Source organism: Schistosoma haematobium, chromosome 4 (assembly GCF_000699445.3).
Source record: "Schistosoma haematobium chromosome 4, whole genome shotgun sequence".
NCBI classification, from domain to species: domain Eukaryota; kingdom Metazoa; phylum Platyhelminthes; class Trematoda; order Strigeidida; family Schistosomatidae; genus Schistosoma; species Schistosoma haematobium.
In genome coordinates this window covers 17,067,302-17,211,480 of record NC_067199.1, presented here as the reverse complement: position 1 = coordinate 17,211,480, position 144,179 = coordinate 17,067,302, and the positions used below count along the sequence as shown (strand labels likewise).

The window sequence follows — 144,179 nt, the reverse complement described above, 5'->3', positions numbered from 1 at the left end:
TGTTTTCATTTTTAGAAGTAGTCTGTTCTTCATTATTAATACACGTGATTAGTATATAACGTATTCTTCAGTGATATTTTTGTAGTTGGATTGTGTATTTAATCGGTAAAGGTTTAGTGAACGTTAACGCAACGGGGACAATCGAATCTGGGAACCATATAGTGAATACTTGACTTGCAAATTGTTAGTCGATTGTCTCAAACTTGAATGTTCCTTTTGCAAATGTCAGCCAATCGTCTCAAACTTAAATGTTCCTGCATTTCCATACGAATTGCTTTCTGTTCCCATTCCTTCCTCCTCGGTCTTCTTGAGCTTCTCCTGCCAGACATTCTATTACTGACCAGCGCTATATACTGCTTATGTCGACATAGTAGTACACACCACAAAGTCACACTAAATATAAAACCAAATATCACTCTCTGAATGAAACAAATATCATTGTAAGCAGTCATGATAATTGGTAAGCAAATGTGATCTCTGATTTTTCATCCCGTTCTAACAATGAGAAATAACAATGTAACTCCAAAGATGGGAAAATGATTTTATGGTTTCCTCCAACTTTAACATATCAATGATGATGAATAAAATGTCAAAATAAACTTGAAACATTTAACTTGATATGATCTATGGAGCTACATCAATCATAACAGAATATGGTCTGACTAGATAATTAACTAAGTTATACAAATAATAAATGAACTGATGTACAAAATTATTGGTGAGAATATTTTAAATTTTTCTCAAGTTCTATGTTTTCATTTTTTAGAAGTAGTCTGTTCTTCATTATTAATACACGTGATTAGTATATAACGTATTCTTCAGTGATATTTTTGTAGTTGGATTGTGTATTTAATCGGTAAAGGTTTAGTGAACGTTAACGCAACGGGGGACAATCGAATCTGGGAACCATATAGTGAATACTTGACTTGCAAATTGTTAGTCGATTGTCTCAAACTTGAATGTTCCTTTTGCAAATGTCAGCCAATCGTCTCAAACTTAAATGTTCCTGCATTTCCATACGAATTGCTTTCTGTTCCCATTCCTTCCTCCTCGGTCTTCTTGAGCTTCTCCTGCCAGACATTCTATTACTGACCAGCGCTATATACTGCTTATGTCGACATAGTAGTACACACCACAAAGTCACACTAAATATAAAACCAAATATCACTCTCTGAATGAAACAAATATCATTGTAAGCAGTCATGATAATTGGTAAGCAAATGTGATCTCTGATTTTTCATCCCGTTCTAACAATGAGAAATAACAATGTAACTCCAAAGATGGGAAAATGATTTTATGGTTTCCTCCAACTTTAACATATCAATGATGATGAATAAAATGTCAAAATAAACTTGAAACATTTAACTTGATATGATCTATGGAGCTACATCAATCATAACAGAATATGGTCTGACTAGATAATTAACTAAGTTATACAAATAATAAATGAACTGATGTACAAAATTATTGGTGAGAATATTTTAAATTTTTCTCAAGTTCTATGTTTTCATTTTTTAGAAGTAGTCTGTTCTTCATTATTAATACACGTGATTAGTATATAACGTATTCTTCAGTGATATTTTTGTAGTTGGATTGTGTATTTAATCGGTAAAGGTTTAGTGAACGTTAACGCAACGGGGGACAATCGAATCTGGGAACCATATAGTGAATACTTGACTTGCAAATTGTTAGTCGATTGTCTCAAACTTGAATGTTCCTTTTGCAAATGTCAGCCAATCGTCTCAAACTTAAATGTTCCTGCATTTCCATACGAATTGCTTTCTGTTCCCATTCCTTCCTCCTCGGTCTTCTTGAGCTTCTCCTGCCAGACATTCTATTACTGACCAGCGCTATATACTGCTTATGTCGACATAGTAGTACACACCACAAAGTCACACTAAATATAAAACCAAATATCACTCTCTGAATGAAACAAATATCATTGTAAGCAGTCATGATAATTGGTAAGCAAATGTGATCTCTGATTTTTCATCCCGTTCTAACAATGAGAAATAACAATGTAACTCCAAAGATGGGAAAATGATTTTATGGTTTCCTCCAACTTTAACATATCAATGATGATGAATAAAATGTCAAAATAAACTTGAAACATTTAACTTGATATGATCTATGGAGCTACATCAATCATAACAGAATATGGTCTGACTAGATAATTAACTAAGTTATACAAATAATAAATGAACTGATGTACAAAATTATTGGTGAGAATATTTTAAATTTTTCTCAAGTTCTATGTTTTCATTTTTAGAAGTAGTCTGTTCTTCATTATTAATACACGTGATTAGTATATAACGTATTCTTCAGTGATATTTTTGTAGTTGGATTGTGTATTTAATCGGTAAAGGTTTAGTGAACGTTAACGCAACGGGGGACAATCGAATCTGGGAACCATATAGTGAATACTTGACTTGCAAATTGTTAGTCGATTGTCTCAAACTTGAATGTTCCTTTTGCAAATGTCAGCCAATCGTCTCAAACTTAAATGTTCCTGCATTTCCATACGAATTGCTTTCTGTTCCCATTCCTTCCTCCTCGGTCTTCTTGAGCTTCTCCTGCCAGACATTCTATTACTGACCAGCGCTATATACTGCTTATGTCGACATAGTAGTACACACCACAAAGTCACACTAAATATAAAACCAAATATCACTCTCTGAATGAAACAAATATCATTGTAAGCAGTCATGATAATTGGTAAGCAAATGTGATCTCTGATTTTTCATCCCGTTCTAACAATGAGAAATAACAATGTAACTCCAAAGATGGGAAAATGATTTTATGGTTTCCTCCAACTTTAACATATCAATGATGATGAATAAAATGTCAAAATAAACTTGAAACATTTAACTTGATATGATCTATGGAGCTACATCAATCATAACAGAATATGGTCTGACTAGATAATTAACTAAGTTATACAAATAATAAATGAACTGATGTACAAAATTATTGGTGAGAATATTTTAAATTTTTCTCAAGTTCTATGTTTTCATTTTTTAGAAGTAGTCTGTTCTTCATTATTAATACACGTGATTAGTATATAACGTATTCTTCAGTGATATTTTTGTAGTTGGATTGTGTATTTAATCGGTAAAGGTTTAGTGAACGTTAACGCAACGGGGGACAATCGAATCTGGGAACCATATAGTGAATACTTGACTTGCAAATTGTTAGTCGATTGTCTCAAACTTGAATGTTCCTTTTGCAAATGTCAGCCAATCGTCTCAAACTTAAATGTTCCTGCATTTCCATACGAATTGCTTTCTGTTCCCATTCCTTCCTCCTCGGTCTTCTTGAGCTTCTCCTGCCAGACATTCTATTACTGACCAGCGCTATATACTGCTTATGTCGACATAGTAGTACACACCACAAAGTCACACTAAATATAAAACCAAATATCACTCTCTGAATGAAACAAATATCTATTGTAAGCAGTCATGATAATATCTAATTTTCCCAGACATAAAATGACTTAATGGTTGGCTGAAACATAAAGTTAAATCAGAAGGCAAGTATGAAAATCTTTCTCCAGGTTTTTAAACCATTGACAATATGTTTGAATAAAAACATATTTTACGCCAACTCAGTTGTGAACATTATTTGCTACTCATAATTTATTAATAATTAAATATATAACGAATTAAACGGCTAAGGTAATGAGTCTAAAGAGAATTCCTGATGATGGTGTGATGAACGAGAACTCAGATGGGGGTAATCGAATGTATTCGAATAGAAAATAACACAATCTTTTAGTAAAATTTGAGAACCACACAATAAATACTTCATTTACAAAATGTCCATCAATTGTCCCAGACTTTATTGTTCCTTCATTTCAATACCCATCACTCTCTGTTCACGCTCTCTACTATTCCATCTTCTCAACCTTCTGCCACCAGGCATTCCACTTTCAATTGGTGATACATATTACTTATATCTGTCGACGTCAGTAGCACACACCACAGTAGAACCTATTTTCAAGAGTACACAAATGCCGGTGTCGACCTTGGTTAGAGGATGAACGTGTACACAGCTAAGCACTAACTGAAACAACGGATGTAATCATATAATGCATCAGTGACATAGGAGATGAGTATAAAAAGCCAGCAGAGGATTTTGAAATTAACTATCATGTTAGTAAGGAGTTCTGGTGATCTTCAACAGGTCTACTTGAAGTTAAATAACTCAATCTGTAAACTAATGAGGCTATCGCTATCACTTGCTCTAACTATCACAATGAAAGAACGGGTAAATTAATAATTCCTAAATTTAGTGTACAAAAGGTTACGTGAATGATACTACCAGGAAGATCGTTTCAAAATTTTCTCACGATATTTTATTTACTTCTCATTGTTAACTCATGCAGAAGAATGAACGAGCTCATAACCAATGAGGAAAATAAACAAAAATAAAATCAGAACACAGTAAATATCTTAAAATTCAGTCATCTTCTACCGGAAATTTGTAGAACTTTCTAAAGCATAAAGATGTATCAACCAGATAAACTCAAAAAACATTTTGTATATTAAAATTATCATGGTACATTTGTGATGTATGCTACTTATGTAGAAATAAGTAGTATATAACATCAACCAGAAGTGGAAGCACTGTCAGTACAAGGTTGGGAGGATCGAATCGAAGAGAACGGGAACAAAAAGTGATTATTATGGCAATGAAAGAACGGTAAATTTTGAGACAGTTGATGGAGGATTTGCAAATGAATTCCCGACCGAAGCTACTACCCTGACGCGGTGGTCGGGCTTGCCTATCGTGATGACCCAACTGAACTATATTGGCTGGAACATATGTTCCTATAGGTTCTACCATGCCAGGCAGGTCGATTGGAGAACGGTAAGACTAAAAGCAGCAACTCAAGGTCTGAGGGTGAAGTCGTACTGCTGACTGTAGAGGGGTGTGACAGTAGTAAGGTGTTTCCCTCGGACAACCAGCATCTTCAGCGATGCTGCCTTCCCACAAGAAGGAGTGGGGTTAGAAAAGGTCGACCCTAAAAATGTCACACCTCAACTTACCTCACGGATCTCCGTCTCCGGCGGTAAGGCCCTTTGAAGAGCGGAGCTAACACATCAAAAACCTTCCACGAAAAGGCCGTGTGCGACCGGCCTCAAGCAGTTGTCCCTTGGGCTCTGCGGTCACGCTTCCAGGTCATTAGGACCAACACTAATCCAATTTCCTTTTCAGGTTCTTCAAGAAATACCCTTCCACGGTGTGGGCAGCCGGGAAGTGATATCAGCCCTCATACCCGTAACTGCGCACGAGACCAAGTTGGTCACATTCAAATCCTTCCTACACCTCCTAATACCTCTCTTATCTCCACGACTGACCCTCCTCACGTCTCTTTATCACCTCGCACCGCTAGAGCAAACGATTCGAGTACGCGGAACGCTATTCCTGGTCTCCTGAAACCACGCTCTAAACTACACGTAGGAGCTTTTAACGTCCGAACACTGTGCCGAATAGGACAACAGGCTTCCTTAGCTAGGACTTTAGAATCCCGCGCCATTGACGTGTGTTGGGTCTCCGAAACGCGCATACAGGATCCGAGTAGCGTCATTCATCTGACCTCCCCATGCCAAAATGAAGAACCATTTCGATTCACGCTTCCTGTACCTGGATGCCCTGATCCTGCTTCCCGTGGCCTCGCCGGCATAGGTATAGCATTGAGTCCTAGGGCAGAACTAGCTCTCTTAGAGTGGATCCCAGTAGACAGTCGTTTGTGCGGTGTCCGACTGAACGGAACAGTAGGAATCCGGAAAGATAGGGACACTCGTCGTTGCTTCTTCGTCGTCTCTGCCTATTCTCCCACTGACTGCAGCTCAGATGATGTAAAAGATGAGTTTTACAGAAAGCTCTCCGACCTCCTCCGAAACGCTAGGCGCTCGGATGTAGTAATAGTGGCCGGTGTGTTTAATGCTCAAGTAGGTAAACTAAGCGATAGGGAAAGACACCTAGGTGGATCTTATGGTGTCGTGACTCAAAGAACAGATAATGGCGACCGTCTATTGCAACTATGCTCAGATAACCGCCTGTTCCTTGCAAATACTAACTTTAAGCATAAGGAAAAACATCTTTTAACATGGAGACCCCCTAATTCGTCCCAACGTTGGGCCCAAATAGATCACATCGCTATCAGCCACCGATGGAGGGGCTCGATAGAAGACTGTCGCTCATTCCGGAGCACATGCTTAGATTCAGATCATGCTCTAGTACGAGCGCGTATCTGTCTGCGTCTTACTGGACGTAGCAAAGACGCTGCAAGGAAACCTCTTAGGGCCCTACTTAATGATAAACAAGCTAAGAGTATATTTCAGGAACAACTAGAAAAACAGTTAGGCAACCATGTATGTGATGCCCATCCCGAGGCAGCGTGGAATGATATTCGAAAAGCTGTGGAAACAGCAGTGATATCTGCTAGCACGGTAACCCGTAAGGTTAGGGAGCAACACTGGATCTCAGCAGCATCTATCGCACTGACAGATGCTCGGAAACTCATTCCACCTGGCTCTGAACATAATGAAGAGCGGAGTCAGCTTAAGCGCAAGCTGACAAGAAGTCTACGCAATGATCGTGAACAGTGGTGGGTAGCAAAAGCAAGAGAGATGGAAAAGGCAGAGGCAATAGGTAATAGCAGACAATTGTTCAGACTTGTTAAGGAAACCGGTATTATGAAACCGACTGTTAGCGAAACAATCTCAGAGAAAGATGGACATATCATACATTTTCAATCCAGGAGATTGGATCTATGGACAGAACACTTTAAGGATCAGTTCAACTGACCTTCAGCCACACTTCGGTTTCCCACGATCTCCAGTCAACCTGAATGGCAAGTTAATGTAGGTCCTCCGTCTCTTTACGAAGTTGAAAAAGCCATGGGAGATCTGAAGCGAGGGAGAGCAACAGGCCCTGACAGGTTTACTCCTGAGATTTTTAAGGATGGTGGTTCAGTAATAGCAGTGAGATTAACTGAGGTCTTGGGTAGAATTTGAGAACTGGACGTAATCCCATCTGACTGGTCCCAATCACTGATTGTGCCAGTCTATAAGAAAGGACAAAAGTCCTCTTGTGACAATCACAGAGGAATCAGTTTGACTAATATAGTGTCTAAAATATTAGCTTTAATAATACTTCGACGCCTAACTAAAGCTCATGAAGAGCAGACTAGAGAAAATCAAGCTGGTTTCCGACCTGGACGTGGTTGTATAGATTAGATATACACACTACGTTAGGTTCTAGAACACAGACACACGTTCAGACACCCCACAATGGTAGTATTTCTCGACCTTAAGGCGGCATTTGACTCTGTTGATCGTAAGGTTCTATGGCAGTGTTTGTCACTGAAAGGAGTACCAAAGAAGAACATTAACCTTATAATGGCTCTCTACTCGAACAAAACTGGCCGAATGAGAGCTTATGGCAAACGGTCATCAGAAATGATAACCTCAAGTGGTGTTCGTCAGGGCTGCCCACTCTCTCCGTTCTTGTTCAAATTTGTCGTCAACGTACTTTTAGCGATAACACTTTTCTCGTCTAGATTTCCAGGGGTTGAACTTCTACCGGGAGATTCACTTGTTGACCTAGAATATGATGATGACATAGTTCTATTTGGTGAAGACGCTGACAAAATGCAGAGTCTTCTGACCAACCTAAGCAACAATGCAAGCATGTTCGGGATGCGATTCTCTCCCTCGAAATGCAAAATGTTGCTTCAGGATTGGGTTGCATCGACACCCGAGCTTATGATAGGGAACGAAGTAATTGAGTGTGTCGACCGCTTCACTTATCTTGGAAGTCTCATCAGCCCTTGTGGTCTGGTGTGTGACGAAATCTCAGCACGGATACAGAAGGCTCGACTAGCTTTTACCAACTTGCGTCATTTATGGCGTAGGCGAGATATCAACCAAAGGACGTGTTTACTGTGCAGCAGTTCGTTCCGTCCTACTTTATGGGAGTGAAACATGGCCGGTAAGAGTAGAGGATATTCGTAGGTTACTAGTATTCGATCATAGGTGTCTTCGAAACATTGCTCGTATATCCTGGGACCATCGAGTAAGTAATGCAGTTGTTAGGAAACGGGTACTAGGTAAGGATGGCAAATCAATTGATGACGTAGTGAAACTTCATCAGTTGAGATGGCTGGGACACGTGTTACGTATGCCCAACGACCGACTGCCTAGACGTGCTATGTTCAGTGGTATAGGAGTAGACTGGAAGAAAGCTAGGGGCGGCCAGACCAAAACATGGCATAAGTCCGTGAAGTCACTGACAAGTGGTCTGAGTCATGTTGGTAGGTGTAGACTACCTGGTTGGGGACCGCAAGATGATAACAACCGATGGTTAGAGACCCTGAATGACACGGCTCAAAATCGTTTGCAATGGCGCAGGTGCATACACTCTTTGTGTTCTCCCAAATTCTAATCTTCTGAATTCTTCATGTCCCTTTTTTTCTCTTCCCTAATTTATTTCATTGTATTATACTCTTTAAGTAACATCTCCAAACCCTAATCCTCCCGATTACTGCTCATACTCTTATTATCTCTACCACTAAGGGATTTGAATCGACCACTGCATCTCTGTGCTAATGTGGTGTGGCAACTCGAACTGACGTACGTACGTACGAAGTTCTACGTTGTTACTGACTGACTGACAAATGAATTATTGAACGTATAATGTTTACATTTGATAAAAGAACTTTGTAATTTTGTAGTAAAATTCAGTCTGTTGTCCGCACCTTGTTCCCGTTGTCTACATATTTATTTCAAATACAAGTTAAGAATTACAAAACACCGACAGAGAATACTGAATAAGGTCTTGTACATGATGAAAAGCAGTTACACAACGATTTTACTAAGCGTTTCACTTCGTTTCCCTGATTGCCTGTTCAGATCAACGATTATGTGAAATATACGTATTCGGAATCCATCCTCGTATTTGACTTATTTGATTCCGTTATTCACTAACGCGATCTAAGTCGATTATTATATACGAGGATAGCAGGCATGTATATATTAATCAAAGCCATTCATACGATCATAATACGATCGAACTGGAGTCAGATACACGTAGGTTACCAAACTGGAAAGAAATGTTGAGAACCTATGTTGCATTAATTGTATTGAACCCTACATTAGGAGGATCTCTTATGGAATTTGATGAATATATAACTTGGAAAAAAGCTTCTAGATGATATAGTGCAATTAAAAAGGTGTGGAGGTCACCTCATCGCCTATTTATAACTGGCCAAGATCTTTCTTATAAGATCTTCATGAGCAGTGTACGTAATAATCAACAAACATCTCATTGATGATTAAGATATTAAAGTCATTGTGGGGCTTAATTTAACCATAGTAATATATATATACTCACGCCTGTTACCCCTTCTGGTGGGGCATAGGCCGCCTACAAGCACTCTCCATCCAACCCTGTCCTGGGCAATCCATTACAGATCTTTCCAGTTGCTATACATACTTAAAGAAAATCAACAAACAACTACTCAATTTAATTTGAGCATTTAGTTTATATCTAAGTGGAAATATTCAAATATTAAGAATCGCGAGTTCTTTTAGATCACTAATCTCATATGGATAATGAAATATGATTGAGATTTTCCGCAATCTTTACATGCCCATTAAGTGTATCATATCTAACATTATCGCTTATCTTTTAGTTTGTTTAGTTAGAGGAGGCTACACAATAAAGTGTAATTGTTTTCAAAGATTTAATTTCAAACCATAACATTTCCATTTCGGATTCTTTTATCCTGCGTATCAAGCTGCACTTCATTGGACATGTCCGAGACAAACAATTACAGATAACTAATGACTTATTTAATTATTCAAAACATAAGTGATCAATTTCACTGTATAATCACATCGCACAAAGTATCTCTAGAAACTTATAAACGATAATAATAGTAATAATAATAACGAGATAAACATTCGGTAACAAATTCAGTCAATCAAAATTGTTTTCCAAGAAAACGCTTTAAACAAATAAATATCCAGTAACCTACATTGTACTTTGATAACCAATTCAACTAAGTCAAGGTTTTAAAAAAGAAAACAATAAACATTTGACGCTAAAGTTCATTGTAACAACGTTTCATTGGAATACTGAGACCGATTGTTAAAAAACGTAAGTAATTTGAATGAAAACCATTGGTTCGCCTGTTAAACTCACTTTACATGAAAGACAGTCTACCGCGTGATGTATGACATTAAAAGATATTAAAAGAGCGAGTATAGTGCACGACAGTCTATCTTACTTAACTTTATATGAGTGGAATACAGTTCTTAATAATGCGTAGGTAATTTTAATTTCTTAAAATCACTTCTTCTTTTCGAACAATATATTCCATGTTTGGTTTTCTTTACCATTGTTTCGACAATTTTGCAATGCACCATTCTCATTACATTTTATTGCTCTGGTCTTATGTGGTAAAACACTTCCATGTAATCCACAGCTAATCTTGTTTCATGTGTAACACTTACATCACAAAAGTGTAATGTATTAAAAGTTTTAGTGATTATAGTTAATCTTTCATTAGTAATCCAACAAAACTCATTACGATTAATTTATAATATGAATCTTAAATTCATTAGAAAGTCATTCTATAAAAGAATGAATGAATATCATATTCATAGAAGTAATATATCTACTTTTCAAGTGAAATTAAATGATTTTACATTTAATATAAGAAAATAAATTGCACTATTTTCCAAATGAATTTGGATGGAACACTTACAACCATGAACAAAACTATACATACAAGACTATGCATTTGCAACTACAATTTTTATATTTAAACCTTGACTTGTCAGAAATGGATACTGGAGAATAATGAGAATCTTATAAATCTAAATGTCACTATTCATCAATATATTAGAAATTAAAGTTTAAAAATTAGTTAAGACTGACCAATATATGCAAGTACTCCTGTGATTTGATTGCTTTAGCCTCATATACACTTTGTATTCACGAGCACGATTGAAGAATGAATCATTTATCACCCGTGGATTCTGTTACGAAGGAACACAGGTTCTAAAATCAGAAATTTTCCCTAACAATATTTGAACATTGAGATAGGATTCTGATGTTAACCTTTGTTCATAATTATATTATTTGTTGTGATTTCATTTAATTCTGCAAACCTTGATGATAAACTTGATTTAGTTGTTGGGCAAGTGAATAAAATTGTCAATAACAACTGAATGAGAGTTTAAAGCATTTCGTTAACTACTTATATCATTAGATATCAAATTCAAGTAGCTGAACAGAATTTCAATAACTTATAGACAAGCAACAAAACAATACAATCAATACAATCAAGATCAAAAGTTATTTATATGCATATAAATAAGGGAGAATGTTTGCAGTATGTATTGCTTTGTTCCTTCATAAACTATTGTTTACTTATTGATTGATTGATTTTATTCCAAAACAATTAATGGTATATCGTAAGTCACATGAAATTAAGCATATAGTGACATTTTGAGCCCATCAGTTCTGAATCGATAATACGAGTATATTTTAGACTACAACATATTGCTACTATTTTTCAAAGAGATCAATAATACTAATTTCTTTTTTTATTTTTAGTGTGTGTATGGGTTGACAAAAAAGAATGGGAAAACACACACTATGAATGAATCATAGATCATGAAATAGTAAATAGGGTGATATTTTACCATAAAGTACATATCTAGGCTTTTTCCAGTTAGACACTTTAACAAAGGAAACAATTAGAATACTTTTACTCATTATTTTAAAATAAAATCCAATATTATCAATTATCAGGCCACCAGAGGTCAGTAAATAAATGATGAAAGCATTAAGTGAAATCAGTAAGCATACTAAATTTTTAAAATACTGAACCGTACAAAAGTTGCATCAACAGAAGCATGACTGGAAAAGTGTTACAAAGTACCATCACTTGGAACCATCACTTTAAATCATAGTACACAACTTAAGTGGTAAGAAATTACGAGAGATTAATTTTCACATATTGATGATGCATTGACGATATTACACTCTAAATTCAAGAAGGCTAAATGCGAACTAAACTCAGATCTCTCAACAGTGTAACTGTTATATACATAAAGCATAAAATTACATTATCTTATTTCAGTAGTCCTAATCATATGACCATTCTTGTTCGATTGTATTTATCAAACAACCAGATATCGATAATGAAAGTTCTATTTTGCAGAAATACACAATGAAATGAAGTCACTATAAAATTGGTCAATTAGATGTGGCATAGAATATATTGTCTGTTAATAGCCAATAACATTTGAGAGTGTCTGTACGTGCCAATTAGTAAATATCTGTGATATTTATAATTGAAACCTCATACAATAAAGTGAAGCAGTTTTTATCACGGTATATTATAAGAAAAATTCTTTTTTCTTAGGTTGAAAATTGTATAAACGTGAAGAAGGGATAGTATCACTTTACCTATGTGAAGTGGTTAAATGAACTTCACAAACTGGACTGGATTTATTAAACACATTGTATTTGGTGGGCACTTATTTTTATTAATGACAAACAATAAATATTAAATAAGTTCATTTAATCTAATCATTTTAATTGTTAAGAAAAGTTTAGGATAGACAATAATTTATGGACGAACTAGTGAAATTGAGAATAGCAAGTCTTGGATTTTGGTGCAAAATTTGGATTAAAGCTGATGTCACTTCGTGATGAAAACTCAGACTCGAACTCCTAACCTTAACCTCTCATTCTAAATCTTAATCCTAATTCCTCATACTAGTTTGTAACCCTCTATTCACCTTGTGAGTTATCTCAAGGTCACTTTGGCGTTACTCGAAGGTCGTCCACAAATTAGTCTCACTGAATTTTGAGATTAAAATGTTTCTTGGTTTGTTAATAACCAAAGAGGAACCAGTTAATGGTTCACACCTAGCTTATTTAGTGATATCAAACTGATAGTATATTAACTTCCACAACTTGGTCCTATTAAAGTAAACCTGATAAACTATTCTAACCAATAATTCAAGGTATAGACTTCTTTTTAGGTTAACCTTTAACCTGTGAATGGAGTTCTGGTGGAAATCAAATGATTAAATAGCGATTAATGTCTTTTTTCTATGTCACATAAGAATTAAACATGATGGTTATTTCTTAGCTTTATTACCACTTTAGTATTATTTAAATAGATAGAGAAAGTATTCTTCTGGGTAGTGGTCATATCTTTTGTATCAGTTTATTCGTCGGTTTGAGTTAATAATCCGGTCTTATTGAGTAACTATCATTCAACCACGTCATATTATTGCATATTATCGAAGTTAACAATCTACAATTATTTATTGATTCTAAATGTGATTTCCTTTTAGTTGATATTCGAATAGTGTGAACTTTGTTCATTTGATTTTCGATACAATACTATATAATTAAATTTTGTGATTTTACATTAAAGAGACAATTATTCAGTTGATAATTCCTATAACTAATAATTACCGAATTTTGTCGATATGTGACCGAATGAACTTGAATATAATTGGACTGTTTTCAGGTCATTTGCCAAATAGATCTTTTTTGGACGATTACTTTTAGAGTAGTTAGGACTTGGAGTGAAGTAAGTGGTTATATCTTAGTTCAAAGTGTCAATAATGTAGTCGCTTTTACTGTGAGCCAACGCATATTCTTTTGTAACTTTTCCAAATGGTTGAATATGATGATGAAAACTTGTAATTCAGTTGCATCTTCATAGCAGTGACCAAGATGATCCAAATTCAAAACCTTTATTGACATTTTAGACTAGCTACGAGAAATGAGATTTCAGAATCTATATTACTTGACCACATTTAATCATTGCTCCCCCTCTCTCGATAAAGAAACTAACAGATCAGACCGACTGCTTAATGGACTAATCCCCTGTCCTCTGTAGGTCTCTCTAACTTTCCCTCGAACATTGTTGCTCCACTTAATAGTAGTTGGACCTGGTCAACACATGTCTGTCACAACAAAAGATAGTCTGTAGCTTCGTTAATCGGATCCCTATTCAAAATACTAATATAAAGTACAAATTTATAGAAACGTACAACTCGACTACAAAACCATATAATGCTATACTTAGTAAATCTGTCATGTTTTCCTCTTGATATTAGTTAGACTGACCAACTCCCAGAGCTTAGGTGGTCGATTTTTAAAAACATTGAACTATAAGAATTCGTCACAAGCGAAGAAAGCACTGTAAACACACATATCCTCAGTCCGTATTCTTAACGTTTGTACATTGATGATTATACCACAAGATAATCCAGAACCTCCTGATTTAATGAGTGACAAGAATAAAGTAAGTTGGCTTAATCATAACCAATTCGGAAGCGTGAACCGACTCCAACTATTGGATGTGAAAATCCTGTAAGCCCTAACCAAATGTTCCGCATACGGAAATATGGTTCACACCAGCAGTTAAGGAATTCATAAACTGATGCCTCCTCTAGAGTTCCAGAACCCATTCACGTCAGCTAAGATCGACCGTCTAGGTGGCGTCTGATCTGACGCAAAACATTTCCTAACCAAACCAGTTGTTGAAGATCCACTACCTTATCAACGAACTTGTCATCTTTACTTATTACTCTGCGTCCAACCTCAGGACTTCTTAATGGATGGTCCAAAAATACGCGAGGAATGTTTCAACTAAACTTTTGGTCCAATAATGGTAACATACGAACATTCCCTGCTTTTGAAGGGCACGCTTTACAGTCACAATGTAAAATAGGGTGGACTGTTAGGCAGTATATTTATACTTTTGGTAGGCAGACAAATATCTCACTCAGGACACAGGTTGCCAAAATCCAAGATTCTCCCAAACACCAGCCCCACCCCTCTGGTGCTACTGCCGGTCCCGAGTCCGGATAAAGGAGGAGGGTTGGACAGGGGTTAACGATTCCATCCCGTAGAAGATTAACTCGCTGAGAAAACGCTAACCAGGAAAAATAATCCAAACCGATTAAGCTCTGCCCTGGGAGTTAGAAGGTCTTCATTTAGAAGAGTAATGACATCTCATGATGAAAGCTGAGTTCCTTCAGGAATCACGAGGCTGATGCCCCTTCTGACAACCACAGCAACTATTAGTTTAGGTACATGGAATGTTCGTACAATGTAGGAGACAGGGAGAGTCACCCAAGTTGCTGCAGAAATGGAAGATACAACCTGGAAGTGCTTAGAATCTGTGAAACACATTAAACGTAGGTTGGACAACAAAGTCTAGCTTCAGCAGAGCTGCTGTTCTACTTCGACCATGTAGAAAAAAATACTCTACATACACAACGAGTTGCACCGATGCTATCCAAACAGGTACAAAGAGCACTTATAGAATGGGAATCTCATGGACCCAGGATCATCAAAGCCTCCTTCAAAACAAAGAAAGAGGGCATTACAGTGAACGTCATCCAGTGCTATGCAATGAAGACAATAAAGTTTAATTCGACGATAAGCTGCAATCAATCGCTGAAAAATGCCCAACAAAAGACTTGACTATTCTGATGGAACATCTTAAACGCCAAGGTTGGAATGGACAACACCGTGCATGAAGATGTCATGGGACGATATGGGCTGGGAGAAAGAAACGATGCAGAGGTGAAGGCGCGGATCGGCAAAGCAAGAGCAGTACATCTACAAATGATGAACATCTAGAACTCAAAACAACTGTCAAACAACACCAAAGTCAGAATTTTCAATACAGATGTCAGGACAGTTCTACTAGTTGAGGCGGAAACTTGCAGAACTACGAAAGCCAGCATCCAGAAGATACAAGTGTTTATTTACAGCTGTCTATGCAAAATACTTCGGATCCCCTTGGCCAGATTCTATCATCAACAACCTACTGTGGGAGAGAACAAATCAGATTCCGGTGGAGGAAGGAAAATGGAGAAGCACTGGAAGTGGATAGGACACATATTGAGGAAACCACCCAACTGCGTCACAAAGCAATCATTCACTTGGAATCGTCAAGGTCAAAGGAGAAGAGGAAGACCAAAGAACACATTATTCCGAGAAATGGGGACAGACATGAGAAGAATGAACAACAACTGGACAGAAATAGGAAGGAAGGCCCATGACAAAGTGGGTTGGAGAATGCTAGTCGGCGGTCTATGCTCCATTGGGAGTCACAGGTGTAAGTAAGCAAACTACGTAGTGTATTTGTCAGACATCTCACTCAGGACACAGGTTGCCAAAAGTCAAGAATCTCTCAAACATCAGCCCATCATTACTGATGAAACTTCTAAGACAGGTGAAGTGGTCGATGTATTTAACTACTTTAATCCGTATTATCAGTCTGGGTGATGATGCCAGCCAGTTCCGAGGCGGCATTTCGGATTTAAAGGGAGTAAGACGCACCCTAATTATGCTTGGGCTGTTGTTAAAGTCGATTAGAAGACTCTTTATAATGTAGGCGACTCCACAACGCGTAACTGTTACCACCATATTCTAAATCGAAAAAAAGAATAATCCCTGAGAAATTGAGAACGTTATATCTATGGCGTCGGTAAATAAAAATCGAGAGTGGCCAGACCCGAAACGAAGAAGTTCACGTGACTAGAAATTCTACAACATGAATTCTTAAACTGAAAATTTCATTTCTTTTAGATATACACTAAAGCTTTTGAAATAATTATAACTTTTAGAGTAGCTACAAGCAATTGAAGCACCATGATCCCGAACTTCAAAAAACACCGATGGTTAGGATTAGGTCACTAGCTCGACTTTGCTATGACTCGGATTTTATTTTAATGTTCATCACTAATGTAAGAAAACAGCTATATAAAATATTAAAAGCAAATCACTTGACGGCTAAACAATAGCTTTTTTACATGATCTACTTTTTACTGAGTAAGCCCACTTTACACGGAAATTCTGAATATATGAAAAACACTTCAACACGCTAACTGCAACATGTAATTGAGTCCAAATTTTCCCGCAAAATATACTTAGATCAAATCAGAATGGTGAGCAGATATAGTTCTGATTTCTTGCACTCGTGAAAATATATATTCAGCTATAACTACTAATCCGACTGTTTGTAGTACTTGTAATTAAGTTTATTAATCGAATTACGTCAAGCAGAAAAAAATGTAGTAAAGAAATAACATTTAGAATTTCCACAGATCAACTTTAGTGAAGAGAAACAATGAACAAAGTAAACAAACAGGTGTAATGAATAAAATGAAAATGAAAATGAAAATAAGTGTGTAAACATAAACACACGAGTTTTTCTAATAAGCCAAAAATCATTTATCGTGATTTGACGTAGAAAAAACTATACTTTTAGAATGTTTCTTTTTTGTAATGTTTAGAATCAGTGCGTATGTAATTAACAATTAAATCAGATTAACAAGAAGAGTGAGCATTCGATGATGCATTATTGATTTGAGTATCATCCTTGTTAGTTGTTGTAAGTGCTGATATCACACTAGTTGTAGTACTAGTATTAGTATTAGTATTAGTAGTAGTAGTAGTAGTAGTAGTAGTATTAGCCGTAGTAGCAGAAGTAATAGTCGTATTGGTAGTAACAGCATCAGCTGTAGTTGTATTGACATTTCCGTTGGTGTTAGAACAGTAATAGGGTGGAGGAACGTAGGCATTTGCCGGAATTTTCAAGCTATCCTAAGAGTTAGTTATGTAATATAGATAGGACAATTGAATAAAAGCTACTTGCTATTTATGAAATGTATTAGAATACAAACACAATAAAACTAGGCTTTCTATAGCTTGGTTGTTGGCTGTTAAGTCTGTCTTACACTGTTCCTACTCGTCCCCTTTCTACTCTTTTGTATATTTAAAGCAATTAGTCCCTTTTATAAATTCCGATAGAACAATGAGAAGACGGAGTTGATCTGGAGAATGTGATGTATTAGCGCTATACATTTCGAACAATCTGGTCACTTATATACAATTAAAATAATTAAAGGGAGAGAAAGAATAAGAAACTGTCGCGTCATCCTAGGCCATAGAATGACTTAAGGATTACCAAGGTAAATTCAAGGTTACGACAAATTGTTTTTGTACACATAAGGGGGGTTTAAATTTACGAATAGCCAAGGCTTCAATAAACTTAAGAATTCGACTTTGACAAGTTCTGTACAACATTCTGAATTCTGTATTATTGTTATTTTGTGCCCCGTCTCAATTATATGTTTTGCTATCGATGAGTTTGGTTTTCTACCTCCGACATTGATCGGATCATTTGTATATTGTCTTATACTACTCATTTACATCCAGTAAGTAGTTGTATTCCCAACAATTTTCAGACTTATGTTGTAAAGCAAGTTGTTCTGTAATATTCTGAAATGTTCACATATACTTGTAACGTTTATTGTACTTATAATTGTATTTATCATTATAATTACTGTATCTCAATCACTGTAGCCGTTATCCACAGTTTTGTGCATTTGTTTAAACTCAACAGTTTCCATATTGTTTGCTCTTGGTTCGGGTTTCGGTTGTTCGTAAACTGTTATCAAATTTAGACACAGCTATCAGCTGTCCTTTTTACTATCGTATGTTATAATTTTTCTTCATGTTACGGTTACAGGAAGCTTTTTTATTTTCATACTTGAAGAACGCGTTTAAACATTCCAAACAACTCACAGGTTGAGGTTTATAACTAAATTTTGTTTATTATTGAATAAAGAACCGCTATTGTAGACAAATCGTTGTTTTGGAAACTTCGGTTTTGACCGTATCTCAACCGGGTGACATTGACGCTTCGATAGATCTAACAGTAGCAAAGATTAGTACGTCACTGATAGACAGAAGCTGGATATGAATAATCTCAGTGATCTAATTGCAAAGCACTTGTTGAGATATCTAGGGTCTTATGTTATAAAAAGCGCAGTGGATACACTGATGGAAACCTTCAAACTGAAATGAAACAAATGTAAAATGTTTCGTTAATTCAATTACTCATATGGCAACTCATATGTGCATCACTTCAAAGTGATACACCATTTTAGCAAAGCGAAATGCCTGAGTAGTATGTGTATGCTACTTATGTCGACAAAAGTAGTATATAAAAGAAACCAAAAGTCGAAGCACTGGCAGCACAAGGTTGAGATCGAATCGAAGAGAACGGGGACATGATTTATCTTGACCACCAATACAAATATCATCCTGCTTGACAATTTGATTATATACGCTCTGAATAAATACTAGAAATAAAAAATAAATCCGAGAACGAAGTTCCTCAAGTGAAATCACTGAGATGAGGATCGTCTAAATTATCCAAATGGCATTTACTAACAAACTACGAAGCCAATTCGGGTTGTTCTGAACTCCTTAATCGTGATCAGGGTGAGAATCTTACCATATTTTACCAGACATCAAGTGAGACGAGTCGTAATAAATCTCAGTGGCGTACATATATATATATATATATATATTCTAAACAAGATATCCTCTTAATTCATTTAAATAGGTTGTTTAAATCTTACCATTTATACTAGGGATTACAATCAGTGAGTCTCCTTTGACGTATGTGCCTCTCCAGATGAGAGTGGGGGAGTCCACTCTCCATCACGAAATGCCCTCACATGGCCATCGTGCATACAGCCACTATTAGAGAAGTCCTACTCATTGCCTTCTCGCAGCGAGGGTGTTGTTTATGAAATTGAGAGGACGAAAAAGTCAGTCAGCTACAACGTAGGACCAAGCACAAAAATGCATCGGTCCAAGTTGCCACACCTCATTAGCATAACAAGATGAACACCGAATTCATAGAAGCAATTACTTCAATGGTAGTAATATATAAAAGAAAGGTTGTGTGTGAGAATACAGTAAAGGACCCGGCCGTTGTTGCTACCTTGACGTGGTGGTCAGGCTTGCCTATCATGTTGAACCAGTCGAGCTATACTGGCTGGAACAATCGTTAATCAAGGTTCTACCATGCCAGACAAATCGGTTGGAAAGCGGTAAGACTAAAAGCAGCAAACCCATGGTCCGAGAGCGAAGTCGTACTGCTAACTGTACAGAGGTGTGACGGCAGTAAGGTGTTTCCTTCAGATAACCAGCATAACAGCGATGCTGCCTTCCCACAAGGAGGGGTGGACTTAGAAAAGGTCGACCGTGAAAATGCACACCTCGCCTAATCCTACAGATATCCGTCTCCGCCGTCAAGGTCTCAACAAGTACGGAGCTATCACGAAAATTACCCACAAAAACGTCGTGGGTGACCGACATTAAGCAGTTGTCCTCTTTGGCACTGCGATCACGCTCTCGGGTCACTAAGACCACTTTTAATCCGATTTCCTTCTCAGGTAGCTCCAGAAGAACCCTTCAATGGTGTGGGCAACCAGAAAGTGATAACTGCCCTCATACCTCTAATAGCACTCAAGATCAAGGTATTCATAATCAATATCCCTTGGTAATTCCTTTTATTCCTCCTACGTCGACTTTCAACTATAAACTTTCTCTTTTGACTCAAGTATCACCACGGACGAAACATGCGCGAAACACCGTCTCACGTCTACTGAAACTGACTGACCGATGTGGTACAAGAAGAAACAACTAGTTCGCAAAACGAAAGATATTAAGCAATTTTAATCTCACAGTTTAAGGGAAGATAGAGAGTGTGTACACCGACGCCATTGTGTCGGATTCTCAGCCATGTCACACAGTCTCCAATTGTTGGTTATGATAGTCATGCGAACCCAAACCAGGTAGTCTGCATCTATCAACATGGCTCAGACTACAAGATAGTAACTTCAAGGACCGATCCCATGTTTTGGTTTGGCCACCCCTAACCTTCCTCCAACCATCCACAACACTAGTCAGCGTTGCTCGTCGTGGTAATCGGTGTTCAGGCATACGTAACACGGGGCCCAACCATCTCAGTCGATGAAGACTCACAGCCTCATCAACTAACTTACCATCATTCCCTAATACCCTGTGCCTAACCTCACTATTACTTACCCAGTCATCTCAGCAATATTTTTAATGCATCTGTGGTCAAATACTAGTAACTTACGAGTATCATCTACTCTTATTGGCCACGTTTCGCAGCCGCAAATTAAAACAGAACGAACTGTCGCACAGTATAATCGCCCCTGAATTGATAGACGAATATCTAGCCTTCGCCACAAGTGACGTAAGTTGGCAAAAGCCAAACGAGCTTTTGAGTCCATGCAGAGATTTCGTCAAACACCAACACATTCAGGCAGACCAGACTTCTAAGATAATTTAAGTCGTCGACGCATTCGACTACTTCATTCCCTATTCTTAGTTCATGTGTTCACACAGCCCAATCGTGAAGCAACAACGTGAATTTCAAAATAAGAAGAAACGCATCCCAAACGTCCTGGCATTATTGCTCAGTGCCACCAAACACTCTGCATTTTATCAGCGTCTTCGCCAAACAGAACTATATCATCTGCGTATTCTAAGTCGATCAGTGCACCTCCTGGTAGGAGATCTATTCCTTAAAATTCAGTCGACGAGAACACTATTATCAGCGGTAGGTCTATGATGAAGTAGAAAAAAAGGAAATAGTGAACAGCCTTGTTCGACGCCATCAGAGGTTGCAAAATCAGATGGTAGTTCGTCATAAGCTCTTACTGGACTTGTGGTGTTCGAGTAAATGTCTTTCACAAGGTTTATGTACGTCTGAGATACGCTTTTCAATGAGAGACAATGCCACGGAACCTCTCGATCTATAGAGTCAAATGCTGCATCCAAGTCAAGAACAACTGTCGAGCGCAATAGCTCGACATCTACTTGACACCGGGCACATCATCGTTATTCCGCATGTTTTCAAAATTATCAGTAGATAGAGAAGTACGCCCACCCTCCGTTTTGCTGAAGCCATTATGATCAGAAAATTTAAACCGGACTTATGCATTCAAAAAGAGACTTTAAGAAACTTATCACTACCCTGGTAACCCTTTTTTTAATTTATTTATTTTAAAATATTTATACTCCTCCCCTATTACATAATTCTTAAACCACATTATTATTTACACATTTCCACCACTTGGTCCTCTTAAACTATCTTAACTTTCCAAATTCTATTCAATTATTATTACGTAACCTATCTTATGATTATTCAATTCCATTATTACACCACCCAACCCGAATTAATTCCTTTTGACCTCTGGCCTGTTCTACCATATATATATATATAGTTATTATTGTAACCCAGTTATTTACACTCATTTATGTCAATTGTTTTCACTCTATCTCAATGTAAAAATTCTATCACGTTTTTGGTTTGTAAGCAACTGACGAGAAACCTCGAAATAATACGAATTCATACTATTCTGCACCAATATTTGTTCTTGCTTTATTTATTCTGATCATTTATCGCACAATTCCATTTCACTTGTAAACTGATTCATGTTAACACTTTATATTAGTCAGCTCCAACATTAACGATCAGAATTGATATTATTATATAACAAACAACAATTCTTGATTCACATATTACAAATTCTAAATGATGTACTCTGCCTTAAATCTTGGCCAATCTTATGGATTATTAATTTGAATTTATAATTGTAGAACCTGATGAGAAATTATTGAAAAGAATATTCTTGATTCATACTATTGTGTTTTCCAACTCGTCCCTTTCGACAGTGACGAATGTGTTGTCCACATAGGGAATACAACATTTTGGCTTGATCACTGGTTAGATCGAGCGAGACTTCCAGTCTCTGCATCACTGCTTATGCAATAAGTCCTGATATTAGTGATTCCATCGATGTTCTTTTAGTTTGTTCGTAGATTTTGCTGTGGAATAGAAAATATGTTGTTAAGCATAAATCGATGAGTTCTAGTAAACTCTGACTTTGAAGCTTCGTGTACTTTGCGAGATTAGTGTCGTTTGTGAGGAGCAGTATTAGAGTTTCCTTTGCTAAGCGTGTTTCAATTAAGGTGAGTAAGACTGCATCATCGAACGATATCATCAGTTCGTCGTTGATTTGAATTTCCTTAATCTAATACATGAATTGTATAGGAAATTTGATGGAGTAATCGGATGTATTCATTGAATGTCCCAATATTCGTGAAATTTTTTTTGACAAATTGCATGTTGGTGTTCTGGGGAGTGTTACGATTGCAAGTAGTGGAATGTTTGGTTTGTGTATTTTCAGCCTACCATAGAATCGAGGGAGTAATGGTTCATTGGATTCCATTTTCCACTGATCCTGTTTTGATATTTGTCCTGTTTTTGACAAGCTTGTTTAAAATTCTTGAGATTTGGTTGCCTATCATTTTGAATGGATTTGTCTATTGGTTCGAAAAATTCACTTCTACCCAAAGTTTGAGCCGATGATGTTGTTCAGAAAAACAATGGAAGCTCCACGGCCAAACCATCTAGCTCAGGAAACAAAACTCACACAGAAAGAGCTGTTTTAAATGCTACTAAAGATCTACGCAATCGTCACAGCTGACATAAGTATTTATGTACTCAAGCAAAGGAAGTTGGTAGGAAAAATACAATCAGAAGGAATTCGTTCAGTCAAAGAAGCCCACTTTTATGAAAAAAATAAAATAAAGTTACATGAGGAGCGTTACTGACTTCTATTCTGAGTCATGCCTGATAACCTCTCTAGACAGTGTTGTACCATTTCTAGGACCCCAACCAGGGAGTCGTGAAGGTCCAACAGAAGTCAACACTTACGTAGCTACCCAGATACACGAACTTCTCGACTCCTACTATCCGCTCACCACCCATGGTGAGTGCAGGTTAACATTAATTGCACGGCCACTTATTATTTTTTTGAGTGAAAATTGTTTTTATCCCTTTTGAAAAAATTTTTCATCCCCATCTTCCAATAATTTTCATTCTGTTTCGTCCAATCGAATGGTTAGTTTTGAGTTCGTTATAATTGGTCGTTTATTTCTTAAAATCGGTATAGAATGTCTGGACACGATGACAGAGCACATCTTCTCCCAGTTACGGACTGTAGTAACGTACAAAACTCAAGCTCTGTCATTCCTCACGTTGCCGATAACCTATTCTTCATCACACTGTATCTCGTAGCGTCTCAATCATTTGAAGAGCGGCGTTAGAACTTATGAAAGAGCTATGTACTGCCATTATGTGGTGAGGGATTCTCATTTCCATAGAGATCGGAAGCCGTATATTAGATTCGTATGTTGGAGAAATGGCCGCAGAACACCTAGCGGTTCCTCACAGCCGAGTAGACGAGGGAGGTAATTTGATTAGTGTTGTTATAATTTTTTATAAAGGACTTTCGTGAACACGCAATGTCCTTCCTTCCTATTTTGTAAGTTACCAACTATCGAAATAACGTCAATATGAATGTAACGTTAAGCAATGACGAGGAAGAAATTGTTTCGATTAACTCAGAGGAGTTCACTGAACTAGACGACGACAATGACGAAAACGCGTATGACAACAGACTGTGTGATATTTGTCATCTTGCTCAACCGCCACATGGAACTGTTGATGGAAGTACCTGGATTTTTTGTCGATGCGATGCAATGTTCCATTTATTTTGTGCCTACGACCCATCACCACTTGTCCGTCGAATCCACTGTCCCATGTGCGGCGCTATAACGGAGTCATAGCAACTTTTTTGTTCATGAATTTCGGAACTGTTAAGGGAACGAGTAAAGGCCCTTTTCAGGGCCACCCACAATTTGGTTTAAATTCTTTTGTTTCAATTTCTTATTTCCATGGCAAAGGTCAAATGATGAAACCATCAAAATCCATTTAAGATTAACAATCATTATGTGTTTATCGCCCACATACGGTTTAAGTAAACGATTTCGTATAGGAAATGTCATCTAGTGAACACTCATCTGTCTAACAATAATGTTAGGTTTGAAGCTTTACGAGTTCACTTAATCTGCGAACGAGAACAAGACTCGGTGACCAAAGACCAGTAATCTAGCTATTGATGCGTCCCAGCCCCGCTATCTAGAAGGAGAAGTTCAAGCTTAGTATGGAAAATATATTCTGCAGACAGCCAGAAACGAACGAGCCCACAAACACAGTTTAAAACGTATATATACAAATATATTTAATCAATATTATCATAGTAAAATGTTTTTAAACATTACTCATTAAATTCATCAATCGACAGGCATTTAAATATTTGATCGATCAGTTCGTCAATTGACTTCCATTCAAATATTTAAACATTTAATCGATAAGTTAATCGATATGATAAAATTACAAATATGAATTTTTCTGGATATACCGTCCCCAACAAATAGTACATGCAAAACTTATTCAGAATGTTTCAATGTTTTGTCATATAGTTACGATAGGCGAATGTAGTACTACCAGTTCACAAGTACAACGACATCATTTCCATAGGAAAGGTCAACTGAACCAACATTGATGAATTCTAATTAAGCCTTAGTGATTAAGCAATATAATCAATTGAGATTTATAAAAATTTCGTGGATTACTTGAAGTTAGACATTAACAGGTTTATCATAGTTCTCTAGCTTCAATTCACTCATGATCTCAATTATTCCAATGAAAAAAATTCTGTCTTACTGTTCCATCTGAGTTTTGATCACAATGTTAACTTTAAAAAAAAGATACAAACTTCATTTTACTCAGAAAGAAGCAAATAATATTTATGATTGGGTTCTTTACCAAAACAGTAATTCTTAGTACAAAAAAGTTGTTTAGTTTCACAAAAATAGACAACACATATACCTCTTATAAAGGTGTTAGTACAACTTTTACTTAATTTACAAAATTTGTATATACTTACATAGATGACCTACTTATCTCAAGCAAAGATGAAAATGAACATCTAACTCATCTGAAAATGCTTTTTGAAAAGCTGAACGAGTATGGACTAGCAGTCAATCCTGACAAATGTGAGTTCAGAAAAAAATCCCTCACCTTTTTACGTCACGTATTTGATAATCAAGGCATTAGACCAGTTCCTGAGGAAACACAAGCCATCAAACATTATCCTTCACCTGATTCATTCAAGAAACTACGACGTTTCCTTTGGATGATCAACATTTACAGACGTTTTATTCCGAAATGTGCAGACATAGCAAAACCGCTAAGTGATCTATTAAGGGGACGACCTAAATCATTAAAAATGACACCGCAAGCAATTCAAGCATTTGAACAATTGAGAAGCGCCTTAAGCACCGAGGCATTACCAGTACAACGAAAGGTTGATCCACCTTTAGCAGTAATGACCGACGCTTCTAATGTAGCAGTAGGTGCTGTACTTCAGCAACGTGTCAATCTACAATGGTAACCCCTTGCGTTTGTCTCAAAAAAGCTAAATGCAACGCAAACAAAATATAGCACATTCGGAAGAGAACTGTTGGCTGTCTACTTAGCCATCAAACACTTTCGGTATATGTTAGAAGGCAATTCTTCTACATTACATACTGATCACAAACTTCTAACTAAGTCCTTGATGCACAATCATGATAAATACAGTCAGCGCGAAATTTGTCAACCATAATTCATTTCGCCATTTGCAGCTGATATATGCTATATAAGAGGCAAGGAAAACGGTGCGGCTGATGCATTATCGATATTAAATATCAATACCCTCCCATTCCCCCATATAGACTATCAACAAATGGCAAAACATCGAAAGCTGGATAGGTTGCTACAAAAACGTTTGCAGTCTAAGGCAACGAAAATATTATTCCAAGAAATCCCCATAAACAACAAGAACACCTTAACTCGTGATACCTCAACAGGTAAAACTTGCCACTTAGTACCTAAAGATATGAGACGAAACATTTTCGAGAAATTACACAACATATCTCATCCAGGTATAAAAGCCACTGTAAAGCTTATCACAGATAGGTTTGTATGGCCAAACATAAACAAAGATGTACGAAAATGGTCACGGGAATGCATCGAATTCCAGAAGTCAAAAGTACATAGACACATCATATCTCCTACAGGAATTTTCCCTCCTCTAGCTCTAGGTTCGACCACATTCATTTCGACATCGTTGGACCATTACCAATTTCTAATGATTACACGCATATACTAACATGCATAGATAGAATCGCGAGATGGCCCATAACCGTCCCGTTAAAAAACACGTCGGCATCAACAGTGGCGAAGAAACTAGTGAAACACTGGATTACAAACATCGGTGTCCCTGCAACAATTACGACCAACCGTGGAGCTCAGTTTGAAAGCAGACTATTTCAGCAACTTACAGATACTTTCGGTAAAAAGAGGATTAGAACCACTACTTATCATCCGACTGCTAATCGAATGATAGAAAGGTTCAACAGACAGTTAAAAGCCTCTTTGACAGGCCACAGGAGGAGATTACAAATCGGATGTCAAGCTTCCTTTGATACTACTAGGCATTCGCTCAACTATCAAACAAGATATCGGTTGTTGTGCTGCTGAGTTGGTTTATGGAACAACTTTACGTTTGTCTGGTGAATTTTTCGACCTTGCAACAGATATTCCAGCAGATATAACCAACTACGTGCAACGATTAAAACTGCAGATGGAATCCATTAGGTCCGTTGAACCACGAACTCATAAGATGAGTTCATTTGTACTCAATGAACTAGACAAACGCTCATATGTATTCGTCAGAAATGATAGAGTACGACAGCCGTTACAGACTCCTTACGACAGCCCTTTTAAAATCATCCGAAAGGACAGTAGAACGGTTACAGTGGAAAGAACAGCTAGACATGATACTGTCAGAATCGACAGAGTGAAACCAGCGTTTTTAGAGTACACTGAAAAACAGACATCGGTAAAACCGTCTAAATCCGCAGCAGAGCAAGCACCATACAAACTACCTGCAACAAACAATACTTCACATCAAAGTCCGGCAGCACTAAAAACTACAACAAGATCAGGAAGAAGAGTACACTAGCCAGATAGGTATGTAACAACCAACATATTTATTTAAACCAAATCCTGAGGTTGCTCACATAACACGAAAATCTTTATTTTCATTAGTATCTTCTTATTGGCCCTACGGATCTTCACTATACTTACACTTTAACTTGATGCATACACGATACAAAACGTTTCAACACACAAGCTGTTATTACAGTTCAACGCTTACTCATCATATCGAGTTGTACATTTATTTTGAAAACAATTTCATTTTTATCTCTTTGTCGAACGTAGATGTTAATAAAAGTATTTTTTGTAAATAAAACACATCAATGTTCTGGATGGGGCTTATGTAGTAGGGCCATTCAACTACTGTATTATTTATCTGCTCACTGTAATTTACACACTTAATCCACTATGTAAATTTCTGTGTGAGTCTGATTGAGCACATATCTGCACATCAACTTTAATCTATTCTCCCATTGGTCGTAATACACAGGCAATCAATAATTTATCCACACTTGATTATGACTCATAAATATAGATATATGTATTTTTAACACTCACATACACACTCTTGTTTTCACTGTGTGCTTGCTTGCTATACGCTTGCAGATTTTATTAATCTTTAACAATAAAATGTCTTTACAACTGGTGTTCAGGCTTCTGAATAATCTCGAGTAAATCCATCACTCTACTGGGAGATTTAGCCAGCGTTAAATACTCAATTAACGGGATATCATTTATTGGAGTCAGATATAGGGAAAATTTGCCTCTACATTTCTTAAACAACTATTTTACAGTCAATAAATAGCAATCGTACCAATTGTGAGAATTAATGAAAGAAATGCAGATCGTAGCAAAAACTAATTACAAATTAAGTCTGTTCTAACTATCTCCACACAGCTACTCCTAGAGTGTTCAAAGGTAACACTGGTATACAAAATAACTGACAGAGAATAAGAATACATGTTTGCAAAATTAAAAAACGAAGGAAACGGAAAAAATAGATGTGAAATGATATTCTGCCGGAAGAAAGGAAGCTTGTTTTTTGGCAATAGATATGTATAAACTACAGAATACGTCATGCATGCTGGTAATGTACAATGTGTTAGTACACGGATTCATATGAACATAGTTGGGCACAACAGAAATGAAAATGAAGTCAACAACCCTGTCTTAAGTTAATTATAAGTACAAAACTATTGGTAAACTCATAAAACATTAAACTGTTTATTTGTATTATTTTTATAATTAATGAAAAGCTATGGGAAATTCATTCAACTGTTATTGTGACAAATTAGAAATAATGTGATAAAACGAGTAAACATGGAAAATATAACTAATTGTATGCATATTGTGTTGAAATATATATATGGGGAAAATACAGAATGGATATTACATAAAAGTCTATACTAAGTGTCATACTGAGTGGTGTTCACTCTTACTTCATTTGAAGAAAATTATCTTCAATAAAGGTTTAGTGAACGTTAACGCAACGGGGGACAATCGAATCTGGGAACCATATAGTGAATACTTGACTTGCAAATTGTTAGTCGATTGTCTCAAACTTGAATGTTCCTTTTGCAAATGTCAGCCAATCGTCTCAAACTCAAATATTCCTGCATTTCCATACCAATTGCTTTCTGTTCCCATTCCTTCCTCCTCGGTCTTCTTGAGCTTCTCCTGCCAGACATTTTATTACTGACCAGCGCTATATACTGCTTATGTCGACATAGTAGTACACACCACAAAGTCACACTAAATATAAAACCAAATATCACTCTCTGAATGAAACAAATATCATTGTAAGCAGTCATGATAATTGGTAAGCAAATGTGATCTCTGATTTTTCATCCCGTTCTAACAATGGGAAATAACAATGTAACTCCAAAGATGGGAAAATGATTTTATGGTTTCCTCCAACTTTAACATATCAATGATGATGAATAAAATGTCAAAATAAACTTGAAACATTTAACTTGGTATGATCTATGGAGCTACATCAATCATAACAGAATATGGTCTGACTAAATAATTAACTAAGTTATACAAATAATAAATGAACTGATGTACAAAATTATTGGTGAGAATATTTTAAATTTTTCTCAAGTTCTATGTTTTCATTTTTTAGAAGTAGTCTGTTCTTCATTATTAATACACGTGATTAGTATATAACGTATTCTTCAGTGATATTTTTGTAGTTGGATTGTGTATTTAATCGGCAAAGAAATGTAATTCTGATGTTTGTTTAGTCAAGTTAAGTAAATTTTTGTAAGTGAGCTCACTTTTATTTGTGTGATTAGAATTTAACATTGTACCATAGACCAAGTTGAATTGGATGAGCAAATATCTCTGACAAAAATCGACTTACATATCTTTGCCAGAACGGTGATTATAAACTGATCAAACATCGATATTATGACTTTCCAAAGACGTAGACAGACCTATCTGTTGTCTGACCTGCGTAGGTGTGCGAACGTTGAAGGCAGCCAGTTTGAATGGTGCACGTGGTTTCAGAAAGACTGGTTCAGTATTCGTATTCGGTGGTAGCATACAATTTTTAGCCAGACAGTGACTCGAGAACGTTTAGATAGAGCCGAATTTCTACCATAGGCTAGCTGCTGTATACGTTGAAAAGTAAGGATAGACAGAGTGGGAATAAAAGAGAGTGAATAAATGACGTAGTAAATAATAATAATAATAATATTAATAATAATAATATGAATCGTTCGATTATTAATCGGAGCAAAAAAGTATTTCCCATAATTATCGACAGCTCACCATATTTGTGTGAGGGCTGTGATACTACTCGGGTGCCCAGACCGAAGCAGGTGGTTTTCTTAGGGGGACACACTTCAGACCTTTGACCTAAAAGTCTAACCCATAAGGCTGATTGAATAAAATAAAATACAAAGTAGAGAAGCAGTGGAGTTATGGCTAATTACTGATCTGCCAAAACTTATCCAGTAATTTATGAAGAAATATGTTATTATATTAGACAAATCTTGTTTTTATATTCAATTACAAATGCAATCAATATATTATATAGCTCTTTTGTTTAGACAACTAATTTTAATAAAAGTCTGAATACAGTTTGAGATTTCAAGTCTGTAATAGATCAATAGACCTTTGAATGGAATGTGACGTGTTGTACACAAAAATAAGCACAGAGTTTCAGTATTATTATGTGAAAAATAACAGTGCTCTAACAACTAATAGATCAGTAGAGAGGTAGAAAAACTATTGCTTAGTACTAACATGAGTTTTGTAATTTTTGATATTGCATAACCTGAAAACACTTCACATCGAAAGGAAATTCACACAGCTCAACGTTTGATCTCGCAAGTTCGTTCCAGCACACTAACATTAAGTGAGGTCGTGGTAACACCATTTTCTCTCTCGTAAACAAACCAAGACGGAATCAAAAGTTTGACTAATTTCAAGTATGTTTTCCAAAGCCTCATCATACAGGCAACAAGCTAACATTTCGGATTATAAACGAACCCATATTACTTATTCACTTACTGACTTACGCCTGTTACTCTTCGTGGAGGAGCATAGGCCGCTCACCAGCATTTTCCACCCAACCCTGTCCTAGTCAATCCTTTCCGGCTCTTTTCAGTTGTTATTCATCATTTTCATATCGGCTTCTATTTCCTGACGTAATGTGTTCTTCGACCTTCCTCTTTTCCGTTTTCCTTCAGGATTCCAAATTAGCGCTTGTTTCGTGATGCAGTTTGGCGATTTCTGTAATGTATGTCCTATCCATTTCCATCATCCTTTCCTAATTTCCTCTTCAGCTGGAAGCTGGTTTGTTCTCTCCTTCAATAGGCTGTTGCTGATGGTATCCGGCCAGTGGATGTTGAGTATCTTGCGAAGACAACTATTTATAAATACTTGTACCTTCTTGATGATCGTTGCAGTAGTCCTGCAAGTTTCAGCTCCGTACAGTAGGACTGTCTTGGAGTTCGTATTGAAGATTCTGACTTTGTTATTGGTTGATAGTTGTTTTGTATTTCATATGTTCTTCAAATGTAGGAATGCGACCATGCTTCCATAATCCTCGCCTTTAATTTTTCTGGTTAGCGTTTATTTAGCGAATTAGTTTCTTAACCCATGCTCAACCCTCCTCCTTTACCCGGGCTTGGGACCGGCAATAACCCTAGAAGCGCTACAGGCGGAGTTGAGCGAACCCATCGGGACTCATTAACTACTTAAGTGATAATAAAAATAAAAATATTAATAATAATATACATATATCACTTCGAAACTGTAAGAATGAATAACTTTGCATTTGATTTCCACTTCAAACTTGTTATTCATTTGATGGATTTAAGGAAAGGAAAGATGATAGTGGCTGTTGCTCATAATTTACAGTTTTTATCATCCACAATGAAATAGGAAAGTGGAGTTTTCGCCTTAATCAAGTTTGAAGTTGATAGTTGTTAGGATTGTATTACCAAATCTATAAGGTACACAAGCAAGACTATAATTTATGGACGAAGCAATCAGGTATAAAAAAATAGGTCCTAGATTTTGGTGCGAAATTCTCTCATCCATTTGGTAATATACCGTTTTAACAGTATAACTGAAATCGGTTCGTGCTGAAAAAGATAAATATGATCAATGACCCTACACTTTATTCGCCCGATATCTGACTCCATTTATATTGTATGAATGTTATTAAAATATACATGTCTTCTCTGCTCGTATATAATTATCCACTTAAACCACGTTGATAAATAACGAAATTAAATAAACACGAGAATGAATTTCCTATACGTATATTTTGTACACTCAATGATCCAGGTAGACGATCAGAGGAATGAAGCGAAACGAAATGATGCGCGGTGGCGAAGGCATGTGAGGCAACTCGATTTAATCAAGCGTTGATTAGTGTTTAAAGTCACACAAAAATTAGCTACAGATATGTGATGAGTAGGATAAGAAGTGCACACACATACGTTCATATAAAAACAGTCAGGATTGATAAGTGAATATTTAACAAGGTCAAAACATGACTCAAGAAGAATGAATGAATTGGCCTGTTCATAAGCTAGAATAAGTCATGTATGGTTATCATAGTAACCGACACTATATAGCCCCCTTGTAGAAAATGTCTGTTTTCGAGAAAAAAGCCAAACGTGGTATGCAGTTAACGTTATCAGCAAGTAGTGAAAAAAGTTGTAGTATGTCCGATAAAATACAGTGCCATGTGGGGAGTAAGTGTATTGTACGAAAGTGTCATACTTATGTAAAAGAATACATGAACATCGTAAAGGCACGGACAAAAATCAAAACGTTAGCATGTGATTATGAACAAGTTAATAAACGTAGAAAAATTAACATGTATTTATTGACGATAGAATTACATGTGTGTATGAGTTATTCGAAATACAGTGAAAACAGTAATAAATTGTTCATAGTCACGTCAGCGGGATAAGTCGAGAAAATGGTCTGTGCTGACGACAGAAATTGATGATAAAGAATGGTGGAACATGAAGATGTTCTAATAAGCTGCAGTCCAGTGAATAGCGTGGATTACGTTTGTTACGAAGTCGTACTAAGGCGTGATAAAAATACCAATTCATATGATTATCGATGACGTCGAGTGAAGCTGACTTGGATGTGACGAACAAGAGTGTATGCTTGAGAGACTAGCTCTAAACTCTCTGTTCTGGTATACGGTGTGGTGGGATTAGAAAAACAATTGCATTAATCGAGTAGTTTTTATGGGTAATGGGTGATGCAGCGGGGAGTTATACATGTGAACGAAAAGATGAGATGAACGTAATTGTTTCTAACCGTCGAATATCTGATATGCATATAGGCCTTAAAGTATGGATCGTCAATTAAGCAAAATATGGCTGAACTTTGGTTCAGCTTGTCGTTGAAAAGGTGGGAAACAACGATTACTGAGTATTAATGAGGTGAATAAACGTTAGTTGCGTCTCGAGAACATAAGTTCTTACTACTGGATCTATGACTCTAAACTTATGTCTGTGATAGTGTTGCTAGTCCTTGCTAGCATTGGTATAGTTGCAACCATGCCGTTATCAGCGTGCGGAAAGTTCGCTTGACCACTTGTTCTGACAGTTCGCGTGCATGTGCGTGTCGTTAAACCGCCGATTTACTAAGCTGGTTGCAGATTGTTCGATTTACGAGCAGCTAGTAAATTTGTTATAAATATATGACATGTGATAGCCATTTATGCACAGAGGTGAACGATGATTATTAGGCTATTGATGCGATAAATGATCCAGAACAAAATAAAGATAACCAATTTTAGAAAAAAGCTCACTAGAATTAGAGGCATTCACAGACGTAATAGAAAGTGATTTAAAACTGAAAAATTTGTGGTAGGAAAATATAAAAGTGACCACAACTATGTAAATGAGTGTATTATCAGGTCAAACATGACACGAAAAAAGTGGAATGAACTCACTTAAAGCAAGAACATTTTACTTCATTGAATAATAAATATAGTCCAGTGAGTTTAGAATGTCATAACGTGAATAGAATGTCCATAAAATTGTAATTTGTTTACTGAGTAATACGACTGCGTAAATATCATAATTTAGTGTCAGCACGGACAAAAGTAATAGTCCCATTTTAGGTGATACAACAATAATATAATCACAACAACGATAATTGCCGCAATCATAATGGAATGATCCGCCGAGCATACCAATGAGATTTAACACGAGGACAAAGTACCGATAAGATAATGCGGTTTGAATGTGCCCATATACCTACCGTACCGTATTCGATGAATGAGTCGGACTAGAGATTGAGTCATTTGGGTTGCTCGTCGATTTAGTCAGCCACTTAGTTGGTTTATCGGACGCGTAGATTTCGAGATGTTCACCATCTGCGCAGATTTGCAGTGTGTGTTAAGCTCGAAGTCAAGCTTACCACACCAGTGATGCCGTGATCTCTCTGATTCGATCGTACGGTCAAAACCTGCATTGTTTATCGATTTACCTGGCTTTGCTGAGTTTGTTCGTCAAAAGTATGGAGTGCAGAAGGTTATTGATTGATATTTATAGTCAAATAAAAATAAGTTACAGACATGTGATGAATTGGATAAGAAGTGCACACACATACGCTCATATAAAAACAGTCAAGTTTTTGAAGCGAATAATTAACGAGATCAAAATGTGACTCAAGAAAAATGAATAAATTGACTTGCCCGGAAGCTAGAATAAGCTAATGTGGGCTTGAAATAGCAACTGACACTATATATATATATCAGTTGTTTAATACATGTTCTTTTCTAAAGCCATTAAAAAAGACTATCTTGGATTGTTAAGACGTTTTTACGGAGTAACTTGTATCGACTTTTTACGTTCGGACGTTTGCTACCGAACTCCTCTTCTTTATTAACTTGTGCGTCCATTCGTTGGAATTACAGCTTTTGTACGCTTGATCCTCTAACAGTTTTAACAGCAACTTGCTTACAATAATCACAAAATATTTTGTTTAATGTTTAGACAACTTGCTTATCCTTAGATTTATTTTATTTTAAAATAGTAATACATGTTTTGTGATCATTTATGTATGACTATAAATTTCGCAATTATAGACGAATGTCTAAAGCGTTATATTAGTATAGTAGGCAAAGGTGAACAGTGGCTATTAGTGGAATCAAGGGCGCACGTTATATTCTACTTGAAACTTGTCGAATGGATGTACCCGCATCTCAGATTTGACGTTCACACTAATGGACATAAACCCAGTTCCGTTCGCCTCAAACGCCATCGCCTTATGCACTTAGCTATCGAATAACTGTAGTTATAAATACATTGGGGACTTCAAACAACCAATACTAAAACGAATTAAAACTTCATCCCACTGCACAGGCTAGTGGCTATCTGGACTCGGTAGCTCAGTGGATAACTCACTGGCGTTTGAAGCGAACGGAACCGTGTTCCAATTCAGGAGTGAACATCAATTCTGAGGTTCAGGTACATCCATCTCGCGAGTCTCTAATTGGACGAAACGCGAGTCCTGTATCTCACTGCTAACCACCATCTATCTGTGCTTATTATACCTGTAACCTAAGGCAATATCGAGACAACCTGCACGAAATGCACATATGTTGAATGGAACTGACCAGTTGCAATTCCAAGCCTCCATATGAGGATTCAAAAAACAATGCGAAAATGGATTGTGTTAGTAATGGTAGAACATAAATTACGCGCATCTCCTTGGTACAACACTTTTTTTCTTTTAAAAAATATTAATTTCTACTATGTTATCATAGTGTCGTACAGATAGAGTTTGTCAAATGTGATAAACAAATCTATCAGTGAGATTAGTCTAGAGTCGTACATAATGGCTTCATCAATTCTGAGAAGAAACCGAATCAAGCGATATTTCTGTTGGATTTCAGTGGTCAAATAAAACCTCCAACTTTCACTAGAATAAATGATAGTCCATCAAAGTTTAGTAATTGTTTAATTGATCACGTCTTTTTGTTTTAACAACAAGACTGCTTTGAGATAATAATTTAAGTATTCAAAAATTTATTCAACCTACATAATATTGATTGTGATCATAAAATGTAGTGAATCTGAGAGTAATTGAGATGTAGTTTTGTTTTTCTCAAAGAAAAATTGAATTTGCAAAAAGACAACATCGTTGTTTATCATTGAATACTTACTAAAAGAGGTTACAAATTAATTAAATCTGTTTGTTTTATCATCCATGTCACCCGTAAAATCTATATAAGTTGCTCTGTGAACATATTAATACCAAAACCTCAATGGAATTTGCTTCCGTTCTGCTTATTTTTAAGAAAATGTCGTTACTGCTTATTATTTTGTATTTGTTTCTCTTGAAGGAGAGACTTGTGGAATGTTTAGTGGCACAAAACTATGCCGTAATTTTGTATTCGATTCAATAATTGTTATTACAATTATTTAAAGAGTGACAGTGAAAATCTTAAACCTAATATACGTCGAAGAAGTGAATTCATCGTTGGTGAAAAATTCCGTGTCCGAGTGGTTCTGAGTGAAGATTTAAAAAACCATTTACAGTATGATTTATTCAAGGTTAGTCAACCATAAGAATGTTATTTGCAGATACATACACGTTTTGTATTTATACGATAGCCCAGTCGTTTGTAATTGTGCATCACATGCTTTAGTTCCAAGGTTAATTCATCATTTATAGCCCCATGTTACTCATTCTATATAAATTTTATCTACGTAATGCACCGAACATAAAATGTGCGATTACGTTTGTGGATACATTTCGGTCTAATATTTAACGCATTGTTTCACTTTTTATTGTTACACTTTTCAAAACTTGTACATGCATTCAAGAACATTAGGCTGTTTAAAACGTTAGTTATTACAACTGACTTCAAGGATTCTGACATATGCTCTTAAATACGATTTATGTATTGTTTAACGGTCATGAAATACATACCAACTAACTATAAAATTCGTGTTCTCACAGATGGAAGGTATAATTGAAGAAGTTGAAGTTTATGAGACATTTAATGGACAAATTATTTTATCTAAACACTGATCTCAGAACTGATAAAAATGTCAGGCCAGAAATACGGGAAAACTGCCTAAGCAAACGTAGTGTTATTTTTCGGACAATATTGTCTTCTTAAAACAAAACCAAACAGTAGATTACTACTATGCAAATATAATTCAGTCAGTCAGTCAGTCAGCTACAATGTAGGACCAGACGCACATACGTATCATTCCACGTTGTCACACCTCATAAGCACAAGAAGGTGAACGCCGAATTCATAGAAGCAGTTACTTCAATGGTATTATTATATAAAAAACATTGTGCATATTGACATAGTACAAGAAGAAAGAATTAGTTCGTGGAAAGAAAGGTATAAGGCAATGTTAATCTCAGTGTTTAAGGAAAGACAGAGAGTGTATACACCAACCCCATTGTGATCGATCTTGAGCCATGTCACATAGAGTCTTCAACCATTGGTTATGATAGTCATGCGGACCCCAACCAAGTAGTCTGCATCTCCCAACATGGCTGAGACTCGAAGTTAGTGACTTCAATCACCGATCCCATGTTTTGGTTTGGCCACCCCTAACCTTCCTCCAACCATCCACAACACTAGTCAGCATTGCTCGTCGTGGTAATCGGTGTTCAGCTATACGTACCACGGGGCCCAACCATCTCAGTCGATGGAGACTCACAGCCTCATCAACTAACTTACCATCATTCCCTAATACCCTGTGCCTAACCTCACTATTACTTACCCAGTCATCTCAGCAATATTTTTAATGCATCTGTGGTCAAATACTAGTAACTTACGAGTATCATCTACTCTAATTGGCCACGTTTCGCAGCCGTAAAGTAGAACAGAACGAACTGTCGCACAGTATAATCGCCCCTGAATTGATAGACCGATATCTCGCCTTCACGATGGCTGACGAATTGGCAAAAGCCAAACGAGCTTTTGAGTCCATGCAGAGATTTCGTCAGACACCAACACATTTAGGCAGATCAGACTTCTAAGATAATTTAAGTCGTCGACGCATTCGACTACTTCATTCCCTATTCTTAGTTCATGTGTTCACACAGCCCAAACCTGAAGTAACAACATGAATTTCAATATAGGAAGAAATGCATTGCAAACGTCCTGGCATTATTGCTCAGTGCCACCAAACACTCTGCATTTTATCAGCGTCTTCGTCAAACAGGACTATATCATCTGCGTATTCTAAGTCGATCAGTGCACCTCCTGGTAGGAGATCTATTCCTTAAAATTCAGTCGACGAGAACACTATTTTCAGCGGTAGGTCTATGATGAAGTTGAAAAAATGGAAATAGTGAACAGCCTTGTTCGACGCCACCAGAGGTTGCAAAATCAGATGGTAGTTCGTCGTAAGCTCTGACTCGACCAGTACGATATTCTAGGGTTTTACCCAAGGAGGCCGGCTGGCCGATTTGACACAGCGTGTGTACGTATTATAACGCTGACCATGAGTAATAGTCATAACGCGAATGATAACACTAATTACTACTTGCCTCATACTTTGGTAGATCGTTAGCTGGATCGTATGTAATTGTATCAGGACGAGGTCTTGTATTAGGCTCATTAGTAGAACCAGAGTTCCCAATCGAATTATTGCCTCGATTACGACCAGCCCGGAGTAAACTCCAAAAAGTTGACAAATGACCCCACTGATCGGAATACCAATCATCAAGCAAGTTGCCTGTCCCGTCTGGTATGGTAAGACCTTGAGGAACTATTGTTTCAGTCAGTATAGCGCAATTAGTTCATCATGATAGGCAAACCAGATCACCAAGCTAAAGTTGCAGGAAAGGTCGGGATTTGATAAGTGTATGATAAATATCAATACATTGAAAATTTGACACAAGTACATTACTATGAGTGTTTTCAAACGATAGGTGTCAGGTCTTTACCACAGAATGTGCATTGCACAATTTAGTCAACGATGTTACAACTTGGGATTCGACAACACTTCAAATCCAGTATTAACTACGGTTAATAATTTATTCATCAATAAACCATGAGTTTAAATGACTAGTCGTCTATGACCATTTCAGTTCAGAATACTGATAGACTAATTTGGGTCACCGATTTCGTCACTCCACTTTGTTCTTACGAAAAAATTATGAAACAGTTGAGAACCAATAAGATGTATGACTCATTGATCTGTGATAATCATTATTATGGAGTACTGAGAATCTCACCAAGATTAACAGTCACTGAATATTCGATAGTCTTCAAAACTAAACCTGTTTTCATCTTCTGTTTGATTGGAACACTTTTGTGAATTGCAGAGGCAGGTCAAAGATGCTTTGATATTCTGGACAAAGGCAATACAACCGAAGCGAATCTCTACCCAACAAATATTAATAGAACGGTTAGTTTATTAACAGTCATACAAATTGGGTAATTTCCATGTTGTGATATTGTTAGGATTCTCTTTGTTGCAGTTGACCTGTCATCCTAAACATTTATACTGATGTGTGATGTGATGTTTGTTCAGAGAACAAACCACATATATCTTCTGTCTGTTCTCTTACGGAAGTAAACTTGTAGTGTATCAGGGTCACCACTTTATAATACCAACGCCAACATCATTGAAATTCATAAAACTCATCTGCATCTATGACACAAGCTATTTAGGATTTGTCAAACATATCTTGCAGTTAATTTGACTAAATCAACAACATTAGGCAGTATAGTGATTGTGGCAAAATTATAACAAAAACGCACCCTACTCCTCTACCAGTACGCGGGTTTCAATCGTTTCAATGCACCGTACATCTGCGAAGTAAAGTTGAACACTTCCCACGTTTTGTGAAACCTTTTGAAAGATGCTAAGACATTTACTGGATGACTGGCGAACGTACAGTTTGTGAATAACCACTAAAATCTGGTTATTATCACACCTATTACAAAAAGAAACTAGGACAACATATTTATACATTTCACTGAAACTAAGACATTGATGTTACAAATACTTTTGACTTTAGAGTGAACTGATAACAGCAATACAGCAATACAAAGCGCATTGTTCAACAGATTACTGTTGTCCATCAACAATCCATCTAGTGTGATAATGCGTCCAAGAACATTACCAGTCATTAGCTTGGTCAAATAGTTTACTGGGTGCTATCGGTCAGAGTGTGGAGGAAAGCCAGTGCTGATGCGATAAATTGCATTGTTGGGAGAGGATTCCATTCCTATAATTGTTTCATTCCCAATCACTGTGTTCTGAACTCTCTGCATAGTGTCAGGGCTTTCATTAAGCAGACATCTCTTCACATCGTATATCCAGAGGTCGAGTGGTTACTAGGGAGAGAGTCAACCAGTGAAAACCCGAACTAAGGAGGTAGTGTTTCGAGAACATCTCTGACAGAAATGAATTAAGTTTGAGTAGAGTACAGCCTCGATATAAGCAACAGGTGGTTGTCAATACAGATGGTAGCTGATCGTGTCCATTATTGTTTGAGCAACGAGAAGTTAGAAATTTATTGTGTTTTGGATACACCTCAGAGGTAAACACTGACACAAAACATTGTGGTCGACGGTGGTCGACTTCTTGAATGTGTCATTACACAATGATGTGCACTCAGAGTGATAAATAAACATTTCTTTTCCTGTTGTTTAATCTCCTTTCGAATACATTAGCAATTGCAATGAACGAGTTCGATCACAAATGCGGCCACAATATCATTACTGCGAAGGTGGTTGTAACAAAGTGTCGATATGTAACGGTTTTGAAATCCCCGAGAAGTATCTCCAGGTCAGTTGCCCAGTTGAAATAATTGAATATTTGTCGTACCTTAAGCGTGGAGATTACATCTCATCCATCATCAGAAAACATCCCATTTAGTGTAGGCAATAATCAATTCCATCCTCAACAATCCTATGAAGAACATCAGTTATGACTTCACACGAAATAGGAATTTCAGATAGTTTATAAGTTCTTGATTCGTTACCTCTGGAGTATTTTATGAGTTCACAACACTCTAAAGTGTCAGGGGAAAGTAAATCTTGTCTAGATCAACATTATTTCCAAAACATTACGGTGTAGTTAGCGTAAACCCAGATGCAGTAAGTCTACTTATTGCTTACACAGTTATACTAGTGAAATAGGCGAATCGTGCATTAAATACATTATTTGCACATCTTCCTTCAGTTTTCTTTTACATACTTTGTGATTCTTTAAATTCTGTCGCTGTTACATTGTTACTTGTTTGCCTTCCTGTTCTCTTCAATTCCATCTTGTGCTGGCAGGTATTCCACTTCCGATTGCTGCTACATGTTACTTTTATCTGTTGGCATAGTTAGCATATACCACAACAGGATCACTAAACGTTGCATATGAATTAACATGAAAGTTATTTCAGTTGGTGCCCATTAGCATCCAGTAAGATACATTTCCGAGTGTCGTGAATTTTATGTGATAAAATTCTTGCTGCTAAACACGTACGCTAGGAAATCTCACTGCATCATACAGATAAATAACCGAACTGTCAAACTCGTTAGTTATCAATGTTATCGCTAGTCTGTTTCGGTGTGGTTAACTTTTCCATTAAATTTCATTATTACCGGGCAGTGATCATGTCATATACTGTATCATTTTCAACATCACTCTGCATATTTTTTTCTCCGTAATAATGCGAAACAGTTAATAATTGTTTTAAAAGCTAAGGGAACTCTGGGAGACACCCACACAGTGTCGCATGATGGACTGTCATTCTAAACACAAAGGTGATTTGTGCTCATTATCGAACATAGTTAAGGTACAGAGATTTGTTATTTAATTTAGATTCTATCAATCCACACTGGCTGAGGAAGTGAAGCTTCAGCGGTCGTGTTGTTAACTCGGTTATTTGGATTTTTCATGTACTATGAAGGTCACCCTTGAAAAAACAAAACACTGATTTCCAGCTTTGAACAACTTTAGGTGTACATAATAATAATCATTGGATCAGCTGTGACAACAAAAGTAGCTTAAAACATTTCGAGCACAATTTTTACGTTTTGTCCTCTGACAACTTTATGCAAACCTTTCTAATGTTCCGACTCTATAGAAATGTCTTTCATCTGAAGAAGATGTGGAAAAAGTCCAAGTCAAAAAGTCAGACAAAATTGACTTTATTCTGTTTATTCGTTCGGGTGATTATGGACCTCACACATCGTTGGCTACAGCTGACACTTGTCAGCTGGATTTAGACACGAATAGGTAAGTAACAGATCGGTTGGTGTGTCAAAATTATTGTTTGCGTTCGGTTAAAATCTTATACTGAGACTAACTTATCCAAATTTTAGTACCACAGATGTTCTTGAATTTCCTGTTTCATATCATTCAAGTATCACAACGTCTTAATTGTCTACCGACAATACGGACAATTCGCTGCCAAGCGTAACAAACAAGTGCGATGGTTACTTCACTACCTCTCAAAAACCAATATAATTCAGATAACATGCGAGTCAACAAATTAAACCAGTTCGTGGTCTCACAGATATCGTGTTAAACATTGAGATCAAAAATGTTACTTCTTCAAACTCAGCGTCATATGCAGTACACTAGAACGAAAATTGCATTCTCTATTAGCTCTTCACTTGACAATTTTAACTAACAGATTTTCTGAACTGGCTACGATTATTCACTCATTGATTTTATACGGCCGTCGTCAGCGTTGATGAAACTTTAAATTGTGTGGCTCGATTTTGTGAAATAGGAAACACTTCTATACACGTGGTTAGCATTTGAGCGAAACCATCAGAACCATTCGTGATGCCAGTGATGTCCTGAGTTAGGATTTTTGAACGGTTCACTGAAAACGTCGTACAGCGTTATGATGCAATTACCTGATCCGGTGGTGGGATGTTATCATGATCAGACATAAAAACTAGGATTGAAAAGAACAGTTGCATGTTTCTGATTCACTATGTACAGTTGCATTAGTTATATAGAAAACAATTTAAGGATCTTTCAATCACACGACAAAAATCTACTTGTTTTCAAAACACTGTTTCAGTCAAAATTTATTTGAAATTTATAAGTCGCTGCATCTTCTTTCTGACTTTTCATTATAAACTACCAATGCTCTGTGATACAATAGCTTCCGTTGTTACCGCAGTTACCTTAAATGCTGTCAACTTTTCAATGATTCGAAAGCTTGTCAGTTATTACGATTTATGCCACTTATTATTTACATTATTCCGTGCCTAATAATTGCGATTGTATTATTTTTGTTTGTAAACAAGACCAATCGCCGGTTCAATTACAATTTTATCAGCTATGAAATATATTGATTACAACCCAGGCGAATTGAAACGAGTTATTATTCATGAATTAGGACATACATTCGTGAGTGAAACAACTATTAATTACACAGTTTACTTATTCTTGTATTGTATTCTTGTAACCATGACCATTGAAGTCACTACACAATGTGCACAATGAAACAGTATTAATAAATTATCATTATCACCTTACTCACAGTTTCGGATAATTTCTCAGGTGTAGTAACCCGCGTGATTTGCAAGGACCTGCAAACTGAAGGACAATTTCACAGCTGTAGTTACATACTTTTGTTACGTTCCATTGTGTGCAACAGAACGTTTTGTTAAGAAAAGCATAGGGATGCTAACAGTCGTTAAACTTTCGTGAATTGATTTTAACAAACGATTGAATGCCTTTAAATTTATCGAAGAGATCAAGTGAATTGTTTTACTCCACTTTCGATGAGGATGTTAAGAAAATAGCAGAAAATAGCAATAATAAATAAAGTTACTTGACATATGCCTCTTAATGCCACTGTGAGACTCGTTCAAATGATTTCAATCAATAATAAAATATTATTTTATTGAACAGGGCTTCGATTATCAGTTGTTTCCTTACCTACGTCATGATGATGGTAGTCCTAGAACAAAGCGTAACCAACATACTGGTGAACCGGAATTGTCAACAGATGCCAACGAAGGATTAAAAGCTGATCGGTAAGGAACATTTAAAACACTACTCGACTCTCTGTCTTAACATCTTGTGTTAACACAACACTGTCTTATTTAAAATACATAAAACGACGGAGTTCCAAACTCTTTCTCGAATCCAACTCATAGAACACTTTCTACGTAATTATTGAAAATATTCCTGTTTCCTCAAATCATGCTCAACTTTTTCATCCAAACAGTTCGTTTATAGGGTAGATAAGTATTCCATTGCAAATTACTGGCATGAAGTAACTAATTCAATCAGCAACTGGATCATCAGTTGCTCATTGGCAATGAATCGACACCATTATGAATGACAATCAATGAATCATGGAATGTAAATTTCCCATTCAATTCCCAAATTGTTCAGGGACTGGTCTCATTTGGCATGCGCAGTATTAAAAGCCAAATACCCATTTATATGTGAGAATTTCAGTTCAGATATTCAGGTTAAGACAGACAGACAGAGTCTATACAAGCAATATAACCTTTTATTATCTTAATACTATTCACATATCAGATCAAATGACTGACTTTTCAAAGTACATTTCAAACGTTGCAGCATCAATTTACTTATTGGAACCTTGTTTTCAGAAATACTATAAAATACGTGTCCAGGACATGGCATACAGTCTCCGGTGAGAACACGTACAAGAGAGTCGCATTAACATTACCAAGTGTAGTCGTAAGTATATCATTGACTTTACACATATTTCACTGATTCTGTGATGTTTTATTGTGGTTTACTCCTAGAGCTTGTTTTATTGGCATATGAAGAGAGAAAATGTTTGTTAAATTGATTAATTTGTTCTCTCTCGCCTTAATTAGATAAATGTTATCAATGAATGTTTGGTTCAATATCATAAACAATTCACATCTATCGTAAATTTCCTATGGGAAATCAGGTGTCCTAACTGGAAATCATGAAAAATCAATTTACTTGTGCAAATATTATCATTATACTTTAACACATATATTAGCAATAGTGTGTAGAAAAACAATGGAATTCACGGTCAATCTACAAATCATAGAGTTCAGTGCCAAGTCAGTTCACTTTATACAGAGTTCGATCATTATGTCGATCAAGACACTTCATTGTACTTAGACAAACTGTTGTGTCTTACAGCCAACTAATACGCGTAGACGCGGAAAGGACGATGGAAACTGATACTCTATGCTTGGTGGTTCTCCCAATACTAACTCGCACTGAACGAGGAGGAAGTATAGAAGACCAACGACCACCAGTCCATACTTTTAAAACATTTTATTCATTCTTAGTAAATTATCACCAGTCATCCTTCGTTCGTCTATTTAAAGCTGTCCAAAAACTATCCGTACTGACCTTTGTACTGTATTTACATTGACACACACATATATGGACTGAAGGATTACTTATGTGTCTCTACCACCTCGTTCAATTCACACTTCAGTATGACTCTCATGCAACATTGGTAAGCAGTTGAACGTAACAGTCATTACTACAAATATATCTTAAAAGCCCTTCCATTTCAACATAAAATTACATGTTTCTTTAAATAAAGACTGTCGAATTGCAGTAGTTTTGTTGACTTCAACCAACCTGATCAATGTAGCCTCTTGATGTATATTTGACATTCAAACAAGAATCTAGATTAATTTATTTTTATCTTCTCTTCTTTCAAACAGAACTTTGCAAGAAATCATTTTCGATGCAATGAGCTTGATGCAGTTGATCTAGAATCCGATGGTGGCGTTGGATCTAAACATTCACACTTCGAACGACGTCTGTCTATTGTAAGTTTACATTAAATTTAGCAAATATCAAGTCATAAATATTCTCTCGAATGATTACTCCAACGTCAATTCTGTGTTTTAATTTTTAGGGTGAAGCTATGTCTGCTACTTGCGACATCATGGCGTCTGTTTCAGGTTTAACTCTCAGCTACTTCAAAGATACTGGGTAAAGTTCAAAACAGTGTGTTGTTGAGTGTGTGAATATGTGTATCGATGGTGAAAATTTCGTTATATTTTCTCACTATGTAACTATAAGCTTAAGACGGTGATAATTAAAATGTATTAGTTTCAAATTTTTGTAAAATGTGAACTGTTACTGCCATACAGTCTTCCTATTCGTGATCTCATTCTGCTGCTTGTGTGAGAACGTTGATAAATATCAGGAAGATTTATTAATTAAACTCTAATCGTAAGTGTATGGACAACTTCCCATAAATATATGTCTATTGCTCCCGAGACATTAAAACAGGTATCCGACCAATAGTGTGTATCGGTCTTCTTCGAAAGTCGAACGTTAACCCATAGGTTGCACCTGTCAGGAGATCTAACCTCTCACTTGGCCGATGACCGATCGACTGAGCGTATTCATTCATAATCATCTATATTTTCAGAGAGCCTTCTAGTCCTATAAACTATCCCATTGCACGATTTCTGAAAATGAAATTATCAGAATAATTGCAACTGAAATTAGGCATAACACTAATGTGCTGCTTAACTTCGTGATGACATTTCAATTAAATTCGCTACTTCGATTTTACACATCGCTCAAGTATTCATATAATCCTAGTAGACTGAACAAAAGATTACAATAATGAATAACAATTATGAGTTACTTTTAAATAATTATGTCCGATTAGCTGATCAACCTGATTTACTTTGATCCATTCACTGCATTATTTAAGCTTATAAATTGAACCAATTAAGATTATTGATTGTTAGGAGTTAATCGACAATTCCTGTCAGTGAATTCTTTGAACGGTCAGTAGATTATTATTATTATAAAATATGATGATGATATCTATTAACTCTTCATCTTTCAGATGGTATAATGTAGATATTTCTATGGCTAAACCATGGGATTGGGGTCGTGGTCAAGGATGTGAATTTATTTTCAAAAGTTGTGGTGAATTCATTAAAAGGCAAGAATATAGACAAATATTGATATACCACATTTTCCTTTTTCTGGTGTGAGGTGAACTTTGACTGACTAGGTTTGTTAAACAGATACTTAAATTACTATCGTTGTCATCAATCATCTGTCGCGGTATATCACACACATAATTACCTATGGTCAATCTCAATCACAAGCATATAATTTTATTGTTTGTATTTCACTTTGCTGATACTAATTAGATAGAAGTTTTATAACTGCCTTTCATTCAAAATACGGTTGTAAACACAGATTTGATCTATTTCGTAAATAGTAAACTATCAAAACCACATAGCATTTGGAAGATCAAGGTCGTTGATGCATCAGTGTAATTAATCTATGATTTAAAAAAATGTAAGTAACCTAGTTATTTTTACATGAGCTGTTGTTAGAGCAGTAAAATTCCTAAAACTTAACAATATCCTTTACTGATATGTGGCTCGTGAAAGTAAATATGACTGGCCACTGAGCATGAACTGAAAGACACTTATATTGACTACTTAACTTGTAATTTCCTTCCTACTATTGATTTCTATTGCGGACTGACCCAGTATAACTACCCGTAATTCCATTGATTAAAAAGTCTTGTTAAATGTACTCTCTGATTTGTTTTATTAGCCATGAATATCTGGTATCTGGTATAATATGGTCATTCTGTGTAGATAGTATCAATCGCGTATATGGTCTAATTGCTGTAAAATCTGAGCAAACAGTTGTGGTATCGTATCACAACGTACATAGTAGAAACAAGAATATACTTTTATTTCTGTCGTTATATCACTAACTCGCAAACACTGAATATAACTTGTATTAAATGAAATAATTTACAACACAAAACGATCTTTTAAGGTCGGTGTCAATTGCCATTCTATATAAGTGTGGATGTCAAACTCTAGTTAGTGGGCGAAGTAAATGACAATAAGAAGTAGTCTTTTCTCTGTTATTGAAGTCGGAATTGCGAGTTATCACTTAGTTCATAAAATTCTTAGATGTTTTAAACAAATGTAAATAGTAAACGGCTGTGGTGTCATGAAACTTTATGACTGGTGCACATAAGGATAACTAAACAGAAAAAACTAAAATCCGTCAGAAATCTTTGCTCTGAATTACGGTTTAATTACGTTCTAGACACTTTAACGAATATAGATTTCCGTTGATACTCACTTGTAAATTGACCGGTCAATAGTGCCGAACTTTCTTATTTCACAGACAACACAATTCACGGTGAACATATTTTCACCGAAATATCTACTGTCATTAATTCATGTGTCTACCAAATATTTGAATGAAAGTGTACGGTGGTGAGGATTGTTGAATTTAATTGAGATAATGAACCGATCAATGTTCAACCACCTTTTAAAATCCTGAAGATACTGTGCAACCATTTCGTCCTTCTATGAAACGCCTCACCAGTGGCACTCCAGGATCATTCATACGGGACTCAAACACAGGCATTCGTATACTCACAAACGCTTAAACTTCAAACCTTTGGACAGGCATCCGGCAGTGTTCATACCCAACTTCAAACAATCCCACGACATTGAGCGGTTATCTTCAATTGTCTTCGATGAGTGACTGACTCATACTGACACAGTTGAACTCCACTGGTTGCATGTTCTCGCTAAAATGAATTTTGGTCTGCTTTTATTCAACTTGCCAGATTAGTTCATCATTAATTATTAAAATATATTGATACAATGTATACGGTCAATCATAACGTGGTTCACCAGTCTGTTGAACCGATTAATGAATTGTTTTTGTTTACAGTCAACGGACGTTATCACCTTGGTGTGATGAACTAAATGATGCAAATTTTGTTCACTGCATTCCCCATGTGAATGCATACGGAATATGCAATTTAAAGAATCTCAGTTTACCTCTAAACCCAGAGCATATACACTTCGATAGCCTGCCCAATATAGTGCCTTCGGAACTAAGTAGGTTTGGAGGATCTGACACTTATGCTGATCACTGTCCATATTTGTCTGTAAGTACAGTTTTATATAGTTGTACATTTTAATCAACATACCAAGATTTGGATTCAAAATAAACCAGTTACAATGCAGTGATACATACGTTTTACTTTGCATTCAAACGATTAACAAACGAAACGCAATATTCACTAATCAATGTTAAACAGAATCGATCAAATAAATAAAATATTTATAACAATCAACCCAATACTCAATTTATTCGAAATTATCAAGTCAAAGCTTGGTAATGATACCTACAGAATCGATCAAAGTTTGTTTTGAGAAAATTAAACCCTAAAGTGAATAAATCAGTTTGAGTAATCGTTTCTCAAATTCTAAGTTAATAATTGCGAAAAATACGTATTGTTACGGCTGTGGTAATCAACTTGAACTCAGTTCACTTCAGAATACAATACTCAGTTATATATGAATTCATTGCTGTTTCTAAGTAAATTTAGTGATCAGAGACGACGAAAACTCACATACGAACTTTGAAATTATAGACTATTTGACTTTTAGATGATGCTATGTATAAAATCATTCAAGACCAGGATTGTACACGAATATTTTTACATATCAGTTATTTTGTTTAATTTCTAACTACCGCATTGCATCACATATTCAAAGTTTTCTGATTTACTGATCCAAATATTTCGAATTTTATCTTCAGAAAGTGTTGATCTATGCTGTACGTAAACTGTTTTATGATAATGATGATTTCAAGTGAAAACTAACATCTGAAACTAAATTCTAATTTTTGAATAGCTACGTGTCATTGGTATTACAATTAAATGTGTACGCTGAGGTTTCATTGGTATACCATACAAAACACCATGAATAAATATCCTTCACGAAATAGGACGACTCATATGAATAGTTGAATTTGTGTTGATTTATTCCATTCGGCTATTTCCGGGAGAATGTCTCACAATGCCTAAATGACTCTGTAATCAAGTGATTTGTGAATCTTTTCCAACAATATGGATGGTGGTTGCGATGCCAAGCTGTTTTCTAATTACTGTCACCATTCAGAAAGATTACTTTTAACTTATTGCTCATAGTTTAAACAGTATGTGTTTTGACTTCTCAACTAACCACAAAAAAATCAACCACTTCACGATTCTCTGATATCAACGCTAGTAGTTGGGCAGATAGTTATTGGCAACTACTGAAAAATTACTTTCTCAACAGAAAGTAGGAATAAATAGTCGAACACATTTCTAATGTTTGAGTATACAGATTTAAATTGCTCACTACTATTGTTTAATCATGAAGGTTATATACAGTGATTAGAATAAATCTATTATACACCTGTTGAGATGCCTTATAATTGGTATATCCGGAGGAGATAGTTTTGTGACTGTCATTCATAGACCGTCGAATAATTCAGGTAGGTTTGTCGTTCATTTAGATTGCAAAAGTAATTTGTAGAATCAGGGTTTAATCCAAACTGAGATTGGAAAAAGCTTGCGTATCATGACTTGGACATCATGACACTTATGCAGAATAAACCAATGCATTTTTGAGTTGTATGGGACTCACTTCAAACAGATTACATTCTTCACAGCCCGAATAACATGGTTTTCTGATTAGGACCACGGTGTTCTAATTGATATTTTATGAACTCAGAGTTATGTGTCAATAGTTTGGATAATAATGATATATATTGCATGAAATTGAATCACCTGATTTATTTGTAAAATTCTTGTAGGATGATCAGTAGAATGTACTTTGACACATAATATATTATAATAATTCATTGTTCTGTAAATATTTTCTTCAGATTATAACCGATGTTCATGTGAAATCACTGAATTCTCACTGTGGAGATACTAATAATGAGAAGTACCAATGTAAGTTTCCTTTATTCGTACTACTTACAACGAATACACTCAATTATCATCACACTACTTATTACTGTGAAGTAGCGAAGTATACTATGGAACACTATAATTAGACAGTAACATTTATCTAAAAGAAATATACGGTAAATTATCACGATACCTAATGTTATTGATCTACATACAATGATATAATAAAAACGGAACTATCAGGAAAATATTCATTACGATTTGATTCATGGAACACTGAAAACTGGCTACCAATTAGTATACAGAATTCTAAACTAATTAACGTGTAACATTTCAGTATCCATAAGATCAAGTAGTGGCCGACTAAGAGTTGTTAACTAGATTTAAACTTCTAATTCTTCTTGGTATCCACTGAGTTAGGGATTTGTTTCACTTTATTGAATGAATTTGTCTCTTTATGTATTGACCTACGTACCAGAAGTTGATAGTGAACACTTTATCCTAAAACATTTGAACTTTTGTTTTTATCTTACACTGCAGACCCGAGCATTTATAGTCCATCTTATGGAAAGAAGTCACGATGTTTCAATTATGGAACAAAGTATGTGAGTGAAAAGCGCGATTGGGCATTCGTGGGTTGTTTTGAAGTAAGCTGTATATATGCTAATCGTATGAGATTTCCTTGATTCTTTCAATAATTTCTCATCAGGTTCCACAATTATACATCCAAATTAATAATCCATAAAATTAGCCAAGATTTAAGACAGAGTACATCATTTGGAAATTGTAATATGTGAATTGAGGATTGTTGTTTGTCATATAAAATCAATTCAGATCGTTAATGTTGGAGCTGACTAATATAAAGTGTTAAAATGAATCAGTTTACAAGTGAAATGGAATTGTGCAATAAATGATCAGAATAAATATGGTCAGCATGGAGTGAGAGAGAAAATAATGGAATAAAAGTCGGAAATTACGTAATATGTAGAATAATATGAATTAGGTCAGATATATAGTAGATCGTAGTGGATACTGAATGAACTCCTCAAAACGGTTATCAAGTGTAATGATATTAATAATAACAATGATAAAGATTAATTAAGAACTTTCGTCTAAATTTGAACGAATAGTTTCACAATATTTGGGCGCCGAGTTAATTTGAGACATTAAAAAGAAGAATATATTTGTAAAATCTCAGCGAATGAATTTTAAGTAAATCCAACGTTTCGCCTGGCAATCTGGTCCAAGCTTTTTCAAGGAAAATATAATCAAACAACAAAATTATCGAATATAAAGATGATAATAACGATGGTAAAGTTAATAATAATATGTTTGGGACATAAAATGAACATTAATCGAATTACGTCACCATATTACAAGACTTTCTGCATCTATCAATTCAACTGCTCCTGAGGAGCAAGTTATATTAGCAGATGTTCTAGGAATTTGTACATTCGGGCTCGTGAGTACATCTGCCTCAAATCTGGCCAATCTTATGGATTACTAATTTAAATATGAGATAATTGTAGAACCTGATGAGAAAATCTTGGAAAAAAAATCTTCCTTCATACAATTGTGTTCTAATATAACAAGAATTTTTCAATCAAAGAAATTATTTATTCTCATTAGTATTTAGTTCACCAGCTGACATTAGTTTGCATAACTAACTTATCAGAAAATATTGATTTATTTCCAATTTCAAGGTGAGGTGTAGTCTTGAATTCAAACATCTAGTTTACTTCCGTGGTGAGTGGCGTGAATGTCCAAGAGACGGTGGTATTATGGAAATAGCTGAAGATATAACTGGTCGTGATTGGATCCAATGTCCACGTTTTCATGATCTATGCTCTGTGAGTTAAACATAGTCGATATTTTGACTGTCATTTATCTATTTCCTTATTCAGTTTGTGTAGAACGTAGCAACAGAAAACATTAACCGAATTTGAAAATGTCGATAATTAAGTTGTGATTCGTCACTTTCTATGATGAACACTTTCAATAGTGTCATAGGTGCTCACTTGTGAGGCGTTCCATATTACGACAAAACAGTTATCCGGTTCTCTGTTCTTTTTAAGTGGTGCTGTCAATGATGCTAATCTGTGGTGCATACAACTTATTAAATATTGACCATTTCAGATTAATTCATATTCCATTTGCAAAAAGCTGAGTGCACAGTATAGATTATTTCTCATAGCTAATACACGAGTGAAATAAATCATCCTTATTGTAACGTCGGATTTACTATGCAATTTTAACCACGGTTAAATTAAACAGTCAGTCAGTTAAATGTGACATAAAACTGGACATGTGTATACATTGGTTCAAGTTGCCATACCTCATTTACACAATGAGATGGAAATGTTAGTGGAGATTGCAGAGTAATAGATGTTGTAACAGGATCAGTAGTAACAAAGAACAATAATCATTCAAGAAACGGTTCAAGAAGAAAACAATAACTCAGGAACTGGTAAAAGAAATTTGTGAGGAAGTCAGAAACATAGGTTCTGAAAGAGAACAAGGAGCGAAATCCAGATGCATCATTGCGAATGATTTTAGGACATCCAGTTGAAGATCTCTCAGCATTCGTTACGATGATCACGTGAACTACAACATGGTAAACTGTACCTGTTCACATGGCTCAGTTCACCAGTTAATGTCTTCACAGACCGATGACATGTTTTATTATGGCCGCCTCTAACTTCCTTCTAATCTACTTCTATATCAGCCATCATCATATATCGAGGTGGTCTGTGGATGGGTATACGTAATACATGTTCAAATCATCTCAATTGATAAAGATTTACTACCTTGTCAACTGATTTACCATAGTTATCTAGTGCTCTGTGACCAGTCTCAGCATTCTCAAATTCATAGTGCATAAACATACTAGCAATGATTCAAAGACATCCATGATTGAATACTTACAACCTACAAATATCCTCTATTTTTGGAGGTCATGTTTCACACCTAACCATAAATTGCTCACTACATTTTATTGAACTTGATACAAATCTTCATCTGTGGTCAGTAATCAACTCTACAGAACCAAACATTTCAAATAGAAAACAATAGTGTAATATTCTGTTGTTATGAATAAGCTGAACCACGGACTAAATGTTCTAAAATTGTTCATGTATAGTGTATGAACAAAACAGTAGACAAACGCGTAGCCACTCACATAGTCGAAAGTTTTCACCTATTTGCATGTTACAATGTCGGTCAACTATAACGGAAACAAACTCATAACACGTGTACATGAGTTAGATTATTTCAGCTAATGGAACATAACTTTTTCATGGTTGAAATTGACACAACGCAAATTGAACTGTTGATAAACCAAAAATTTGTCTATCACAATTACTTACAAAAAGTGTATGAGTTTTGTTTTATCATAAATGAAAACACCAACAGCTATTGCTTAGATATTTATTATTAATTTACATTCCAAACTAAACGATTGTTAAATCTATACTGAAGATCGTACAACATATTACATTATGATTGGATTCAGTTTCTTTCTATTCACTTTCATTCATATTTGTTTAGGTTAAAAAAATACGAGAAAGAAACGAAAGGAGAGAGAAAGAACAAAATCTTATTGCGCAATCGTAATGAAATAAGACGCGTTTTGTAATTAACGAATCACACTAGTTTTATATTGTAGTGAAATTTATCTCATGATCTTAACCATTGAAATTACTATAATATCCACAAAACCCAACTGATATTAATTTATTGTTTAAAAATCCCCATAGTATTTGAACGAAGAATATTGTTTTCGATAAATTCACTTCAGTTACTACAATTCATATATCCAAATTAGTAGTCCGAAAAATGATCAGGCAAGGGCAAAGTACATCATTTGAAGTATGTGAATTTAGGATTGTTAAACAATATGGAATAAAATTGTTAATGTCGATATGACTCATATGGAATGTCAACTTGAATTAGCTTATATATTAAGTGCAATTTTAACACTCATGATCAGAACAAATATGGGTCGGATAGGGTGAGAGAAATAATAGTGTAGTTACAATTTCGATCAAATATTTGATAGAAGACTACAATGTGTAAAAGTTTTATATGAAAATAATAAGAGATGAATGCGAAACAAATGAATCATGTATTGGGAAGAATTCATAATGATGTTAAACCAATAACAAAAGCAAGATTTGAGAATAAACATAGCAATTAGTCCCTTTTATAAATTTCGACAGAACAATGGAAAGAAAATACGATGTATTTGTGCTATACATTTCGAACAATCTGGTCACACATATACTTGTCAAGGCATTTTATATGAAGATTAATAGAAGTCAATTAAATAAAAGTTCAAGCAAAAAGGTAACAAAGGGCAGAGAAACAATTTTACATCGTACAGAAAGAATAAGAAATTTTCGCGTTATCATAGTAAAACCTAAGAATCTGGAAATAACGCACTTGAATCAAGAAGTACTAGACAAGCACGAATGAATGTATTGTATTTAGAATTCGAAATCAAGCATTCAACAAGTACAATGAAATCATTAGTTCATTCAAACACCACATCCGCCACGGCTTAATTAGGAGTATAAGTGTCTGTAATTAATTGTACGTCTTCTCAAGTTCATCCTGTGTCTGTCCGACATTGTATTGAATATAAACTTTGTATTATCTATAATGCACTCATGAGTATTAGAATTAACAACCGAAATCGGAACACACTAACCTGCTTGCTGGGATTGGGTAATCAGCATCTCGATTGTGTACTGAAACCGCTGCTACCTAGGATTTGAACCATAGACTCTTAGATTACCCTCCCCCACGAAATAATGTCGGATCTTCATATCCCCAAGTTAGGAATAATGTGGCTTCATTCAAAGCATATTTCTCACATTGACTAGAGTAAACATTAGAAGTGTTTTTGTGATAAGGATAAACAGCAGTTGATATGGAACCTGCCACATCACAAGCATTGACCAAACTTGTGGCCATCTTCGTGAATTGCATCCAAACTCCTCAATGAATTTTCCACGTAACCTTGAGTATGCACTGGGTTGGGTGACGTGATGTAGTGGAATGTTTTATATCCTTGTGAATCATTTTACGAAACCTCCCATTACCGCAATCGAAATTTGTATACTTGACATAGTCTAGAAGTAGTTCCTTGAGAGTTGTATAAGGAAGCGAAATGGGCTTTTTCGGTATAGCCAGAGTTTTTAATAAGCTATATGCTTCTTTTCCGATGAATGTGAGGAAATGTGCTACAATATTAACATCCTCATCATCTGTCTTGATCATAGCCCAAACATCGAACCTTTCAAAGTAATCCTCAAAAGCATCAAAATCTGAATGTATATCCAACAACTTCACCACAGGCTTCATCGAGACGCCAATGTAATAATCAGGAGTATTTGAATTATAGCATGAACTAAGAATCCCAGAAATAACGTAATCAGATCAAGAAGTACTAGATAAGCACAAACTAATTACTGTATTTGGAATTCGAAACCAAGCATTCAACAAGTACAATGGAATCATTAGTTCATTCAAACACCACAGATTCCTTTTTATTGATCCATCAGCACTCTTGGAAGGCTATTCTATCTTCACTTTCTCATTCAGATGTAGACTTAATGACTGTATGTGCTTCAATAAATCGCCTAAGAATCTCTTGTTGTGATGCACTGTCTTTACAGAGGATAATTAAAGTCAAGTATTAAAAGTCACTATTACTTTTGAGAAATTAATGAAGTTATTGAACAGGAAGTATAAAATATGTTAAAGAAATCACTGTGTCTAGAACGCTTGGGGATGCTTTCAGCCGATAAATGTTATGTCCACGAAATGCCTAACTGAATTAATACTTGATACGGATAGTTCTGCTTCACATAACGCTTCTTTCCTTGAATTATATAGGTTGTCAGGAAAAACCCCTTGTTATTGTGAACAACTTGAGATTTTTGAGCAAGAATTAGTCATCGATACAGTGTATTAACGAAACATTTCAACAAACCATAGTTTGTAATTTATCAAGTAATGCTTGAAGAAAAAATATCCAAGATACGGCACTTTACTTTCTCTGACCACTGTTCGCAATCTGATCTTCATAGTTGTGAATCTAAAACACTACATTAGTCCCAAAACATATCTCGCACAATCACTGAGATAAAAAATAACCACTAGACTGATTAGTATTCAGTAATACTCATAAAGCGTGACGTGCGATTAATAAATAAAAGCAGGTTTATTTATGATAATGGTCAGTATGACCAAGGAGAAGGATGTGTATTTATTTAGAAGATAAAATTTCAGTCTTAACACACTTCTCACACACGATATTTGAGTTCGTGAAAGGTAGGACGACGTCCTTTTTCAAGATTTCTTCCAATAAAATCTGAGCTTATTAGTAAGTTCTGAATAGTATGTTCCATTTCTGAGAATAACAGGGATGAGACTTGACTAATGTGAAACTCATCACGCTGGATAACAAAACAATATTGCGAGGGTAGGTTTAAGGTGAGAACAAACCGTTTTCGAATACGTAGAGGATGTTTGAATTTCTGTATGAGTACGGTTTCGATAAACCTTGGTATACGCCCTAGAACACTTTGTACGAATTCGTGAAGGCTGAGTTAATGTCAACCGTATGACATGTCATGAGGTCCTGGGCCACAAGAAGCACCATCACATGGAATGGATGGAGGAACAAGAAACCAGCAATCAATACCAGCCGTACAAGAGCAGAAAAAGCCAAGGCACAAGCTGAATACACGGAAGTAAACAAGCAAGTGAGGAGGCGCATCAGAACTGACAAACGTAAATATGTGGAAGATCTAGGAACGACAGTGGAAAAGGCTGCAAGAGAATGAAACATGAGACAATTGTATGACACGACAAAGAAACTCTCTGGAAATCGCTGCAAACCAGAACGACCAATGAAAAGCAAGGAAGGCGAGGTAATCACCAACATTGAAGAGCAACGAAACAGGTGGGTAGAACACGTCAAAGAACTCTTGAATCGACCAGCTCCACTGAACCCACCCAACATCGAAGCAGCACCCACGGACCTCCCAATCAATGTTGGCCCACCAACAATTGAATAGATAAGCATGGCCATCAGGCAAATCAAGAGTGGCGAAGCAGCAGGACCAGACAACATTCCAGCAGAGACACTAAAAGCAGACGTAGCGTCAACTGCAAGGATAATCCACATTCTCTTCAATAAGATTTGGGATGAGGAACAAGTACCAACAGACTGGAAAGAAGGACTTCTGGTCAAGATACCGAAGAAAGGCGATCTCAGCAACTGTGATAACTACAGGGGCATCACTCTTCTCTCAATACCAGGAAAAGTCTTCAACAGGGTATTGTTAAACAGAATGAAGGACTGCGTAGACGCCCAACATCGAGACCAACAGGCAAGATTCCGTAAGGATAGATCGTGTACAGACCAAATCGCAACTCTACGGATCATTGTGAAACAATCAATTGAATGGAATTCATCGCTCTACATCAACTTCATTGACTACGAAAAGGCATTTGATAGCGTGGAGAGAACTACACTATGGAAACTTCTTCGACACTACGGTGTGCATGGAGGACAGTTGACAAAGTCGTTCGAAGTGAAGACCGGTGTTAGGCAAGGTTGCTTACTCTCACCCTTTCTCTTTCTCCTGGTGATCGACTGGATCATGAAGACGTCAACGTCTGAAGGGAAGCGCGGGATACAATGGACATCCAAGATGCAGTTGGATGATCTAGACTTCGCAGATGATCTGGCCCTTCTATCCGAAATGCAACAACAAATGCAGGAGAAGACGATCAGTGTAGCAGCAGCCTCAGCAGCGGTAGGTCTCAATATACACAAAGGGAAAAGCAAGATTCTCCGATACAACACAGCATGCACCAATCCAACCACAATTGACGGAGACGATTTGGAAGATGTAAAAGCCTTTACATATTTGGGCAGCATCATTGATGAACAGGGTGGATCTAATGCAGATGTGAAGGCGCGGATCGGCAAAGCAAGAGCAGCATATTTACAACTGAGAAACATCTGGAACTCAAAGCAACTGTCAACCAACGCCAAGGTCAGGATTTTCAATACAAATGTCAAGACAGTTCTACTAGTTGAGGCGGAAACTTGCAGAACTACAAAGGCCATCATCCAGAAGATACAAGTGTTTATTAACAACTGTCTACGCAAAATACTTCGGATCCCCTTGGCCAGATTCTATCAGCAACAACCTACTGTGGGAGAGAACAAACCAGATTCCGGTGGAGAAAGGAAAATGGAGAAGCACTGGAAGTGGATAGGACACATATTGAGGAAAGCACCCAACTGCGTCACAAAGCAAGCATTCACTTGGAATCTTCAAGGTCAAAGGAGAAGAGGAAGACCAAAGAACACATTACTCCGAGAAATGGAGACAGACATGAGAAGAATGAACAACAACTTGACAGAAATAGGAAGGAAGGTCAATGACAGAGTGGGTTGGAGAATGCTAGTCGGCTGTCTATACTCCATTGAGAGTCACAGGCGTAAGTGAGTAAATAAGTAAGTGGTTAATTTGTATTTCGAAATATGTGCTCAAGTAATTAGGAATTTCATTGAAGTCATGAACCGGTCAGTTTCAAGTCACTATTGAAAACATAGCAGCGTTAAACACCCATTTTTTTCCTATTATTTTGGTGAACGTCAATTCTAGAATGCAGGCACATTCAGGTGACGAGTCTCGAATAGAGCGAAACGCGTCCTGGATTCCACTGCTACCCATCATCCATGTCTGCTTATAATGCTAGTGACTCAAGGCAATATCGGGGCAATATACACAGGTTACACATATGTTAAATGGGACTGACTAATTTCGGCTGTAAGCGTCAATGGGAAGATTCAAACAACCATTACAAAAATCAATTAAATGGTTATTTTAGTGGAATGAAACTGTAACCAGGCACAATCTGAGGATATATTTCATTAGCCGTCAAACCAGTCACCATTTCCTTAATATTTATGGCCATACCCTTAGAACTTATCCTTAGATGTGCAAAAGAAACCACATTCGATTTACTTTCAACCATTTTGGAACGTGTTATCCGTAATATTTTGCCTAGTCATATTACGGATATAACAGGTTACACATTCCAAATGAATAACAACAACGTAAACTACTGGATATCAAAAGGTAGTATTATTAGCACACTTAAAATGTTCAAGGGAAATATCGAGTTAACTGCCTTCATATTCGCCGTTTGAAAAAAGTGTTGTAGGGCCTGTAAATTGTCCCTGGGCCCTAGCCAATTCGTTTGGCAGTCGGGTCACTCAATATCCAACAGGTTACCGATTCTTGTTAAAGTCAGAGACAACTAACGTGCATCAACCAGTTGGACTCTATGGAATGGCCCATGAGGCAGTGATCTCACTCTGTTTTATGTAACTAATCTCATTAACATCTTTCTTTAATATCGTTGTGTTCGTTCTGTATAGTCATCAAATAATTAGTTTTAAAACTAAGTGGCTTAAAATTTGATGGGAAGAAGATTAGTATACGACCTGCTAAACGTTGTAAATTCTTCAAAAATTATTCCACACCAGATTGAAGTTGTAGTCCAAATGTAAACTATTAAGTCAAGTTAGTTAGCCAAATATCATCTAACGATCAAGAATAGTTGTTCTGTTTATGAAATTTCAACTGCATAAAACACAAAGCTACTAATAAAAAAGCCTCAACTATAATTACTTATGACAGATCGATGATTACTATGCTTGTTATTTTCATTAGTATTCATATTACCAGTATTCTCATTTCTTTGCAGACTTTTGAATAATTTACAAACTAGGGTTTGGGATTTTTCGAAACTAACAATTTATAAAAAATCCTATGAAGTTGGATTTGAACGTTGATATAAAGTCATCAATAAAATCAAGTTGTTAATTTTAAAATATTTCTTTCCAACCTACTCCGTTCAGTAAGGTTGTTTAACCAAATGACACTTCATATCGGGTTTCAGCCAGATCAGTTAAATGCGTAAATTTAAGTGGAGTTTTGTTCTCTGAGTTGGCCGGTTTGCCCGTGCATCTTTCATCGTACTTCTGAACATCGTCAGAACAGATTTCAGGTAGAAGAAAAGTGTTCGAATTCCTCCACATATGACTCACAGCTTGTCCACTAGACCCCGATCTTCATTGGTTATTGTTGACCTTTAACCTGTCATTGTTTACTTCTTTATTTTGATTGTTTCTCCCAGTGATTTGATTCTTGGTCCTATATTTGTACATGATCTTCCTGATTAGTTTATAAATTGGATCGATTCCAGTGTGTTTGTTGATTGCTGATTGACCTGAGTGTCAAGCCTCTAAAGAGTCTACGGTGCTATTAGAATTCCCTCTATCCAAAATCTCAACATTTTCCCTGTCCAATATGTGTCTACAGTTGTCCACATGCATTGATATAAGCGAGGATATATCATGGCGTTTGTTTGCTAATTGATGTTCGTCCAGGTGAAGATGAAGGGAGTGTCTACTTTGTCCGATGTAGTGTTTATCGCAGTTGCAACAACTTATTTTGTAGATGATGTTCGATTTTTCTTCTTTCGTCATCTCGTCCTTTGGTTTGCATGGGATTAATTGAGGTGATTTTGTTGGTTTATGTGCTATGTCTATTCCGAATAACTTCAACAATCTCGTTGTGATTTCTGATGTCTTTTATATATGGTAGAATGATCTGTTTGTTGGTTTCTGCATTCGACCTCCTTTCTACCGATGCGTTGGATCGACATATTTTGCTGAAGTTGATTGGGTAGCCGTTCTTACGAAGGATAGCTACTAGGTATTTTCCTTCATTTTTCCGCACTGCAAGTGTGTTGGCAGTGTGTCGTCGCCTTGTTGAGTAAAGTTTGTACGCAGTTGATATTGTGAATTCTTAGGTTGTTGCTGCTGTAATTGAGAATTTGATCCGTGTGGGTCAGCTTCGGATACAGGAAAACCGAAGAAAACTTTCCAATGATTATTCTGTGTTGGACCAGACGATATATAAACGCAAAAATTATCAACAAAGTTAATAAAAAGCAATAGTAATATTAATATATATCAGTTAAATGTTACAAATACAATAAAAATGGGACTTTACTTAAGTTCACCCAAAATGATGCGTGTTCGGCTTTAATCTGGTACAATAAATCCACAATTATAGATGCTTGGTAATTCCAAACGTATCGATGAACTCCCCAGTAGTGTAATCCAAAGTAAGGTATGGTGTATTCGCTCTCACAGTCTATGAATGTAAATAATATTTATTTTAGATCTCAGTTAACTCAATCTCGAATGAAAATAGAACGAGGGGTGTGTGAGAAGCAGTGTATTTGTTAACCAGCAACGATGTGTCACAACGGAAAAAGTGGTCAAGGTCATTTACTAAAACAACAGGTACAGTCATTTAATGATAAATGTACATGTAGTGAGAAATTGACAAAATAAATACCAATAATATTAAAAACTATTTACAAAATAAGCTTGCCAGATCTATCTCCACAATTCTTTGTAAGAACGGCTACTCACGCAACTTCATCAAAATATGTCACCTAAACTCATCAGCAGAAACGAAATCAAATACACAAACCAACAAACTGATTATCCTGCCTTATATGAAAGACTTATCAAAAATGAAAACCAGATTATTGAAGCCGTTTTTCAAAAGAAATTTTCTGAATGATCTACCAGACATAATATGATGGTGAGTTATAACATTCAAATATAGAACTAGATATCTATTGACATTTCACAAAAGCTGATATGATGGGATAAAGAGGCAAGATCAGATTTCGACTCATTGTGATTTTTGTTCAACAGCACTTCCGTATATTTAATTCAATGTGATAATTACTTAGTGCAGTATTTGTTTTTGTTTTCCAGTATGATAATTTATTTGTTATTATAACATTAAAGTATTTGAGTGTGATGTTTGTTGAAGATATGATACTCTTGTATGAAATCAACGTGAACTATGCTCAGCATGACATGCAACATGTGCTTTTTTCTAACTCCAGGTACTTTTCATATATGTGATTTCATCCTAACTAATGAATAAATGGGTTTACAATCAATGTATGAACGAGTGTATTTTCGACTAGGGTAGTCTCGTGTTTTGAGTTTGATAAATCTTGTTATTCTTACTTCGCGTCGTGGAAATTGCAGTGGTTCCTCGTTTCTCAATCATAAGTAATAGGTGATGGAGATTTTGGAGCCAGAGAAGAAAACAATAATAGCATCATCCTACATTTATATCGGTCCAGAAATTTTCATATTGAAGCAGCGAAAAACCCGGCACAATCTTCCGAACAATTGCAGAGCATATTCTTCGAGTGGAATAACTCACTATGTACGACACCAAGAAGGCTCGACTGCTATTACAGAAAATTGGTCCCGTTGAGTGTCAAAAGTACAAAATCCATATCCTGCATAGAAATCCCCGTAAATCCTATTTAGCTGAAATTGTAGTGAACAAGAACACGATTAGGGACAATCGAATGTATTTAGCACAAAGTTACACGACTTGTTAATAAAATCTAACAATAATAAAGTAAATGCTTAATTTGCAAAATGTCCATCGATTGTCTCAAAATGACTCAGACTTCGTTGTTCTTGCATTTTCACACAAATCGCATTTTGTTTCCATTCTTTACTGTTCGATTCTCTTGTCTTTCCGCTGCTAGACCTTCCGTTCACAACTAACATCATCTACTACTTATGTCAATATAATTAGCACACACCACAAAACTATCAACATTTTAAATAGAATGTTTATAGATAGATGTCATTATTTCGTATCCAAAATTGTCTAGAGATGACAAAAGAGGCTGATGAAGATTACTCTATGTGTAGCAGTAGACTAAATTTATAAACAGAACGATTTAAATTAAATGCACTATCCAGTAACTAGTTTAGATGCATATTATTCATTTTTGGATTAAACTCTCCTATCGATCCTGATTTTCGCATGCGTTTGTTATCTTGTATGGAACACGACGGTCAAATAACACTGCATACTGTTACTTGGGAATTTGCAGGACTAGTAAACTTGAAAAAAAGACATGGTTATTCTAGAGGACGAAATTACAGTGCCATCTAATTGTGCCACTCATGCCTTTAAACAAGTCAAAGACAAAATGGTATCAAACGTAGTAAATACCACTGGGAATTTTTCAAACCAACTAATTATTAGTTCTGTGGTACGTGACACTTTCCAAAGTCTTCCCGGTCCACAAATCATAGATACAACATATTCAATAAAGTCTGACACAAAGGAATAGTCTGCCGAGCTAGGGAAAGTTTAAGATCAAAGTCACCGAAGCCTCTCCACTAAAATCAGAGCAAGTACTCAAAAAGTTTGTATGCTACACTGACGTAAAGTATAACTGATAAACGATGGCATGTGGAATTATCGGTTTATGATGTTCATATTCGATTACAAGTGCATACAGCTCAAATATCACATTAGACTCAAAAAGGACATGAAATTTAATGGGTCCTCCACAAGTATTGATAACCAAACACACAGACGGAATGTATCCGAATATATATTAAAGATCGTTGAAACAATAAAATGACCTGTTGAATTTCGAGATAATTATCTTACAGGAAATCGTGATTTAGCCAATAGACATGAATTAAACAAATAGGAAGAAATGCGTGTCCTGGATTCCACTGCTAGCCACTATCCATCATTGCTTACAAAAAGCTTGTGAATTAAGGCAATATCGAGGCATACGCACAATATGCACATATGCCAATAACAGACTGATCAATTGCAGTCTTAAACTTCAATAGGAAGATAAAACCCAAACAACACCAAGTGAATTATTGGTATAGGTTGGATAAACAATGTAAATCTACGATATGTACCATTGAACGAAATATTAACATGGAAAAGCCCAAACAGTCCTAGAGACCTATTCATTGTTCGCGTGACTGAGATAGCTATAACGATAGAAGACGTTTTCTGAAAACACAAAAAATTGTTTCAAAACAAGTTAGAACGCCGCACAATTGGGAAGGCGGAAATCGATGAAGGAACTTTTAAATGTTGTACGGAAGTGGAAAATGTAATGGTAAATGGCTTCATGAACCGTTAACAAGCAGTAAATAAAACAACATATTGGTCATACATGATCTTCTCAGTGATGAGAATCATGAGAAGGATTCCTATATGACGTAGTCTCAATTTGACAACGAATAAGCTTAGAAAATATCACTGGATACGATGTACTTTTCTTTTTCAAAATGGCGAAGTTTACAGAAATCATTCTGTTTTGTAGGTCAAGTGTTAGATTAGAATAAATAGTGAGATTACCATTTTTATTTACTAGTTGAACACCAGCACCGGAGTTACATATAAATGAATTAATTTAAGACATATAAATATGTGGTTTTATTCAACACTTTACTGTTCTTCATAAGGAAGTAAATCATTTGATTTGTCTCCATGAAATAATTTATCCATCAGAAGGCGAATCAACAAATGGGTGCATGATTACTTTTTTAAGGTGTATGCGACTGTGTAAACTGTGATGTCTGGTAGCTTATCACTTATTAGTATGTCGGACTGCATTTGCGATGATCCAAATATTTTTAATACTTGCTGTATTGAAATAGTACTATAGTCAGTATACATTAAATGGATAAACTACATTCAGCATTTTACTGTTTAAATTTAACCTTACAGAGTCTAACATGACTACTTTTTGCTTCTTAATTAAAACATCACATTGTTCACATAGAAGCAAGATAAAGAAATCTGGTATTTCTTCCATAGAAGATAATTGCTGAACCATTTTATCTATGGCTTAGATCAATTTAAAAAATGTGCTATTTAGTTAATTTATTGCTAATCAATCAGTCATTCAACTCAAATTATTGAAGTAAGATTTATTTTGTATCCAAATGCCCTGATATGGGCGAAAGTGTGGAGAGTTCGCTCTCTCTCTTGAAATACTCTCACATGGCCACGCGTATACAGCCACTGCTAGGGAAGTCCTACTCACTGCCTTCTCATGGCGTGGGTGCTGTTTACGAAATCGGGAGGACGAAAAGCGAATGTCCGGCTCTTTAATCGAGTCGGTGGATACGTAGGAGTCATCTAGGGGAGTTGGGAAACCCTCATTCCAAACCAATAGTGCACAAGGGCTCCAGGATTCTCAGGGAACAAATTGCGTATGTACCAATTGTTGGTCACGGATTACCATGGGACTGCATCTCCTAAAGTTGCTCCACTGCCTTATGGATTAGACTTTCAAGACGAAGGCTCAGGGTGTGACTCCGTAAGGAAACCATCTGCTTCGGTCTGAACACCCGGGCAGTGTCACAGTCGACACGCAAACCAGATGACTTGTGTGGCTCATATGTATTCAGTGCCCCTTTGTACTAATTTTTATGTGTTCAAATAAATAAATAAAAATAGAATAGATTATTGATGATAGTGATAAATAAAAAATTATTATTACAAATTAAATTCGTATGCTCAATCGCAATTAGCGTTTTTTCAGCGAGTTAGTTTTCTATGGAATAGGGTTGCTAACCGCATGCCCAACCCTCCTCCTTTATCCAGGCTTGGGACCGGCAGTAGGCCCCAGAGGGACTCCAGGCGGAGTTTCAATAGCAATTACTTGAGTTTTAAAAGTAAGCAGATTAAATTGTACTCCGTTTATTAATTTATTTAATAATTTCCAATTTATAAACAGTGATGTCTGAGAAAGTTTTATTATTCATTAATGCAGTATTTTAAAGAAGAAATTGATGATTTTAAAATGCTTTAAGAAAGCTATTTCATAAATTATAATTGCCAATATTAATATCAATCCATTTAAAATTATCAATCAGTTATCAGTTTCAAAAATTAATAAAACTGATTCTTTATCATTTATACTGAAAACAATAGTGATGTAGCTTCTAGTCACTGATTAAATAGTTCACTGACAAGAATAGAATTATGTATATATGTATGGAACTAATGAAATAAGATAATAGTTATTTTAAAGGACCATACACAAGTTCTCAAGCCTAAAGGAGAAGTGGATATCATATTACAGGATGAGAAACAATTTTTTTCAATAAAGCAGTGATAACTTCAAATTTACATGATCATCTACAACACATTGTTTTGATTATCGTGAACTTATATGATTTACTGAAAACTTGTATTACAATTACGCCCTAATCTCAACATATCTAATTTTCCCAGACATAAAATGACTTAATGGTTGGCTGAAACATAAAGTTAAATCAGAAGGCAAGTATGAAAATCTTTCTCCAGGTTTTTAAACCATTGACAATATGTTTGAATAAAAACATATTTTACGCCAACTCAGTTGTGAACATTATTTGCTACTCATAATTTATTAATAATTAAATATATAACGAATTAAACGGCTAAGGTAATGAGTCTAAAGAGAATTCCTGATGATGGTGTGATGAACGAGAACTCAGATGGGGGTAATCGAATGTATTCGAATAGAAAATAACACAATCTTTTAGTAAAATTTGAGAACCACACAATAAATACTTCATTTACAAAATGTCCATCAATTGTCCCAGACTTTATTGTTCCTTCATTTCAATACCCATCACTCTCTGTTCACGCTCTCTACTATTCCATCTTCTCAACCTTCTGCCACCAGGCATTCCACTTTCAATTGGTGATACATATTACTTATATCTGTCGACGTCAGTAGCACACACCACAGTAGAACCTATTTTCAAGAGTACACAAATGCCGGTGTCGACCTTGGTTAGAGGATGAACGTGTACACAGCTAAGCACTAACTGAAACAACGGATGTAATCATATAATGCATCAGTGACATAGGAGATGAGTATAAAAAGCCAGCAGAGGATTTTGAAATTAACTATCATGTTAGTAAGGAGTTCTGGTGATCTTCAACAGGTCTACTTGAAGTTAAATAACTCAATCTGTAAACTAATGAGGCTATCGCTATCACTTGCTCTAACTATCACAATGAAAGAACGGGTAAATTAATAATTCCTAAATTTAGTGTACAAAAGGTTACGTGAATGATACTACCAGGAAGATCGTTTCAAAATTTTCTCACGATATTTTATTTACTTCTCATTGTTAACTCATGCAGAAGAATGAACGAGCTCATAACCAATGAGGAAAATAAACAAAAATAAAATCAGAACACAGTAAATATCTTAAAATTCAGTCATCTTCTACCGGAAATTTGTAGAACTTTCTAAAGCATAAAGATGTATCAACCAGATAAACTCAAAAAACATTTTGTATATTAAAATTATCATGGTACATTTGTGATGTATGCTACTTATGTAGAAATAAGTAGTATATAACATCAACCAGAAGTGGAAGCACTGTCATTACAAGGTTGGGAGGATCGAATCGAAGAGAACGGGAACAAAAAGTGATTATTATGGCAATGAAAGAACGGTAAAGTTTGAGACAGTTGATGGAGGATTTGCAAATGAATTCCCGACCGAAGCTACTACCTTGACGCGGTGGTCGGGCTTGCCTATCGTGATGACCCAACTGAACTATATTGGCTGGAACATATGTTCCTATAGGTTCTACCATGCCAGGCAGGTCGATTGGAGAACGGTAAGACTAAAAGCAGCAACTCAAGGTCTGAGGGTGAAGTCGTATTGCTGACTGTACAGAGGTGTGACGGCAGTAAGATGTTTCCTTCAGACAAGCGGCATAACAGCGATGCTGCCTTCCCACAAGGAGGGGTGGGCTTAGAAAAGGTCGACCCTAAAAATGTCACACCTCACCTTACCTCACGGATTTCCGTCTCCGGCGGTAAGGCCCTTTGAAGAGCGGAGCTAACACATCAAAAACCTTCCACGAAAAGGCCGTGTGCGACCGGCCTCAAGCAGTTGTCCCTTTGGCTCTGCGGTCACACTCCCAGGTCGTCAAGACCAACACTAATCCAATTTCCTTTTCAGGTTCTCAAGAAATACCCTTCCACGGTGTGGGCAGCCGGGAAGTGATATCAGCCCTCATACCCGTAACAGCACACGAGACTAAGTTGGTCACATTCAAATCCTTCCTACACCTCCTAATACCTCTCTTATTTCCATGACTAACCCTCCTCACGTCTCTTTATCATCTTGCACTGCTAAGGCAAACGATTCGAGTACGCGGAACGCTATTCCTGGTCTCCTGAAACCACGCTCTAAACTACACGTAGGAGCTTTTAACGTCCGAACACTGTGCCGAATAGGACAACAGGCTTCCTTAGCTAGGACTTTAGAATCCCGCGCCATTGACGTGTGTTGGGTCTCCGAAACGCGCATACAGGATCCGAGTAGCGTCATTCATCTGACCTCCCCATGCCAAAATGAAGAACCATTTCGATTCACGCTTCCTGTACCTGGATGCCCTGATCCTGCTTCCCGTGGCCTCGCCGGCATAGGTATAGCATTGAGTCCTAGGGCAGAACTAGCTCTCTTAGAGTGGATCCCAGTAGACAGTCGTTTGTGCGCTGTCCGACTGAACGGAAGAGTAAGGATCCGAAAAGATAGGAACACTCGTTATTGCTTCTTCGTCGTCTCTGCCTATTCTCCCACTGACTGCAGCTCAGATGGTGTAAAAGATGAGTTTTACAGAAAGCTCTCCAACCTCCTCCGAAAAGCTAGGCGCTCGGACGTAGTAATAGTGGCTGGTGACTTTAATGCTCAAGTAGGTAAACTAAGCGATAGGGAAAGACACCTAGGTGGATCCTATTGCATCGTGGCTCAAAGAACAGATAATAGCGACGGTCTGTTGCAGCTATGCTCAGATAACCGCCTGTTCCTTGCAAATACTAACTTTAAGCATAAGGAAAAACATCTTTTAACATGGCGACCCCCTAATTCGTCCCAACGTTGGACCCAAATAGATCACATCGCTATCAGCCACCGATGGAGGGGCTCGATAGAAGACTGTCGCTCATTCTGGAGCACATGCCTAGATTCAGATCACGCTCTTGTGCGAGCGCGTATTTGCTTGCGTCTTACTGGACGTAGGAAAGACGCTGCAAGTAAACCTCTTAGGGCCCTACTTAATGATAGTCAAGCTGAGAGTATATTTGGGGAACAACTAGGATAACAGTTAAGCAGCCAATTATGTGATGCCCACCCCGAGGCAGCATGGAATGATACTCGAAAAGCTGAGGAAACAGCAGTGATATCTGCTAGCACGGTTAGGGAGCAACACTGGATCTCAGCAGCATTTATCGCTCTGATAGATGCTCGGAAACTCACTCCACCTGGCTCTGAACATAATGAAGAGCGGAGTCAGCTTAAGCGCAAGCTGACAAGAAGTCTACGCAATGATCGTGAACAGTGGTGGGTAGTGAAAGCAAGAGAGATGGAAAAAACAGAGGCAATAGGTAATAGCAGACAATTGTTCAGACTTGTTAAGGAAACCGGTATTTTTAAGGTTGGTGGTTCAGTAATAGCAGTGAGATTAACTGAGGTCTTGGGTAGAATTTGGGAACTGGACGTAATCTCATCTGACTGGTCCCAATCACTGATTGTGCCAGTCTATAAGAAATGACGGAAGTCCTCTTGTGACAATCACAGAGGAATCAGTTTGAATAATATAGTGTCTAAAATACTAGCTTCAATAATACTTCGATGCCTAACTAAAGCTCATGAAGAGCAGACTAGAGAAAATCAGGCTGGTTTCCGACCTGGACGTGGTTGTATAGATTAGATATTCACACTACGTCAGGTTCTAGAACACAGACACACGTTCAGACGCCCCACAATGGTAGTATTTCTCGACCTTAAGGCGGCATTTGACTCTGTTGATCGTAAGGTTCTATGGTAGTGTTTGTCACTGAAAGGAGTACCAAAGAAGTACATTAACCTTATAAAGGCTCTCTACTCGAACACAACTGGTAGAGTGAGAACTTATGGCGAACTATCATCACAATAGATTACCTCAAGTGGTGTTCGTCAGGTCTGCCCACTCTCTCCATTCTTGTTCAAATTTGTCGTCGACGTACTTTTAGCGATAACACTTTTCTCGTCTAGATTTCCAGGGGTTGAACTTCTACCGGGAGATTCACTTGTTGACCTAGAATATGATGATGACATAGTTCTATTTGGTGAAGACGCTGACAAAATGCAGAGTCTTCTGACCACTCTAAGCAACAATGCAAGCATGTTCGGGATGCGATTCTCCACCTCGAAATGCAAAATGTTGCTTCAGGATTGGGTTGCATTGACACCCGAACTAATGATAGGGAGTGAAGTAATTGAGCATCTCGATCGCTTCACTTATCTTGAAAGTCTCATCAGCCCGTGTGGTCTGGTGTGTGACGAAATCTCAGCACGGATACAGAAGGCTAGACTAGCTTTTACCAACTTGCGTCATTTATGGCGTAGGCGAGATATCAACCAAAGGACGGGTTTACTGCGCAGCAGTTCGTTCCGTCCTACTTTATGGCAGCGAAACATGGCCGGTAAGAGTAGAGGATATCCGTAGGTTACTAGTATTTGATCATAGGTGTCTTCGAAACATTGCTCGTATATCCTGGGACCATCGAGTAAGTAATGCAGTTGTTAGGAAACGGGTACTAGGTAAGGATGGCAAATCAATTGATAAAGTAGTGAAACTTCATCAGTTGAGATGGCTGGGACACGTGTTACGTATGCCCAACGACCGACTGCCTCGACGTGCGATGTTCATTGGTATAGGAGTAGATTGGAAGAAAGCTAGGGGCGGCCAGACCAAAACATGGCATAAGTCCATGAAGTCACTGACAAGTGGTCTGAGTCATGTTGGTAGGTGTAGACTACCTGGTTGGGGACCGCAAGATGATAGCAACCGATGGTTAGAGACCCTGAATGACACGGCTCAAAATCGTTTGCAATGGCGCAGGTGCATACACTCTTTGTGTTCTCCCTAATTCTAATCTTCTGAATTCTTCATGTCCCTTTTTTCCTCTTCCCAAATTTATTTCATTGTATTATACTCTTTAAGTAACATCTCCAAACCCTAATCTTCCCGATTACTGCTCATACTCTTATTACCTCTACCAATACGGGATTTGAATCGACCACTGCATCTCTGTGCTAATGTGGTGTGGCAACTCGAACTGATGTACGTACGTACGAAGTTCTACGTTGTTACTGACTGACTGACAAATGAATTATTGGACGTATTGTTTTTACATTTGATGAAAGAACTTTGTAATTTTGTAGTAAAATTCAGTCTGTTGTCCGCACCTTGTTCCCGTTGTCTACATATTTATTTCAAATACAAGTTAAGAATTACAAAACACCGACAGAGAATACTGAATAAGGTCTTGTACATGATGAAAAGCAGTTACACAACGATTTTACTAAGCGTTTCACTTCGTTTCCCTGATTGTCTGTTCAGATCAACGATTATGTGAAATATACGTATTCGGAATCCATCCTCGTATTTGACTTATTTGATTCCGTTATTCACTAACGCGATCTAAGTCGATTATTATATACGAGGATAGCAGGCATGTATATATTAATCAAAGCCATTCATACGATCATAACACAATCGAACTGGAGTCAGATACACGTAGGTTACCAAACTGGAAAGAAATGTTGAGAACCTATCTTGTATTAATTATATTGAACCCTACATTAGGAGGATCTCTTGTGGAATTTGAAGAATATATAGCTTGGAAAAAAGCTTCTAGATGATATAGTGCAATTAAAAAGGTGTAGAGGTCACCTCACCGCCACCCACCCTATTTATAAATGACCATGATCTTTCTTATAAGATCTTCATGAGCAGTGTACGTAATAATCAACAAACATCTCATTGATGATTAGAATATTAAAGTCATGGCAAAGCTTAATTTAACCATAGTAATATATATATACTCACGCCTGTTACCCCTTCTGGTGGGGCATAGGCCGCCTACAAGCACTCTCCATCCAACCCTGTCCTGGGCAATCCATTACAGATCTTTCCAGTTGCTATACATACTCAAAGAAAATCAACAAACAACTACTCAATTTAATTTGAGCATTTAGTTTATATCTAAGTGGAAATATTCAAATATTAAGAATTGCGAAGAAATAGAGTTATTCAAGTTCTTTTAGATCACTAATCTAATATGGATAATGAAATATGATTGAGATTTTCCACAATCTCTTCATGCTCATCAAGTGTATCATATCTAACATTATCGCTTATCTTTTAGTTTGTTTAGTTAGAGGAGGCTACATAATAGAGTGTAATTGTTTTCAAAGATTTAATTTCAAACCATAACATTTCCATTTCGGATTCTTTTATCCTGCGTATCAAGCTGCACTTCATTGGACATGTCCGAGACAAACAATTACAGATAACTAATGACTTATTTAATTATTCAAAACATAAGTGATCAATTTCATTGCATAATCACATCGCACAAAGTCCATAGTTGTCCTTATCTTTAAAAAGGGTTCACGTCGCTCCTGTAACAAATATCGGGGGATAAGTTTACTTCCGATTGCGTCCAAGCTATTGGCTTCCGTCACTTCGTAGGTTGTTCAAAACCCTAGAAAGATTGACTCGCGAGGAGCAGGCTGGGTTTCGTTCTGGTCGAGGATATATTGATCATATCTTCACCCTCCGCCAAATGTTAGAACACCTCCATACTTATCAAAGGCCAACAATCATAGTGTTTCTTGACATCAGTGCTGCCGTCGATTAGTTGCACAGGACTGTTCTCTGGGATTGTCTATTGAAGAAGGGTGTGCCTGAGAAGTTTACTAGCATCCTAAAGGCCCTATATATAGACACCTCAGGCAGAGTGAGGGCATACAACTACCTCTCTCCACTGTTCCATTCGAGCAGTGGGGTTAGGTAGGGTCGCCCAATCTCACCATTCCTCTTCAATTTTGCCATCGATGACATTCTGGAAACAGCTCTGATGGATGTAAGTAATGGCGGTGTGGATCTGTTGCCTGGAGAAAGACTTCTCGACCTTGAGTATGCGGATGATATTGTCTTACTGTGCGATAATGCCCAAGCCATGCAATCCGCACTTAATCAGTTGGCAATCAATGTCCGTAGGTATGGTATGTGCTTTGCACCTTCGAAGTGCAAAGTACTTCTACAGACTGGCAGGATTCCAATCCTGTACTCACCCTGGATGGTGAGCAGATAGACGTAGTTGAGAAGTTCGTGTATCTAGGTAGCTGCATAAGTGCTGCTGTCACCATCTTGAAACACCGACTACCGAGGCTTGGACATGTTCTACGAATGTCGTCCCAGAGAATTCCACGTCGTGCATTATTTGCCGACGCTGGAACTGGATGGAAGAAGCGGAGAGGTGGTCAGTATATGACATGGTGTCGTGGGATGAAAGAAAGCTGCAAAGGACTGGCTTGTGTTGGTCCTTCACGACTCCCTGGCTGGGGTCTGAGAGATGGTGCTACACAGTGGCTAGAGACGTTATCAGATATGGCTCAGAATAGAAGCCAGTGGCGATCCTGCTGTAACCTTCTTTTACTTTCTTCATAAAAAGTGGTTGTGTCTCCCTTATCTGAAAGATTTCTTCTGATTGTACCTTGCCGTTCTCTCGTTAATACCACACTACCTTACACCAATCTCTTCGTTATTGTTCTCTTTTTCTTTTGCGCTCCTTAGTTTTTTTTTCTATTTCTCTTCGAATTCTCATTGTTTTGTGTGGCGCATATATATTGGCGCTTTCTTGTACCAATATTCATGTGTTCAAATAAAATAAAATAAAATAACAAAGTATCTCTAGAAACTTATAAACGATAATAATAGTAATAATAATAACGAGATAAACATTCGGTAACAAATTCAGTCAATCAAAATTGTTTTCCAAGAAAACGCTTTAAACAAATAAATATCCAGTAACCTACATTGTACTTTGATAACCAATTCAACTAAGTCAAGGTTTTAAAAAAGAAAACAATAAACATTTGACGTTAAAGTTCATTGTAACAACGTTTCATTGGAATACTGAGACCGATTGTTAAAAAACGTAAGTAATTTGAATGAAAACCATTGGTTCGCTTGTTAAACTCACTTTACATGAAAGACAGTCTACCGCGTGATGTATTACATTCCTTCTATCTCTGAGCTTTCATACGGCTACAGATGTATAAATAACTCAGATGCGTCATTCTATTAAAAGAGCGAGTATAGTGCACGACAATCCATCTTACCTTACTTTATATGAGTGAAATACAGTTCTTAATAATGCGTAGGTAATTTTAATTTCTTAAAATCACTTCTTCTTTTCGAACAATATATTCCATGTTTGGTTTTCTTTACCATTGTTTCGACAATTTTGCAATGCACCATTCTCATTACATTTTATTGCTCTGGTCTTATGTGGTAAAACACTTCCATGTAATCCACAGCTAATCTTGTTACATGTGTAACACTTACATCACAAAAGCATAAAGTATTAAAAGTTTTAGTGATTATAGTTAATCTTTCATTCGTAATCCAACAAAACTCATTACGAATATTTTATCATAAGAATCTTAAATTCATTAGAAAGTCACTCTATAAAAGAATGAATGAATATCATATTCATAGAAGTAATATATCTACTTTTCAAGTGAAATTAAATGATTTTACATTTAATATAAGAAAACAAATTACACTATTTTCCAAATGAATTTGGATGGAACACTTACAACCATGAACAAAACTATACATACAAGACTATGCATTTGCAACTACAATTTTTATATTTAGACCTAATCACCAGGCAAATTGTTGGATTCTGTGACTAAATAAACAAGAAATACTAAGTGGCTCATAAAATTTTAGTAAAAATGAAGTCTAGATTTTTATTAGAACCTTGACTTGTCAGAACTGGATACTGGAGAATAATGAGAATCTTATAAATCTAAATGTCACTATTCATCAATATATTAGAAATTAAAGTTTAAAAATTAGTTAAGACTGACCAATATATGCAAGTACTCCTGTGATTTGATTGCTTTAGCCTCATATACACTTTGTATTCACGAGCACGATTGAAGAATGAATCATTTATCACCCGTGGATTCTGTTACGAAGGAACACAGGTTCTAAAATCAGAAATTTTCCCTAACAATATTTGAACATTGAGATAGGATTCTGATGTTAACCTTTGTTCATAATTATATTATTTGTTGTGATTTCATTTAATTCTGCAAACCTTGATGATAAACTTGATTTAGTTGTTGGGCAAGTGAATAAAATTGTCAATAACAACTGAATGAGAGTTTAAAGCATTTCGTTAACTACTTATATCATTAGATATCAAATTCAAGTAGCTGAACAGAATTTCAATAACTTATAGACAAGCAACAAAACAATACAATCAATACAATCAAGATCAAAAGTTATTTATATGCATATAAATAAGGGAGAATGTTTGCAGTATGTATAGCTTTGTTCCTTCATAAACTATTGTTTACTTATTGATTGATTGATTTTATTCCAAAACAATTAATGGTATATCGTAAGTCACATGAAATTAAGCATATAGTGACATTTTGAGCCCATCAGTTCTGAATCGATAACACGAGTATATTTTAAACTACAACATATTGCTACTATTTTTCAAAGAGATCAATAATACTAATTTCTTTTTTTATTTTTAGTGTGTGTATGGGTTGACAAAAAAGAATGGGAAAGCACACACTTTAAATGAATCACAGATCATGAAATAGTAAATAGGGTGATATTTTACCATAAAGTACATATTTAGGCTTTGTCCAGTTAGACACTTTAACAAAGGAAACAATTAGAATACTTTTACTCATTATTTTAAAATAAAATCCAATATTATCAATTATCAGGCCACCAGAGGTCAGTAAATAAATGATGAAAGCATTAAGTGAAATCAGTAAGCATACTAAATTTTTAAAATACTGAACCGTACAAAAGTTGCATCAACAGAAGCATGACTGGAAAAGTGTTACAAAGTACCATCACTTGGAACCATCACTTTAAATCATAGTACACAACTTAAGTGGTAAGAAATTACGAGAGATTAATTTTCACATATTGATGATGCATTGACGATATTACGATCTAAATTCAAGAAGGTTAAATGCGAACTAAACTCAGATTTTTCAACAGTGTAACTGTTACACTATCTTATTTCAGTAGTCCTAATCATGTGGCCACTCTTGTTCGATTGTATTTATCAAACAACCAGATATCGATAATGAAAGTTCTATTTTGCAGAAACACACAATGAAATGAAGTCACTATAAAATTGGTCAATTAGATGTGGCATAGAATATATTGTCTGTCAATAGCCAATAATATTTGAGAGTGTCTGTACGTGCCAATTAGTAAATATCTGAGATATTTATAATTGAAACCTCATACAATAAAGTGAAGCAGTTTTTATCACGGTATATTATAAGAAAAATTCTTTTTTTTCAGGTTGAAAATTGTATAAACGTGAAGAAGGGATAGTATCACTTTATCTATGTGAAGTGGTTAAATGAACTTCACAAACTGGACTGGATTTATTAAACACATTGTATTTGGTGGGCACTTATTTTTATTAATGACAAACAATAAATATTAAATAAGTTCATTTAATTTAATCATTTTCATTGTTAAGAAAAGTTTAGGATAGACAATAATTTATGGACGAACTAGTGAAATTGAGAATAGCAAGTATTGGATTTTGGTGCAAAATTTGGATTAAAGCTGATGTCACTTCGTGATGAAAACTCAGACTCGAACTCCTAACCTTAACCTCTCATTCTAAATCTTAATCCTAATTCCTCATACTAGTTTGTAACCCTCTATCCACCCTGTGAGTTATCTCAAGGTCACTTTGGCGTTACTCGAAGGTCGTCCACAAATTAGTCTCACTGAATTTCGAGATTAAAATGTTTCTTGGTTTGTTAATAGCCAAAGAGGAACCAGTTAATAGTTTACACCTAGATTATTTAATGATATCAACCTGATAGTATATTAGCTTCCATAACTTGGTCCTATTAAAGCAAACCTGATAAAACATTCTAAGCAATGTTTCAAGGTATATACTTCTTTTTAGGTTAACCTTTAACCTGTGAATGGAGTTCTGGTGGAAATCAAATGATTAAATAGCTATTAATGTCTTTTTTCTATGTCACATAAGAATTAAACATGATGGTTATTTCTTAGCTTTATTGCCACTTTAGTATTATTTAAATAGATAGAGAAAGTATTCTTCTGGATAGTGGTCATATCTTTTGTATCAGTGTATTCGTCGGTTTGAGTAATTAATCCGGTCTTATTGAGTAACTATCATTCAACCACGTCATATTATTGCATATTATCGAAGTTAACAATCTACAATTATTTATTGATTCTAAATGTGATTTCCTTTTAGTTAATATTCGAATAGTGTGAACTTTGTTCATTTGATTTCCGATACAATACTATATAATTAAATTTTGTGATTTTACATTAAAGAGACAATTATTCAGTTGATAATTCCTATAACTAATAATTACCGAATTTTGTCGATATGTGACCGAATGAACTTGAATATAATTGGACTGTTTTCAGGTCATTTGCCAAATAGATCTTTTTTGGACGATTACTTTTAGAGTAGTTAGGACTTGGAGTGAAGTAAGTGGTTATATCTTAGTTCAAAGTGTCAATAATGTAGTCGCTTTTACTGTGAGCCAACGCATATTCTTTTGTAACTTTTCCAAATGGTTGAATATGATGATGAAAACTTGTAATTCAGTTGCATCTTCATAGCAGTGACCAAGATGATCCAAATTCAAAACCTTTATTGACATTTTAGACTAGCTACGAGAAATGAGATTTCAGAATCTATATTACTTGACCACATTTAATCATTGCTCCCCCTCTCTCGATAAAGAAACTAACAGATCAGACCGACTGCTTAATGGACTAATCCCCTGTCCTCTGTAGGTCTCTCTAACTTTCCCTCGAACATTGTTGCTCCACTTAATAGTAGTTGGACCTGGTCAACACATATATGTCACAACAAAAGATAGTCTGTAGCTTCGTTAGTCGGATCCCTGTTCAAAATACTAATATAAAGTAGAAATTTATAGAAACGTACAACTCGACTACAAAACCATATAATGCTATACTTAGTAAATCTGTCATGTTTTCCTCTTGATATTAGTTAGACTGACCAACTCCCAGAGCTTAGGTGGTCGATTTTTAAAAACATTGAACTATAAGAATTCGTCACAAGCGAAGAAAGCACTATAAACACACATATCATCAGTCCGTATTCTTAACGTTTGTACATTGATGATTATACCACAAGATAATCCAGAACCTCCTGATTTAATGAGTGACAAGAATAAAGTAAGTTGGCTTAATCATAGCCAATTCGGAAGCGTGAACCGACTCCAACTATTGGATGTGAAAATCCTGTAAGCTCTAACCAGGTGTTCCGCATGCGGAAATATGGTTCAGACCAGCAGTTAAGGAATTCATAAACTGATGCGTCCTCTAGAGTTCCAGAACCCATTCACGTCAGCTAAGATCGACCGTCTAGGTGGCGTCTGATCTGACGCAAAACATTTCCTAACCAAACCAGTTGTTGAAGATCCACCACCTTATCAACGAACTTGTCATCATTACTTATTACTCTGCGTCTAACCTCAGGACTTTTTAATGGATGGTCCAAAAATACGCGAGGAATGTTTCAACTACTTTTGGTCCAATAATGGTAACATACGAACATTCCCTGCTTTTGAAGGGCACGCTTCACAGTTACAATGTGAAATAGGGTGGACTGTTAAGCAGTATATTTATACTTTTGGTAGGCAGGTCAGTCAGTCAGCTACAACGTAGGACCAGGCACATGTATGCATCGGTCCAGGTTGCCATACCGCATCAGCACAACAAGATGAACACCGGATTCATAGCAGTGGATAGGTCAAAGGTGGTAATATATAAGAGAAAGATTGCATATAGAAATATAGTACAAGAAGAAAGAATTGGTTCGTAGAAAGAAAGATATGAAGTGATTTTAATCTCTTAGTTTAAGGGAAGACAGAGAGTGTATACACCGACGCCATTGTGATCGATTCTGAGCCATGTCGCCAAGAGTCTCCAACCATTGGTTACGATAGTCACGCGGACCCCAACTAAGTAGTCTGCATCTACCAACATGGCTCAGACTAGAAGTTAGTGTCTTCAAGCACTGATGCCACGTTTTGGTTTGGCCGCCCCTAACCTTCTTCCAACCATCTCCAATACCGGATAGCATTGCTAGTCGTGGTAATCGGTGTTCAGGCATACGTAACACGTGGCCCAACCATCTCAGTCGATGAAGATTCACAACCTCATCAACTGATTTACCATCATTACCTAATACCCTGCGTCTAACCTCACTATTACTTACTCGGTGATCCCAGCAGACGCCAGCAATATTTCTAAGGCATCTGTGGTCAAATACTAGTAGCTTACGAGTGTCTTCTACTCTTAATGGCCATGTTTCGCTGCCGTAAATTAAAACAGAACGGACTGCCGCGCAGTATACTCGTCCTTTTATTGATAGACGGATATCTCACCTTCGCCAAAGGTGACGTAAGTTGGCAAAAGCCAAGCGAGCTTTTCGAATCCGTGCTGGGATTTCGTCAGACACCAACCCATTAGGGCTGATCAGACTTCCAAGATAAGTGAAGTTGTCAACGCGTTCGACTACTTCACTCCCTATTCTTAGTTCAGGTGTTGACGCAGACCAGTCCTGAAGCAACAACTTGCATTTCGAGGGAGAGAAGCCCATTCCAAACATTCTGGCATCGTTGCTCAGTGCTACTAAAAGACTCTGCATTTTGTCAGCGTCTTCACCAAACAGGACTATGTCATCTGCGTATTCTAAGTCGATAAGTGGACCTCCTGGATGGAGATCAATACCCGAGAACTCAGTCGACGAGAAAGTTATTTCCATCAGTAGATCTATGATGAAGTAGGGAGGTTGCCAAAAGCCAAGATCCTCCCAAACACCAGCCCCACCCCTCTGGTGCTACTGCCGGTCCCGAGTCCGGATAAAGGAGGAAGGTTGGACAGGGGTTAACGACTCCATCCCGTAGAAAATTAACTCGCTGAGAAAACGCTAACCAGGAAAAATAATTCCAACCGATTAAGCTCTGCCCTGGGAATTAGAAGGTCTTCGTTTAGAAGAGTAATGACGTCTCATGATGAAAGCTGAGTTCCTTCAGGAATCACGAGACTGATGCCCCTTCTGACAACCACAGCAACTATTAGTTTAGGTACATGGAATGTTCGTACAATGTAGGAGACAGGGAGAGTCACCCAATTTGCTGCAGAAATGGAAGATACAACCTGGAAGTGCTTAGAATCAATGAAACACATTAAACGTAGGTTGGACAACAAAGTCTAGCATCAGCAGAGCTGCTGTTCTACTTCGACCATGTAGAAGAAAATGCTCCACATACACAACGAGTTGCACCGATGCTATCCAAACAGGTACAAAAAGCACTTACAGAATGGGAATCTCATGGACCCAGGATCATCAAAGCCTCCTTCAAAACAAAGAAAGAGGGCATTAAAATGAACGTCATTCCGTGCTATGTAATGAAGACAATAAAGTTTAATTCGACGATAAGCTGCAATCAATCGCTGAAAAATGCCCAACAAAAGACTTGACTATTCTGATGGAACACCTTAAACGCCAAGGTTGGAATGGACAACACCGTGCATGAAGATGTCATGGGACGATATGGGCTGGGAGAAAGAAACGATGCAGAGGTGAAGGCGCGGATCGGCAAAGCAAGAGCAGCATATCTACAACTGAGGAACATTTGGAACTCAAAACAACTGTCAAACAACACCAAAGTCAGAACTTTCAATACAGATGTCAAGACAGTTCTACTAGTTGAGGCGGAAACTTGCAGAACTACGAAAGCCAGAATCCAGAAGATTCAAGCGTTTATTAACAACTGTCTGCGCAAAATACTTCGGATCCCCTTGGCCAGATTCTATCAGCAACAACCTACTGTGGGAGAGAACAAACCAGATTCCGGTGGAGAAAGGAAAATGGAGAAGCACTGGAAGTGGATAGGACACATATTGAGGAAAGCACCCAACTGCGTCACAAAGCAAGCATTCACTTGGAATCTTCAAGGTCAAAGGAGAAGAGGAAGACCAAAGAACACATTACTCCGAGAAATGGAGACAGACATGAGAAGAATGAACAACAACTGGACAGAAATAGGAAGGAAGGCCCATGACAGAGTGAATTGGAGAATGCTAGTCGGCTGTCTATACTCCATTGGGAGTCACAGGTGTAAGTAAGCAAACTATGTAGTGTATTTGTCAGACATCTCACTCAGGACACAGGTTGCCAAAAGCCAAGAATCTCTGAGACACCAGCCCATCAAGACTGATTAAACTTCTAAGACAGGTAAAGTGGTCGATGTATTTAACTACTTTAATCCGTATTATCAGTCTGGGTGATGATGCCAGCCAGTTCCGAGGCGGCATTTCGGATTTAAAGGGAGTAAGACGCACCCTAATTATGCTTGCGCTGTTGTTAAAGTCGATTAGAAGACTCTTTATAATGTAGGCGACTCCACAACGCGTAACTGTTACCTCCATATTCTAAATCGAGAAGAACAATCCCTGAAAAATTGAGAACGTTACCACTACATCTATGGCGTCGGTAAATAAAAACGGAGAGTGGCGAGACCCGAAACGAAGAAGTTCACGTGACTAGAAATTCTACAACACGAATTCTTAAACTGTAAATTTCATTTCTTTTAAATATACACTAAATCTTTTGAAATAATTATTACTTTTAGAATAGCTACAAGCAATTGAAGCACCAAGATCCCGAACCTCAAAAAACATCCATGGTTAGTATTAGGTCACTAGCTTGAATTTGCTGTGACTCAGATTTTATTTTAATGTTCATCACTAATGTAAGAAAGCGGCTATATAAAATATTAAAAGCAAATCACTTGACGGCTAAACAATAGCTTTTTTACATGATCTACTTTTTACTGAGTCATCTCACTTTACACGGAAATTCTGAATATATGAAAAACACTTCAACACGCTAACTGCAACATGTAATTGAGTCCAAATTTTCCCGCAAAATATACTTAGATCAAATCAGAATGGTGAGCAGATATAGTTCTGATTTCTTGCACTCGTGAAAATATATATTCAGCTATAACTACTAATCCGACTGTTTGTAGTACTTGTAATTAAGTTTATTAATCGAATTACGTCAAGCAGAAAAAAATGTAGTAAAGAAATAACATTTAGAATTTCCACAGATCAACTTTAGTGAAGAGAAACAATGAACAAAGTAAACAAACAGGTGTAATGAATAAAATGAAAATGAAAATGAAAATAAGTGTGTAAACATAAACACACGAGTTTTTCTAATAAGCCAAAAATCATTTATCGTGATTTGACGTAGAAAAAACTATACTTTTAGAATGTTTCTTTTTTGTAATGTTTAGAATCAGTGCGTATGTAATTAACAATTAAATCAGATTAACAAGAAGAGTGAGCATTCGATGATGCATTATTGATTTGGGTATCATCCTTGTTAGTTGTTGTAAGTGGTGATATCACACTAGTTGTAGTACTAGTATTAGTATTAGCATTAGTAGTAATAGTAGTATTAGCCGTAGTAGCAGAAGTAATAGTCGTATTGCTAGTAACAGCATCAGTTGTAGTTGTATTGACATTTCCGTTGGTGTTAGAACAGTAATAGGGTGGAGGAGCGTAGGCATTTGCCGGAATTTTCAAGATATCCTAAAAGTTAGTGATGTAATATAGATAGGACAATTGAATAAAGGTCACTTGTTATTTATGAAATGTATTAGAATACAAACACAATAAAACTAGGCTTTCTATAGCTTGGTTGGTTGGTGATAAAAATTAGTACGTCACTGATAGACAGAAGTTGGATATAATATTTTAAGTGATCTAATCGCAAAGCACTTGCCGGGATATTTAAGGTCTTATGTTATAAAAAGCGCAGTGGATACACTGATGGAAACCTTCAAACTGAAATGAAAAAAACGTAAAATGTTTCGTTTATTCAATTACTCATATGGCAACTCATATGTGGATCACTTCAAAGTGATACACCGATTTAGCAAAGCGAGATGCCTGAGTAGTATGTGTATGCTACTTATGTCGACAAAAGTAGTATATAAAAGAAATCAAAAGTCGAAGCACTGGCAGCACAAGGTTGAGATCGAATCGAAGAGAACGGGGACATGATTTATCTTGACCACCAATACAAATATCATCCTGCTTGACAATTTGATTATATACGCTCTGAATAAATACTAGAAATAAAAAATAAATCCGAGAACGAAGTTCCTCAAGTGAAATCACTGAGATGAGGATCGTCTAAATTATCCAAATGGCATTTACTAACAAACTACGAAGCCAATTCGGGTTGTTCTGAACTCCTTAATCGTGATCAGGGTGAGAATCTTACCATATTTTACCAGACATCAAGTGAGACGAGTCGTAATAAATCTCAGTGGCGTACATATATATATATATATATATATTCTAAACAAGATATCCTCTTAATTCATTTAAATAGGTTGTTTAAATCTTACCATTTATACTAGGGATTACAATCAGTGAGTCTCCTTTGACGTATGTGCCTCTCCAGATGAGAGTGGGGGAGTCCACTCTCCATCACGAAATGCCCTCACATGGCCATCGTGCATACAGCCACTATTAGAGAAGTCCTACTCATTGCCTTCTCGCAGCGAGGGTGTTGTTTATGAAATTGAGAGGACGAAAAAGTCAGTCAGCTACAACGTAGGACCAAGCACAAAAATGCATCGGTCCAAGTTGCCACACCTCATTAGCATAACAAGATGAACACCGAATTCATAGAAGCAATTACTTCAATGGTAGTAATATATAAAAGAAAGGTTGTGTGTGAGAATACAGTAAAGGACCCGGCCGTTGTTGCTACCTTGACATGCTGGTCAGGCTTGCCTATCATGATGAACCAGTCGAGCTATACTGGCTGGAACAACCGTTCCTCAAGGTCCTACCATGCCAGACAAATCGGTTGGAAAGCGGTAAGACTAAAAACAGCAAACCCAAGGTCCGAGAGCGAAGTCGTACTACTAACTGTACAGAGGTGTGACGGCAGTAAGATGTTTCCTTCAGACAAGCGGCATAACAGCGATGCTGCCTTCCCACAAGGAGGGGTGGGCTTAGAAAAGGTCGGCCCTAAAAATGCACACCTCGCCTTATCCCACGGATATCCGTCTCCGCCGTCAAGGTCTCAACAAGTACAGAGCTATCACGAAAATTACTCACAAAAACATCGTGGGTGACCGACATTAAGCAGTTGTCCTCTTTGACAGTGCGGTCACGCTCTCGGGTCACTAAGACCACTTTTAATCCGATTTCCATCTCAGGTAGCTCCAGAAGAACCCTTCAATGGTGTGGGCAACCAGGAATTGATAACTGCCCTCATACCTCTAATAGCACTCAAGATCAAGGTATTCATAATCAATATCCCTAGTTAATTCCTATTATTCCTCCTACGTCGACTTCCTCCTCAAGTGTCACCACGGACGAAACATGCGCGAAACACCGTCCCACGTCTACTGAAACTGACTGACCGATGTGGTACAAGAAGAAACAAATAGTTCGTAGAAAGAAAGATATTAAGCAATTTTAATCTCACAGTTTAAGGGAAGACACAGAGTGTATACGCCTACGCCACTGTGGTCGGTTCTGTGGTTGATTCTAGAGTCATGCGGACCCCAACCAAGTAGTCTGCATCTACCAACATGGCTCAGACTGCAAGTTAGTGACTTCAATCACTGATCCCATGTTTTGGTTTGGCCGCCCCTAACCTTCTTCCAACCACCCCCAACACTAGTCAGCATTGCTCGTCGTGGTAAATGGTGTTTAGGCATACGCCCTAACCATCTCAGTCGATGAAATCTCACAGCTTTATCAGCTGACTTACCATCATCCCATGATACCCTGTGTCCAACCTCACTATTACTTACCCGATGATCCCAGCAGATGAGAGCAATATTTCTAAGAATTTGTAATAAAATACTAGTAAATTACGAGTATCATCTACTCTTATTGGTCACGTTTCGCAGCCGCAAATTAAAACAGAACGAACTGTCGCACAGTATACTAGCCCCTTAATTGATAGACCGATATCTCGCCCTCACGATGGCTGACGTATTGGCAAAAGCCAAACGAGCTTTTGAGTCCATGCAGAGATTTCCTCAGACACCAACACATTTGGACAGATCAGACTTCCAAGATATTTAAAGTCGTCGACGCATTCGACTACTTCATTCCCTATCCTTAGTTCATGTGATCATGCAGCCCAACCCTGAAGCAACAACGTGAATTTCAAAATAGGAAGAAACGCATCCCAAACGTCCTGGCATTATTGCTCAGTGCCACCAAACACTCTGCATTTTATCAGCGTCTTCGCCAAACAGGACTATATCATCTGAGTATTCTAAGTCGATCAGTGCACCTCCTGGTAGGAGATCTATTCCTTAAAATTCAGTCGACGAGAACACTATTTCCAGCAGTAGGTCCATGATGAAGTTGAGAAAATGGAAATAGTGGACAACCTTGTTCGACGCCACCAGAGGTTGCAAAATCAGATGACAGTTCGTCATAAGCTCTTACTGGACTAGTAGTGTTCGAGTAAAAAGCTTTCACAAGGTTTATGTACGACTGAGATACGCTTTTCAATGAGAGACAATGCCACGGAACCTCTCGATCTATAGAATCAAATGCTGCATTTAAGTCAAGAATAATCGTCATTATCAGTCGCCAGTAAACATGCCTGTGTTCTAGAACGTAACCAATGATGAATATGTGGTCGATGCGGCCACGACCAGGTCTGAAGCCAGACTGGTTTTCTCGTGTTTGCAGTTCACGAATCCTTGTTAGGCACCCGATAATTATTGAGACTAATGCTTTGGATGATATATTTGTCAAACTAATCCCTCCATGGTTATCAATGGATGATTTTGACTCCTTCTTATATATTGGGACGATAAGTGATTGCGACCAGTCAGATGGGATTACGTCCAACACCCGGATTTCAGCTAAAGTGTTAGTTAACCTAATCGCTAAAACTAGACTACCATAATTAAAGACATCTGAAGCTAATCCATTTGGACCAGCTGTTCTTCCTCATTTCAGATTAGCTATAGTCTTTTGAACTTCAGCTAGAGTCGGACCTACTTAAATGTTTCATTCACGCGGTCTACGGATGAATGGTAATTGTTAGTGGGGCATAAATTGAATTAAAGTACACTCAATGCACGACTGCTTTGGCGCACGCTGATTGACTAATTCTTATCCAATCAGCGCTAGTCGATACTTGGAGAACACTCTAGAATCTTCTCATGTAAAAACTATGAATAAACTAACGCTTTTCCTACTGTGCTTCCTGCTTCCATCTAACTTTGTTACTTGGAGTATAACCTCTTTCCTGTTCAACCGTGTCCTGATTTGGTGACTTGTCGAGTGAATTGGTGTCCAAGAATACTAAGTAGTAGGAATAGCTGGGTTGTAATAAGAGGAAATTATAACAGTAGTTGTAGAGTAGCTGAAGATCAGCTGAACTGATCCTTAATGTGTTCCATCCATCGTTCTAAACGTCTGGGCTGAAAGCGGATAAATGTCGTCTTTTTCCCAAATTGTCTCACATTTGAATTCTTCATTCCAGTTTCTTTTATTAGTCTGAAAAGCTGTCTTGTGTTACCTACAGCCGCTGCTTTTTCCATCTCTTTTGCTTTCGTTGAGCACCACTGCTCACGGTCGTTCCTTAGACTTTTGGTTAACCTAAATCTGCTTTGTTTTCGTTCTTTATCGTGTTCAGATCCTGATGGAATGTGTTTACCAGAATTCATCAGTGTAAAAGATTTACTAGAAATCCATTGAGTTTTCGTAACCCTTTGGTTTAAATCACTAATAGATATCACTGCTGATGCTGGCTTTCCGTTCTGGCGATGTGAGCTCAAGTGAATGACCACACTACGATCCTATATATGTGTTCCAGGGTTCTAGGGTTTTAGCCAACGAGACCTGCTGGCCGATTTGACATAGGGTGTGCACGTATTATAACGCTGAACATGAGTAAAAGTCATAACACGAATGATAACACTGATTACTACTTGCCTCATACTTTGGTAGATCGTTAGCTGGATCGTATGTAATTGTATCAGGACGAGGTCTTGTATTAGGCTCATTAGGAGAACCAGAGTTCCCAATCGAATTATTGCCTCGATTACGACCAGTCCGAAGTAAACTCCAAAAAGTTGACAAATGACCCCACTGGTCGGAATACCAATCATCAAGTAGGTTGCCTCTTCGATTTAGCATTAAGTATTTATAACAGTCCCATACCATACCAAGACAATAGGCTTTGAATGCCAACATCATGCATGAGATGGACAATATGATAAAAGTCAAACCTGTAGATTTGATGTAAATAGGCCCTGTCTAAAAGCAAAAAAACATCTCACATTACTTCCAAAAGAAATATTATTACTTCAGAAAGAACAACAAACAAAACAGAATAAGATACATCCAGTTATATTATGATTTCTCTTCAGCTCCTTACAAACCAGAAACAATAGTAATAATAATTAAACGCCACAGTACATAATTATAAATAATAATTATAATTATAAATACGGATAAATCATAAAGTGGTAAAGAGTATGAACATTTATGTCGTCATGGAAATCCTTGAAGTTTATATGATCGTAAAGCACACAAAATACTCCAGGAATTATATAACATGAAGAGACTATACATACTGGTATCTAAACGCTTTTTTATTCATGAATGTTTCTTTTAAACCGTCGTGTTCCCGGATACTTATGCGGTATATATATAACAAATCCCTTGAAGTTGTTGCGAGACGACAGAGATTTATAGTTCAGGTAGATGGTTTTGGTGTTTTGTTTTTTTAGCTGGCTGGTTCGATCGTGAATCTTTCATCGTACTTCTGAATATCGGCAGAACAGACTTCAGGTAGAAGAAAAGTGTTCGAATTCCTCCACATATGACTCACAGCTTGTCCACTAGACCCCGATCTTCATTGGTTATTGTTGACCTTTAACCTTCCTTATTTTGATGGTTTCTCCCAGTGATTTGATTCTTGGTCCTATATTTGTACATGATCTTCCTGATTAGTTTATAAATTCGATCGATTCCAGTGTGTTTTTTGATTGCTGATTGACCTGAGTGTCAAGCCTCTAAAGAGTCTATGGTGTTTTTAGAATTCCCTCTATCCAAAATCTCAGCATTTTCCCTGTCCAATATGTGTCCACAGTTGTCCACATGCATTGATATAAGCGAGGATATATCATGGCGTTTGTTTGCTAATTGATGTTCGTCCAGGTGAAGATGAAGGGAGTGTCTACTTTGTCCGATGTAGTGTTTATCGCAGTTGCAACAATTTATTTTGTAGATGATGTTCGATTTTTCTTCTTTCGTCATCTCGTCCTTTGGTTTGCATGGGATTAATTGAGGTGATTTTGTTGGTTTATGTGCTATGTCTATTCCAAATAACTTCAACAATCTCGTTGTGATTTCTGGTGTCTTTTATATATGGTAGAATGATCTGTTTGTTGGTTTCTGCATTCGACTTCCTTTCTACCGATGCGTTGGATCGACATATTTTGCTGAAGTTGATTGGGTAGCCGTTCTTACGAAGGATAGCTATTAGGTATTTTCCTTCATTTTTCCGCACTGCAAGTGTGTTGGCAGTGTGTCGTCGCCTTGTTGAGTAAAGTTTGTATGCAGTTGATATTGTGAGTTCTTGGGTTGTTGCTACTTTAATTGAGGATTCGATCTTTGTAATTCGGCTTCCGATATACTTGAGTCTCCAGTTTCCCTGTATCGGTTCTAGTGGTTAATACATCCAAGAATCATTGTTTGACTATTGTTCGATTGTGAACTTTGTGTCATCGAAGACGTTGCTGGTCAGATTCTAGGCGTTTACCAACTCGTCCCTTTCGACAGTGACGAATGTGTTGTCCACATAGGGAATCCAACATTTTGGCTTGATCACTGGTTAGATCGAGACTTCCAGTCTCTGCATCACTGCTTATGCAATAAGTCCTGATATTGGTGATTCCATCGATGTTCTTTTAGTTCGTTCGTAGATTTTGCTGTGGAATAGAAAATATGTTGTTAAGCATAAATCGATGAGTTCTAGCAAACTTTGACTTTGAAGCTTCGTGTACTTTGCGAGATTAGTGTCGTTTGTGAGGAGCAGTATTAGAGTTTCCTTTGCTAAGCGTGTTTCTATGAAGTGAGTAAGACTGCATCATCGAACGATATCATCAGTTCGTTGTTGATTTGAATTCCCTTAATCTAATCCATGAATTGTATACGATATTTGATGGAGTGATCGAATGTATCCATTGAATGTCCCAATATTCGTGAAATTTTTTTTGACAAATTGTATGTTGGTGTTCTGGGGAGTGTTACGATTGCAAGTAGTGGGATGTTTGGTTTGTGTATTTCTAGCCTACCGTAGAATCGAGGGAGTAATGGTTCATTGGATTCCATTTTCCATTGATCCTGTTTTGATATTTGTCCTGTTTTTGACAAGCTTGTTTACAGTTCTTGAGATTTGGTTGCCTATCATTTTGAATGGATTTGTCTATTGGTTCGAAAACTTCACTTCTACCCGAAGTTTGAGCCGATGGTGTTGTTCAGAAAAACAATGGAAGCTCCACGGCCAAACCATCTAGCTCAGGAAACAAAACTCCCACAGAAAGAGCTGTTTTCAATGCTACTAAAGATCTACACGATCGTTACAGCCGACATAAGTATTTATGTACTCAAGCAAAGGAAGTTGGTATATCACCCAAAAGTTACGACTATTATTTTCGTAAAAGGCAATAAATACTTACACGTTTCACTCAATATAAAACTAAGTCAGTCTTTAAACCATTAAACCGCATTTCAGAGTATAATGTATGATGGATTCAAAGTTCAAAAGATAGATTTTAGTTATTAAAGTTCGTACTTCGTTTTTAATTGATGACTGAACTGGTCAGTCGTTGCCATATAACCTCCGTGTACAGAAGTCTCTAATATTATGTTCGCATGGTAAGAGGTTACTGTCGATAACATAGTAACCTATAGGTAACCTTCTGGTTTTTGAAGTGATGCTTGCAGTGTTTGTTAAAGTAGGAACAGTAACTGAAGCAGTTTACTTAACTAATATGCAACAAACAACAAAAAGTGATTTTTGAACCTCAATCATTGCAGACACCAGCATCAAATTATCTTGTGATAATATCATGCAAACGAACATACTTTTGTGTGAATTACCAAGCGTATATCTGATGTGGAGGACATGAATCCGAGTATGTGAATTAAACATATGATAAGATCAAAGACTTGAATAAAGAAAAACGGGAGTAAGTGAGTTGGCTGTCTTGTGATTGCTCCATGGACCATGAAGCAACAAAACGCCAAAGAGAAAGTTGTCACGCAAACAGCAATGTAAGGACTGAAATGTTTTATTTTGACTTCGTGGGATCCACGTTCATGTTTCTGAGTATCCGACACTAGACTTGGAGACATATTATTGACGTCGACAAGTACATCGTCTTTATATCCTGGTGGAATATCATAATTAAAATTGGTTTCAGACTCCACATTGTGGCCAAGATATAATTTATTTCCATTGACATTTCGGGCTCCAGGAGAAGGCAATGTTAATGACTCATGAATATCGGAGACAGCTGGTACAAGACGAAAGAGAGTCGAGAATACATAAAAACCTAGGGTTGAAAAAAAAAACAGACCAATGTTTCATAAGACTTATTAAATCTGAAGTTTATTTGTATAAAAATTTAGTATATTAATGTTCCACGTTGATTATATCACCTAAGCAACCGTGACAGAATGCCTTCAATAATATCGTTGATAAACTGGTCTCGACGTTTTTCCCAAATGCATATTAGAGTACAACAGTGAACAATCAAATCATACATGATGGAGGAACTATACAATAAGTGAAAACTTTCAAGTTCCTAGGTAGCATTATAGATAAACAGGGAAGATCTGATGTAGATGTTGAAGCACGGATCAAATTAAGGGCAGCATTCCTACAACTGTTATTATATAAACGCAAACAATGGTACAAGGGGGCACCAAATACATATACACCAGAAAACAACTTGTGAATAGACAGAAGGTAAAGTGCGTATGATAAAGGAGGAACACCGATGAACAAAAATTAGTGCCCCCAAATGCCCTGGTATGACCGAGAGCGGGGTGGGTTCGCCCTCCCTCTCGAAATACTCTCACACGGCCACGCGTATACAGCCTCTGCCAGGGAAGTCCTACTCACTGCCATCTCGTGGCGGGGGTGTTGTTTACAAAAATGAGAGGACGAAAAGCGAATGTGCGGAGCTTTAACCGGATCCCAAACCAAATCAATGGTGCATATGGGCTCCAGTATCCTGCGGGAACAAATGGCGTATGAACCAATTGTCGGTCACCGGCTACCATGGGACTGCATCTCCTTACGATGCTCCACTGCCTTGTGTGTTAGATCTTTAGGTCAAAGGCCCGGGGTGTGGCACCCCAAGATAGCGACCTGCTTCAGTCTGGGCACCTGGGCAGTATCACAGCCCACACACAAATGACGAACTATCTACATTTATGGAAACTACTTTTCTTGCTTCGACTAACAAAAAAATGATTCGAATTATTATTATTATTATTATTATTATTATTATTATTATTATTATTATTATTACTGGCTGCCTTCAACGTTCGCACACCTACACAGGTCAGACAACAGATAGGTCTGTCTGTGTCTTTGGAAAGTCTTAATATTGATGTTTGTTGTCTATCCGAGACCCGTATTCAAGACTCTGGCGAAGTACTACAAATTCGCTCTCCATCTGTCGCTTCGAAAAGCTTGTTTTACGTGCGTTTATCCGGGGACCCTGTGGCATCTCCGTCTGGTCTTGCTCACGTTGGTGTCGCACTAAGCACTAGAGCTGAGGCAGCACTAATCGATTGGATCCCCATTAACAGTCAGTTATGTGCTGTTAGACTAGAAAGTCCCGTGAAAGTGAGAAGAAATCGGCGTGAGAAACGATGTCTTTTCGTCATCTCCGCCTATGCCCCGACAGACTGCAGCCTGAATGCAATCAAAGATGAATCCTACCACCAGTTTACTGTTCTTCTCCAGAAAGTGCGTTCGACAGATATTGTAGTACTAGCCGGAGACTCGAATGCTCAGGTCGGGTGTCTAGGCACAGAAGAGAGTCGCTTAGGTGGCCGATGGGGACTTGTTGGTCGCAGGTCAGATAACAGGGACCGTCTACTGCAACTGTGCACAGACCACAACCTGTTTCTGGCTAGCACTAACTTTCAGCACAGTCATCGCCGATGTGCCACCTAGCGTCCTCACTCTGCATCTCAAACCTGGACTCAGATTGATCACATTGCGATCAGCTACCGCTGGCGTGGTTGTGTACAAGACTGCCGCTCCTTTTGGAGCACCTATCTGGACTCTGACCATGCCTTGGTCTGCGCCAATCTTGCCTTACTTTTCAGTGGACAACGAAGTGACCGCCATCAACGGATTGATATTAGCAAGCTGGTTGCAACTTTTGTTGCTAGTAAGTATCGAACCGAGCTAGCCTCTAGGCTAGCTACCACTCCACCGAAGAGTATAGATGAGCATTGGTTGCAATTGCATGATGCCATGAAAATGGCGGGTACAGTCAGTTGTGGGTTTGCGAAACGTCCCGCTTATAAGCACTGGGTTTCTTCTGGTTCCTTACAACTCATTGAAGCCCGTCGGTATACTCCGGGTGACCGTGAGTTTGACCACAAACGAAGTATGTTACGTAATGAAATTGGGCAAAGCTTGCGTAAGGACCGAGAAGCCTGGTGGTCGGAGCCTGCTAACGAGCTGGGAGCAGCAGCTGCATCTGGTAACTACCGGAAGCTCTTCCAACTCATCCGAGCCACTGGCAGCAAGAAGTCTGGTGTGAGCGAAACAATCTGTGAGGTTGACAGGATGCCGATCACTAACATCCGTCGACGTCTTGGACTATGGGCAGAATTCTTCGAAGGGCAGTTCAACTGGCCTGCTGCTCCGGCAACATCGGTGAGACTGTCCTGCCCTCCATGGCCGGTGATGACTGATCCACCAAACGAGGAGGAAGTCCGCAAGGAACTCCAACTCTTGAAGCGTTACAAATCACCTGGCCCAGATGACTTACCTCCGGCTCTTTTTAAAGATGGTGGTGACTTTCTGACTAAGGAACTGATGACGTTGTTTAAAAAAGTCTGAGAACTAGAGAGTGTACCAACGTCATGGAATGAGTCGATAGTTGTCACTATCTTTAAAAAGCGTTCACGTCGTTCCTGTAACAACTATCGGGGGATAAGTCTACTTCCGATTGCGTCCAAGCTATTGGCTTCCGTCACTTCGTAGGTTGTTCAAAACTCGAGAAAGATTGACTCGCGAGGAGCAGGCTGGGTTTCGTTCTGGTCGAGGATATATTGATCATATCTTCACCCTCCGCCAAATGTTAGAACACAGTCATACTTATCAAAGGCCAACAATCGTAGTGTTTCTTGACATCAGGACTGCCTTCGATTCGTTGGATAGGACTGTTCTCTGGGATTGTCTATTGAAGAAGGGTGTGTCTGGGAAATTTATTAACATCCTAAAGACCCTATATATAGACACCTCAGGCAGAGTGAAGGCATACAACCACCTCTCTCCACTGTTCCATTCGAGCAGTGGGGTTAGGTAGGGTCGCCCAATCTCACCATTCCTTTTCAACTTTGCCATCGATGACATTCTGGAAACAGCTCTGATGGATGTAAGTAATGGCGATGTGGATCTGTTGCCTGGAGAAAGACTTCTCGACCTTGAGTATGCGGATGATATTGTCTTACTGTGTGATAATGCCCAAGCCATGCAATCCGCACTTAATCAGTTGGCAATTAGTGTCCGTAAGTATGGTATGTGATTTGCACCTTCGAAGTGCAAAGTACTTCTACAAGACTCGCACGATTCTAATCCTGTACTTACTCTGGATGATGAACAGATAGAAGTAGTCGAGAAATTCGTGTATCTGGATGGCTGCATAAGTGCTGGTGGTGTGTGATGAGATCAATGCACGTATAGTGAAAGCCAGAGCGGCTTATGCCAATCTGGGCCATCTTTGGCGCCTTCGTGATGTTAGTCTGGCTGTAAAAGGTCGGACCTATAACGCGTCGGTGAGAGCAGTTTTGCTCTATGCTTGTGAAACCTGGCCTTTCCGAGTTGACGATGTTAGACGGCTCTCTGTGTTTGGTCATCGTTGTCTCCGAAGGATTGCTGACATCCAGTGGCAACACCATGTCAGTAATGCAGAGGTTCGGCATCGTGTGTTCGGGCACAGAGACGATAATGCAATTGGTGTCACCATCTTGAGACACCGACTACCGAGGCTTGGACATGTTCTACGAATGTCGTCCCAGAGAATTCCACGTCGTGCATTATTTGCCGACTCTGGGACTGGTTGGAAGAAGCGGAGAGGTGGTCAGTATATGACATGGTGTCGTGGGATGAAAGAAAGCTGCAAAGGACTGGCTTGTGTTGGTCCTTCACGACTCCCTGGCTGGGGTCTGAGAGATGATGCAACACAGTGGCTAGAGACGTTAACAGATATGACTCAGAATAGAAACCGGTGGCGATCCTGCTGTAATCTTCTTTTACTTTCTTCGTAAAAAGCGGTTGTGTCTTCCTTAACTGAAAGATTTCTTCCGATTGTACCTTTCCGTTCCCCCATTATTATTATTACTATTACACTACCTTACACCAATCTCTTCGTTATTGTTCTCTTTTTTTGCGCTCCTTACGTTTTTTTTTCCTTCTCTTTAAATTCTCATTGTTTTGTGTGGCGCATATATATTTGGCGCACTCTTGTACCAATATTTGTGTTCAAGTAAATAAATAATAAATAAATGTACAGGAATGAAATAATAATGGGAGAAACAGTTCAGTTAGGAAAAAATACAATCAGAAGGAATTCTTTCAGTCAAAGAAGTTCACTTTTATGAAAAAATTAGAAGTTAAAGCAGGATCGTTACTGGCTTCTATTCTGAGTCATGTCTGATAACCTCTCTAGACAGTGTTTTACTATTTCTAGGACCCCAACCAGGGAGTCGTGAAGGACCAAAAGAAGTCAACACTTACGTAGCTACCCAGACACACGAACTTCCCGACTCCTACTATCTGCTCACCACTCATGGTGAGTGCAGGTTCAGGGTCCTCTCAGTCTTGTAAAAGTACTTTGCACTTCGAAAGTGCGAAGCACACGCCATACCTACGGACACTAATTGCCAACTGAGTAAGTGCGGATTGCATGGCTTAGGTGTCATCGCACAGTAAGACAATATCATCCGCATGCTCAAGGTCGAAATATCTTTTTCCAGACAACAGATCTAGACTACAATTACCCACATCCATCAGAGCTGTTTCCAGAACGTCATCGATGAAAAAGTTGAAGGGGAATGGTGAAGTCGAGCAAACCTGCTTAACCCCACTGCTTGAATGAGGCAATGGAGAAAGGTGGGTGTATGCCCTCACTCTGCCTGAGGTGCTTGTATATAAGGCTTTCTCAGGAGCACACTTCTTCAATGAATAACCTCAGAGGATAGTCCTGTCCAACGAATCGAAGGCGACCCTAATGTCAAGAATTTCACAGAAGACTGAACTGTAGTTGTCATTGCACACATATGAGAAATCAATATTTTTATAATTCAGGTGTTTTTAATTCAGCTAGATAGGTTCTGAGAAATATATATAAGGGAAAGAAATTTAATGTCGCAATTGGCATACTAATCTACGTAGTTTCGGAATTCTTAAAAGCTTTTGACGAAAAGTGGTTAGCCTACAATATACGGACAATTGCATAAGGACCGAGATATTGATATCATGTAGAAACACTCCAACAGAAATATTCCTGTAAATCGAGCAAAACGTTAAATTTTCAGGAAAAACCGATGAGTGGAAATAATAATGCTGAGGGTGTCAAATACTTATTTCTTCTGAGTAGACTGTAAGCTAAACGTGAATCAATGAGGTCTGAGTTCAGTCTAGTCTAAAGTTCCAGGGGTTGAGCTTCTACCGGGAGGTCCACTTGTTGACTTAGAATATGCAGATGACATAGTTTTATTTGGTGAAGACGCTGACATAATGCAGAGTCTTATGACCACTCTAAGCAACAATGCAAGCATGTTCGGGATGCAATTCTCCCCCTCGAAATGTAAAATGTTGCTTCAGGATTGGGTTGCATCGACACCCGGACTAATGATAGGGAATGAAGTAATTGAGTGTGTCGACCGCTTCACTTATCTTGGAAGTCTCATCAGCCCGTGTGGTCTGGTGTGTGACGAAATCTCAGCACGGATACAGAAGACTCGACTAGCTTTTACCAACTTGCGTCATTTATGGCGTAGGCGAGATATCCGTCTATCAACCAAAGGACGGGTTTGCTGCGCAGCAGTTCGTTCCGTCCTACTTTATGGCAGTGAAACATGGCCGGTAAGAGCAGAGGATATCCATAGGCTACTAGTATTTGATCATAGGTGTCTTCGAAACATTGCTCGTATATCCTGGGACCATCGAGTAAGTAATGCAGTTGTTAGAAAACGGGTACTAGGTAAGGATGGCAAATCAATTGATAAAGTAGTGAAACTTCATCAGTTGAGATGGCTGGGACACGTGTTACGTATGCCCAACGACCGACTGCCTCGACGTGCTATGTTCAGTGGTATAGGAGTAGGTTGGAAGAAAGCTATGGGTGGCCAAACCAAAACATGGCACAAGTCCATGAAGTCACTGACAAGTGGTCCGAGTCATGTCGGTAGGTATAGACTACCTGGTTGGGGACCGCGAGATGATAGCAACCGACGGTTAGAGACCCTGAATGACATAGCTTAAAATCGTTTGCAATGGCGCAGGTGCATACACTCTTTGTGTTCTCCCAAATTTTGATCTCCTTATTCCTCCTTGTCTCTTTTTTTCTCTTCCCTAATTTATTTCACTGTATTATACTCTTTAAACCACATCTCCAAACACTAATTTTCCCGATTACTGCTTATACTCTTATTACCTCTACCAATACGGGATTTGAATCGACCACTGCATCTCTGTGCTAATGTGGTGTGGCAACTCGAACTGACGTACGTACGTACGAAGTTCTACGTTGTTACTGACTGACTGACTGAGTTCAGTCGGCCCTATTCAAAATTAATCAAAACACATCACATTACCAGTGACACGAGGAACAGGCAGCGAGTAGGTGATACACGAAAGCAAAAATGGACAACATATATGTCACTTATAAAAGTGTTAGTGCAACTTTTACTTAATTTACGAAATTTTAATAAATTTAGAAAGGGAAATTTGAAGCAAACTATTAGAGTGTCAGAATGACAAAAGAGAACTTCAGGGTGAATATTTTCTTATTTAACGGACTGGGACGAAGATATCTTCAGAAAATTAAGATAAGTTGTAGCAAGTCATAAAATACTGATGGACATATAAACAAACTACCATAATCCAAAATGACTGTTACTTCATTCTTGAAACGGTCCTAATCTACGTATACTTTATGCACTGTCCAAGCTCAACCTTAAGTTGAGATTACAACGGAAATTCAAGCCTACAGCCATATTATAAACAGGGATAGGATGAGTGAGAGAGCACAGATTCCGAATATAATGCGCTAGAGAGTGAACAGAATCCCGAAAACTATAAAACGGTGTGATATAAGCCTGATATTAAAACAATCCCATGTAGCAAAAATAAAATAGCTATAAGCAAAATGAATGCAATAATAATCAACGGACGATATGTGAGTTAGGCAGATTATTGATCAAATGATTGGTGGGAACAAGGCAGTCATGAAAGAAAAGTGAATCGACGGGTAAATTCAGCAACAAGAGAACGAAGTAAAACTTACGGACGTTGGCCTGCGATGGATCTAAACTTCCGTGATTATCCTCTGGAATAAGTCTCGGATTAAACGTCATCAGGAAAAGAAACGATATAAAGACAAGTTGGATAATTATCTGAGTTATCCCGAAAATGATCGTCCCTGTCCTCACATGTAAACATAGGCAGCATGTAAACTGATGTCTTGCATCGTTTGTAAACAGAGCGGGAGCTCGTGGCATTTTCTTCAGGTAACAATTTTGTGACAACGACAGTTAGTGAGAATATCAAGCAACAATATAGTAAGGGCAACAATCGAATTAGCCGCTGCAGATATACATATGACATCCACTTTTAGTGTAACTAAACAAGTGACTTTAAAAAACGAGAAAATGTGAATAAAAACTTCGTAACAATACGTTGTATTGACCGAAGGCAAATCAGCGGTGGACTGTTTGACTGCATCTAACGGTGCAAAATTAAAGTGGATAAGTTGTTTTCTAATTATTTTGTTGCAAAGACTACAGACGCCAGTATCTATGTAACGAACTTGAACAAACAAATTGATTTCTTCCCTCGCGATTCACGTTATCTTCTCAGTGTTCAAAGACCTTGATATATACCTTGATTGATTTATCTCACTGTATAAATATAAACACTCATTTATATTAGTTTCGTTATCGGTTATCTAGCAAATGATACTTACAAGTAATGTTGACTGGAACGCGTTAACAATAGAATGGTCAAGACAAGGCCACGTAAGTCTTTTATTGGACGCCACATATTTCCATAAACAACCTGAATATGATGAATTTATACCGGTGAAGATCACCTCAAATTAAGATAATAACGTTCGCCTTTCGAGATAATGAGTCAAAGAATGCTCTACTGTTTGTTGTTTTTATTGTTTGAAACTACTGAAAGCTCAGTCATAAAACATGTATTCATTATGGTGAGAATTATATGTTTAGACAGACAACGTGTTCAAGTGTTTGCAATATAAATCACTCAAAATAACAAACACTTCTATGTGTACTAAAAACGATTAGGAAAGTTGTTTTACAGATGCTATTAGGAAGGTGATAACAAAAAGCAAAAAAGCATTAAAATTCCACCATGTGACTTTTAGAGACATTTTTACGACTGGTTTACATTCTCGATCGTTATTCATTTCCCTTCGACTCTTGCGCATTGTTTTATACCAGTTATTAATATTCAGTAAATAGTTGTATTCCTCACAATTCCCCCCCCATATGTTGGAACTTAAGTTTGACGTGTAACATCCTGAAACATTTACATGTAGTTATGACATTTACTGCATCTATCACTATAGTTACATTGTCTCAATAGTTGTAGCGGTCGTTTACAATTTATGTATTTAACACTTGTTTAAACCAACGGTTTCCATAATGTCTGCCATTTGTTCGGTTTTTGCTTGTCGATAAACAGGGCACTGTCGGAACGTTAAGCCATGGGTTTTTGCGTACATGTTACATATTGTCGAGGATTTCAGATGTCGTTATTTATCAGCTATTGACAGCAGTTTTTCCATGTCACGTCAATTTTCGTAATGTTTGTGCTTGTTACATAGCTCTTATTCCAGTTTATTAGTAGTATGACGTACTTGTTGATCACAACCTGGATGAATGTTTAGTCAGCTCAGCGTACTTATTTGTAACAACGGAAACTCAAGAAAAGGCTGTAGTGACACTGGGCCTAAACCACACAATTCTCAAAGCTGAGCACGAGACAACTGGGAAAATAGATGTTCAGTATGTAACGCGAAGGAAAACCCAACGATGGAGAAGGCGAGTAGGATTAAATGAATCGAATACCAATTGATCGGATGGCATCGCCCGGCCTTTCAGGCGTGGTCAGTGTTTAGTGTTGTTGTATACCTTTTATCCATATTAAATATATTGTTCTATCTCCACCCTAAATGTGTTCTTCACCATATATTGCTGATTGCTACTATACGATGATTTGGTGCAGGCAATTATGTGACTTCCATGTAAAGTCTTACAGATTAGGCAGTTACATTATGACAGATCCACAATGTTAGGATTCGATCTATTATTAGAGTAGTATTAATAACGAAGTAGACCGCAATTACACGGTGCAATTCACCATTCATGAGGTCAAAAATAGACCTCAATCAGAGTCTTGTGCAAAAATGAACTCTGTAATCTTTTTTATTTGATTCACCTCCGTAATCATGATAGTGAAAAATGATGCTAGTAGTTGTTTATAAAATATAGGTCAGGGCAATTAGGCCTTAAACAACTTATTAACGTTGTATAACTTGTTAATATGCAGTTATACACAGCTCTACCGGTTATAAGTATGATCGATTTTGACTGAACTGTCATTTTATTATATAACGTATCTGAGAGAAATTATATTAGTAAAAGTTAAAGTTGATAGCCCACTTTATGAACATATACAGGAATTAAAGAGGAAGAATGTATTTTTAGAATCTCAGCGAAAGTATTTGAAAACAACGTTTCGCCTGGCAATCTGGTTCAATCTTTTTCAATGAAATATAACTGTAAGTACTGCAATTATTAGTCACATATTCTTCATATGTAAAGCGATGCGCGTTTGTCTTCAGCAAGGTAACTAAGCCATGTCGCAGTTAATACTAATTTACGATGTCACTTTTATAGGGTTTACGAGTGAATTTCTGTAAACAGAATCCACAATCACTGAACAAATTATAGACAAAGTTTTAATGCATGTTGACGAGTAATATCTAAATGATGATCATCAGTATCTTTGTTGATATCAATTGATTAGGTGAAATTCTGGAAAGTTTAGAAGATGAAGGGCACTGTATACAACAAGTTAGACACTGCTAGGTACATTATGTTAGCTGCAATTTCATTTGCTTATTAAATTTGATGCTGATAACGTAGTTGAATCGTTTCTTTCACGATTGATTTATTGTTTCTCAGAATTCCGCTAGGTTGAGAAAGTCCCCATACTTCTGATATACAACTTCTCTCCACCAATCGAAAGGTTCGGACCTTTCTAATAGTTATGTCTGTGCCAGTGAACAACCCAATGAGTTTCTGAATATGGAGGATTATGTAGAGAAGGAATTTACAAGTTTACGATGACTGTGCTTTAGCACTGACTACTACCACGTCTATTAATCTAATGAATTATTTAAATATAAACATAACAACTATGCAGTCTTTTGCATTATAAATCTTGCATTTATAATTATAGTCTAGTTCGGTGCTAATACTACTTTAATAATAGACCTTATCCGAAAACGGTAGATTTGTCGTGTGACTGCCTAATCTGGAAGTCGTATCACTATCTACATTAATTCATCGTATCATGACGTTTAACAATGATACTTAGTACTTCTGTAGAACACATTTGCGCCGAGGATAGAATTATAGATTTTACTTGAATGGTAATAGGTTACGCAAAATGAGTTCGTTTGCAAGCATGAGCTATGCTATCCGATTAAACGAATGTCTCCACATCTAGCACTACCGGCCTTCTCCAAGTCTTAAATCTCGTATATACATCTTTTCAGTCATTATATGCTTGGCTTCGAAGAAAATGTGGTTAGGAAGCAATGCCGCTATCCACCCGAATACACTGTCATAGTGAAGAAACTTATATATACAATACAACATTCCAGCGAGGCGTCTAAACTGATGCAATAATACAAGTTTTCCAAACGAAACTGGTACTTATGAAGGAAACAGTTAGTTGTTTTTAATTTTCACAAACAGTTTCCCGCCAAAATTACATCTATATCCGCCCATGAAATTACGAAAAAGACAAAAATAAATATAAGGAAAAAGTTTACTGATGCATCATTACTACAGATACAGAAAGAGCAACATTTGACGTGGAAAAATCAGTTCGCAAGTTGGATATACAAATAAGTTAAAAAGAATACTACAAAGAACTTCTTATAGTAAACAGTTCCTGACACGTCTCCACACCATTGTATTCCGATCCATATTTTCTATAAAGACCACCATTAGAGAAACTTCAGTTTCACCTACTTACTGATTATTTTTAAGTGGAAATTGGCTTCTTTGGATCTGTACATAATGTTCGCCTCGTCTGAGTGGGGAAATTGTTGATGGTATGGAAAATGTGAGAGTTATCTATGTTCCATTGACTGCAATCTCTATGAATATGGTGAAATACGGTATATATACTTCGTAATTGACCGGGTTTGTTCGTAAGAGTCCGTCTTTTTATGTATGCCAGAAGTATATGACGCAAGGACACCGGCAAGTCTAAATCTATCCACGACTCAGGTTAGATCTGCTCGCAATAATATTTGTTTCCAGGCAAACAGAACAGGACGCTCTCGACCAAAATTATCCTCAAAAAATCGATGCAATGTGTACATTACAAGACAGAGGAAGATAAATCAATGTTCTTCGCAGTGATTTTGTTGTTTTGCTGCAGTGTACACCCAGCAAACCCACTGCATTTGAAATAAGGAATGGCCGTCTCTTGTGAGGCCGTTCAAGGTCGTTGAAACGGAACGGCAGTTGGCTTTGAAAGGGTTTGACTTTTCCACCATGCTGATAAAAAGTTACCAAGTTTAAATGCAGTTGTCTTTTCTATGATTGTATGTTGTAATTATTCTTTATGTTACTATTACAAGTAGTCTTATTTGTTTCAGACGAAAAGATGCGGTAAACGCTGTGGACACCTCACATGTTGAGGTTTGTAACAAATTTCTGTACATTGCTCAAAAAGAATAGACGTTTTAGACAAGTCGTTGATTTGCTAACTTCTATTTTGCGCGTATCTCAATTTGGTGATTTAGATACTTCGATAGACTCAACAGCTAATATTGTTTGTTTTATATAAAATGACAAACAACTCCCACAAACATCATTTCCTAAGCTTTTGGTATTTATGCTAAACATATTGCCATAAATGAATGCGGTTCAAACCACATCACATCTCACTTCATGGAGGAAAGTACTTCTCAACATATCTAAGCTGTTCAGAAGTATTATTACACTGATCATCTTTGAAAAATTGCAAGTATATTTGTCTCATTGAGGTTTTTGTGTATGAAATTCCCTACCATAGTCTGAGCAATTCCTCGTTTTCAAAGCAATATATAGCAGTTTCACTCTGAAATCTCATGATTATTCCAGAAAAACTAAGATTATTACTTCAGCAGAGGGATTTCTGACGAAATTCAAAAATGAACCGGATTCGTCTAAACTTATTTCATGCTGCTTGTCAATAAAACATAGCTCATTCATTTGAAGCCAGGTATGTGAAATAAAAAGTCAAATAAGATTGATGAAACAGCACTACGCACCGATGTAAAGAATGTAGTGATGAATTAAAGGCGTAAAGTTCAGAACGAAAACGAAGTTTTAGCACATTAAAAGGTTCAATTTCATTCGCAACCGATCCTAAAGTAACTGTGCATGAGTTCGAAGCCACTAACAAGCTAAATAAAACACCTGTGATTCTTCTGAAGCCTTAAGACTCCATGTGGAAACAAGTAGCTTGGAACGAATAAAATAGTCACTCACGAAAAGAAGTCGGACTCGTCATTGTTTGACAGTAGTTGGAATATCTTCTAAGAAAAATAAAAGCCTTTAGGATGAAGTAGTGAGAAGGCAGGTTTAAACTATATACATCCATATAATAGCTTTTAATGTCTAAGCTGACTAGTTATCAAAGGATATTTTCCACGACGAGCAGGGCCTTCGTTTTGATGGTTAAACAGCTATGTCCAGCGAATGGTGTATAGCATGACAAAAGCGGTCACCTACAAAGTGAAGTGCTTACAAGTTAGTTTTTTCAAAGTAATGTCTGCCACTGCGAGCTTCAAATTCCTTACATATCAACAGACCTACTCTCGATATGTCAGAGTCCCTTTACCACTCTATAGCAAAGTGGCTGGCAAATTTCTTAGAACCCGTTAGAAAACGCATCTGTTAACACTCCATACGTGATACTTTTAAATTTATTGAGCATACAAAAGAAGTGAAAGTAAATGTCAGAATTGTGCTATCTCTATCGAATCATTATTTGCTAATGTTCCACTTACAGAGACCATTAAATTTATCTGCAAGTACGTAAACAACAATGAGATTAACATCGAAATACCGGATGTTTATTTAAAGGAACAATTACTGCAGCGCACTTGCAATGCACAGTTTACGTTCAACGACGTAATTTATAGACAGAAGGACGGCATAGCAATGGGATCCCCTCTGAGCCCATTACTTGCAGATCGCTTCATGGCCAGTTTAGAAAACAATAAACTCATAGCGACTATATAAAAAATTCACTTGTATGAAAGATACGTAGATGGTATCTTTGACGTTTGTGACAACAAATATGACTTCAGTCATCTTCTGAGGACATTTATTAATTGCCACCCAACAATAAAATTCACGTTGGAAGTTGAAAACAAACAAAATATTCATTTTCTTGACGTGGAAATGACACGAAAGGAAGATGGTACTCTAAAAAGATCTATCTATAGGAAACACATGTGGAATGGCCAGCTATCAAGTTTCCACAGCTTGGTTCCCATTAATCGAAAAAAAACCTAATAATAACACTCGCAACAAGAATACAACGAATCTGTAGTCAAGAAGTCATAAATGAAAAAGTGTGCCACTTGAAGGAGATACTTATTAAAAATGGATGTGCTTCGATATTCATTGATCAGAACATAAAGCCGAAGACAGAGATAACTACAGTAGAAAAGAAAACTTTATACATGAACATCGAATTTAAGGGTGATAGAGCCACACATAACCTAAAAAGGAAAATTTCCGATTCCCTAAAAAGAACATTTCCGCAATAACATTGCGAATGGTATTCTCCAGCCGATCATTGTTCACCAATAATCTTAAAGATAAATTATCGCATCTGACCAACTCAATGTCCATTTATCAATTTACTCGCTCATGTGGAGCTAAGTATATAGGTCATTCGATGCGTACTTCATCCAGTAGACTTCAAGAACATCGTCCGACATGGCTGGAAAGAGGAGGAAGCGGCTCAATAAGGGGCTCAGTAGTCGAACATCTTGTGGACACAGGTCACTCAACCAAGACAAAAACTGCGTTCAAAGTCATCTACAAGTAAGTAGAAGTCTCTCCTGAAAAATTATACTGCATCTTCTTTGCACTGATTAAGCATTAGCCATACATCTGGAAAGACCAGAATTGTGTGAGCAAAAGCGATTTTTAAAACCTCTTCTTCTACCATGGTCCTGATGTCTTATGATTCTTATTTTTATACTTTTAGTTTCTCCTTTTCTTCATACTCTTCTTCCTTTGCAGCCATCTGCTTCACCCTACATCGTCCTCTTAAATTTTCTACCCCCAACTGGTTCATTTTGTTTCCACGACCATTCTCATTATACTTAATCTCAATTTCAACATTTATCATGCCGAGTTATCCTTTCCCAATCATAATTTCTCTATCTATCCCTTGTTGAATACTTGAGCCATTACCAATCAGACGATTATTAAAATTTCCTTGTTTTTTAAAAGAGTTTTTTAATAACTTTGTTTATTTAACCTCACAGTCAATATGCCTAACAGAAGTTTATTACCAGTATAATTATCATCCTGTTAAAATAAGCATATAAATTTGCGATTGTACAGCTTTGAAAATGAACTCGCCGAAAAGAGAACTCTTCGCTGAACTAATCTTTCTTATCCGATGGACCAGAAAATGTATAAACGTGAAAAGTATCAACAATGTTACTAAAGATCAATAGTAATATTAATATAAACCAGTTAATTGTTACAAATACAATTAAATATTTGGACTTTACTTAAGACCACCAACTTGATGCGTGTTCAGCTTTAGTCTGGTACTGTAAGTCCACAATTATAAATGCTTGGTAATTCCAATCAGGTTGACGAACTCTCCAGTAGTGTAATCCAATTCTAATGTATGGTATATTCCCACTCAGTCTATAAATGTAGGTAATATTTAATTTAGATTTCAGTTAACTCAATCACAAACGAAAATAGAACGAGGGATATGTGTGTAGCAATGTATTTGTAAACAAGCCGCAGTATGTCATGCTATTAGTTACACAGCGGAAAATGTGCTCAAGGTCATTCACTAAAACAACAATTACAGTCATTTAATGACAAATATACACGCAGTGAAAGATTGAAAAAATAAATACAAATAATATTAAAAACTATTTACAAAATAAGCTTGTCAGGTCTATTACTTACTTACTTACTTACTTACGCCTGTGACTCCCAATGGAGCATAGGCCGCTGACCAGCATTCTCCAACCCACTCTGTCCTGGGCCTTCTTTTCTAGTTCCATCCAATTCTTGTTCATTTTTCTCATGTCTATTTCCATTTCTCGGCGTAATGTGTTCTTTGGACTTCCTCTTTTCCTTTGGCCTTCAAGATTACATGTGAGGGCTTGCCTTGTGACGCAGTTGGGTGCTTTCCTCAATGTGTGTCCTATCCACTTCCAACGCTTCTACCTGATTTCTTCCTCCGCTGGGATCTGGTTTGTTCTTTCCCACAGTAGGTTGTTGCTTATTGTGTCCGGCCAACGGATCCGAAGTATTTTGCGTAGACAACTGTTAATAAACACCTGTATTTTCTGGATGATGGCTTTCGTAGTTCTCCAGGTTTCTGCTCCATACAGTAGAATTGTCTTGACATTTGTATTAAAAATCCTGAACTTGGTGTTGGTTGACAGTTGTTTTGAGTTCCAAATGTTCCTCAGTTGTAGATATGCTGCTCTTGCTTTGCCGTTCCGTGCCTCCACATCTGCATCAGATCCACCCTGTTCATCAATGATGATGCCCAAATACGTAAAGGTTTTTACATCTTCCAAATCTTCTCCGTCAATTGTAATTGGATTGGAGCATTCTGTGTTGTATCGGAGAATCTTGCTTTTCCCTTTGTGTATATTGAGACCTACCGCTGCTGAGGCTGGTGCCACACTGGTCGTCTTCTCCTGCATTTGTTGTTGCGTTTGGGATAGAAGGGCCAGATCATCTGCAAAGTCTAGATCGTCCAATTGCATCCTAGATGTCCATTGTATCCCGTGCTTCCCTTCAGATGTTGACGTCTTCATGATCCAGTCGATCACCAGGAGAAAGAGAAAGGGTGAGAGTAAGCAACCTTGCCTAACACCGGTCTTCACTTCGAACGACTTTGTCAACTGTCCTCCATGCACACCGTAGTGTCGAAGAAGTTTCCATAGTGTAGTTCTCTCCACGCTATCAAATGCCTTTTCGTAGTCAATGAAGTTGATGTGGAGTGATGAATTCCATTCAATTGATTGTTCCACAATGATCCGTAGAGTTGCGATTTGGTCTGTACACGATCTATCCTTACGGAATCCTGCCTGTTGGTCACGAAGTTGGGCGTCTACGCAGTCCTTCATCCTGTTTAATAATACCCTGTTGAAGACTTTTCCTGGTATTGAGAGAAGAGTGATGCCCCTGTAGTTATCACAGTTGCTGAGATCGCCTTTCTTTGGTGTCTTGACCAGAAGTCCTTCTTTCCAGTCTGTTGGTACTTGTTCCTCATCCCAAATCTTATTGAAGAGAATGTGGAGTATCCTTGCAGTTGCCGCTACGTCTGCTTTTAGTGTCTCTGCTGGAATGTTGTCTGGTCCTGCTGCTTCGCCACTCTTAATTTGCCTAATGGCCATGCTTATCTCTTAAATTGTTGGTGGGCCAACATTGATTGGGAGGTCCGTGGGTGCTGCTTCGATGTTGGGAGGGTTCAGTGGGGCTGGTCGATTCAAGAGTTCCTTGAGGTGTTCTACCCACCTGCTTCGTTACTCTTCAATGTTGGTGATTACCTTGCTTTCCTTGCTTTTCACTGGTCGTTCTGGTTTGCGGCGATTTCCAGAGAGTTTCTTTGTCGTGTCATACAACTGTCTCATGTTTCCTTCCCTTGCAGCCTTTTCCGCTGTCGTTGCTAGATCTTCCACATATTTATGTTTGTCGGTTCGGATGCCCCGCTTCACTTGTTTGTTTACTTCTGTGTATTCAGCTTGTGCCTTGGATTTTTCTGCTCTTGTTCGACTGGTATTGATTGCTCAATTCTTGTTCCTTCTTTCTTGAATGTTATCCAGTGTATCAACAGTGATCCATTCCTTGTGATGGTGCTTCTTGTGACCCAGGACCTCATGACATGTTGAAGTGATTGCCTCTTTTATCCCTTTCCAGTTGCTATCCATAGTAGTTCTTTCTCCATTGAGTAGATCATGAAAGGCCTGGAACTTGTTGCTGAGGACTATCTTGAATTTGTTGAGTTTGTTAGCATCCTGAAGAAAGGCCGTATTGAACTTTTGTGATATTGTCCGCCCCGTTGTCCAGTGCTTCTTGAGTTTCAATTTCATCTTGGCGACCAGCAAGTGATGATCTGATGCTATATCAGCTCCTCTCTTGGTTCTCACGTCCTCTATAGTCCTCCTGAACGTTTTGTTGATGCAAATATGGTCGATTTGGTTTTGTGTAGAGTGATCCGGTGAAGTCCATGTGGTTTTGTGTATGCGTTTATGTGGGAATATGGTGCCGCCTATGACCAGCTTATTGAAGGCACATAGATTTGCAAATCTCTCACCATTTTCGTTTCTTTCTCCCAGTCCGTGTCGTCCCATGATGTCTTCATATCCAGTGTTGTCCATTCCAACCTTGGCGTTGAAATCTCCCATCAGAATGGTCAGGTCCTTTGTTGGGCACTTCTCGACTATTGACTGCAGCCTATTGTAGAATTGATCTTTAGCGTCTTCATTGTAGTCGTTGGTAGGCGCATAGCATTGGATGATGTTCATTGAAATACCCTCTTTCTTTGTTTTGAACGAGGCTTTGATGATCCTTGGTCCACGAGATTCCCATCCTATAAGCGCATTTTGCGCTTGTTTGGACAGCATCAATGCAACTCCTTGTGTGTGTGGTGCACTTTCATCTTCATGGCCGGAGTATAACAGGAGCTCTCCTGTAGTTAGTCGTTGTTGTCCAACTTGTGTCCAATGTGTTTCACTAATCCCAAGTACCTCTAGGTTGTATCTTCTCATTTCTGCAGCAATTAGGAAGACTCTCCTGGCGTCCCACATTGTACGAACATTCCATGTACCTAAATAAATGGTCGCTCTGGTTGTCAGAAGGGGCATCGGTCTCGTAACTTTCGAAGGAATTCAGCTTTCATCATGAGGCGTCATAATTCATCTAAATGAAGACCTTCTGACTCCCAGGGCAGAGTTTAAAAGGTTTGAATAATTTTTTCTGGTCAGCGTTTTTTTAGCGAGTTAGTTTTCTACGGGATGAGGACGCTAACCCCATGCCCAACCCTCCTCCTTTATCCGGGCTTGGGACCGGCAGTAGCCCTCGGAGGGACTCCAGGCTGAGTTTGTCAGGTCTATCTCCACACTTAATTAAAGTTAGTAAAATGTCATTGACTCCTAATCAAATTATTCATCAGACAGTTCAATGAATGTTACACAGTTTGCCTGTAATCATCAAAGCAAAGGCGTCAGACCCGCACTGACCATTAGCTTGCAATTAACAGGATAATGAGTCGCCGATTTTATCTTGCACTTGTACTTCCATCCAAATCGAGTAAGCTCGCAATCGCGAATTATACATGCTTGTAACCTATATATCTGACAAGAAACTCTAGGGTGGTAATGTGACACAACCCGTGAAGTTTAAGACTTACTTTAACGGGAAGTATGTTTCTGTCAAGCATTTATTCTACATATGGTTCTTTGCATCATACCTGTCCCAACGCTAATCTAGTATTTCAAACATCTTAAACGTAATATAGAGAAACCACTTCGAAATAAAACCAGAGTGAGAAACATGTTTAAATAGTTCAGAAACAAAATCTTTATTTTAATAACAGAAATAAGCATATACGAGTTACAATATTTTCGAGTTTTTGAAGAATGAACTTATCAAACATAACTCTCATATTACCTTGACGATTCCGAAGATTGGATATGAACTAATGTGAAATATGATGCTTGCTCTTCAAAGTTTGGAAAATCCCATATAATTATTTCATACTGCTTGTCTTGTGAATTCATGATGTGTTATACTTTGTCAAATTAGTACTAAAATTGAAGGTCGTACGTCTACGTACGAAATCAAAAGATGACTCAGTTTCTCTCCGTAATTAGATTATTTATAGTTTACATTTTCTCCCAGTTATTCAGGGAAAAAGTGATGGACGAGACATGGTTTGAAAACAATAAACTTAATACGCTGACTGAGAAAAACACTCAGCTATTTCGTAGGTTAGTTATGAAATAACGATAATAAATTCAGAGGCATGTTTAATACTCATAAACACCTAATAGTATGTTTAGAACAAATTTCTGACAAAGTTCGGGTAAAAGGCTTGTTATTAACACAATGTTGTTTCTACAACCATTTATTTGTTATGGAAACCATTGATGGTAAGACTATAATTTATGGACGACCTTTAGCAACGATAGGCTAACCTTGAGAGTGTCTACCTACATACTAGGGCTAACTGAGAGTTATAAAGCAGTTTGAAGAATAAGGATTATGATTTACAGTTGATGGTTTAGCTTAGGAATTAGATTTAGGGTTTTAATCACGAACTGACATAAGCTATAATGCCAAAATTCTATTTGGCCGAATAGGTGAATGAATTTCGTGCCAAAATCTAAGACTTGTTGACATAAATCTGATTGGTTCGTCCATAAATTATAGTCTCGCCGACAATTATATAGATACAAAATTGTTAGCTTTCATGAATCGCTAACTCAATTTTCCGGTTCTCTATAAAAAAAATCGCGAGGCCTTGAATTGGTCATAAATGATTAAAGCTATTTAAAAAGACACCAAATGTCAGTTAAAAAAACCAACTGATGGTAGTTGATTTTTTCCAACTCACACTTGTTTATAAGAAAAGATAATTATTATTACTCGTACCTCCGACCATTTATCGAACGCATTAGCTATGCAATTCACACACTTTTAATTTTTCGTACTCATCCTGAAAACTATAACATTTATCATTCTATTCTCTAAACAGATCGTTCTATTCATTCTTTTTTAATTACATTTTGACCTTGTCAGTTATTTGCTTATCAGCCTTGAATTTTTATATGAGCGTATGCGTGTGCATTTCTTATACGACTCATCACATATCTGTAACTTCTTTTTATCGGTCTATAAATATTGATTCACGCTTAATTAAGTTGGCTCACTCGCTTTCTCTATTGCTTCATTTTGTTTTGCTTCGCTTCACGATTAACGATTGCACGAAACATACGCATTCAAAACTTCATTCTCATATTTGGCTTATTTAATTCCGTTATTCACCAACGCGATTTAAGTCTATGGTTATATACGAGGTTTGTCGACATTTATATTTCTATAACAAGCAGCAAACGATCTAACTAAAGTCAGATCTCGGGCCTGTAAAGACCAACTATATCATTTTTAATCTGTACTTTTTTAAGCACAAACGAACGATTTACTTCAGTATGGGGTAGTATGGGCTTTAGGCCATTCATATCGTTAAATAGTAATCAATTGATCAAACGGAATATAAGTAGAAGTTACACAAACAATGATAAATTCGATCGAAATACTCCTTTTTGACCACATTTTGTGTATATAAATAAATTAATTTGGGTTGAAAATTTTGGACCTGGATGTCCTGTAGCTAACTACTTATCGATTTGACTGAGTTATCCACTATATCACAATATCTTGGGTTAGTGAATTGTGAGGTATAAAGTTAGGAGAAGTGTTTTGGTTTACCCAGTTTGATATATTATGCTTTGAGAGTCTTATGAAGGCTCAGATTGCTCAATCCAAATCTAAACAAGTCTTGTGAATCCTGATTTACATGATGTTGCAATGGGAGTTTAACTACTGAATGGCTTTTTTTTCACATTTTACAAGCCAAACAGTTGAGTATTCTAGTTCACTTTGAGCTTATGCCATTAGATATTTACTCTACCATATTAAACGAAGTTTTTAGATCCATAGCCATTGTCAAGCTATCAGAACGTTTGTGGTGACCTATTGAGAATAAAAATAATTACAAATAATTGTGTTACTATGGGAAATTAACACCCGGGAGCTATCGATTTTCATTTGAAGCCTTTAAGTCAAAGTGAAACCCCAAAATTCATGTTTGATATAGTCTCTGAAGATCGTTAACCAATATTCTGTCTATCGTATATAAATTTATTACTGTTACCAAGCCTTTGGCTGCACTTTTTCAAGACAAATTCAATTGGTTTTCAACAGTTGCTTTGTAAAGTCTATATTTTGTACTATATCCCACTTATGTACACAATCAGGGATGCCGTCTTCAGGAATCGTATAAATATTTAAGTGCTTATTATTGCGAAATGATTTTTCTTATTTAATATCTCACTTTAGATGAATTACCAGGCAATCATATGAATTACATTTTTTACATTTTAAACACAGAATATCAAGACTTGAAGAATCTTTAAATTCGCTGAGGAATATTAAACCAGTTGAAAGAACACAGTATGAATTGAGCAACAGAGTGAATGGAAGTATCTTAAAAGACAAAGTAATTACAGTTATGAATTCTTTCACCATTCTGGTTGTATTTAGTTAAACAAGTTAAGTTCTGTTTTCGACCAGACACCATAAATTTTCCAGATTATAGACAGAATAATACTGCTTTTGGAAACTTCACCCACCTGAAAAAATTAAAATGTCAGCCACTAGATTCAGTCAAAACTGCTCAGTCTTTATGGACTCAACGCACGATGTTAAAGTTTGACTATCCATTCTTAATTGATAGCAATCAAAAATCCAAAAAAGGAAAGTAGCGCCTAGTGAAAACAAGTTTTTTAAACGAATCAAATCTTCCATTAAAACTTCATTTAAATTTAAATGAAAGTTTCTTAACTGAAGTATAGATGAACTAGCATGAGACTTGCGCATATGTGTGACACTGTCTATGTTCAATAATAAATCTTGTCTTTCAAGATTTTAAATGAAAAGGTTGCTTTGCTTCTGTACAGACGGATTCTTACCTGTACAGGTTTGCTAAAACTTACAAATTTGAAGAGAAATGCAGACTTTTTGAACGTAATCTAAATTTCAGTCGCCGTTTTCGGATATTTCTAGCAAAAGACCAAAAATACGAAATTAAAACTTTAAATCAACTACTCCCGTTTTGATAGTGTAGTACCGTTTCTTTATCTATGATATTCATATTGTGACATTTCTAAGAGTATAAAACTAACACAACTTCATCAATAATATTTAATAATAGGAATAACTTTTAGATGCCAATGATGTTGGACACCATTATATTTCTGTAGGAAACGACATTATCAAAGGGAAAATTTTTTTGAATATAACTATTTCATAATGTAATTAAAATTCTTATAATCAGATTAATAACCTTATTTCTAGCTGTGTTCAAAGCCTAGCTAAGAAACTTTTAAACGAAAAATAAGTCTTTTGTGTAGAGTGAATATAGTTACGCGAATTTTTAATAAGTAATTTAAACTTTGTTTCCAAACTTTTCAACATTTGGTTTAGCCAAACTATATATCGCTTTACTTACTATCGTTACAACAAATGGTTAATAATTTCTATACAAGTAAAATTTATTGTTTCACATTAATCTAATAAAATTCTATCCAGGAAAGAAATAAAGTATTTTAAGCTGACGTAATACATATGTAGCCGTTTGTAACATGAGAATCTGGCTTTCTTTATGAAAATCATTGCTCTATATTAACGTTGTTTCAGAAATGTTTACGTGTTCAAATTACCTTACTAAGAATGAGTTAAATGCTCGATAATTGACTTCAAGGTGAATAAATGGGAAAATTTTAGTCATTACATTTAACGAATAATACTATTTTAACGATAATCAAAACTTTTTGACTGTGGTTGTAAAGTACTGAACAAGGAAAAAGAATATATAAGGTCAAAAATTTCATCGACGGGTATATAGAGAACAACCTAAGATAATATCAACTAACAGTGGAAGGTATCTTTTGACGAAACTTCATAACTCAGTTCCGAATATACCTAATTAATAAATGTTAGTTATTTTCATGGAATAGATAGAACGTAGTTAGCAGTAGATTTCAGGAGGCACGTTTAGTCTTCTTCGTCCCTCGTCAGCTAGATATGTTAGTGTTATAGAGTTGATGTTCAAACTGGGACTGAACCCTGTACCTTTCATTTTAAGTGATCTACAAGTTGTTCACTAAGCTACCGAATCCTGATGGCTACTAGCCTGTTCAACGAGTATGAACTGTAATGCTTTTGGTTATCATTTTGTTTACATTCCTGACTGGAGTTTGATCAGTCTTACTCGGCGTATATGCATTCTGTATGCATCGCTTCTGTGTAACTGTTATTTCATAAGTTTTTACAAAATAAATAAAGTGTAGGCAGCAATGGGATAAGGAAAAACATGCATCCTGGGTTCTACTCCAGGCAATATAAATAAAATCCTATGAAAACTTGTGTCAATTAGGTAATACCGAGGATATTCGCCAAAAGTTATTAAATACGTCGACTAAAAGTGGTCAAAATTCAGTCAAGAATACCAACAACGGAATGATTCAGACCATTACAAATTAAGCTAAATATTGACTGTATGATAGTGAGTAGAAGATTCAGAAATTTAATCACTGTACTTGAATTACTTATGAATATCTTGATCAGAGCCAAATTGAAGGTTTGTTAATTAATGAGTCTTGAGAACCAATGAAAAGTCTGGCATAAAATCAAATCAACAAACAGTCCATTGGCATAAAATTATGAAACCGACTGCGTTCAAACATTCAATTAATCTCTAGACCTCTAAACTAGAACCAAATAATAGTTGAGCCGTAATTGTCGTACCTTTACAAACGCATGAACAGCTCATAGAGAATGTACCAACACAAACAGTCATTTTGGAAACCTTGGATTATAAAAAATAAGGGTAGGTACAAAAAGGGTGACAAATGCCGTTTATCAGTCCAAACAGATAAATGCTTGTAAAGATAATCCAACTTGTTTAATCGGGAATCACACACAGTCTTCACTGACTATAATTTCCTTGAGATATTTTAATTTTTTGTTTGAAACATGATAAATGACAGAAAAATGATTAGTCGATAGCGAATACATGACATGCTTAAAAAACAATACCGACTGATTTATTGTTACCATTGTTGTTTAATTTAATTTAACTTCAATGTAACCCTGTGGACTCAAACGTTAATTTAAATTGATAAATTCACTTCTATATGGTTATCTAAACCGAAAATTTGATAAAACCTTGATATTCCAGGTAATTTACCAATATATGCGGTCATTACAAATGGATCTACAAAACAAATTAGCTGTAACTTGTCAACATTAAATATGTATAGTCTTTAAACTAGTCAGTTATATTTTAAATCATTATTTATCTGTATACATTTATAGAGGTTGGCAGTTTCTTAACTTAAATATTAAAATTGTTCAGTTATATTATCGATACCCAAGAGGTAAAAAGCTAACTAAATGCGTTCATACAATCTTTTTGCTTAATATTTAACATTTAAACACACTTTTGATGAACATATGTTCCGATAGAACAATGAGAAGACGGAGTTGATCCGAAAAATGTGATGTATTTGCGCTATACATTTCGAACAATCTGGTTACACATATACTTATCAGGGCATTTTCTATGAAAATTAATAAAGGTCAAATAAATGAAAGTTCAAAGGGGATAGAAACAATTTTACGTCGTATAGAAAAATAAGAAATGGTTGCGTTATCCTAGGCCATATAATGACTTAAGGATTACCAAGGTAAATTCAAGGTTACGACAAATTGTTTTTGTACACATAAGGGGAGTTTAAATTTACAAAGTCAAGGCTTCATCAAATTATCCAAATATGAACATATTTTACAAAAATTAATCAGCATTTATAATCAAGGAGAAGATATTTACTGAATATTTAGTCTTCCTCAGTTTACATTTTGTTTAAACGTACATGTGCACCTACTTTATATCATGTGCCAAAATTTTAAACTCCATCAACAATGTGTGCAAAAATTAGTCGTTTATGACAACAAAAACTTACTATTGATATTGATTCTTTTTGGTGTATACAAGATTCAAAGTTAACATTGTTTAGTATCATACCTGAAACTTATAACTATCACTATAGTAACCGTAACACTAGTGATAATACACATAAAATTAATCGAATTCTATGAAAAAAGCTGGCGAAGAAGAACTAGTGATATAAAAAGTCATATTATTATTATTATTATTTAAGGTCATTATTATACGATGTGGAATTTCGAATCGAAATTTTTAAAAAAATTCGAATAATCAAACTATTATTTAAAAGTTTCAAGAACTAATAGACAATGAAATTTGTCACGCCTTTTTAAAAAAAATCTATTTTATGATCAACTAGAAGCAGTTCAGTTTAAAATAAACAAGCTTTCTCATGGTCATTTAGAAAAATACAATAAAATAAGATTGATTGATGATAAATTTATGAAAAAGTAGTTTTCGGTTTGAAGTTGCAAAATGTGCATATTCTGTCCGATTTCGTTACTTTGTTTTCGCGATATACACAAGTAAGTTGTATAACAAAAAAAAGAAGAAAGAATTGTATTTCTGACGTTTCGTCACTTCATATAAGTCACTTCTACTCATTAAGTTATAATAAACATATATTTATTATTAACTGTCTACCTAATTTTCAATGTATTTGAATCTATCATGTTCACAACTTGGTTTTGATACGTAGAAACTAATCTTATTTATTTATGTAATTTTTTGGTACAAATGTATTTAAGTACGTATAGTGGTAGGAAAATAAAATTATTCGAGTCATACAAACTTTAAAAAAAGTAGGCTAGAATTTCATTATTGCAAAAACATTTCAACATTTCTTTTTACTCACAATAAAACATTTATCAAACAATTATTTCATTTACTTTATTTCGTCGAATATGGTTCATTTGAGAAAGAATACTTGACTAGTTTTATGTTGATATTGAGTTCAGAAAATCTCCAACGATTTCACGATAAAAAAACACTAAATGGATGATAAATAGACTTTATTTATTCATCATACATTTTCCTAAAAATAATTAATCTAAAGTGTTTAGTAAATTAAAATCAGTTTCCATTTCATATCTAATTTAAGTTCATTTATAATTAGCTGTGTCAAACAAGAGAAACACTTGTAAAATGACCTGGTTAATAATTAGAAATGAAACCTTGTCAAGGGTCATGTTTCATAGCTGAACATAGGGACTGGAAACACACCACTGGACTGACTACTTTCTAAATCTTCTACAAAGTAGAAGTCACTAGATTTTGGTTTAATATAAGTGAATATATCTATGAAATTTTAAACCAATCAAGGCAATTTATAAGTTAGTGATCACAATGAAATGGATGATATTTTAATTGGTCCCTGAAAATTTTATCACAAGTAATTGTACTTGCAATTTGTCCAGGGATTTACGGAGGTAATAATTTTAACTTTCCTTAAATTATATTTGTTTTCAGTACTCTTCGTTTCTGCTCCATGATTCACCTGATCAGAGTATATTTGGGGATCAGAAAAATCTATATTACAATTTAGAAACAATAAGTATTGATAAACGTTTAGAAGCTATGGAAAAGAAATTGCGTAATCTCTTTGTTGAATCAAATACGTCAGCTTCACCAGATGTTTTGAATAAATATGCAGTAAAAATCGTTACAGAAACTTACCATCCAATTACAACATTCAATCAACACTGTGCAGAGTGTTGTAAAAGTACAAAACAAATATCTTCAAGATGGAATGATTGTTTACACTTAGATCTAAATGAATTGCGATCTTGTAGTCATTGTTTGAATCATTCAGCTCGTAGTAATTGTACAGTTCAAATGGTGGATATTCTCAACAAATGTAAAATTTTTATGTCACATTTTAAAGTTTCATACTATTTTAATGCTTTAATGTTTCATCTCATGTAAAATAATGAATTCACATAGATTGTTTTTCTAAAATTTTTTTAATTAACATAGTTTATATGAATAGTGTTTAACTACAATAGATGTTGGTAGGTGGTCTATGCTCCTCTACGAGGGGTAATAGACAGTATCTATCATTTACAATAGGTGATTTAAAGTCACTTAGTTTATTTATCTACCTTGGATCAACTCTTAACCATTAGATAATAATAATAAAGCATGATATCGGTTAATAAATAAAATATTTCACAATTATTTATTATGTTTACATCATGTTATATTGAGTTATCTATTTAAAAATGAAATAAAATTTTAATTTCTAATTATATATTACTTAAAATGAAAATTTCTCTTTAATATTTAAGTGATTTCATATAAAGTTGAATCAACAAAAAAAACTTGTTTATTCAGAAAAACAATCTAAACTTTAAGTTACTGATAATTGAGACCAAAACGAAATTTCTTTTAAACATCCAACACTGAAAAACAAAAAAATAAATTGCTGAGAAGTCCCATATTGGGACGAAACGGCCGTCCGGTGCTTCCAGGTTTTCCATGGTGATCTAGCTTCCATTGACTCATGATTTCAACTATTGAAAAAAATTGATTGATGAAATAAGTATCCATATTATGAGTTAATGGCGAATGGTTTTTTTTAATAAACCAGGACAATTTATACGAAAATTATTCAAAATTTAAATTAACAGTTAAATAGAAATAGGGAGAATCATTAGTATTTAAAAAAATGACATTAATGAGTTAAAAGGACTTTTCGTTTCTATTTTTAACACAAATATAAGTTCTCAGTATTCAGTTGTTGAGATTGTTGAATTTCATTGAAATCGTGAACTGACCAATGTTTGACGATCATTGAAAACCTGGCAGCACTGAATGACTGTTTCATCCTAGTGTGGAACTCCTCAGCAGTACGCATTCATGATTCCATATGTAGGACTAGAAACCCGAGGACTTTAGAAGGTGGGCTTTAACACTGTTAGATCCCGGATCAGTAGTCCAGAAGTTAAGTGTTCATGAGAGACCGAAGATTATGGGTTCAAGTCCCGCGTGCACGATCGTGAGTGCTCACTGTTCAGAAATCGCATACTAAATTTAATCTTTCGTTCAGTGCTTCTAGGTATTCAGTGGTGGACTGACACTGAACGGCTTATGATTTCAAACAAATATTAACGCTGAAAGAAAATTAATTCTAAACATTTATACGAGTTTACTAAAAACTAATAAGTTTCATGTAAAATATCGTTCCAGTAAATTCATCCAAAAGTTATATTCTTGTATTCGTCTATGAAATTTGACGTTTGGTTCTCATAAAAAATATCAAGGAAACAATCTTTTATACTACTGATAATAGTACTACTAGTAAAAATCTAAATCATGGAACTTTTATAATAAAAGGATAGATTTTGTAAGATTTCACAGTGCTTACACAAAGCAGATGTGTATATGGCAAAAAAAATCAATACAAAACTAAAGAATGAGTAGTATAATGTAGAGAACATATTTTAGTTCAGATAATTATGTTTCACTTGGATTTAATAAACATACTGAGAAGTAAATTTTGAAATCAAAGTTTAAGAAAGCAAACTTCGAAGAACATCAGAGTGAATATAACTATTTTCATAAGCAATAATTAAGGTATATGTTATATTAAGTGTCATACTCGACTTTTTATTATTTACTAATAATGTACTGATTGAATAGTATCATTTGGTTTAAAATGTATACTATAGTTGAAAGTTGGTAAAGATTGATACGACACTATGATATTAATGTTTCATACTTGTTTACACTTATTACCATATGTAGCACGTAATATAAGCGTTTACTTGGAAGCAGGAGCGATCTGAAAGAACAACACAACAATTAGAACGCAGAGTACTAGCACGACAAATGTATTTGAAAATTTGAAAGACGCGGTTCGAGTACACAAAAGAGAAAACTTATTACAAAATAATTTTATCCATCGTTCTGTAGGTTCGGCTTACGTAGAACTTGTTTCTCTTCTTCCAGTACATTTACTCTTTGTTGCCCTGCAATAAGAAAAAGAGATTCGCATTAGTAACGTCACATGTAATGATATTTGCTACTGTTACACATATGCATTCACGTAATATATTATTATTATTATTATATGAAATATATAAATAAACACACCCATGAGAATTTGATACTAATAATATCTTTAATAAATTTAATATCTAATTACTTTTCATTCTTTATACAGGTCAATATATTGATAAATCAGTTCAAACATTATGTAATGAATCAACAACTATTGTTACATATCCAAAATACTTTAATGAAAAAGCAACAATTACAAATGAAAATCAAATTATTTCAAAATTGAAAATGAATAATCAATTAACTTCATTGATGTAATAATATCCATCTAAATTTAATTGATTTTTATTTTTTTATTTTTTTATAGTTTCCCCCCTAATAATCATTCACATATTAATCAATCAATAATCGATCGAAACGGTATTTCAAAAGATAATGATGATGATAATGAATCTGTATCTAAAGTAATTTTTTATGAATTTTTATTAACTAAGTGAATAACAATTTTTTTTATAATTAGTTTACATCTAGTGAATGCCTTGATATTATTGTAACACCCGATTTTGAGAAGGATAGATTGAAACAAACTGATTATTTAAAAGTTCAATTAAATAATAATCAACATATCGGTTTGGATCAAATAAGACAAACACAAAGTGTAAGTAGAAAATTTTGATATATAAAGTTTATCTGGCAATGCCTTTAATAATTTGAAATAGTCAATATATATATATATATATATATATATATATATATATATTACGGAAATTGGGAACCTTCCTACAACCTTATCCATCATTCTAAAGACCCTTTTGCATATATTTTTTAAATACACTCGTTTGAAATTCTAACGCCTGTTTTAAATTCACTTTCATTTGTTTAGATATAATTAATTATCTATATGGCTAGAATATTTTTAAGTAATAGTGATACATTAAAATGATGATGATGATGAAATCAGTCATGATAGTTCCTACAATTGATTGGTCACTGCTCAGTGATCAATGTCATATATGTCCATTACTTTTCAGTGTTGCTTAAGTTGTAATGTGGTCATCAGTATATGTGACTCACCATCGCATGAACTATGTTAAAATGTACTGTGACGGTCAAAGTTAGTCGACAGTATATTTGTATTTCTTTATTTTATTTGCAAACTTGAGTATGTCTCTTAAAAACATACTTAGTCATCTGTGTAGAATGTTAGGTAAAACAACTAATTGGAATATGATTAGTTGAGTGTTGAATATAGTGGGACATGATTAAAATTCATGGTCTATAACTTAACTTACACAAAATTGGTGAAACATTTCACATCTCTCTGAATGTACCATTCAAATTTGCTTGAACTATGTGTTTACCTTCTAATCTTTTGAAAGACTTGGTTAATTCGTCTCTTATTTTTTGTTCTCTGTTTTATGTATTCTACTGATTATATTAGTGGTTTTAGCCGGAACCAATGTGATGTGTAAAAGGGCTATATTGATATAGATAACTTATAAAAACAAAAATATATGCTTGAAAATTTTAATCGATCAGTGCTCGGAGATTTGGTTGATTTCCTTTGATATCCAACTAGAAAAAACTTTAAAACTACAGAAGACTGAAGATTACTTTCCTCCTTCCCAAGGCTAAATTGTGCCATGATCACCCTGAGACTAAAATCTTATGCGATTAATCTCGCCCAAAGTCACAATTAAACACTGCTAACCAGCCTAAATCTATAATGAAACAGCTTCTTATAACTCTTTGTTTCCCAATTATTTTCTAGTCCGCTGTGCAAATTTATCCCAATATTTGGTTAGTCACTATGTTCTTCAGTATCTTGTTCCGCCGACATGGTATAGTATGATATAGTAATGACAAGAGCTATTTACAAATAAATATTTCACTGTTAAAATGATTTGATGATATAATCTATTTGTGTTAAAGATTGAATCACATGTATGTTCAGATGCATACCAAAGGATTTTATTAACCTATAGTATTAGATAGCTTAGTGACAAGGCTTTTATTACCATGATCAATCACATTCACATGGCAGACATTGAAAAAAGAAGTGGATTTATACGTAGCTCCCTCGTTGGCATAACACATCCTAATCATTATAATCTAAAATACCTATTCATACATTGGTCACAGTTGATTCCCCATCTACAAACAAGATAGATTATCTTATCAGGAGACGACGAAGTGGAATTTTTTATTTTCCACGGAATTATCTGAGGGGTTTACTCTGCCTTTTACTCAATAAATGATGTAGATATTAATCTTTACGACACTCGTCTGCTAATTTGTTTTTTCAATCTGAGTTTTCAAGTTCTTTTTATATAAGTCTCGTGCCTACTTCTTTCATACACAAAAGTAGTGAGTGATAGTGTACAGTATTATTTATGAACAGATATTGTAAACGAAGTAGAAACCACCAAATTTCGGCAAAATAGCAATTATAAGTAACTAGAAGTATCATAAATCGACGCATCTTTCGCGTTACTGGAATACTTTAAATTAATAAACTATTGACATGCATTTTGTTTTAGTTCGAATCTGTATTGAACAATGAAGAGAATTATATTGATATTGATAAAATTCCTGCCACTTCAAGATCATATAAACAAAACAAAACTTTCGAACCTAACCTTCATAATGGAACTATGGAACCGAGTATTCACAATTCTCGAAAACAATCTACATTAGAATCGTCTTTCGAAACAATATATGATCAGACAAAATTGTGCTATAAACTTTAATACGTAAAAGTAAGATGTATTTTAATATAACACGATCATGCGGCCACTAGATTTAAAAAACTTGATGAAACGATAGTATTATTTTTACTAATGAAAATACCTAATCTCTTGATCAAAATTTTTAATTCAGTGGATTTTTACAATATCAACACTTATTTAGTTATTGCAATGGTCAACAAAGAGAAGACAGGTGCTACTTCAATTGTAGTTGTCCCCTTTAATATTCTGCCCGACAAAGTCTTCAAAATACTTAACGATCAAAACACTGATGATTTAATGTATACTAGTGTGAAAATAAAAGTCGGAGATTTAAATAGTATACTAGTAACAGCGAGCGATTCGAAAGTGGAGGGATGACAAGTTATTATTGACTAGCAAGAAAAACAAACAAACCTACATTCGATACGTTAATAATAAACATACTCATGGGAAACCTCGGTATATAATAGTCAGATTATAAGTTTGATCGAGAGACGCAATAAATCTGCACCGTGTTCGACACCCGTATGATGAAACAATTTCAGAAAATCCTAACTGATAACTAGAGTACACTGGTCGGCAACAAGAAACTTAGAATCCTGGGAAATGTGCAGGAGTAATAGCATAGTGAACACTAGGAAACCTTATACCATTTTTTTACTAAACCTTAATGTTGTAGATATTTAAATTACTGGCTGTCAGTACTATGTAGAATATTTTACTTAACTAAACATTTATGCCATAGTTTCGGAGTAATAGACAAATCTTTCCATTGTTTTCCTTTCATTTTAGGTTTATTGGGAATTTGTAATTTTCACAGCCAATCAAGTATCGACGATTATTTGAACAGAAATTATCTAAGAAAAATAAAATAAAAGTTATTCTTGAACAATAGTTTTTTTTAAATATTTGACTCTAAATAGTCTATTTCTTGCAAGAAAATGATAAACTCAGTGCTATGCTGATGACTACAGGAATTTTCAGTATTTAGTAATGTACTATTGACATAACTCCACCAGTAGCTCTTCTGCCGGTCCCAAGCCTGGGTAAAGGAGTAGGAGTGGGATGATGTTATCAACCCCATCCCGTAGAAAACAGACTTGCTAAGAAAACGCTAACCAGATTAAACAAATTAAACCATTTAAACTCTGCCCCCGGATTTAAAGGGAGAATTATAACGCTTCATAATGAAAGCCGAGATTCTTCGGACGTCACGCGGCCGATGTCCCTTCTAACAACCAGATCAACAATTTTTATAGGTACATGGAACGTCCGAACAACGTGAGAGACCGGGGGGACCAATCAAATAGCAACGGAAATGTGGAGATACAAATTATCGGTACTCGAAATTAGCGGAACCCACTGAACCCAAGCTGGACATAAAAGGTTAGGTACAGGAGAGATGCTGCTGGAATTCGGTAACGAATAGAAAAATGCTCCACATACTCCGGAAGTTGTTCTAATGCTGTGCAAAAAGCACGTAATGCACTTATAGGATTGTAATCTCACGGATCAAGGATCATCAAAGTATCCTTCAAAACAAAGAGTCAGTCAACTACAACGTAGGACCAGGCACATATATGCATCGATCGAAGTTGTCATGAGACAACTATATGACACGACGAAGAAACTGTTAGGGAAATACAGAAAACCAGAGAGGCCGGCCAAGGAAAATCACCGAGATTCGAGGACAGAGGGGTGGAACATTTTGAGAAACTCTTGAATAGGTCAGCTCCATTGAGTCCACCGGATATTGAGGCAGCACCTACAGACCTTCTCATAGATGTCACTCCACCAACTACGGAGGAAATAGGGATGGCCATCAGACAAATCAAGAGCGGGAAAGCAACAGGATCTGGCAATATGCCAGCTGAATCTCTCAAGTCAGACATAGAAGTAACTGCAGGTATGCTACACGTTCTGTTTGGGAAGATTTGGGAGGAAGTACAAATGCCGATGGACTGGAATCAAGGACACCTCATCAAGACACTAAATAAAGATCCGAGGAAGTGTGAGAACTACAGAGGAATCACACTACTGTTAGTACCAGAAAAAGTTTGCGACAGAGTGTTTCCGAACCGGATAAAAATTTGGTAGACGCCCAACTTCCAGACCAACAAGCAAGATTCTGTAAGGATCGGTCGTGCACAGACCAAGTCGCGACACTCCGGATCATCGTTGAACAATTAGTTCAGTGGAACTAGTCACTACGTATCAACTTTATTGACTATGAGAAGGCGTTTGACGGTGTGGATAGAAGGATTTTATGGAAACTTCATCGACATTATGGACCACCTGAGAAGATCGTCAACACCATCCGAAATTCATACGACGGACTACAGTTAAAAGTCGCGCATGGAGGACAGATGCATTCCAAGTGAGGAGTGTAGTCAGACAAGGCTGCTTACTCTCACCCTTCCTCTTTCTTCTCGTGGTCGACTGGATTATGAAGACCTCGATATTCGAGGGAAAACAGAGAATAAAATGTACAGCTCGGAATCAATTAGAAGATTTGGACTTCGCAGACGACTTTGTAGTGGCATTGGACAATAGCCACACAATCCACAAAGCTGTGAACACGAGACTACTCAGAAAATAGATATTCAATATTTAACTCGGGGAAATACCTAACAATGGAGAAGGCGCAAACAAGGAATTGAATGGACTGGGTTTGATCGGATGGCATGGCTCGTCCATGCAGGCGTGGTCCATCTCAGTGTTACTTTATATCTTCTATTCATATTAAATATATTGTTCTTTCTCTAGCCTAACCTTGTTCTACATCATGTATTGGTAATTGATACGATACAGTGAGTTGGTGTAGTCGATGGTGTGACTTCCACGTAAGATCTTATAGATTAGGCAGTTATATCATGACAAATCTACAAATTTAGGATTAGGTCTATTATTAGAGCAGTACTAATATCATAGTAGACCATAATTCTACATTGGTGAGCCCAACTAAAGAAACGCAACCTATTATTGTTAATCTTATTTCCATTCTAAATCATAAAGTCATTTTAGATGACTCGTTCAATGGCAACCACACAACTACCTGGATTCATTCGATTGTTCTGATCCGAGTGAGTGGCAAAAACGTCAACAGCATCAAGCACTCTAGAATTAATTGCCATACTGCATGTTCTTTCTGGATTTATTTGGATCATTACTACTCCTCACGAATGGCTTTATATATGTCGTCCACTGAATAATCTAATTTTCAAAAATAACCCAGGCGAGTTCAACTATTTTACTTAATGATTTTTTTTTTTACTTAACATGTATATGTCTTCCAGTTGCTTTTGTCATATATTTGTAAGTGTCCCTAGGCTAAATGCAGTAACTTTTTATGGAATGTTTATAACGCGTCATATTCCTGCCTGAAGTTTCACAAGCATTCTTAGCTTTGAATTTATTTATCTGGTCATGTTTAAATTGTCATATACGTCAACAACCTGCTTGTTAACCTGGCCCGTACATACGTTACACTATATCTTCATGTCTTCTAAATTTAGAAATCATCTGAATCGCCTTTAACATTTATCAATAAACCCATCATAGTCGTTGTTGCTAATCGTATTTGGGTTTGTGGATTGGTTTATCATATTACCAGCCTAAAATGCGGACATAGTTTAGATAATAAGATTACAAATTTAGGTACTATCAACTGCACTAGTAAAATAACTAAATCCTCAGGTAGTTGTTGGCTAAACAAACGTTTAAAATCAAAACTCCGTAGCCTACTAGAATTAACACTAAACGAATATTCCTGAATTGAAATTTATAATTAAATTAGGCGTCTCGGATTCTTTAGCGTTATAAATTTCTGATAATTTCGAATCACCTAAAGCAACAATACCTATTTTTCCACTGACCAATCCTCAATCAACACTATAACTAGTTAAATTTAATAGTTTCAGGATATCGTCATAAAGCATTGTCATGACTTGACAATCACGTAATATGATTGATAAAATTAAGGAAACTATTAACAAAATCGGTCAGCAAATTGACTTATAATTATCACTAGTGTTGTTTTTCTTTTATCTTCATTCACTACAGATGATTACAGTATGTTTCTCTATCAGTTGCTCATTCAGTAAATATCTCAAAACCTTGTCAGTCTAAGTGATGGTTTAGCGACACAATCATGCATGCAAATAATCAGTATAAGCAGTCGAGCAAATCTCCTGCAAATTGAAAACATTAATGTCGAATTTACCCCAACACTGACTAAGGTTCAAGCCATTATCATAGACATGAGTTGGGAGTGTACTCCCCCTGGTTACAACTTATGTTCTTCCTGATAATCACATGAGCATCACTCACTATTAATCATCTTGTAAAAACTCATTTAGCTAAATACATCTTGCAGCACCACATCACTTAGTAATATGACACATAGGCTTAACTGATTTCAATAACTTATAACTACTATATCTCAATTAAGTCGTATTCCGCCTTATGATAAACTGCATACTTGCAACTAACTTGTATACCCAATCAGCCGACAAGTATAAATATAAATAAATAGTCTGCCACAGATCAGAACATTGAGTCTATAGCATGTCTCTTACGAATACACTTATGTTTAACGATTTGTTCCTAGCTATCTGTCCAAAATTCATATAATCATCACTCACGTATTTAAATTTTGTTTTGATAAACATTCATGTGTATTAGTATTATTACTAAATTCTATCACGGTCAAGTAAAAATGAGGTTGAGAAAATCTCCCCGTAACTAAATAAACCGTATCAAACTAACTGGAACACTAGTTGGAATTCTTCTCCACGGTATACTTTTGTTCCTTCAGTTAGCCTACTAATACAGATGCAATTGGAATTCAACTCTTATGGACAACGTACCGGCATAATCGTTATCTGATTTCATAATTTAAACCAAAACTAATACCAATATTAACATTTCTACAATATTCATTATTTTAATATTTCTAAACACAAAATAATTACTGCCTATAAGTTAAGTTATTAACACGCATCGTTTTATTATTATTATTGTAATCCCATTTTTTATAGTTCAAATAATCTTCACACAAATTTTCATTTTAAGCGTGTTAATCATGAAAGCAGATATTTTAGAATTATTACATGTATTTCCCGACCAGATGCTGCCGTCTTTTTGATTTATCTTTCAGCTTACCAATACCCGGAGGATCCTTATTATCCTTGGTAACCTCCGACGCGCGACGATCCCATCCAATTTGGTATCGAACCAACATCACGTTGATTCTGGTGGGAGAGTAGTGTAGTGGCATTGGACAATAGCCACACAATCCACAAAGCTGTGAACACGAGACTACTCAGAAAATAGATATTCAATATTTAACTCGGGGAAATACCTAACAATGGAGAAGGCGCGAACAAGGAATTGAATGGACTGGGTTTGATCGGATGGCATGGCTCGTCCATGCAGGCGTGGTCCATCTCAGTGTTACTTTATATCTTCTATTCATATTAAATATATTGTTCTTTCTCTAGCCTAACCTTGTTCTACATCATGTATTGGTAATTGATACGATACAGTGAGTTGGTGTAGTCGATGGTGTGACTTCCACGTAAGATCTTATAGATTAGGCAGTTATATCATGACAAATCTACAAATTTAGGATTAGGTCTATTATAAGAGCAGTACTAATATCATAGTAGACCATAATTCTACATTGGTGAGCCCAACTAAAGAAACGCAACCTATTATTGTTAATCTTATTTCCATTCTAAATTTCTTGATCTATTTTGTATTTATGTTAACCCAATATTCTAACAGTCCTGATTAATGCTCACATGTATTATCGTAATGTTATATTGATTAGTTCTCATGACATACTAGCTCAATCGATAATAAAAACTGGTCGTCTATATTAACTAATTAGCTTTGATGATTCGTTAAGAAGCTTTAATAGCATTTACATGCTTCAGCAACATAGACTTGTTTAAACATCAAGCTCTAGCAAATATGACCTGTAAATAGCGTAAATATACATTGACTAACAATGCAATCAAGGATTGAATAGTTATCCGGATCTAATTCTTAGTGTTCCTTCACTTAACACCTCATCATGTTTTAAACTATGCACTATCCCGTAATATCTTTTCTTCCGACCACTGCCTGCCTAATTTCATATTTTCGAGTTCCATTGCCAAACAACAAGGATGACACTTCTCCAAAAACATACGGTGAGTTTCAGCTATAAGTTTTCTGCAATCATCAAGTCATTTTAGATGACTCGTTCAATGGCAACCACACAACTACCTGGATTCATTCGATTGTTCTGATCCGAGTGAGTGGCAAAAACGTCAACAGCATCAAGCACTCTAGAATTAATTGCCATACTGCATGTTCTTTCTGGATTTATTTGGATCATTACTACTCCTCACGAATGGCTTTATATATGTCGTCCACTGAGTAATCTAATTTTCAAAAATAACCCAGGCGAGTTCAACTATTTTACTTAATGATTTTTTTTTTTTACTTAACATGTATATGTCTTCCAGTTGCTTTTGTCATATATTTGTAAGTGTCCCTAGGCTAAATGCAGTAACTTTTTATGGAATGTTTATAACGCGTCATATTCCTGCCTGAAGTTTCACAAGCATTCTTAGCTTTGAATTTATTTATCTGGTCATGTTTAAATTGTCATATACGTCAACAACCTGCTTGTTAACCTGGCCCGTACATACGTTACACTATATCTTCATGTCTTCTAAATTTAGAAATCATCTGAATCGCCTTTAACATTTATCAATAAACCCATCATAGTCGTTGTTGCTAATCGTATTTGGGTTTGTGGATTGGTTTATCATATTACCAGCCTAAAATGCGGACATAGTTTAGATAATAAGATTACAAATTTAGGTACTATCAACTGCACTAGTAAAATAACTAAATCCTCAGGTAGTTGTTGGCTAAACAAACGTTTAAAATCAAAACTCCGTAGCCTACTAGAATTAACACTAAACGAATATTTCTGAATTGAAATTTATAATTAAATTAGGCGTCTCGGATTCTTTAGCGTTATAAATTTCTGATAATTTCGAATCACCTAAAGCAACAATACCTATTTTTCCACTGACCAATCCTCAATCAACACTATAACTAGTTAAATTTAATAGTTTCAGGATATCGTCATAAAGCATTGTCATGACTTGACAATCACGTAATATGATTGATAAAATTAAGGAAACTATTAACAAAATCGGTCAGCAAATTGACTTATAATTATCACTAGTGTTGTTTTTCTTTTATCTTCATTCACTACAGATGATTACAGTATGTTTCTCTATCAGTTGCTCATTCAGTAAATATCTCAAAACCTTGTCAGTCTAAGTGATGGTTTAGCGACACAATCATGCATGCAAATAATCAGTATAAGCAGTCGAGCAAATCTCCTGCAAATTGAAAACATTAATGTCGAATTTACCCCAACACTGACTAAGGTTCAAGCCATTATCATAGACATGAGTTGGGAGTGTACTCCCCCTGGTTACAACTTGTGTTCTTCCTGATAATCACATGAGCATCACTCACTATTAATCATCTTGTAAAAACTCATTTAGCTAAATACATCTTGCAGCACCACATCACTTAGTAATATGACACATAGGCTTAACTGATTTCAATAACTTATAACTACTATATCTCAATTAAGTCGTATTCCGCCTTATGATAAACTGCATACTTGCAACTAACTTGTATACCCAATCAGCCGACAAGTATAAATATAAATAAATAGTCTGCCACAGATCAGAACATTGAGTCTATAGCATGTCTCTTACGAATACACTTATGTTTAACGATTTGTTCCTAGCTATCTGTCCAAAATTCATATAATCATCACTCACGTATTTAAATTTTGTTTTGATAAACATTCATGTGTATTAGTATTATTACTAAATTCTATCACGGTCAAGTAAAAATGAGGTTGAGAAAATCTCCCCGTAACTAAATAAACCGTATCAAACTAACTGGAACACTAGTTGGAATTCTTCTCCACGGTATACTTTTGTTCCTTCAGTTAGCCTACTAATACAGATGCAATTGGAATTCAACTCTTATGGACAACGTACCGGCATAATCGTTATCTGATTTCATAATTTAAACCAAAACTAATACCAATATTAACATTTCTACAATATTCATTATTTTAATATTTCTAAACACAAAATAATTACTGCCTATAAGTTAAGTTATTAACACGCATCGTTTTATTATTATTATTGTAATCCCATTTTTTATAGTTCAAATAATCTTCACACAAATTTTCATTTTAAGCGTGTTAATCATGAAAGCAGATATTTTAGAATTATTACATGTATTTCCCGACCAGATGCTGCCGTCTTTTTGATTTATCTTTCAGCTTACCAATACCCGGAGGATCCTTATTATCCTTGGTAACCTCCGACGCGCGACGATCCCATCCAATTTGGTATCGAACCAACATCACGTTGATTCTGGTGGGAGAGTAGTGTAGTGGCATTGGACAATAGCCACACAATCCACAAAGCTGTGAACACGAGACTACTCAGAAAATAGATATTCAATATTTAACTCGGGGAAATACCTAACAATGGAGAAGGCGCGAACAAGGAATTGAATGGACTGGGTTTGATCGGATGGCATGGCTCGTCCATGCAGGCGTGGTCCATCTCAGTGTTACTTTATATCTTCTATTCATATTAAATATATTGTTCTTTCTCTAGCCTAACCTTGTTCTACATCATGTATTGGTAATTGATACGATACAGTGAGTTGGTGTAGTCGATGGTGTGACTTCCACGTAAGATCTTATAGATTAGGCAGTTATATCATGACAAATCTACAAATTTAGGATTAGGTCTATTATAAGAGCAGTACTAATATCATAGTAGACCATAATTCTACATTGGTGAGCCCAACTAAAGAAACGCAACCTATTATTGTTAATCTTATTTCTATTCTAAATTTCTTGATCTATTTTGTATTTATGTTAACCCAATATTCTAACAGTCCTGATTAATGCTCACATGTATTATCGTAATGTTATATTGATTAGTTCTCATGACATACTAGCTCAATCGATAATAAAAACTGGTCGTCTATATTAACTAATTAGCTTTGATGATTCGTTAAGAAGCTTTAATAGCATTTACATGCTTCAGCAACATAGACTTGTTTAAACATCAAGCTCTAGCAAATATGACCTGTAAATAGCGTAAATATACATTGACTAACAATGCAATCAAGGATTGAATAGTTATCCGGATCTAATTCTTAGTGTTCCTTCACTTAACACCTCATCATGTTTTAAACTATGCACTATCCTGTAATATCTTTTCTTCCGACCACTGCCTGCCTAATTTCATATTTTCGAGTTCCATTGCCAAACAACAAGGATGACACTTCTCCAAAAACATACGGTGAGTTTCAGCTATAAGTTTTCTGCAATCATAAAGTCATTTTAGATGACTCGTTCAATGGCAACCACACAACTACCTGGATTCATTCGATTGTTCTGATCCGAGTGAGTGGCAAAAACGTCAACAGCATCAAGCACTCTAGAATTAATTGCCATACTGCATGTTCTTTCTGGATTTATTTGGATCATTACTACTCCTCACGAATGGCTTTATATATGTCGTCCACTGAGTAATCTAATTTTCAAAAATAACCCAGGCGAGTTCAACTATTTTACTTAATGATTTTTTTTTTTACTTAACATGTATATGTCTTCCAGTTGCTTTTGTCATATATTTGTAAGTGTCCCTAGGCTAAATGCAGTAACTTTTTATGGAATGTTTATAACGCGTCATATTCCTGCCTGAAGTTTCACAAGCATTCTTAGCTTTGAATTTATTTATCTGGTCATGTTTAAATTGTCATATACGTCAACAACCTGCTTGTTAACCTGGCCCGTACATACGTTACACTATATCTTCATGTCTTCTAAATTTAGAAATCATCTGAATCGCCTTTAACATTTATCAATAAACCCATCATAGTCGTTGTTGCTAATCGTATTTGGGTTTGTGGATTGGTTTATCATATTACCAGCCTAAAATGCGGACATAGTTTAGATAATAAGATTACAAATTTAGGTACTATCAACTGCACTAGTAAAATAACTAAATCCTCAGGTAGTTGTTGGCTAAACAAACGTTTAAAATCAAAACTCCGTAGCCTACTAGAATTAACACTAAACGAATATTTCTGAATTGAAATTTATAATTAAATTAGGCGTCTCGGATTCTTTAGCGTTATAAATTTCTGATAATTTCGAATCACCTAAAGCAACAATACCTATTTTTCCACTGACCAATCCTCAATCAACACTATAACTAGTTAAATTTAATAGTTTCAGGATATCGTCATAAAGCATTGTCATGACTTGACAATCACGTAATATGATTGATAAAATTAAGGAAACTATTAACAAAATCGGTCAGCAAATTGACTTATAATTATCACTAGTGTTGTTTTTCTTTTATCTTCATTCACTACAGATGATTACAGTATGTTTCTCTATCAGTTGCTCATTCAGTAAATATCTCAAAACCTTGTCAGTCTAAGTGATGGTTTAGCGACACAATCATGCATGCAAATAATCAGTATAAGCAGTCGAGCAAATCTCCTGCAAATTGAAAACATTAATGTCGAATTTACCCCAACACTGACTAAGGTTCAAGCCATTATCATAGACATGAGTTGGGAGTGTACTCCCCTGGTTACAACTTGTGTTCTTCCTGATAATCACATGAGCATCACTCACTATTAATCATCTTGTAAAAACTCATTTAGCTAAATACATCTTGCAGCACCACATCACTTAGTAATATGACACATAGGCTTAACTGATTTCAATAACTTATAACTACTATATCTCAATTAAGTCGTATTCCGCCTTATGATAAACTGCATACTTGCAACTAACTTGTATACCCAATCAGCCGACAAGTATAAATATAAATAAATAGTCTGCCACAGATCAGAACATTGAGTCTATAGCATGTCTCTTACGAATACACTTATGTTTAACGATTTGTTCCTAGCTATCTGTCCAAAATTCATATAATCATCACTCACGTATTTAAATTTTGTTTTGATAAACATTCATGTGTATTAGTATTATTACTAAATTCTATCACGGTCAAGTAAAAATGAGGTTGAGAAAATCTCCCCGTAACTAAATAAACCGTATCAAACTAACTGGAACACTAGTTGGAATTCTTCTCCACGGTATACTTTTGTTCCTTCAGTTAGCCTACTAATACAGATGCAATTGGAATTCAACTCTTATGGACAACGTACCGGCATAATCGTTATCTGATTTCATAATTTAAACCAAAACTAATACCAATATTAACATTTCTACAATATTCATTATTTTAATATTTCTAAACACAAAATAATTACTGCCTATAAGTTAAGTTATTAACACGCATCGTTTTATTATTATTATTGTAATCCCATTTTTTATAGTTCAAATAATCTTCACACAAATTTTCATTTTAAGCGTGTTAATCATGAAAGCAGATATTTTAGAATTATTACATGTATTTCCCGACCAGATGCTGCCGTCTTTTTGATTTATCTTTCAGCTTACCAATACCCGGAGGATCCTTATTATCCTTGGTAACCTCCGACGCGCGACGATCCCATCCAATTTGGTATCGAACCAACATCACGTTGATTCTGGTGGGAGAGTAGTGTAGTGGCATTGGACAATAGCCACACAATCCACAAAGCTGTGAACACGAGACTACTCAGAAAATAGATATTCAATATTTAACTCGGGGAAATACCTAACAATGGAGAAGGCGCGAACAAGGAATTGAATGGACTGGGTTTGATCGGATGGCATGGCTCGTCCATGCAGGCGTGGTCCATCTCAGTGTTACTTTATATCTTCTATTCATATTAAATATATTGTTCTTTCTCTAGCCTAACCTTGTTCTACATCATGTATTGGTAATTGATACGATACAGTGAGTTGGTGTAGTCGATGGTGTGACTTCCACGTAAGATCTTATAGATTAGGCAGTTATATCATGACAAATCTACAAATTTAGGATTAGGTCTATTATAAGAGCAGTACTAATATCATAGTAGACCATAATTCTACATTGGTGAGCCCAACTAAAGAAACGCAACCTATTATTGTTAATCTTATTTCTATTCTAAATTTCTTGATCTATTTTGTATTTATGTTAACCCAATATTCTAACAGTCCTGATTAATGCTCACATGTATTATCGTAATGTTATATTGATTAGTTCTCATGACATACTAGCTCAATCGATAATAAAAACTGGTCGTCTATATTAACTAATTAGCTTTGATGATTCGTTAAGAAGCTTTAATAGCATTTACATGCTTCAGCAACATAGACTTGTTTAAACATCAAGCTCTAGCAAATATGACCTGTAAATAGCGTAAATATACATTGACTAACAATGCAATCAAGGATTGAATAGTTATCCGGATCTAATTCTTAGTGTTCCTTCACTTAACACCTCATCATGTTTTAAACTATGCACTATCCTGTAATATCTTTTCTTCCGACCACTGCCTGCCTAATTTCATATTTTCGAGTTCCATTGCCAAACAACAAGGATGACACTTCTCCAAAAACATACGGTGAGTTTCAGCTATAAGTTTTCTGCAATCATAAAGTCATTTTAGATGACTCGTTCAATGGCAACCACACAACTACCTGGATTCATTCGATTGTTCTGATCCGAGTGAGTGGCAAAAACGTCAACAGCATCAAGCACTCTAGAATTAATTGCCATACTGCATGTTCTTTCTGGATTTATTTGGATCATTACTACTCCTCACGAATGGCTTTATATATGTCGTCCACTGAGTAATCTAATTTTCAAAAATAACCCAGGCGAGTTCAACTATTTTACTTAATGATTTTTTTTTTACTTAACATGTATATGTCTTCCAGTTGCTTTTGTCATATATTTGTAAGTGTCCCTAGGCTAAATGCAGTAACTTTTTATGGAATGTTTATAACGCGTCATATTCCTGCCTGAAGTTTCACAAGCATTCTTAGCTTTGAATTTATTTATCTGGTCATGTTTAAATTGTCATATACGTCAACAACCTGCTTGTTAACCTGGCCCGTACATACGTTACACTATATCTTCATGTCTTCTAAATTTAGAAATCATCTGAATCGCCTTTAACATTTATCAATAAACCCATCATAGTCGTTGTTGCTAATCGTATTTGGGTTTGTGGATTGGTTTATCATATTACCAGCCTAAAATGCGGACATAGTTTAGATAATAAGATTACAAATTTAGGTACTATCAACTGCACTAGTAAAATAACTAAATCCTCAGGTAGTTGTTGGCTAAACAAACGTTTAAAATCAAAACTCCGTAGCCTACTAGAATTAACACTAAACGAATATTTCTGAATTGAAATTTATAATTAAATTAGGCGTCTCGGATTCTTTAGCGTTATAAATTTCTGATAATTTCGAATCACCTAAAGCAACAATACCTATTTTTCCACTGACCAATCCTCAATCAACACTATAACTAGTTAAATTTAATAGTTTCAGGATATCGTCATAAAGCATTGTCATGACTTGACAATCACGTAATATGATTGATAAAATTAAGGAAACTATTAACAAAATCGGTCAGCAAATTGACTTATAATTATCACTAGTGTTGTTTTTCTTTTATCTTCATTCACTACAGATGATTACAGTATGTTTCTCTATCAGTTGCTCATTCAGTAAATATCTCAAAACCTTGTCAGTCTAAGTGATGGTTTAGCGACACAATCATGCATGCAAATAATCAGTATAAGCAGTCGAGCAAATCTCCTGCAAATTGAAAACATTAATGTCGAATTTACCCCAACACTGACTAAGGTTCAAGCCATTATCATAGACATGAGTTGGGAGTGTACTCCCCTGGTTACAACTTGTGTTCTTCCTGATAATCACATGAGCATCACTCACTATTAATCATCTTGTAAAAACTCATTTAGCTAAATACATCTTGCAGCACCACATCACTTAGTAATATGACACATAGGCTTAACTGATTTCAATAACTTATAACCACTATATCTCAATTAAGTCGTATTCCGCCTTATGATAAACTGCATACTTGCAACTAACTTGTATACCCAATCAGCCGACAAGTATAAATATAAATAAATAGTCTGCCACAGATCAGAACATTGAGTCTATAGCATGTCTCTTACGAATACACTTATGTTTAACGATTTGTTCCTAGCTATCTGTCCAAAATTCATATAATCATCACTCACGTATTTAAATTTTGTTTTGATAAACATTCATGTGTATTAGTATTATTACTAAATTCTATCACGGTCAAGTAAAAATGAGGTTGAGAAAATCTCCCGTAACTAAATAAACCGTATCAAACTAACTGGAACACTAGTTGGAATTCTTCTCCACGGTATACTTTTGTTCCTTCAGTTAGCCTACTAATACAGATGCAATTGGAATTCAACTCTTATGGACAACGTACCGGCATAATCGTTATCTGATTTCATAATTTAAACCAAAACTAATACCAATATTAACATTTCTACAATATTCATTATTTTAATATTTCTAAACACAAAATAATTACTGCCTATAAGTTAAGTTATTAACACGCATCGTTTTATTATTATTATTGTAATCCCATTTTTTATAGTTCAAATAATCTTCACACAAATTTTCATTTTAAGCGTGTTAATCATGAAAGCAGATATTTTAGAATTATTACATGTATTTCCCGACCAGATGCTGCCGTCTTTTTGATTTATCTTTCAGCTTACCAATACCCGGAGGATCCTTATTATCCTTGGTAACCTCCGACGCGCGACGATCCCATCCAATTTGGTATCGAACCAACATCACGTTGATTCTGGTGGGAGAGTAGTGTAGTGGCATTGGACAATAGCCACACAATCCACAAAGCTGTGAACACGAGACTACTCAGAAAATAGATATTCAATATTTAACTCGGGGAAATACCTAACAATGGAGAAGGCGCGAACAAGGAATTGAATGGACTGGGTTTGATCGGATGGCATGGCTCGTCCATGCAGGCGTGGTCCATCTCAGTGTTACTTTATATCTTCTATTCATATTAAATATATTGTTCTTTCTCTAGCCTAACCTTGTTCTACATCATGTATTGGTAATTGATACGATACAGTGAGTTGGTGTAGTCGATGGTGTGACTTCCACGTAAGATCTTATAGATTAGGCAGTTATATCATGACAAATCTACAAATTTAGGATTAGGTCTATTATAAGAGCAGTACTAATATCATAGTAGACCATAATTCTACAACTTCTCCCTTCTATCCCATCCATACGAAGAAATGCAGATGGAGGAAGCTAGTGTAGTAGCAATCTCTGCATCTGTAGGCCTCAATATACACAATGAAAAAAGCAAGTTTCTCAAATACAAGGCGGAGAACACCAACCCAGTCACACTTGATGGAAGAGCTCTGAGAAGCATCATCAATAAACATGAGGATCCGATGCAGACCCAAAAGGCAAGGACTGGCAAAGCAAGGGCCGCATCCCTACAGTTGAAGAACAGGTGGAACTCAAAACAACTGTCAACCAATATTAAAGTCACAATCTTCAATACGAACGTCAAGACAATCCTACAGTACAGAGCTGAAACTTGGAGAGCCACTACAACCATCATCAAAGAAGTACAGATATTCACAAACAACTGTCTACCCAAGATATTCAATATCGGTTGACCGGATACCATCGGCAACAGCCTTCTGTGAGAGAGGACGAACCAGACTCCAGATGAAGAGGAAATTAAGAAAGGTTGTTGGAAGTGGATAGGACATACATTGTGGAAATCACCAGACTGCATCATGATGCAAACCCTAGCTTGGAATCCTGAGGGGAAACGGAAATGAGGAAGGTTGAAGAACACACTGTTTCGGGAATTAAAAGCAAACATGAAAAGGATTGCCCAAGACAGGGTTCGATGGAGAGTGCCGTTGGTTGGCCTATGCTTCTCCACGATAGGTAACAGGCGTAAGGAAACTATTGACAGATTAAACATAAATATATAAAAAGATCCGCCGTTACGACCTTCAGGTGATATAAACAAAGATAACATCTAATTGTGAAACTTTGGGGGTTAATTTGAATGAACATATGCGCAAAATCTGTATTCAACAGCTACACAAGTTATGAATAACGAAGAAAACAGGTCCTTAATTAAAAGTCATTGAATAGAAAATAGCGAGCATACATGTGTTGTAATTGTGATGTTTCAAAAGAGAGTTAAATAATGTACAAATAAGTATGTATGGAAATGATGTCCACTCTGGGATGCAGGTACATCTAGCTGACGAGTCCCGAATAGGACGGAACGCGCGTTCTGGATTCAGCTGCTAGCCACCATCCATATTTTCAATTTAAATCTTTTAAAATACACGTATCTGATCAGCTACAGTCAACTATACGCTATATCAAATAGTATGAAACCAGTGATTTGTGGTATACCATTTTCAGTGAATATCAACTCGTTTATACATTTGTGTCTGAAAACTGACGCATCTTACACTCTACTAAAAATACTAAGCAAAAAACAAACGATTCATTAATAGCTAATAAGGGCGGCCTGCTTGAGCATCTGGGCTACCTGTTCCTGCCATCTAGATACTTCAACAAGTTGTCTATTTTTGTTTGTTTTAATATATCATTATGTTTATTAATCGCATAGCCTATTCTACTGCGTTTCTGAAAAGTGTACAACCTTCCGTTGTCAATGTTACAAAAAACTCAATAAGAGACAATGTGGTTACTGGCAATATACAACGAAAAGAATGCACATTACTCAGATGTTCATTTACCGAACTGCTAACATCTAACTGGCGATCACTCACTATTTATCGCCAGGACCGACCAAGAAGAAAGAAACGGAAACATGTTGAAATACTTTGCGCTGAGAATTCTATATTGTACCAAAAATATGATATTGAATAAAGCTGATAATAATAATAATAACATATGTGAATTTATTGAAGACCATGATGATTAATGCAAACACGGATAATTATTGTTTGGTTTATTAAATTAATAAGTTTGATTATTTCAGTGAATACAAAAGATCGTTTTCGTCAGAAAAAAATTATTTAAACTATATAAACATCTCATATACAATAATTCAGTAAAAAAAATTACAGACCACCGGCAAAAAGACTGCCCATAAATTCAGGATTCGAAACGGCTGAGAAGCCAAGACATCCTTCAGGCGGTGTACGACTAGAATGAGCAAGTTTTTCTTTGATTTCATCTTCTGTAAGCTTTTGACGTCGATTCAATCGGACTAGTTTTCTTTCAGTAAATCTAGAACGACGGAAAATTTAACTAAGATTTTCTACTGGATATAAATAAAATAAATATAAAATAAAATAGGATTGGATTAGACAGGTAGAGAACTTAAGGATCATGTGAATATTACTAAGTTTCCGTGTCTTTTAATGCACCTAACAATGGGATGTTAGTGTTAATGATCGTTTGCAAAATTATTTTGAAAGCTTAATGGTAAACAGTGTTAATTTGTGATTGTCTACGGCTATAAGAACAGTTCTGGGGAGAATATGAGGTTACATTCCAGATCTATTTATCTGTATCAATATGCTTAACCCCCAAATGAAAGAAAAACACTTTTGCTGAGCATTTACGGGCAATTTAAGAAGTAAATATTAAGTTAATGATCAGTATATAGAAGTACAGTACATAGGGCTCAACGTTAAACCATTTGTAGGACTTCATATGTTTAGTTTGGTTTACCAATAATTTAGTGAGGGATTTCAAAAGGTTGGCGGATGGTAATATTTGATTATGGGGTATGAAAAACGAGGTTATGCTCCCAATGAAAAGCCAATAATAAGCGTTCCCCGAACTCATTGCAAGTATTACCAATATATTCCTCTGACAATATATAAAACTTAAGTAAGACACTGCGAAGAGTCCAATCCCGATCTACACTTTCGCTTATAAGTAAACATGACCGGCGAGTCAGGTGTTCAACCCTGAGAAATATTGTACACATTTATGACAGAATTGAACCAAAACACTTCTTGAATAAGTTTAATTTGTGGCATTGGAGCAGCTTCCACCAATAGCGTGTTTAGTGACATAGGGACCGAGTGGGTTGCTAAAACGCACTTTATGAAATGGAGTCACGATGTGGAGGATAATCATATTATATGTTATCAATCAAGAATTCATGAAAGCACTCTAAACGACTGACAATTTATTTGCTTCAGACGTAAAATACAGTTAGGAATTAGGACCAATGAGGGACCTATCGTAACTTTCCTTTTATTTAAATTTAAATAGCCGGAATAAATGAACACAAAAAGCTCCGTACTAACTAAACGTTTAGTGATTTACTTAACCACATTTTGGTATTTTTGATGTGTTATTGGATTAACTAACGCTTAGAGATAATAATATGTATTGTTTTCCCTTTGATATCTCTACCCTCAATTACACAAATCATACTGTGTGCCACAGTTAACATTCTTTATAACCAGATGAAACAGCAAATTATTTGAAGTAGGAAATTTTTCTCGGTGTACATAACTGTAATGAATCCATGAAGAGGAATTTATCATACATAACTTCAGAAATTTGTTAACAAACTATAAAAAAGATGGCAAAAAAATAAGTATATGTTAAAGAAATACCTTTTCCCTTTAACTTGCTTCATCTTTTTCTCTAGTTTCTTTGCATCCAGAGCTGCAGAAAATTGGCGAGCTTGATGCTTCGCGACCACTATATCACGATCATGAGCTGTACGTCTTTGTTCTTCTTCTTCGCGTTCAGCGCCAAAAAGGTCGTTCCATGAAGTATCTTTCAAAAATCTAATGTTCCACAGTTCACCAAACCACGGATTACGCTAAAAGCGAAAAAACAGAACGAGTAAGAGGGTTGGTTAGCTTCTGACTTAGTGCATCTTATGGATACTGTAACCACAGGACACAATAAACACGGTTGTACATAAAGCGAAGTCTTTAGGAAGTAAAGAATAACAAACCAACGACTGACTGTGTAAGAATTATGCCTTCTAAGGAATATAAAAATGCTTCGAAGTAAATGATTGCATACTATCGATTTCCTAAACCAGTCACTTATTTAATTTCATTTGTATCATATATAGATTAGTACAATAATAACCCAAAAAAGTTTTAATAAAAGAGGTAAGCTTTTTTATTTGGAAAACAGTCGCTGCAAAAGAAGTTACACATATTGTAATCATCATGCAGCAGTCAAAGGAAGGTTTACGTGAAGTGTTAGTGTTTATGTATATATAGTTAAATTAAAGGAATTGGGATACACCAATTTTGGATAGTAATCCAAGTGGCCTCAACAAAACAGCCCATATATGAATCTCTCACAGCCTCATCAACTGACTTACCATCATTCCCTAATACCCCGCGTCTAACTTTACTATTACTTACCCAGTGATCCCAGAGGATGCGAGCAATATTTCTAAGACATCTGTGATCAAATACTAGTAACTTACTTGTTCTTTTTTAATTTTTTTGGATAAAGTCTTTGGTCACAGTTCTAAATTACTGCAAAATCCAAAAATGGGACATACTGTTTGTTATGTGTATCCGAATTCCAAAGACTTGAATTCAAAATATAATATCGGAACGACAAAACATGTGCATATAGTTAGTGAGCAAAGAATAATAATGGTAATTATAACGAACCTTTGGTCCAAGAACTTCTGTACAATTAAGCCGCTTGGCAACACGCCTAGCTATTTTGTTGTTCAGAAACTCAACCCAACCTTCTTCATATTGACGGTATTTTCCTACTTTTTTCTTTGTTGGTACCAAATAAACTCTGCCAATTTTACCAAACTGTTGCATAATATCCGAAATCATGCTAACGTTCATCCCATTTGGTATAGTTGAGAGATATATAATGCCCGGAACATCAGACTCGACTTTGTCGTCCTCTATTCTGGCATCAAAAACCATTAAATTGAACGCCGAGGTGAAATGAGACGAAAAGCAGGCTTATAAAATTTGAAAAGTATTAGGAAAATGAGCTAAGAAACTGAAACGACAGAACAATGACACCAAAAAGCACAAGCAAACAAGAAAATATGCAAAAACTGCCCACGAAAACATAACACGTGACGGAGGTCAAACACTAATCCAACGAGATATGTGGTAACGCACTAAAGAAATAACGACCAAATCGTACGTTACATCATTTATAAGTCAATCTATAAGAAATCTTCGAACATGTGGACACCAGGAAGTGATAACCACCCTCATACATTTGAAACCATCAAAGACCTGTAAAAGCCCAAATCAATAAGTAAAGCGCTTTGAAAACACTCTTTAAGCTCCAGT

General features: G+C 36.3%; 5 protein-coding genes across 7 annotated transcripts in view; 2 read left to right on the top strand and 3 right to left on the bottom strand.

The window, feature by feature from the left end:
• Nucleotides 1-41,028: 41,028 nt before the first annotated feature.
• On the top strand, nt 41,029-54,637 carry MS3_00010912 (uncharacterized protein; the record flags this gene model as incomplete). Its single annotated transcript, XM_051219326.1, has 13 exons — nt 41,029-41,115; nt 42,410-42,561; nt 43,590-43,692; nt 44,200-44,324; nt 44,913-45,003; nt 45,984-46,091; nt 46,181-46,257; nt 47,132-47,230; nt 49,009-49,228; nt 50,998-51,067; nt 51,566-51,672; nt 52,729-52,875; nt 54,572-54,637. 13 exons carry the CDS (start codon nt 41,029-41,031, stop codon nt 54,635-54,637), a joined length of 1,452 nt encoding a protein of 483 aa, XP_051066371.1.
• Nucleotides 54,638-55,868: 1,231 nt separating this feature from the next.
• Nucleotides 55,869-57,721, bottom strand: MS3_00000414 (uncharacterized protein). Its single transcript, XM_051208187.1, has 2 exons — nt 55,963-57,721; nt 55,869-55,904 (listed from the first exon to the last, which is right to left on the bottom strand). The coding sequence occupies exon 1, from the start codon at nt 56,387-56,389 to the stop codon at nt 56,024-56,026; it is 366 nt and encodes a 121-aa protein (XP_051066370.1). The 5' UTR covers nt 56,390-57,721; the 3' UTR covers nt 55,869-55,904; nt 55,963-56,023.
• A 23,722-nt stretch (nt 57,722-81,443) lies between these two features.
• Nucleotides 81,444-99,486, bottom strand: CCZ1_1 (vacuolar fusion protein ccz1). The gene is made up of 3 exons (XM_051215833.1): nt 99,005-99,486; nt 91,326-91,795; nt 81,444-88,487 (listed from the first exon to the last, which is right to left on the bottom strand). The coding sequence occupies exons 1-3, from the start codon at nt 99,216-99,218 to the stop codon at nt 88,104-88,106; spliced, it is 1,068 nt and encodes a 355-aa protein (XP_051066369.1). The 5' UTR covers nt 99,219-99,486; the 3' UTR covers nt 81,444-88,103.
• Nucleotides 99,487-111,079: 11,593 nt separating this feature from the next.
• Nucleotides 111,080-124,665, top strand: MS3_00010911 (uncharacterized protein). 2 transcript variants are annotated; one of them, XM_051219324.1, is made up of 10 exons: nt 111,080-111,122; nt 111,159-111,247; nt 113,430-113,538; nt 118,516-118,768; nt 118,814-118,903; nt 121,211-121,361; nt 121,415-121,511; nt 121,568-121,705; nt 123,588-123,806; nt 124,569-124,665. In XM_051219324.1, the coding sequence occupies exons 1-9, from the start codon at nt 111,105-111,107 to the stop codon at nt 123,795-123,797; spliced, it is 1,155 nt and encodes a 384-aa protein (XP_051066367.1). In that variant the 5' UTR covers nt 111,080-111,104; the 3' UTR covers nt 123,798-123,806; nt 124,569-124,665. The 2 variants fall into 2 exon arrangements, with proteins under 2 accessions (XP_051066367.1, XP_051066368.1); XM_051219325.1 differs by having other exon boundaries at nt 118,516-118,903.
• A 13,242-nt stretch (nt 124,666-137,907) lies between these two features.
• Nucleotides 137,908-144,179, bottom strand: part of ABT1 (Activator of basal transcription 1) — a gene marked incomplete at its 5' end in the record, with an annotated part of 7,764 nt that continues 1,492 nt past the window's right edge. Inside the window, 3 exons of one of the 2 annotated variants that reach the window (XM_051215832.1) lie at nt 137,908-141,144; nt 142,494-142,705; nt 143,526-144,179. The exon at nt 143,526-144,179 is cut by the window's right edge and continues 1,492 nt beyond it. In XM_051215832.1, the coding sequence (XP_051066366.1) occupies nt 139,106-139,909 (804 nt within the window). In that variant the 3' untranslated portion in view covers nt 137,908-139,105. The remainder of the gene's footprint in view (nt 141,145-142,493; nt 142,706-143,525) is intronic. The other variant, XM_012946773.3, reaches the window with a different exon arrangement.

What these genes read in the sequence shown, in the direction of transcription:
- MS3_00000414 (XM_051208187.1), bottom strand. Translation starts at nt 56,389, where the DNA reads ATGAAGCCTGTGGTGAAGTTGTTGGATATACATTCAGATTTTGATGCT.
- MS3_00010911 (XM_051219325.1), top strand. An exon ending in AACACTCAGCTATTTCGTAG is followed by an intron (nt 111,248 to 113,429) that starts GTTAGTTATGAA and finishes TTTTAAACACAG; the next exon opens with AATATCAAGACTTGAAGAAT. An exon ending in AATCAATTAACTTCATTGAT is followed by an intron (nt 121,362 to 121,414) that starts GTAATAATATCC and finishes ATTTTTTTATAG; the next exon opens with TTTCCCCCCTAATAATCATT.
- CCZ1_1 (XM_051215833.1), bottom strand. Translation starts at nt 99,218, where the DNA reads ATGCCACGAGCTCCCGCTCTGTTTACAAACGATGCAAGACATCAGTTT. An exon ending in TCCATCGCAGGCCAACGTCC is followed by an intron (nt 91,796 to 99,004) that starts GTAAGTTTTACT and finishes TTTCAACCCTAG; the next exon opens with GTTTTTATGTATTCTCGACT. An exon ending in GCTTGGTAATTCACACAAAA is followed by an intron (nt 88,488 to 91,325) that starts GTATGTTCGTTT and finishes TTTTGCTTTTAG; the next exon opens with ACAGGGCCTATTTACATCAA.